Source organism: Ambystoma mexicanum, chromosome 12 (assembly GCF_040938575.1).
Source record: "Ambystoma mexicanum isolate Mex_15411 chromosome 12, UKY_AmexF1_1, whole genome shotgun sequence".
In the NCBI taxonomy this organism is placed as follows: Eukaryota; Metazoa; Chordata; class Amphibia; order Caudata; family Ambystomatidae; genus Ambystoma; species Ambystoma mexicanum.
Window position 1 is genome coordinate 1196833350 of NC_090936.1, and position 140909 is coordinate 1196974258.

Consider the following 140909-nt stretch of genomic DNA (forward strand, 5'->3'; position numbering starts at 1 on the left):
GTGAGGGTATCGGATGTGTATGAATGTTAGTTTTTGAGTGTTTGTGTTGTGTATGTTGAGATGGGTGGTGGGGGGTGTCGGATGTGTATGAATGTTTGTTTTTGAGTGTTTGTGTTGTGTATGTTGAGATGGGCGTGGGGGGGTATCGGATGTGTATGAATGTTTGTTTTTGAGTGTTTGTGTTGTGTATGTTGAGATGGGGGTGGGGGGTATCGGATGTGTATGAATGTTTGTTTTTGAGTGTTTGTGTTGTGTATGTTGAGATGGGGGTGGGGATTTATCGGATGTGTATGAATGTTTGTTTTTGAGTATTTGTGTTGTGTATGTTGAGATGGGGGTGGGGGGGTATCGGATGTGTATGAATGTCTGTTTTTGAGTGTTTGTTTTGATGTATGTTGAGATGGTGGTGTGGGGGGTATCGGATGTGTATGGATGTTTGTTTTTGAGTGTTTGTGTTGTGTATGTTGAGATGGGGTGGGGGGATATCGGATGTGTATGAATGTTTGTTTTTGAGTATTTGTGTTGTGGTATGTTGAGTTGGGGGTTGGGGGATTGTCGGATGTGCATGGATGTTTGTTTTTGAGTGTTTGTGTTGTGTATGTTGAGATGGGGGGTGGGGGGGTCGGATGTGTATGAAATGTTTGTTTTTGAGTGTTTGTGTTGTGTATGTTGAGATGGGGGTGGGGGGCATGTCGGATGTGCATGAATGTTTGTTTTTGAGTGTTTGTGTTGTGTATGTTCAGATGGGGGTGGGGGGGTATCGGATGTGTATGAATGTTAGTTCTTGAATGTTTGTGTTGTGTATGTTGAGATGGGGGTGGGGGGTATCGGATGTGTATGAATGTTTGTTTTTGAGTGTTTGTGTTGTGTATGTTGAGATGGGGGGTGGGGGGGCGTGTCGGATGTGTATGAATGTTTGTTTTTGAGTGTTTGTGTTGTGTATGTTGAGATGGGGGGTGGGGGGGTCGGATGTGTATGAATGTTTGTTTTTGAGTGTTTGTGTTGTGTATGTTGAGATGGGGGGTGGGGGGGTGCGTCGGATGTGCATGAATGTTTGTTTTTGAGTTTTGTGTTGTTTATGTTGAGTTGGGGGGATGGGGGGGTTGTCGGATGTGTATGAATGTGTGTTCTTGAATGTTTGTGTTGTGTATGTTGAGATGGGGGTGGGGGGGTGTGTTGGGATGTGCATGATTGTTTGTTTGTGAGTGTTTGTGTTGTGTATGTTGAGATGGGGGGTGGGGGGGTGCATCGGATGTGCATGAATGTTTGTTTTTGAGTGTTTTTGTTGTGTATGTTGAGTTTGGGGGATGGGGGGGTTGTCGGATGTGTATGAATGTTTGTTTTTGAGTGTTTGTGTTGTGTATGTTGAGTTGGGGGGATGGGGGGGTTGTCTGATTTGTATGAATGTTTGTTCTTGAATGTTTGTGTTGTGTATGTTGAGATAGGGGGGTGGGGGTGTCGGATGTGTATGAATGTTTGTTTTTGAGTGTTTGTGTTGTGCATGTTGAGATGGGGGGTGGGGGGTGCGTCGGATGTGCATGAATGTTTGTTTTTGAGTGTTTGTGTTGTGTATGTTGAGTTGGGGGGATGGGGGGTTGTCAGATGTGTATGAATGTTTGTTTTTGAGTGTTTGTGTTGTGTATGTTGAGATGGGGGGTGGGGGGTGTCGGATGTGTATGAATGTTTGTTTTTGAGTGTTTGTGTTGTGCATGTTGAGATGAGGGTGGGGGGGTATCGGATGTGTATGAATGATTGTTTTTGAGTGTTTGTGTTGTGTATGTTGAGATGGGGGTGGGGGGGGTATCGGATGTGTATGAATGTTTGTTCTTGAATGTTTGTGTTGTGTATGTTGAGATGGGGGGTGGGGGGGTCGGATGTGTATGAATGTTTGTTTTTGAGTGTTTGTGTTGTGTATGTTGAGATGGGGGGTAGGGGGGTGCGTCGGATGTGCATGAATGTTTGTTTTTGAGTGTTTGTGTTGTGTATGTTGAGATGGGGGTGGGGGGATATCGGATGTGTATGAATGTTTGTTCTTGAATGTTTGTATTGTGTATGTTGAGATGGGGGGTGGGGGGGTCGGATGTGTATCAATGTTTGTTTTTGAGTGTTTGTGTTGTGTATGTTGAGATGGGGGGTGGGGGGGGTGCGTCGGATGTGCATGAATGTTTGTTTTTGAGTGTTTGTGTTGTGTATGTTGAGTTGGGGGATGGGGGGGTTGTCGGATGTGTATGAATGTGTGTTCTTTAATGTTTGTGTTGTGTATGTTGAGATGGGGGGGTGGGGGGTCGGATGTGTATGAATATTTGTTTTTGAGTCTTTGTGTTGTGTATGTTGAGATGGGGGTGGGGGGGTGTCGGATGTGTATGAATGTTTGTTTTTGAGTGTTTGTGTTGTGTATGTTGAGATGGGGGTGGGGGGTATCGGATGTGTATGAATGTTTGTTTTTGAGTGTTTGTGTTGTGTATGTTGAGATGGGCGTGGGGGGGTATCGGATGTGTATGAATGTTTGTTTTTGAGTGTTTGTGTTGTGTATGTTGAGATGGGGGTGGGGGGGTATCGGATGTGTATGAATGTTTGTTTTTGAGTGTTTGTGTTGTTTATGTTGAGATGGGGGTGGGGGGTTATCGGATGTGTATGAATGTTTGTTTTTGAGTATTTGTGTTGTGTATGTTGAGATGGGGGTGGGGGCTATCGGATCTGTATGAATGTTTGTTTTTGAGTGTTTGTGTTGTGTATGTTGAGATGGGGGTGGGGGGTATCGGATGTGTATGAATGTTTGTTTTTGAGTGTTTGTGTTGTGTATGTTGAGATGGGCGTGGGGGGGTATCGGATGTGTATGAATGTTTGTTTTTGAGTGTTTGTGTTGTGTATGTTGAGATGGGGGTGGGGGGGTATCGGATGTGTATGAATGTTTGTTTTTGAGTGTTTGTGTTGTGTATGTTGAGATGGGGGTGGGGGGTATCGGATGTGTATGAATGTTTGTTTTTCAGTGTTTGTGTTGTGTATGTTGAGATGGGGGTGGGGGGTATCGGATGTGTATGAATGTTTGTTTTTGAGTGTTTGTTTTGTGTATGTTGAGATGGGGGTGGGGGGTATCGGATGTGTATGAATGTTTGTTTTTGAGTGTTTGTGTTGTGTATGTTAAGATGGGGGTGGGGGGATATCGAATGTGTATGAATGTTTGTTTTTGAGTGTTTGTGTTGTGTATGTTGAAATGGGGGTGGGTGGGCGTGTCGGATGTGTATGAATGTTTGTTTTTGAGTGTTTGTGTTGTGTATGTTGAGAATGGGGCTGGGGGTGTCGGATGTGCATGAATGTTTGTTTTTTGAGTGTTTGTGTTGTGTATGTTGAGATGGGGGTGGGGGGGCGTGTCGGATGTGTATGAATGTTTGTTTTTGAGTGTTTGTGTTGTGTATGTTGAGATGGGGGGTGGGGGGGTTGTCGGATGTGTATGAATGTTTGTTTTTGAGTGTTTGTGTTGTGTATGTTGAGATGGGGGTGGGGGGTATCGGATGTGTATGAATGTTTGTTTTTGAGTGTTTGTGTTGTGTATGTTGAGTTGGGGGGATGGGGGGTTGTCGGATGTGTATGAATGTTTGTTTTTGAGTGTTTGTGTTGTGTATGTTGAGATGGGGGTGGGGGCGTATCGGATGTGTATGAATGTTTGTTTTTGAATGTTTGTGTTGTGTATGTTGAGATGGGGGTTGGGGGTGTCGGATGTGTATGAATGTTTGTTTTTGAATGTTTGTGTTGTGTATGTTGAGATGGGGTGTGGGGGGTGTGTCGGATGTGCATGAATGTTTGTTTTTGAGTGTTTGGGTTGTTTATGTTGATATGGGGGTTGGGGGGTGTCAGATGTGCATGAATGTTTGTTTTTGAGTGTTTGTGTTGTGTATGTTGAGATGGGGGGTGGGGGGGTGCGTCGGATGTGCATGAATGTTTGTTTTTGAGTGTTTGTGTTGTGTATGTTGAGATGGGGGGTGGGGGGGTGTCGGATGTGTATGAATGTTTGCTTTTGAGTGTTTGTGTTGTGTATGTTGAGATGGGGTGGGGGGTATCGGATGTGTATGAATGTTTGTTTTTGAGTGTTTGTGTTGTGTATGCTGAGATGGGCGTGGGGGGGTATCGGATGTGTATGAATGTTTGTTTTTGAGTATTTGTGTTGTGTATGTTGAGATGGGGGTGGGGGGGTATCGGATGTGTATGAATGTTTGTTTTTGAGTGTTTGTGTTGTTTATGTTGAGATGGGGGTGGGGGGTTATCGGATGTGTATGAATGTTTGTTTTTGAGTATTTGTGTTGTGTATGTTGAGATGGGGGTGGGGGGTATCGGATCTGTATGAATGTTTGTTTTTGAGTGTTTGTGTTGTGTATGTTGAGATGGGGGTGGGGGGGTATCGGATCTGTATGAATGTTTGTTTTTGAGTGTTTGTGTTGTGTATGTTGAGATGGGGTGGGGGGATATCGGATGTGTATGAATGTTTGTTTTTGAGTGTTTGTGTTGTGTATGTTGAGTTGGGGGGGTGGGGGGTTGTCGGATGTGCATGAATGTTTGTTCTTGAATGTTTGTGTTGTGTATGTTGAGATGGGGTGGATGGGGGCGTGTCGGATGTGCATGAATGTTTGTTTTTGAGTGTTTGTGTTGTGTATGTTGAGATGGGGGTGTGAGGGTATCGGATGTGTATGAATGTTAGTTTTTGAGTGTTTGTGTTGTGTATGTTGAGATGGGTGGTGGGGGGTGTCGGATGTGTATGAATGTTTGTTTTTGAGTGTTTGTGTTGTGTATGTTGAGATGGGCGTGGGGGGGTATCGGATGTGTATGAATGTTTGTTTTTGAGTGTTTGTGTTGTGTATGTTGAGATGGGGGTGGGGGGTATCGGATGTGTATGAATGTTTGTTTTTGAGTGTTTGTGTTGTGTATGTTGAGATGGGGGTGGGGATTTATCGGATGTGTATGAATGTTTGTTTTTGAGTATTTGTGTTGTGTATGTTGAGATGGGGGTGGGGGGGTATCGGATGTGTATGAATGTCTGTTTTTGAGTGTTTGTGTTGTGTATGTTGAGATGGTGGTGGGGGGGTATCGGATGTGTATGGATGTTTGTTTTTGAGTGTTTGTGTTGTGTATGTTGAGATGGGGGTGGGGGGATATCGGATGTGTATGAATGTTTGTTTTTGAGTATTTGTGTTGTGTATGTTGAGTTGGGGGGTTGGGGGGGTTGTCGGATGTGCATGGATGTTTGTTTTTGAGTGTTTGTGTTGTGTATGTTGAGATGGGGGGTGGGGGGGTCGGATGTGTATGAATGTTTGTTTTTGAGTGTTTGTGTTGTGTATGTTGAGATGGGGGTGGGGGGGCATGTCGGATGTGCATGAATGTTTGTTTTTGAGTGTTTGTGTTGTGTATGTTCAGATGGGGGTGGGGGGTATCGGATGTGTATGAATGTTAGTTCTTGAATGTTTGTGTTGTGTATGTTGAGATGGGGGTGGGGGGTATCGGATGTGTATGAATGTTTGTTTTTGAGTGTTTGTGTTGTGTATGTTGAGATGGGGGTGGGGGGGCGTGTCGGATGTGTATGAATGTTTGTTTTTGAGTGTTTGTGTTGTGTATGTTGAGATGGGGGGTGGGGGGGTCGGATGTGTATGAATGTTTGTTTTTGAGTGTTTGTGTTGTGTATGTTGAGATGGGGGGTGGGGGGGTGCGTCGGATGTGCATGAATGTTTGTTTTTGAGTGTTTGTGTTGTTTATGTTGAGTTGGGGGGATGGGGGGGGTTGTCGGATGTGTATGAATGTGTGTTCTTGAATGTTTGTGTTGTGTATGTTGAGATGGGGGTGGGGGGTCAGATGTGTATGAATGTTTGTTTTTGAGTGTTTGTGTTGTGTATGTTGAGATGGGGTGGGGGGATATCGGATGAGTATGAATGTTTGTTTTTGAGTGTTTGTGTTGTGTATGTTGAGTTGGGGGGATGGGGGGTTGTCGGATGTGCATGAATGTTTGTTCTTGAATGTTTGTGTTGTGTATGTTGAGATGGGGGTGGGGGGGCGTGTCGGATGTGCATGAATGTTTGTTTTTGAGTGTTTGTGTTGTGTATGTTGAGATGGGGGTGGGAGGGTATCGGATGTGTATGAATGTTAGTTTTTGAGTGTTTGTGTTGTGTATGTTGAGATGGGCGTGGGGGGGTATCGGATGTGTATGAATGTTTGTTTTTGAGTGTTTGTGTTGTGTATGTTGAGATGGGGGTGGGGGGTATCGGATGTGTATGAATGTTTGTTTTTGAGTGTTTGTGTTGTGTATGTTGAGATGGGGGTGGGGATTTATCGGATGTGTATGAATGTTTGTTTTTGTGTATTTGTGTTGTGTATGTTGAGATGGGGGTGGGGGGTATCGGATGTGTATGAATGTCTGTTTTTGAGTGTTTGTGTTGTGTATGTTGAGATGGGGGTGGGGGGGTATCGGATGTGTATGAATGTTTGTTTTTGAGTGTTTGTGTTGGTATGTTGAGATGGGGGTGGGGGGATATCGGATGTGTATGAATGTTTGTTTTTGAGTGTTTGTGTTGTGTATGTTGAGTTGGGGGGTTGGGGGGGTTGTCGGATGTGCATGAATGTTTGTTTTTGAGTGTTTGTGTTGTGTATGTTGAGATGGGGGTGGGGGGGTCGGATGTGTATGAATGTTTGTTTTTGAGTGTTTGTGTTATGTATGTTGAGATGGGGGTGGGGGGGCATGTCGGATGTGCATGAATGTTTGTTTTTGAGTGTTTGTGTTGTGTATGTTGAGATGGGGGTGGGGGGGTATCGGATGTGTATGAATGTTAGTTCTTGAATGTTTGTGTTGTGTATGTTGAGATGGGGGTGGGGGGGTATCGGATGTGTATGAATGTTTGTTTTTGAGTGTTTGTGTTGTGTATGTTGAGATGGGGGTGGGGGGGCGTGTCGGATGTGTATGAATGTTTGTTTTTGAGTGTTTGTGTTGTGTATGTTGAGATGGGGGTGGGGGGGTCGGATGTGTATGAATGTTTGTTTTTGAGTGTTTGTGTTGTGTATGTTGAGATGGGGGGTGGGGGGGTGCGTCGGATGTGCATGAATGTTTGTTTTTGAGTGTTTGTGTTGTTTATGTTGAGTTGGGGGGATGGGGGGGGTTGTCGAATGTGTATGAATGTGTGTTCTTGAATGTTTGTGTTGTGTATGTTGAGATGGGGGGTGGGGGGGTCGGATGTGTATGAATGTTTGTTTTTGAGTGTTTGTGTTGTGTATGTTGAGATGGGGGTGGGGGGCATGTCGGATGTGCATGAATGTTTGTTTTTGAGTGTTTGTGTTGTGTATGTTGAGATGGGGGTGGGGGGGTATCGGATGTGTATGAATGTTAGTTCTTGAATGTTTGTGTTGTGTATGTTGAGATGGGGGTGGGGGGGGTATCGGATGTGTATGAATGTTTGTTTTTGAGTGTTTGTGTTGTGTATGTTGAGATGGGGGTGGGGGGGCGTGTCGGATGTGTATGAATGTTTGTTTTTGAGTGTTTGTGTTGTGTATGTTGAGATGGGGGGTGGGGGGGTCGGATGTGTATGAATGTTTGTTTTTGAGTGTTTGTGTTGTGTATGTTGAGATGGGGGTGGGGGGGTGCGTCGGATGTGCATGAATGTTTGTTTTTGAGTGTTTGTGTTGTTTATGTTGAGTTGGGGGGATGGGAGGGTTGTCGGATGTGTATGAATGTGTGTTCTTGAATGTTTGTGTTGTGTATGTTGAGATGGGGGTGGGGGGTCAGATGTGTATGAATGTTTGTTTTTGAGTGTTTGTGTTGTGTATGTTGAGATGGGGTGGGGGGATATCAGATGTGTATGAATGTTTGTTTTTGAGTGTTTGTGTTGTGTATGTTGAGTTGGGGGGATGGGGGGTTGTCGGATGTGCATGAATGTTTGTTCTTGAATGTTTGTGTTGTGTATGTTGAGATGGGGGTGGGGGGGGCGTGTCGGATGTGCATGAATGTTTGTTTTTGAGTGTTTGTGTTGTGTATGTTGAGATGGGGGTGGGAGGGTATCGGATGTGTATGAATGTTAGTTTTTGAGTGTTTGTGTTGTGTATGTTGAGATGGGGGGTGGGGGGTGTCGGATGTGTATGAATGTTTGTTTTTGAGTGTTTGTGTTGTGTATGTTGAGATGGGCGTGGGGGGGTATCGGATGTGTATGAATGTTTGTTTTTGAGTGTTTGTGTTGTGTATGTTGAGATGGGGTTGGGGGTATCGGATGTGTATGAATGTTTGTTTTTGAGTGTTTGTGTTGTGTATGTTGAGATGGGGGTGGGGATTTATCGGATGTGTATGAATGTTTGTTTTTGAGTATTTGTGTTGTGTATGTTGAGATGGGGGTGGGGGGGTATCGGATGTGTATGAATGTTTGTTTTTGAGTGTTTTTGTTGTGTATGTTGAGATGGGGGTGGGGGGTATCGGATGTGTATGAATGTTTGTTTTTGAGTGTTTGTGTTGTGTATGTTGAGATGGGGGTGGGGGGGTATCGGATGTGTATGAATGTTTGTTTTTGAGTGTTTGTGTTGTGTATGTTGAGATGGGGTGGGGGGGTATCGGATGTGTATGAATGTTTGTTTTTGAGTGTTTGTGTTGTGTATGTTGAGATGGGGGTGGGGGGATATCGGATGTGTATGAATGTTTATTTTTGAGTGTTTGTGTTGTGTATGTTGAGATGGGGGTGGGGGGGTGTGTTGGATGTGCATGATTGTTTGTTTTTGAGTGTTTGTGTTGTGTATGTTGAGATGGGGGGTGGGGGGGTGCATCGGATGTGCATGAATGTTTGTTTTTGAGTGTTTTTGTTGTGTATGTTGAGTTTGGGGGATGGGGGGGTTGTCGGATGTGTATGAATGTTTGTTTTTGAGTGTTTGTGTTGTGTATGTTGAGTTGGGGGGATGGGGGGGTTGTCTGATTTGTATGAATGTTTGTTCTTGAATGTTTGTGTTGTGTATGTTGAGATGGGGGGGTGGGGGTGTCGGATGTGTATGAATGTTTGTTTTTGAGTGTTTGTGTTGTGTATGTTGAGATGGGGGGTGGGGGGTGCGTCGGATGTGCATGAATGTTTGTTTTTGAGTGTTTGTGTTGTGTATGTTGAGTTGGGGGGATGGGGGATTGTCAGATGTGTATGAATGTTTGTTTTTGAGTGTTTGTGTTGTGTATGTTGAGATGGGGGGTGGGGGGTGTCGGATGTGTATGAATGTTTGTTTTTGAGTGTTTGTGTTGTGCATGTTGAGATGAGGGTGGGGGGGTATCGGATGTGTATGAATGATTGTTTTTGAGTGTTTGTGTTGTGTATGTTGAGATGGGGGTGGGGGGGTATCGGATGTGTATGCATGTTTGTTCTTGAATGTTTGTGTTGTGTATGTTGAGATGGGGGGGTGGGGGGGTCGGATGTGTATGAATGTTTGTTTTTGAGTGTTTGTGTTGTGTATGTTGAGATGGGGGGTGGGGGGTGCGTCGGATGTGCATGAATGTTTGTTTTTGAGTGTTTGTGTTGTGTATGTTGAGATGGGGGTGGGGGGATATCGGATGTGTATGAATGTTTGTTCTTGAATGTTTGTATTGTGTATGTTGAGATGGGGGGGTGGGGGGGTCGGATGTGTATCAATGTTTGTTTTTGAGTGTTTGTGTTGTGTATGTTGAGATGGGGGGTGGGGGGGTGCGTCGGATGTGCATGAATGTTTGTTTTTGAGTGTTTGTGTTGTGTATGTTGAGTTGGGGGATGGGGGGGTTGTCGGATGTGTATGAATGTGTGTTCTTTAATGTTTGTGTTGTGTATGTTGAGATGGGGGGGTGGGGGGTCGGATGTGTATGAATATTTGTTTTTGAGTCTTTGTGTTGTGTATGTTGAGATGGGGTTGGGGGGGTGTCGGATGTGTATGAATGTTTGTTTTTGTGTGTTTGTGTTGTGTATGTTGAGATGGGGTGGGGGGTATCGGATGTGTATGAATGTTTGTTTTTGAGTGTTTGTGTTGTGTATGTTGAGATGGGGGTGGGGGGTATCGGATGTGTATGAATGTTTGTTTTTGAGTGTTTGTGTTGTGTATGTTGAGATGGGCGTGGGGGGGTATCGGATGTGTATGAATGTTTGTTTTTGAGTGTTTGTGTTGTGTATGTTGAGATGGGGGTGGGGGGGTATCGGATGTGTATGAATGTTTGTTTTTGAGTGTTTGTGTTGTGTATGTTGAGATGGGGGTGGGGGGTATCGGATGTGTATGAATGTTTGTTTTTCAGTGTTTGTGTTGTGTATGTTGAGATGGGGGTGGGGGGGTATCGGATGTGTATGAATGTTTGTTTTTGAGTGTTTGTGTTGTGTATGTTGAGATGGGGGTGGGGGGTATCGGATGTGTATGAATGTTTGTTTTTGAGTGTTTGTGTTGTGTATGTTGAGATGGGGGTGGGGGGATATCGGATGTGTATGAATGTTTGTTTTTGAGTGTTTGTGTTGTGTATGTTGAGTTGGGGGGATGGGGGGGTTGTCGGATGTGCATGAATGTTTGTTCTTGAATGTTTGTGTTGTGTATGTTGAGATGGGGGGTGGGGGGGTGCGTCGGATGTGCATGAATGTTTGTTTTTGAGTGTTTGTGTTGTGTATGTTGAGATGGGGGTGGGGGGTATCGGATGTGTATGAATGTTTGTTTTTGAGTGTTTGTGTTGTGTATGTTGAGATGGGGGTGGGGGGGTATCGAATGTGTATGAATGTTTGTTTTTGAGTGTTTGTGTTGTGTATGTTGAGATGGGGGTGGGTGGGCGTGTCGGATGTGTATGAATGTTTGTTTTTGAGTGTTTGTGTTGTGTATGTTGAGATGGGGGCTGGGGGTGTCGGATGTGCATGAATGTTTGTTTTTTGAGTGTTTGTGTTGTGTATGTTTAGATGGGGGTGGGGGGGCGTGTCGGATGTGTATGAATGTTTGTTTTTGAGTGTTTGTGTTGTGTATGTTGAGATGGGGGGTGGGGGGGTTGTCGGATGTATATGAATGTTTGTTTTTGAGTGTTTGTGTTGTGTATGTTGAGATGGGGGTGGGGGGTATCGGATGTGTATGAATGTTTGTTTTTGAGTGTTTGTGTTGTGTATGTTGAGTTGGGGGGATGGGGGGTTGTCGGATGTGTATGAATGTTTGTTTTTGAGTGTTTGTGTTGTGTATGTTGAGATGGGGGTGGGGGCGTATCAGATGTGTATGAATGTTTGTTTTTGAATGTTTGTGTTGTGTATGTTGAGATGGGGGGTGGGGGTGTCGGATGTGTATGAATGTTTGTTTTTGAATGTTTGTGTTGTGTATGTTGAGATGGGGTGTGGGGGGTGTGTCGGATGTGCATGAATGTTTGTTTTTGAGTGTTTGGGTTGTTTATGTTGATATGGGGGTTGGGGGGTGTCAGATGTGCATGAATGTTTGTTTTTGAGTGTTTGTGTTGTGTATGTTGAGATAGGCATGGGGGGGTGCGTCGGATGTGCATGAATGTTTGTTTTTGAGTGTTTGTGTTGTGTATGTTGAGATGGGGGGTGGGGGGGTGTCGGATGTGTATGAATGTTTGCTTTTGAGTGTTTGTGTTGTGTATGTTGAGATGGGGTGGGGAGGTATCGGATGTGTATGAATGTTTGTTTTTGAGTGTTTGTGTTGTGTATGTTGAGATGGGGGTGGGGGGGTATCGGATGTGTATGAATGTTTGTTTTTGAGTGTTTGTGTTGTTTATGTTGAGATGGGGGTGGGGGGTTATCGGATGTGTATGAATGTTTGTTTTTGAGTATTTGTGTTGTGTATGTTGAGATGGGGGTGGGGGGTATCGGATCTGTATGAATGTTTGTTTTTGAGTGTTTGTGTTGTGTATGTTGAGATGGGGGTGGGGGGGTATCGGATCTGTATGAATGTTTGTTTTTGAGTGTTTGTGTTGTGTATGTTGAGATGGGGTGGGGGGATATCGGATGTGTATGAATGTTTGTTTTTGAGTGTTTGTGTTGTGTATGTTGAGTTGGGGGGATGGGGGGTTGTCGGATGTGCATGAATGTTTGTTCTTGAATGTTTGTGTTGTGTATGTTGAGATGGGGGTGGGGGGGGCGTGTCGGATGTGCATGAATGTTTGTTTTTGAGTGTTTGTGTTGTGTATGTTGAGATGGGGGTGGGAGGGTATCGGATGTGTATGAATGTTTATTTTTGAGTGTTTGTGTTGTGTATGTTGAGATGGGGGTGGGGGGGTGTGTTGGATGTGCATGATTGTTTGTTTTTGAGTGTTTGTGTTGTGTATGTTGAGATGGGGGGTGGGGGGGTGCATCGGATGTGCATGAATGTTTGTTTTTGAGTGTTTTTGTTGTGTATGTTGAGTTTGGGGGATGGGGGGGTTGTCGGATGTGTATGAATGTTTGTTTTTGAGTGTTTGTGTTGTGTATGTTGAGTTGGGGGGATGGGGGGGTTGTCTGATTTGTATGAATGTTTGTTCTTGAATGTTTGTGTTGTGTATGTTGAGATGGGGGGGTGGGGGTGTCGGATGTGTATGAATGTTTGTTTTTGAGTGTTTGTGTTGTGTATGTTGAGATGGGGGGTGGGGGGTGCGTCGGATGTGCATGAATGTTTGTTTTGGAGTGTTTGTGTTGTGTATGTTGAGTTGGGGGGATGGGGGATTGTCAGATGTGTATGAATGTTTGTTTTTGAGTGTTTGTGTTGTGTATGTTGAGATGGGGGGTGGGGGGTGTCGGATGTGTATGAATGTTTGTTTTTGAGTGTTTGTGTTGTGCATGTTGAGATGAGGGTGGGGGGGTATCGGATGTGTATGAATGATTGTTTTTGAGTGTTTGTGTTGTGTATGTTGAGATGGGGGTGGGGGGGTATCGGATGTGTATGCATGTTTGTTCTTGAATGTTTGTGTTGTGTATGTTGAGATGGGGGGGTGGGGGGGTCGGATGTGTATGAATGTTTGTTTTTGAGTGTTTGTGTTGTGTATGTTGAGATGGGGGGTGGGGGGGTGCGTCGGATGTGCATGAATGTTTGTTTTTGAGTGTTTGTGTTGTGTATGTTGAGATGGGGGTGGGGGGATATCGGATGTGTATGAATGTTTGTTCTTGAATGTTTGTATTGTGTATGTTGAGATGGGGGGGTGGGGGGGTCGGATGTGTATCAATGTTTGTTTTTGAGTGTTTGTGTTGTGTATGTTGAGATGGGGGGTGGGGGGGGGTGCGTCGGATGTGCATGAATGTTTGTTTTTGAGTGTTTGTGTTGTGTATGTTGAGTTGGGGGATGGGGGGGTTGTCGGATGTGTATGAATGTGTGTTCTTTAATGTTTGTGTTGTGTATGTTGAGATGGGGGGTGGGGGGTCGGATGTGTATGAATATTTGTTTTTGAGTCTTTGTGTTGTGTATGTTGAGATGGGGTGGGGGGGTGTCGGATGTGTATGAATGTTTGTTTTTGTGTGTTTGTGTTGTGTATGTTGAGATGGGGGGGGGTATCGGATGTGTATGAATGTTTGTTTTTGAGTGTTTGTGTTGTGTATGTTGAGATGGGGGTGGGGGGTATCGGATGTGTATGAATGTTTGTTTTTGAGTGTTTGTGTTGTGTATGTTGAGATGGGCGTGGGGGGGTATCGGATGTGTATGAATGTTTGTTTTTGAGTGTTTGTGTTGTGTATGTTGAGATGGGGGTGGGGGGGTATCGGATGTGTATGAATGTTTGTTTTTGAATGTTTGTGTTGTGTATGTTGAGATGGGGGTGGGGGGTATCGGATGTGTATGAATGTTTGTTTTTCAGTGTTTGTGTTGTGTATGTTGAGATGGGGGTGGGGGGGTATCGGATGTGTATGAATGTTTGTTTTTGAGTGTTTGTGTTGTGTATGTTGAGATGGGGGTGGGGGGTATCGGATGTGTATGAATGTTTGTTTTTGAGTGTTTGTGTTGTGTATGTTGAGATGGGGGTGGGGGGATATCGGATGTGTATGAATGTTTGTTTTTGAGTGTTTGTGTTGTGTATGTTGAGTTGGGGGGATGGGGGGGTTGTCGGATGTGCATGAATGTTTGTTCTTGAATGTTTGTGTTGTGTATGTTGAGATGGGGGGTGGGGGGGTGCGTCGGATGTGCATGAATGTTTGTTTTTGAGTGTTTGTGTTGTGTATGTTGAGATGGGGGTGAGGGGTATCGGATGTGTATGAATGTTTGTTTTTGAGTGTTTGTGTTGTGTATGTTGAGATGGGGGTGGGGGGGTATCGAATGTGTATGAATGTTTGTTTTTGAGTGTTTGTGTTGTGTATGTTGAGATGGGGGTGGGTGGGCGTGTCGGATGTGTATGAATGTTTGTTTTTGAGTGTTTGTGTTGTGTATGTTGAGATGGGGGCTGGGGGTGTCGGATGTGCATGAATGTTTGTTTTTTGAGTGTTTGTGTTGTGTATGTTTAGATGGGGGTGGGGGGGCGTGTCGGATGTGTATGAATGTTTGTTTTTGAGTGTTTGTGTTGTGTATGTTGAGATGGGGGGTGGGGGGGTTGTCGGATGTGTATGAATGTTTGTTTTTGAGTGTTTGTGTTGTGTATGTTGAGATGGGGGTGGGGGGTATCGGATGTGTATGAATGTTTGTTTTTGAGTGTTTGTGTTGTGTATGTTGAGTTGGGGGGATGGGGGGTTGTCGGATGTGTATGAATGTTTGTTTTTGAGTGTTTGTGTTGTGTATGTTGAGATGGGGGTGGGGGCGTATCAGATGTGTATGAATGTTTGTTTTTGAATGTTTGTGTTGTGTATGTTGAGATGGGGGGTGGGGGTGTCGGATGTGTATGAATGTTTGTTTTTGAATGTTTGTGTTGTGTATGTTGAGATGGGGTGTGGGGGGTGTGTCGGATGTGCATGAATGTTTGTTTTTGAGTGTTTGGGTTGTTTATGTTGATATGGGGGTTGGGGGGTGTCAGATGTGCATGAATGTTTGTTTTTGAGTGTTTGTGTTGTGTATGTTGAGATAGGCATGGGGGGGTGCGTCGGATGTGCATGAATGTTTGTTTTTGAGTGTTTGTGTTGTGTATGTTGAGATGGGGGGTGGGGGGTGTCGGATGTGTATGAATGTTTGCTTTTGAGTGTTTGTGTTGTGTATGTTGAGATGGGGTGGGGGGGTATCGGATGTGTATGAATGTTTGTTTTTGAGTGTTTGTGTTGTGTATTCTGAGATGGGCGTGGGGGGTATCGGATGTGTATGAATGTTTGTTTTTGAGTGTTTGTGTTGTGTATGTTGAGATGGGGGTGGGGGGGTATCGGATGTGTATGAATGTTTGTTTTTGAGTGTTTGTGTTGTTTATGTTGAGATGGGGGTGGGGGGTTATCGGATGTGTATGAATGTTTGTTTTTGAGTATTTGTGTTGTGTATGTTGAGATGGGGGTGGGGGGTATCGGATCTGTATGAATGTTTGTTTTTGAGTGTTTGTGTTGTGTATGTTGAGATGGGGGTGGGGGGGTATCGGATCTGTATGAATGTTTGTTTTTGAGTGTTTGTGTTGTGTATGTTGAGATGGGGTGGGGGGATATCGGATGTGTATGAATGTTTGTTTTTGAGTGTTTGTGTTGTGTATGTTGAGTTGGGGGGATGGGGGGTTGTCGGATGTGCATGAATGTTTGTTCTTGAATGTTTGTGTTGTGTATGTTGAGATGGGGGTGGGGGGGGGCGTGTCGGATGTGCATGAATGTTTGTTTTTGAGTGTTTGTGTTGTGTATGTTGAGATGGGCGTGGGGGGGTATCGGATGTGTATGAATGTTTGTTTTTTGAGTGTTTGTGTTGTGTATGTTGAGATGGGGGTGGGGGGTATCGGATGTGTATGAATGTTTGTTTTTGAGTGTTTGTGTTGTGTATGTTGAGATGGGGGTGGGGATTTATCGGATGTGTATGAATGTTTGTTTTTGAGTATTTGTGTTGTGTATGTTGAGATGGGGGTGGGGGGGTATCGGATGTGTATGCATGTTTGTTCTTGAATGTTTGTGTTGTGTATGTTGAGATGGGGGGGTGGGGGGGTCGGATGTGTATGAATGTTTGTTTTTGAGTGTTTGTGTTGTGTATGTTGAGATGGGGGGTGGGGGGGTGCGTCGGATGTGCATGAATGTTTGTTTTTGAGTGTTTGTGTTGTGTATGTTGAGATGGGGGTGGGGGGATATCGGATGTGTATGAATGTTTGTTCTTGAATGTTTGTATTGTGTATGTTGAGATGGGGGGGTGGGGGGGTCGGATGTGTATCAATGTTTGTTTTTGAGTGTTTGTGTTGTGTATGTTGAGATGGGGGGTGGGGGGGTGCGTCGGATGTGCATGAATGTTTGTTTTTGAGTGTTTGTGTTGTGTATGTTGAGTTGGGGGATGGGGGGGTTGTCGGATGTGTATGAATGTGTGTTCTTTAATGTTTGTGTTGTGTATGTTGAGATGGGGGGGTGGGGGGTCGGATGTGTATGAATATTTGTTTTTGAGTCTTTGTGTTGTGTATGTTGAGATGGGGTTGGGGGGGTGTCGGATGTGTATGAATGTTTGTTTTTGTGTGTTTGTGTTGTGTATGTTGAGATGGGGTGGGGGGTATCGGATGTGTATGAATGTTTGTTTTTGAGTGTTTGTGTTGTGTATGTTGAGATGGGGGTGGGGGGTATCGGATGTGTATGAATGTTTGTTTTTGAGTGTTTGTGTTGTGTATGTTGAGATGGGCGTGGGGGGGTATCGGATGTGTATGAATGTTTGTTTTTGAGTGTTTGTGTTGTGTATGTTGAGATGGGGTGGGGGGGTATCGGATGTGTATGAATGTTTGTTTTTGAGTGTTTGTGTTGTGTATGTTGAGATGGGGGTGGGGGGTATCGGATGTGTATGAATGTTTGTTTTTCAGTGTTTGTGTTGTGTATGTTGAGATGGGGGTGGGGGGGTATCGGATGTGTATGAATGTTTGTTTTTGAGTGTTTGTGTTGTGTATGTTGAGATGGGGGTGGGGGGTATCGGATGTGTATGAATGTTTGTTTTTGAGTGTTTGTGTTGTGTATGTTGAGATGGGGGTGGGGGGATATCGGATGTGTATGAATGTTTGTTTTTGAGTGTTTGTGTTGTGTATGTTGAGTTGGGGGGATGGGGGGGGTTGTCGGATGTGCATGAATGTTTGTTCTTGAATGTTTGTGTTGTGTATGTTGAGATGGGGGGTGGGGGGGTGCGTCGGATGTGCATGAATGTTTGTTTTTGAGTGTTTGTGTTGTGTATGTTGAGATGGGGGTGGGGGGTATCGGATGTGTATGAATGTTTGTTTTTGAGTGTTTGTGTTGTGTATGTTGAGATGGGGGTGGGGGGGTATCGAATGTGTATGAATGTTTGTTTTTGAGTGTTTGTGTTGTGTATGTTGAGATGGGGGTGGGTGGGCGTGTCGGATGTGTATGAATGTTTGTTTTTGAGTGTTTGTGTTGTGTATGTTGAGATGGGGGCTGGGGGTGTCGGATGTGCATGAATGTTTGTTTTTTGAGTGTTTGTGTTGTGTATGTTTAGATGGGGGTGGGGGGGCGTGTCGGATGTGTATGAATGTTTGTTTTTGAGTGTTTGTGTTGTGTATGTTGAGATGGGGGGTGGGGGGGTTGTCGGATGTATATGAATGTTTGTTTTTGAGTGTTTGTGTTGTGTATGTTGAGATGGGGGTGGGGGGTATCGGATGTGTATGAATGTTTGTTTTTGAGTGTTTGTGTTGTGTATGTTGAGTTGGGGGGATGGGGGGTTGTCGGATGTGTATGAATGTTTGTTTTTGAGTGTTTGTGTTGTGTATGTTGAGATGGGGGTGGGGGCGTATCAGATGTGTATGAATGTTTGTTTTTGAATGTTTGTGTTGTGTATGTTGAGATGGGGGGTGGGGGTGTCGGATGTGTATGAATGTTTGTTTTTGAATGTTTGTGTTGTGTATGTTGAGATGGGGTGTGGGGGGTGTGTCGGATGTGCATGAATGTTTGTTTTTGAGTGTTTGGGTTGTTTATGTTGATATGGGGGTTGGGGGGTGTCAGATGTGCATGAATGTTTGTTTTTGAGTGTTTGTGTTGTGTATGTTGAGATAGGCATGGGGGGGTGCGTCGGATGTGCATGAATGTTTGTTTTTGAGTGTTTGTGTTGTGTATGTTGAGATGGGGGGTGGGGGGGTGTCGGATGTGTATGAATGTTTGCTTTTGAGTGTTTGTGTTGTGTATGTTGAGATGGGGTGGGGAGGTATCGGATGTGTATGAATGTTTGTTTTTGAGTGTTTGTGTTGTGTATTCTGAGATGGGCGTGGGGGGTATCGGATGTGTATGAATGTTTGTTTTTGAGTGTTTGTGTTGTGTATGTTGAGATGGGGGTGGGGGGGTATCGGATGTGTATGAATGTTTGTTTTTGAGTGTTTGTGTTGTTTATGTTGAGATGGGGGTGGGGGGTTATCGGATGTGTATGAATGTTTGTTTTTGAGTATTTGTGTTGTGTATGTTGAGATGGGGGTGGGGGGTATCGGATCTGTATGAATGTTTGTTTTTGAGTGTTTGTGTTGTGTATGTTGAGATGGGGGTGGGGGGGTATCGGATCTGTATGAATGTTTGTTTTTGAGTGTTTGTGTTGTGTATGTTGAGATGGGGTGGGGGGATATCGGATGTGTATGAATGTTTGTTTTTGAGTGTTTGTGTTGTGTATGTTGAGTTGGGGGGATGGGGGGTTGTCGGATGTGCATGAATGTTTGTTCTTGAATGTTTGTGTTGTGTATGTTGAGATGGGGGTGGGGGGGGCGTGTCGGATGTGCATGAATGTTTGTTTTTGAGTGTTTGTGTTGTGTATGTTGAGATGGGGGTGGGAGGGTATCGGATGTGTATGAATGTTTATTTTTGAGTGTTTGTGTTGTGTATGTTGAGATGGGGGTGGGGGGGTGTGTTGGATGTGCATGATTGTTTGTTTTTGAGTGTTTGTGTTGTGTATGTTGAGATGGGGGGTGGGGGGGTGCATCGGATGTGCATGAATGTTTGTTTTTGAGTGTTTTTGTTGTGTATGTTGAGTTTGGGGGATGGGGGGGTTGTCGGATGTGTATGAATGTTTGTTTTTGAGTGTTTGTGTTGTGTATGTTGAGTTGGGGGGATGGGGGGGTTGTCTGATTTGTATGAATGTTTGTTCTTGAATGTTTGTGTTGTGTATGTTGAGATGGGGGGGTGGGGGTGTCGGATGTGTATGAATGTTTGTTTTTGAGTGTTTGTGTTGTGTATGTTGAGATGGGGGGTGGGGGGTGCGTCGGATGTGCATGAATGTTTGTTTTGGAGTGTTTGTGTTGTGTATGTTGAGTTGGGGGGATGGGGGATTGTCAGATGTGTATGAATGTTTGTTTTTGAGTGTTTGTGTTGTGTATGTTGAGATGGGGGGTGGGGGGTGTCGGATGTGTATGAATGTTTGTTTTTGAGTGTTTGTGTTGTGCATGTTGAGATGAGGGTGGGGGGGTATCGGATGTGTATGAATGATTGTTTTTGAGTGTTTGTGTTGTGTATGTTGAGATGGGGGTGGGGGGGTATCGGATGTGTATGCATGTTTGTTCTTGAATGTTTGTGTTGTGTATGTTGAGATGGGGGGGTGGGGGGGTCGGATGTGTATGAATGTTTGTTTTTGAGTGTTTGTGTTGTGTATGTTGAGATGGGGGGTGGGGGGGTGCGTCGGATGTGCATGAATGTTTGTTTTTGAGTGTTTGTGTTGTGTATGTTGAGATGGGGGTGGGGGGATATCGGATGTGTATGAATGTTTGTTCTTGAATGTTTGTATTGTGTATGTTGAGATGGGGGGGTGGGGGGGTCGGATGTGTATCAATGTTTGTTTTTGAGTGTTTGTGTTGTGTATGTTGAGATGGGGGGTGGGGGGGGTGCGTCGGATGTGCATGAATGTTTGTTTTTGAGTGTTTGTGTTGTGTATGTTGAGTTGGGGGATGGGGGGGTTGTCGGATGTGTATGAATGTGTGTTCTTTAATGTTTGTGTTGTGTATGTTGAGATGGGGGGTGGGGGGTCGGATGTGTATGAATATTTGTTTTTGAGTCTTTGTGTTGTGTATGTTGAGATGGGGGTGGGGGGGTGTCGGATGTGTATGAATGTTTGTTTTTGTGTGTTTGTGTTGTGTATGTTGAGATGGGGGGGGGTATCGGATGTGTATGAATGTTTGTTTTTGAGTGTTTGTGTTGTGTATGTTGAGATGGGGGTGGGGGGTATCGGATGTGTATGAATGTTTGTTTTTGAGTGTTTGTGTTGTGTATGTTGAGATGGGGTGGGGGGTATCGGATGTGTATGAATGTTTGTTTTTCAGTGTTTGTGTTGTGTATGTTGAGATGGGGGTGGGGGGGTATCGGATGTGTATGAATGTTTGTTTTTGAGTGTTTGTGTTGTGTATGTTGAGATGGGGGTGGGGGGTATCGGATGTGTATGAATGTTTGTTTTTGAGTGTTTGTGTTGTGTATGTTGAGATGGGGGTGGGGGGATATCGGATGTGTATGAATGTTTGTTTTTGAGTGTTTGTGTTGTGTATGTTGAGTTGGGGGGATGGGGGGGTTGTCGGATGTGCATGAATGTTTGTTCTTGAATGTTTGTGTTGTGTATGTTGAGATGGGGGGTGGGGGGGTGCGTCGGATGTGCATGAATGTTTGTTTTTGAGTGTTTGTGTTGTGTATGTTGAGATGGGGGTGAGGGGTATCGGATGTGTATGAATGTTTGTTTTTGAGTGTTTGTGTTGTGTATGTTGAGATGGGGGTGGGGGGGTATCGAATGTGTATGAATGTTTGTTTTTGAGTGTTTGTGTTGTGTATGTTGAGATGGGGGTGGGTGGGCGTGTCGGATGTGTATGAATGTTTGTTTTTGAGTGTTTGTGTTGTGTATGTTGAGATGGGGGCTGGGGGTGTCGGATGTGCATGAATGTTTGTTTTTTGAGTGTTTGTGTTGTGTATGTTTAGATGGGGGTGGGGGGGCGTGTCGGATGTGTATGAATGTTTGTTTTTGAGTGTTTGTGTTGTGTATGTTGAGATGGGGGGTGGGGGGGTTGTCGGATGTGTATGAATGTTTGTTTTTGAGTGTTTGTGTTGTGTATGTTGAGATGGGGGTGGGGGGTATCGGATGTGTATGAATGTTTGTTTTTGAGTGTTTGTGTTGTGTATGTTGAGTTGGGGGGATGGGGGGTTGTCGGATGTGTATGAATGTTTGTTTTTGAGTGTTTGTGTTGTGTATGTTGAGATGGGGGTGGGGGCGTATCAGATGTGTATGAATGTTTGTTTTTGAATGTTTGTGTTGTGTATGTTGAGATGGGGGGTGGGGGTGTCGGATGTGTATGAATGTTTGTTTTTGAATGTTTGTGTTGTGTATGTTGAGATGGGGTGTGGGGGGTGTGTCGGATGTGCATGAATGTTTGTTTTTGAGTGTTTGGGTTGTTTATGTTGATATGGGGGTTGGGGGGTGTCAGATGTGCATGAATGTTTGTTTTTGAGTGTTTGTGTTGTGTATGTTGAGATAGGCATGGGGGGGTGCGTCGGATGTGCATGAATGTTTGTTTTTGAGTGTTTGTGTTGTGTATGTTGAGATGGGGGGTGGGGGGGTGTCGGATGTGTATGAATGTTTGCTTTTGAGTGTTTGTGTTGTGTATGTTGAGATGGGGTGGGGGGGTATCGGATGTGTATGAATGTTTGTTTTTGAGTGTTTGTGTTGTGTATTCTGAGATGGGCGTGGGGGGTATCGGATGTGTATGAATGTTTGTTTTTGAGTGTTTGTGTTGTGTATGTTGAGATGGGGGTGGGGGGGTATCGGATGTGTATGAATGTTTGTTTTTGAGTGTTTGTGTTGTTTATGTTGAGATGGGGGTGGGGGGTTATCGGATGTGTATGAATGTTTGTTTTTGAGTATTTGTGTTGTGTATGTTGAGATGGGGGTGGGGGGTATCGGATCTGTATGAATGTTTGTTTTTGAGTGTTTGTGTTGTGTATGTTGAGATGGGGGTGGGGGGGTATCGGATCTGTATGAATGTTTGTTTTTGAGTGTTTGTGTTGTGTATGTTGAGATGGGGTGGGGGGATATCGGATGTGTATGAATGTTTGTTTTTGAGTGTTTGTGTTGTGTATGTTGAGTTGGGGGGATGGGGGGTTGTCGGATGTGCATGAATGTTTGTTCTTGAATGTTTGTGTTGTGTATGTTGAGATGGGGGTGGGGGGGGGCGTGTCGGATGTGCATGAATGTTTGTTTTTGAGTGTTTGTGTTGTGTATGTTGAGATGGGCGTGGGGGGGTATCGGATGTGTATGAATGTTTGTTTTTGAGTGTTTGTGTTGTGTATGTTGAGATGGGGGTGGGGGGTATCGGATGTGTATGAATGTTTGTTTTTGAGTGTTTGTGTTGTGTATGTTGAGATGGGGGTGGGGATTTATCGGATGTGTATGAATGTTTGTTTTTGAGTATTTGTGTTGTGTATGTTGAGATGGGGTGGGGGGGTATCGGATGTGTATGAATGTCTGTTTTTGAGTGTTTGTGTTGTGTATGTTGAGATGGTGGTGGGGGGGTATCGGATGTGTATGAATGTTTGTTTTTGAGTGTTTGTGTTGTGTATGTTGAGATGGGGGTGGGGGGATATCGGATGTGTATGAATGTTTGTTTTTGAGTGTTTGTGTTGTGTATGTTGAGTTGGGGGGTTGGGGGGGTTGTCGGATGTGCATGGATGTTTGTTTTTGAGTGTTTGTGTTGTGTATGTTGAGATGGGGGGTGGGGGGGTCGGATGTGTATGAATGTTTGTTTTTGAGTGTTTGTGTTGTGTATGTTGAGATGGGGGTGGGGGGGCATGTCGGATGTGCATGAATGTTTGTTTTTGAGTGTTTGTGTTGTGTATGTTCAGATGGGGGTGGGGGGGTATCGGATGTGTATGAATGTTAGTTCTTGAATGTTTGTGTTGTGTATGTTGAGATGGGGGTGGGGGGGTATCGGATGTGTATGAATGTTTGTTTTTGAGTGTTTGTGTTGTGTATGTTGAGATGGGGGTGGGGGGGCGTGTCGGATGTGTATGAATGTTTGTTTTTGAGTGTTTGTGTTGTGTATGTTGAGATGGGGGGTGGGGGGGTCGGATGTGTATGAATGTTTGTTTTTGAGTGTTTGTGTTGTGTATGTTGAGATGGGGGGTGGGGGGGTGCGTCGGATGTGCATGAATGTTTGTTTTTGAGTGTTTGTGTTGTTTATGTTGAGTTGGGGGGATGGGGGGGTTGTCGGATGTGTATGAATGTGTGTTCTTGAATGTTTGTGTTGTGTATGTTGAGATGGGGGTGGGGGGTCAGATGTGTATGAATGTTTGTTTTTGAGTGTTTGTGTTGTGTATGTTGAGATGGGGTGGGGGGATATCGGATGTGTATGAATGTTTGTTTTTGAGTGTTTGTGTTGTGTATGTTGAGTTGGGGGGATGGGGGGTTGTCGGATGTGCATGAATGTTTGTTCTTGAATGTTTGTGTTGTGTATGTTGAGATGGGGGTGGGGGGGCGTGTCGGATGTGCATGAATGTTTGTTTTTGAGTGTTTGTGTTGTGTATGTTGAGATGGGTGTGGGAGGGTATCGGATGTGTATGAATGTTAGTTTTTGAGTGTTTGTGTTGTGTATGTTGAGATGGGGGGTGGGGGGTGTCGGATGTGTATGAATGTTTGTTTTTGAGTGTTTGTGTTGTGTATGTTGAGATGGGCGTGGGGGGGTATCGGATGTGTATGAATGTTTGTTTTTGAGTGTTTGTGTTGTGTATGTTGAGATGGGGGTGGGGGGTATCGGATGTGTATGAATGTTTGTTTTTGAGTGTTTGTGTTGTGTATGTTGAGATGGGGGTGGGGATTTATCGGATGTGTATGAATGTTTGTTTTTGAGTATTTGTGTTGTGTATGTTGAGATGGGGGTGGGGGGTATCGGATGTGTATGAATGTCTGTTTTTGAGTGTTTGTGTTGTGTATGTTGAGATGGGGGTGGGGGGGTATCGGATGTGTATGAATGTTTGTTTTTGAGTGTTTGTGTTGGTATGTTGAGATGGGGGTGGGGGGATATCGGATGTGTATGAATGTTTGTTTTTGAGTGTTTGTGTTGTGTATGTTGAGTTGGGGGGTTGGGGGGGTTGTCGGATGTGCATGAATGTTTGTTTTTGAGTGTTTGTGTTGTGTATGTTGAGATGGGGGTGGGGGGGTCGGATGTGTATGAATGTTTGTTTTTGAGTGTTTGTGTTATGTATGTTGAGATGGGGGTGGGGGGGCATGTCGGATGTGCATGAATGTTTGTTTTTGAGTGTTTGTGTTGTGTATGTTGAGATGGGGGTGGGGGGGTATCGGATGTGTATGAATGTTAGTTCTTGAATGTTTGTGTTGTGTATGTTGAGATGGGGGTGGGGGGGTATCGGATGTGTATGAATGTTTGTTTTTGAGTGTTTGTGTTGTGTATGTTGAGATGGGGTGGGGGGGCGTGTCGGATGTGTATGAATGTGTGTTCTTGAATGTTTGTGTTGTGTATGTTGAGATGGGGGGTGGGGGGGTCGGATGTGTATGAATGTTTGTTTTTGAGTGTTTGTGTTGTGTATGTTGAGATGGGGTGGGGGGGCGTGTCGGATGTGTATGAATGTTTGTTTTTGAGTGTTTGTGTTGTGTATGTTGAGATGGGGGTGGGGGGCATGTCGGATGTGCATGAATGTTTGTTTTTGAGTGTTTGTGTTGTGTATGTTGAGATGGGGGTGGGGGGGTATCGGACGTGTATGAATGTTAGTTCTTGAATGTTTGTGTTGTGTATGTTGAGATGGGGGTGGGGGGTATCGGATGTGTATGAATGTTTGTTTTTGAGTGTTTGTGTTGTGTATGTTGAGATGGGGGTGGGGGGGCGTGTCGGATGTGTATGAATGTTTGTTTTTGAGTGTTTGTGTTGTGTATGTTGAGATGGGGGGTGGGGGGGTCGGATGTGTATGAATGTTTGTTTTTGAGTGTTTGTGTTGTGTATGTTGAGATGGGGGTGGGGGGTGCGTCGGATGTGCATGAATGTTTGTTTTTGAGTGTTTGTGTTGTTTATGTTGAGTTGGGGGGATGGGGGGGTTGTCGGATGTGTATGAATGTGTGTTCTTGAATGTTTGTGTTGTGTATGTTGAGATGGGGGTGGGGGGTCAGATGTGTATGAATGTTTGTTTTTGAGTGTTTGTGTTGTGTATGTTGAGATGGGGTGGGGGATATCGGATGTGTATGAATGTTTGTTTTTGAGTGTTTGTGTTGTGTATGTTGAGTTGGGGGGATGGGGGGTTGTCGGATGTGCATGAATGTTTGTTCTTGAATGTTTGTGTTGTGTATGTTGAGATGGGGGTGGGGGGGCGTGTCGGATGTGCATGAATGTTTGTTTTTGAGTGTTTGTGTTGTGTATGTTGAGATGGGGGTGGGAGGGTATCGGATGTGTATGAATGTTAGTTTTTGAGTGTTTGTGTTGTGTATGTTGAGATGGGGGGTGGGGGGTGTCGGATGTGTATGAATGTTTGTTTTTGAGTGTTTGTGTTGTGTATGTTGAGATGGGCGTGGGGGGGTATCGGATGTGTATGAATGTTTGTTTTTGAGTGTTTGTGTTGTGTATGTTGAGATGGGGGTGGGGGGTATCGGATGTGTATGAATGTTTGTTTTTGAGTGTTTGTGTTGTGTATGTTGAGATGGGGGTGGGGATTTATCGGATGTGTATGAATGTTTGTTTTTGAGTATTTGTGTTGTGTATGTTGAGATGGGGGTGGGGGGGTATCGGATGTGTATGAATGTCTGTTTTTGAGTGTTTGTGTTGTGTATGTTGAGATGGGGGTGGGGGGTATCGGATGTGTATGAATGTTTGTTTTTGAGTGTTTGTGTTGTGTATGTTGAGATGGGGGTGGGGGGATATCGGATGTGTATGAATGTTTGTTTTTGAGTGTTTGTGTTGTGTATGTTGAGTTGGGGGGTTGGGGGGGTTGTCGGATGTGCATGAATGTTTGTTTTTGAGTGTTTGTGTTGTGTATGTTGAGATGGGGGTTGGGGGGTCGGATGTGTATGAATGTTTGTTTTTGAGTGTTTGTGTTGTGTATGTTGAGATGGGGGTGGGGGGGCATGTCGGATGTGCATGAATGTTTGTTTTTGAGTGTTTGTGTTGTGTATGTTGAGATGGGGGTGGGGGGGTATCGGATGTGTATGAATGTTAGTTCTTGAATGTTTGTGTTGTGTATGTTGAGATGGGGGTGGGGGGGTATCGGATGTGTATGAATGTTTGTTTTTGAGTGTTTGTGTTGTGTATGTTGAGATGGGGGTGGGGGGGCGTGTCGGATGTGTATGAATGTTTGTTTTTGAGTGTTTGTGTTGTGTATGTTGAGATGGGGGGTGGGGGGGTCGGATGTGTATGAATGTTTGTTTTTGAGTGTTTGTGTTGTGTATGTTGAGATGGGGGGTGGGGGAGTGCTTCGGATGTGCATGAATGTTTGTTTTTGAGTGTTTGTGTTGTTTATGTTGAGTTGGGGGGATGGGGGGGGTTGTCGGATGTGTATGAATGTGTGTTCTTGAATGTTTGTGTTGTGTATGTTGAGATGGGGGTGGGGGGTCAGATGTGTATGAATGTTTGTTTTTGAGTGTTTGTGTTGTGTATATTGAGATGGGGGGTGGGGGGGTGTCGGATGTGTATGAATGTTTGTTTTTGAGTGTTTGTGTTGTGTATGTTGAGATGGGGTGGGGGGGTATCAGATATGTATGAATGTTTGTTTTTGAGTGTTTGTGTTGTGTATGTTGAGATGGGGGTGGGGGGTATCGGATGTGTATGAATGTTTGTTTTTGAGTGTTTGTGTTGTGTATGTTGAGATGGGGGTTGGGGGGTCGGATGTGTATGAATGTTTGTTTTTGAGTGTTTGTGTTGTGTATGTTGAGATGGGGGTGGGGGGGCATGTCGGATGTGCATGAATGTTTGTTTTTGAGTGTTTGTGTTGTGTATGTTCAGATGGGGGTGGGGGGGTATCGGATGTGTATGAATGTTAGTTCTTGAATGTTTGTGTTGTGTATGTTGAGATGGGGGTGGGGGGGTATCGGATGTGTATGAATGTTTGTTTTTGAGTGTTTGTGTTGTGTATGTTGAGATGGGGGTGGGGGGGCGTGTCGGATGTGTATGAATGTTTGTTTTTGAGTGTTTGTGTTGTGTATGTTGAGATGGGGGGTGGGGGGGTCGGATGTGTATGAATGTTTGTTTTTGAGTGTTTGTGTTGTGTATGTTGAGATGGGGGGTGGGGGGGTGCGTCGGATGTGCATGAATGTTTGTTTTTGAGTGTTTGTGTTGTTTATGTTGAGTTGGGGGGATGGGGGGGTTGTCGGATGTGTATGAATGTGTGTTCTTGAATGTTTGTGTTGTGTATGTTGAGATGGGGGTGGGGGGTCAGATGTGTATGAATGTTTGTTTTTGAGTGTTTGTGTTGTGTATGTTGAGATGGGGTGGGGGGATATCGGATGTGTATGAATGTTTGTTTTTGAGTGTTTGTGTTGTGTATGTTGAGTTGGGGGGATGGGGGGTTGTCGGATGTGCATGAATGTTTGTTCTTGAATGTTTGTGTTGTGTATGTTGAGATGGGGGTGGGGGGGGCGTGTCGGATGTGCATGAATGTTTGTTTTTGAGTGTTTGTGTTGTGTATGTTGAGATGGGGGTGGGAGGGTATCGGATGTGTATGAATGTTAGTTTTTGAGTGTTTGTGTTGTGTATGTTGAGATGGGGGTGGGGGGTGTCGGATGTGTATGAATGTTTGTTTTTGAGTGTTTGTGTTGTGTATGTTGAGATGGGCGTGGGGGGGTATCGGATGTGTATGAATGTTTGTTTTTGAGTGTTTGTGTTGTGTATGTTGAGATGGGGGTGGGGGGTATCGGATGTGTATGAATGTTTGTTTTTGAGTGTTTGTGTTGTGTATGTTGAGATGGGGGTGGGGATTTATCGGATGTGTATGAATGTTTGTTTTTGAGTATTTGTGTTGTGTATGTTGAGATGGGGGTGGGGGGGTATCGGATGTGTATGAATGTCTGTTTTTGAGTGTTTGTGTTGTGTATGTTGAGATGGTGGTGGGGGGGTATCGGATGTGTATGAATGTTTGTTTTTGAGTGTTTGTGTTGTGTATGTTGAGATGGGGGTGGTGGGATATCGGATGTGTATGAATGTTTGTTTTTGAGTGTTTGTGTTGTGTATGTTGAGTTGGGGGGTTGGGGGGGTTGTCGGATGTGCATGGATGTTTGTTTTTGAGTGTTTGTGTTGTGTATGTTGAGATGGGGGTGGGGGGGTCGGATGTGTATGAATGTTTGTTTTTGAGTGTTTGTGTTGTGTATGTTGAGATGGGGGTGGGGGGGCATGTCGGATGTGCATGAATGTTTGTTTTTGAGTGTTTGTGTTGTGTATGTTCAGATGGGGGTGGGGGGGTATCGGATGTGTATGAATGTTAGTTCTTGAATGTTTGTGTTGTGTATGTTGAGATGGGGGTGGGGGGGTATCGGATGTGTATGAATGTTTGTTTTTGAGTGTTTGTGTTGTGTATGTTGAGATGGGGGTGGGGGGGCGTGTCGGATGTGTATGAATGTTTGTTTTTGAGTGTTTGTGTTGTGTATGTTGAGATGGGGGGTGGGGGGGTCGGATGTGTATGAATGTTTGTTTTTGAGTGTTTGTGTTGTGTATGTTGAGATGGGGGGTGGGGGGGTGCGTCGGATGTGCATGAATGTTTGTTTTTGAGTGTTTGTGTTGTTTATGTTGAGTTGGGGGGATGGGGGGGTTGTCGGATGTGTATGAATGTGTGTTCTTGAATGTTTGTGTTGTGTATGTTGAGATGGGGGTGGGGGGTCAGATGTGTATGAATGTTTGTTTTTGAGTGTTTGTGTTGTGTATGTTGAGATGGGGTGGGGGGATATCGGATGTGTATGAATGTTTGTTTTTGAGTGTTTGTGTTGTGTATGTTGAGTTGGGGGGATGGGGGGTTGTCGGATGTGCATGAATGTTTGTTCTTGAATGTTTGTGTTGTGTATGTTGAGATGGGGGTGGGGGGGGCGTGTCGGATGTGCATGAATGTTTGTTTTTGAGTGTTTGTGTTGTGTATGTTGAGATGGGTGTGGGAGGGTATCGGATGTGTATGAATGTTAGTTTTTGAGTGTTTGTGTTGTGTATGTTGAGATGGGGGTGGGGGGTGTCGGATGTGTATGAATGTTTGTTTTTGAGTGTTTGTGTTGTGTATGTTGAGATGGGCGTGTGGGGGTATCGGATGTGTATGAATGTTTGTTTTTGAGTGTTTGTGTTGTGTATGTTGAGATGGGGGTGGGGGGTATCGGATGTGTATGAATGTTTGTTTTTGAGTGTTTGTGTTGTGTATGTTGAGATGGGGGTGGGGATTTATCGGATGTGTATGAATGTTTGTTTTTGAGTATTTGTGTTGTGTATGTTGAGATGGGGGTGGGGGGTATCGGATGTGTATGAATGTCTGTTTTTGAGTGTTTGTGTTGTGTATGTTGAGATGGGGGTGGGGGGTATCGGATATGTATGAATGTTTGTTTTTGAGTGTTTGTGTTGGTATGTTGAGATGGGGGTGGGGGGATATCGGATGTGTATGAATGTTTGTTTTTGAGTGTTTGTGTTGTGTATGTTGAGTTGGGGGGTTGGGGGGGTTGTCGGATGTGCATGAATGTTTGTTTTTGAGTGTTTGTGTTGTGTATGTTGAGATGGGGGTGGGGGGGTCGGATGTGTATGAATGTTTGTTTTTGAGTGTTTGTGTTATGTATGTTGAGATGGGGGTGGGGGGGCATGTCGGATGTGCATGAATGTTTGTTTTTGAGTGTTTGTGTTGTGTATGTTGAGATGGGGGTGGGGGGGTATCGGATGTGTATGAATGTTAGTTCTTGAATGTTTGTGTTGTGTATGTTGAGATGGGGGTGGGGGGGTATCGGATGTGTATGAATGTTTGTTTTTGAGTGTTTGTGTTGTGTATGTTGAGATGGGGTGGGGGGGCGTGTCGGATGTGTATGAATGTTTGTTTTTGAGTGTTTGTGTTGTGTATGTTGAGATGGGGGTGGGGGGGTCGGATGTGTATGAATGTTTGTTTTTGAGTGTTTGTGTTGTGTATGTTGAGATGGGGGTGGGGGGGTGCGTCGGATGTGCATGAATGTTTGTTTTTGAGTGTTTGTGTTGTTTATGTTGAGTTGGGGGGATGGGGGGGTTGTCGGATGTGTATGAATGTGTGTTCTTGAATGTTTGTGTTGTGTATGTTGAGATGGGGGGTGGGGGGGTCGGATGTGTATGAATGTTTGTTTTTGAGTGTTTGTGTTGTGTATGTTGAGATGGGGGTGGGGGGCATGTCGGATGTGCATGAATGTTTGTTTTTGAGTGTTTGTGTTGTGTATGTTGAGATGGGGGTGGGGGGGTATCGGATGTGTATGAATGTTAGTTCTTGAATGTTTGTGTTGTGTATGTTGAGATGGGGGTGGCGGGGTATCGGATGTGTATGAATGTTTGTTTTTGAGTGTTTGTGTTGTGTATGTTGAGATGGGGGTGGGGGGGCGTGTCGGATGTGCATGAATGTTTGTTTTTGAGTGTTTGTGTTGTGTATGTTGAGATGGGGGTGGGAGGGTATCGGATGTGTATGAATGTTAGTTTTTGAGTGTTTGTGTTGTGTATGTTGAGATGGGGGGTGGGGGGTGTCGGATGTGTATGAATGTTTGTTTTTGAGTGTTTGTGTTGTGTATGTTGAGATGGGCGTGGGGGGGTATCGGATGTGTATGAATGTTTGTTTTTGAGTGTTTGTGTTGTGTATGTTGAGATGGGGGTGGGGGGTATCGGATGTGTATGAATGTTTGTTTTTGAGTGTTTGTGTTGTGTATGTTGAGATGGGGGTGGGGATTTATCGGATGTGTATGAATGTTTGTTTTTGAGTATTTGTGTTGTGTATGTTGAGATGGGGGTGGGGGGTATCGGATGTGTATGAATGTCTGTTTTTGAGTGTTTGTGTTGTGTATGTTGAGATGGGGGTGGGGGGGTATCGGATGTGTATGAATGTTTGTTTTTGAGTGTTTGTGTTGTGTATGTTGAGATGGGGGTGGGGGGATATCGGATGTGTATGAATGTTTGTTTTTGAGTGTTTGTGTTGTGTATGTTGAGTTGGGGGGTTGGGGGGGTTGTCGGATGTGCATGAATGTTTGTTTTTGAGTGTTTGTGTTGTGTATGTTGAGATGGGGGTGGGGGGGTCGGATGTGTATGAATGTTTGTTTTTGAGTGTTTGTGTTGTGTATGTTGAGATGGGGGTGGGGGGGCATGTCGGATGTGCATGAATGTTTGTTTTTGAGTGTTTGTGTTGTGTATGTTGAGATGGGGGTGGGGGGGTATCGGATGTGTATGAATGTTAGTTCTTGAATGTTTGTGTTGTGTATGTTGAGATGGGGGTGGGGGGGTATCGGATGTGTATGAATGTTTGTTTTTGAGTGTTTGTGTTGTGTATGTTGAGATGGGGGTGGGGGGGCGTGTCGGATGTGTATGAATGTTTGTTTTTGAGTGTTTGTGTTGTGTATGTTGAGATGGGGGGTGGGGGGGTCGATGTGTATGAATGTTTGTTTTTGAGTGTTTGTGTTGTGTATGTTGAGATGGGGGGTGGGGGGGTGCGTCGGATGTGCATGAATGTTTGTTTTTGAGTGTTTGTGTTGTTTATGTTGAGTTGGGGGGATGGGGGGGGTTGTCGGATGTGTATGAATGTGTGTTCTTGAATGTTTGTGTTGTGTATGTTGAGATGGGGGTGGGGGGTCAGATGTGTATGAATGTTTGTTTTTGAGTGTTTGTGTTGTGTATATTGAGATGGGGGTGGGGGGGTGTCGGATGTGTATGAATGTTTGTTTTTGAGTGTTTGTGTTGTGTATGTTGAGATGGGGTGGGGGGGTATCAGATATGTATGAATGTTTGTTTTTGAGTGTTTGTGTTGTGTATGTTGAGATGGGGGTGGGGGGTATCGGATGTGTATGAATGTTTGTTTTTGAGTGTTTGTGTTGTGTATGTTGAGATGGGGGTGGGGGGGTATCGGATGTGTATGAATGTTTGTTTTTGAGTGTTTGTGTTGTATATGTTGAGATGGGGGTGGGGTGGTATCGGATGTGTATGAATGTTTGTTTTTGAGTGTTTGTGTTGTGTATGTTGAGATGGGGTGGGGGGGTATCGGATGTGTATGAATGTTTGTTTTTGAGTGTTTGTGTTGTGTATGTTGAGATGGGGGTGGGGGTATCGGATGTGTATGAATGTTTGTTTTTGAGTGTTTGTGTTGTGTATGTTGAGATGGGGGTGGGGGGGTATCGGATGTGTATGAATGTTTGTTTTTGAGTGTTTGTGTTGTGTATGTTGAGATTGGGGTGGGGGGATATCGGATGTGTATGAATGTTTGTTTTTGAGTGTTTGTGTTGTGTATGTTGAGTTTGGGGGATGTGGGGGTTGTCGGATGTGCATGAATGTTTGTTCTTGAATGTTTGTGTTGTGTATGTTGAGATGGGGGTGGGGGGGCGTGTCGGATGTGCATGAATGTTTGTTTTTGAGTGTTTGTGTTGTGTATGTTGAGATGGGGGTGGGGGGGTATCGGATGTGTATGAATGTTAGTTCATGAATGTTTGTGTTGTGTATGTTGAGATGGGGTGGGGGGGTATTGGATGTGTATGAATGTTTGTTTTTGAGTGTTTGTGTTGTGTATGTTGAGATGGGGGGTGGGGGGGGCGTGTCGGATGTGTATGAATGTTTGTTTTTGAGTGTTTGTGTTGTGTATGTTGAGATGGGGGTGGGGGGTGTCGGATGTTCATGAATGTTTGTTTTTGAGTGTTTGTGTTGTGTATGTTGAGATGGGGGTGGGGGGGGCTTGTCGGATGTGTATGAATGTTTGTTTTTGAGTGTTTGTGTTGTGTATGTTGAGATGGGGGTGGGGGGGTTGTCGGATGTGTATGAATGTTTGTTTTTGAATGTTTGTGTTGTGTATGTTGAGATGGGGGTGGGGGGGTATCGGATGTGTATGAATGTTTGTTTTTGAGTGTTTGTGTTGTGTATGTTGAGATGGGGTGGGGGGGCGTGTCGGATGTGTATGAATGTTTGTTTTTGAGTGTTTGTGTTGTGTATGTTGAGATGGGGGGTGGGGGGGTCGGATGTGTATGAATGTTTGTTTTTGAGTGTTTGTGGTGTGTATGTTGAGATGGGGGGTGGGGGGGTGCGTCGGATGTGCATGAATGTTTGTTTTTGAGTGTTTGTGTTGTTTATGTTGAGTTGGGGGGATGGGGGGTTGTCGGATGTGTATGAATGTGTGTTCTTGAATGTTTGTGTTGTGTATGTTGAGATGGGGGTGGGGGGTCAGATGTGTATGAATGTTTGTTTTTGAGTGTTTGTGTTGTGTTAGTTCTTGAGTTGGGGGGATGGGGGGGTTGTCGATGTGTATGAATGTGTGTTCTTGAATGTTTGTGTTGTGTATGTTGAGATGGGGGTGGGGGGTCAGATGTGTATGAATGTTTGTTTTTGAGTGTTTGTGTTGTGTATGTTGAGATGGGGGGTGGGGGGGTGTCGGATGTGTATGAATGTTTGTTTTTGAGTGTTTGTGTTGTGTATGTTGAGATGGGGTGGGGGGGTATCAGATATGTATGAATGTTTGTTTTTGAGTGTTTGTGTTGTGTATGTTGAGATGGGGGTGGGGGGTATCGGATGTGTATGAATGTTTGTTTTTGAGTGTTTGTGTTGTGTATGTTGAGATGGGGGTGGGGGGTATCGGATGTGTATGAATGTTTGTTTTTGAGTGTTTGTGTTGTATATGTTGAGATGGGGTGGGGGGGTATCGGATGTGTATGAATGTTTGTTTTTGAGTGTTTGTGTTGTGTATGTTGAGATGGGGTGGGGGGGTATCGGATGTGTATGAATGTTTGTTTTTGAGTGTTTGTGTTGGGTATGTTGAGATGGGGGTGGGGGTATCGGATGTGTATGAATGTTTGTTTTTGAGTGTTTGTGTTGTGTATGTTGAGATGGGGGTGGGGGGGTATCGGATGTGTATGAATGTTGGTTTTTGAGTGTTTGTGTTGTGTATGTTGAGATGGGGGTGGGGGGATATCGGATGTGTATGAATGTTTGTTTTTGAGTGTTTGTGTTGTGTATGTTGAGTTGGGGGGATGGGGGGGTTGTCGGATGTGCATGAATGTTTGTTCTTGAATGTCTGTGTTGTGTATGTTGAGATGGGGGTGGGGGGGCGTGTCGGATGTGCATGAATGTTTGTTTTTGAGTGTTTGTGTTGTGTATGTTGAGATGGGGGTGGGGGGGTATCGGATGTGTATGAATGTTAGTTCATGAATGTTTGTGTTGTTTATGTTGAGATGGGGTGGGGGGGTATTGGATGTGTATGAATGTTTGTTTTTGAGTGTTTGTGTTGTGTATGTTGAGATGGGGGGTGGGGGGGGCGTGTCGGATGTGTATGAATGTTTGTTTTTGAGTGTTTGTGTTGTGTATGTTGAGATGGGGGTGGGGGGTGTCGGATGTGCATGAATGTTTGTTTTTGAGTGTTTGTGTTGTGTATGTTGAGATGGGGGTGGGGGGGCTTGTCGGATGTGTATGAATGTTTGTTTTTGAGTGTTTGTGTTGTGTATGTTGAGATGGGGGTGGGGGGGTTGTCGGATGTGTATGAATGTTTGTTTTTGAGTGTTTGTGTTGTGTATGTTGAGATGGGGGTGGGGGGGTTGTCGGATGTGTATGAATGTTTGTTTTTGAGTGTTTGTGTTGTGTATGTTGAGTTGGGGGAATGGGGGGGTTGTCGGATGTGCATGAATGTTTGTTCTTGAATGTTTGTGTTGTGTATGTTGAGATGGGGGTGGGGGGGCGTGTCAGATGTGCATGAATGTTTGTTTTTGAGTGTTTGTGTTGTGTATGTTGAGATGGGGGTGGGGGGGTATTGGATGTGTATGAATGTTTGTTTTTGAGTGTTTGTGTTGTGTATGTTGAGATGGGGGTGGGGGGGTATTGGATGTGTATGAATGTTTGTTTTTGAGTGTTTGTGTTGTGTATGTTGAGATGGGGTGGGGGGGTGTGTCGGATGTGTATGAATGTTTGTTTTTGAGTGTTTGTGTTGTGTATGTTGAGATGGGGGTTGGGGGGTGTCGGATGTGCATGAATGTTTGTTTTTGAGTGTTTGTGTTGTGTATGTTGAGATGGGGGTGGGGGGGCGTGTCGGATGTGCATGAATGTTTGTTCTTGAATGTTTGTGTTGTGTATGTTGAGATGGGGGTGGGGGGGCGTGTCAGATGTGCATGAATGTTTGTTTTTGAGTGTTTGTGTTGTGTATGTTGAGATGGGGGTGGGGGGGTATTGGATGTGTATGAATGTTTGTTTTTGAGTGTTTGTGTTGTGTATGTTGAGATGGGGGTGGGGGGGTATTGGATGTGTATGAATGTTTGTTTTTGAGTGTTTGTGTTGTGTATGTTGAGATGGGGTGGGGGGGTGTGTCGGATGTGTATGAATGTTTGTTTTTGAGTGTTTGTGTTGTGTATGTTGAGATGGGGGTTGGGGGGTGTCGGATGTGCATGAATGTTTGTTTTTGAGTGTTTGTGTTGTGTATGTTGAGATGGGGGTGGGGGGGCGTGTCGGATGTGTATGAATGTTTGTTTTTGAGTGTTTGTGTTGTGTATGTTGAGATGGGGGTGGGGGGGTTGTCGGATGTGTATGAATGTTTGTTTTTGAGTGTTTGTGTTGTGTATGTTGAGATGGGGTGGGGGCGTATCGGATGTGTATGAATGTTTGTTTTTGAGTGTTTGTGTTGTGTATGTTGAGTTGGGGGTATGGGGGGGTTGTCGGATGTGTATGAATGTTTGTTTTTGAGTGTTTGTGTTGTGTATGTTGAGATGGGGGTGGGGCGTATCGGATGTGTATGAATGTTTGTTTTTGAATGTTTGTGTTGTGTATGTTGAGATGGGGGTGGGGGTGTCAGATGTGTATGAATGTTTGTTTTTGAATGTTTGTGTTGTGTATGTTGAGATGGGGTGTGGGGGGTGCGTCGGATGTGCATGAATGTTTGTTTTTGAGTGTTTGGGTTGTGTATGTTGAGATGGGGGTTGGGGGGTGTCAGATGTGCATGAATGTTTGTTTTTGAGTGTTTGTGTTGTGTATTTTGAGATGGGGGTGGGGGGGTGCGTCGGATGTGCATGAATGTTTGTTTTTGAGTGTTTGTGTTGTGTATGTTGAGATGGGGGTGGAGGGGGGTGTCGGATGTGTATGAATGTTTGTTTTTGAGTGTTTGTGATGTGTATGTTGAGATGGGGGGGTGGGGGTGTCGGATGCGTATGAATGTTTGTTTTTGAATGTTTGTGTTGTGTATGTTGAGATGGGGGGTGGGGGGGTGCGTCGGATGTGCATGAATGTTTGTTTTTGAGTGTTTGTGTTGTGTATGTTGAGTTGGGGGGATGGGGGGGTTGTCGGATGTGTATGAATGTTTGTTCTTGAGTGTTTGTGTTGTGTATGTTGAGATGGGGGTGGGGGGGTATCGGATGTGCATGAATGATTGTTTTTTAGTGTTTGTGTTGTGTATGTTGAGATGGGGGGTGGGGGGTGTGGGATGTGCATGAATGTTTGTTTTTGAGTGTTTGTGTTGTGTATGTTGAGATGGGGGTGGGGGGCGTGTCGGATGTGTATGAATATTTGTTTTTGAGTGTTTGTGTTGTGTATGTTGAGATGGGGGTGGGAGGGGCGTGTCGGATGTGTATGAATGTTTGTTTTTGAGTGTTTGTGTTGTGTATGTTGAGATGGGGTGGAGTGGGGTGTCGGATGTTTATGAATGTTTGTTTTTGAGTGTTTGTGTTGTGTATGTTGAGATGGGGGTGGTGGGGGGTGTCGGATGTGCATGAATGTTTGTTTTTGAGTGTTTGTGTTGTGTATGTTTAGATGGGGTGAGGGGGCATTGGATGTGCATGAATGTTTGTTTTTGAATGTTTGTGTTGTGTATGTTGAGATGCGGGGGTGGGGGCGTCAGATGTGCATGAATGTTTGTTTTTGAGTGTTTGTGTTGTGTATGTTGAGATGGGGGGTGGGGGGGTGCGTCGGATGTGCATGAATGTTTGTTTTTGAGTGTTTGTGTTGTGTATGTTGAGATGGGGCTGGGGGGGTGCGTCGGATGTGCATGAATGTTTGTTTTTGAGTGTTTGTGTTGTGTATGTTGAGATGGGGGGGTGCGAGGGTGTCGGATGTGTATGAATGTTTGTTTTTGAATGTTTGTGTTGTGTATGTTGAGATGGGGTGGGGGGTATCGGATGTGTATGAATGTTTGTTTTTGAGTGTTTGTGTTGTGTATGTTGAGATGGGGGGTGGGGGGGTATCGGATGTGTATGAATGTTTGTTCTTGAGTGTTTGTGTTGTGTAGGTTGAGATGGGGGTGGGGGGGTATCAGATGTGTATGAATGTTTGTTTTTGAGTGTTTGTGTTGTGTATGTTGAGATGGGGTGGGGGGTATCGGATGTGTATGAAGGTTTGTTTTTGAGTGTTTGGGTTGTGTATGTTGAGTGGGGGGGATGGGGGGGTATCGGATGTGTATGAATGTTTGTTTTTGAGTGTTTGTGTTGTGTATGTTGAGATGGGGTGGGGGGGTATCGGATGTGTATGAATGTTTGTTCTTGAATGTTTGTGTTGTGTATGTTGAGATGGGGGTTGGGGGGTGTCGGATGTGCATGAATGTTTGTTTTTGAGTGTTTGTGTTGTGTATGTTGAGATGGGGGGTGGGGGGGTATCGGATGTGTATGAATGTTTGTTTTTGAGTGTTTGTGTTGTGTATGTTGAGATGGGGTGGGGGGGTGTGTCGGATGTGTATGAATGTTTGTTTTTGAGTGTTTGTGTTGTGTATGTTGAGATGGGGGTTGGGGGGTGTCGGATGTGCATGAATGTTTGTTTTTGAGTGTTTGTGTTGTGTATGTTGAGATGGGGGTGGGGGGGCATGTCGGATGTGTATGAATGTTTGTTTTTGAGTGTTTGTGTTGTGTATGTTGAGATGGGGGTGGGGGGGTTGTCGGATGTGTATGAATGTTTGTTTTTGAGTGTTTGTGTTGTGTATGTTGAGATGGGGTGGGGGCGTATCGGATGTGTATGAATGTTTGTTTTTGAGTGTTTGTGTTGTGTATGTTGAGTTGGGGGTATGGGGGGGTTGTCGGATGTGTATGAATGTTTATTTTTGAGTGTTTGTGTTGTGTATGTTGAGATGGGGGTGGGGCGTATCGGATGTGTATGAATGTTTGTTTTTGAATGTTTGTGTTGTGTATGTTGAGATGGGGGTGGGGGTGTCAGATGTGTATGAATGTTTGTTTTTGAATGTTTGTGTTGTGTATGTTGAGATGGGGTGTGGGGGGTGCGTCGGATGTGCATGAATGTTTGTTTTTGAGTGTTTGGGTTGTGTATGTTGAGATGGGGGTTGGGGGGTGTCAGATGTGCATGAATGTTTGTTTTTGAGTGTTTGTGTTGTGTATTTTGAGATGGGGGGTGGGGGGGTGCGTCGGATGTGCATGAATGTTTGTTTTTGAGTGTTTGTGTTGTGTATGTTGAGATGGGGGTGGAGGGGGGTGTCGGATGTGTATGAATGTTTGTTTTTGAGTGTTTGTGATGTGTATGTTGAGATGGGGGGGTGGGGGTGTCGGATGTGTATGAATGTTTGTTTTTGAATGTTTGTGTTGTGTATGTTGAGATGGGGGGTGGGGGGTGCGTCGGATGTGCATGAATGTTTGTTTTTGAGTGTTTGTGTTGTGTATGTTGAGTTGGGGGGATGGGGGGGTTGTCGGATGTGTATGAATGTTTGTTCTTGAGTGTTTGTGTTGTGTATGTTGAGATGGGGGTGGGGGGGTATCGGATGTGCATGAATGATTGTTTTTTAGTGTTTGTGTTGTGTATGTTGAGATGGGGGGTGGGGGGTGTCGGATGTGCATGAATGTTTGTTTTTGAGTGTTTGTGTTGTGTATGTTGAGATGGGGGTGGGGGGCGTGTCGGATGTGTATGAATATTTGTTTTTGAGTGTTTGTGTTGTGTATGTTGAGATGGGGGTGGGAGGGGCGTGTCGGATGTGTATGAATGTTTGTTTTTGAGTGTTTGTGTTGTGTATGTTGAGATGAGGTGGAGGGGGGTGTCGGATGTTTATGAATGTTTGTTTTTGAGTGTTTGTGTTGTGTATGTTGAGATGGGGGTGGTGGGGGGTGTCGGATGTGCATGAATGTTTGTTTTTGAGTGTTTGTGTTGTGTATGTTTAGATGGGGTGAGGGGGCATTGGATGTGCATGAATGTTTGTTTTTGAATGTTTGTGTTGTGTATGTTGAGATGCGGGGGTGGGGGCGTCAGATGTGCATGAATGTTTGTTTTTGAGTGTTTGTGTTGTGTATGTTGAGATGGGGGGTGGTGGGGTGCGTCGGATGTGCATGAATGTTTGTTTTTGTGTGTTTGTGTTGTGTATGTTGAGATGGGGCTGGGGGGGTGCGTCGGATGTGCATGAATGTTTGTTTTTGAGTGTTTGTGTTGTGTATGTTGAGATGGGGGGGTGCGAGGGTGTCGGATGTGTATGAATGTTTGTTTTTGAATGTTTGTGTTGTGTATGTTGAGATGGGGTGGGGGGTATCGGATGTGTATGAATGTTTGTTTTTGAGTGTTTGTGTTGTGTATGTTGAGATGGGGGGTGGGGGGGTATCGGATGTGTATGAATGTTTTTTCTTGAGTGTTTGTGTTGTGTAGGTTGAGATGGGGGTGGGGGGGTATCAGATGTGTATGAATGTTTGTTTTTGAGTGTTTGTGTTGTGTATGTTGAGATGGGGTGGGGGGTATCGGATGTGTATGAAGGTTTGTTTTTGAGTGTTTGGGTTGTGTATGTTGAGTGGGGGGGATGGGGGGGTATCGGATGTGTATGAATGTTTGTTTTTGAGTGTTTGTGTTGTGTATGTTGAGATGGGGTGGGGGGGTATCGGATGTGTATGAATGTTTGTTCTTGAATGTTTGTGTTGTGTATGTTGAGATGGGGGTTGGGGGGTGTCGGATGTGCATGAATGTTTGTTTTTGAGTGTTTGTGTTGTGTATGTTGAGATGGGGGGTGGGGGGGTATCGGATGTGTATGAATGTTTGTTTTTGAGTGTTTGTGTTGTGTATGTTGATATGGGGGTGGGGGGGTATCGGATGTGTATGAATGTTTGTTTTTGAGTGTTTGTGTTGTGTATGTTGAGATGGGGGTGGGGTGTATCGGATGTGTATGAATGTTTGTTTTTGCGTGTTTGGGTTGTGTATGTTGAGTTGGGGGGGTGGGGGGTATCGGATGTGTATGAATGTTTGTTTTTGAGTGTTTGTGTTGTGTATGTTGAGATGGGGTGAGGGGGCATCGGATGTGCATGAATGTTTGTTCTTGAATGTTTGTGTTGTGTATGTTGAGATGGGGGTGGGGGGTATCGGATGTGTATGAATGTTTGTTTCTGAGTGTTTGTGTTGTGTATGTTTAGATGTGGGTGAGGGGACATCGGATGTGCATGAATGTTTGTTTTTGAGTGTTTGGGTTGTGTATGTTGAGATGGGGGGATGGGGGGGTTGTCGGATGTGTATGAATGTTTGTTTTTGAGTGTTTGTGTTCTGTATGTTGAGTTGGGGGGTTGGGGGGGTTGTCGGATGTGTATGAATGTTTTTTTTTTAGTGTTTGTGTTGTGTATGTTGAGATGGGGGTGGGAGGGGCGTGTCGGATGTGTATGAATGTTTGTTTTTGAGTGTTTGTGTTGTGTATGTTGAGATGGGGTGGAGGGGGGTGTCGGATGTTTATGAATGTTTGTTTTTGAGTGTTTGTGTTGTGTATGTTGAGATGTGGGTGGTGGGGGTTGTCGGATGTGCATGAATGTTTGTTTTTGAGTGTTTGTGTTGTGTATGTTTAGATGTGGTGAGGGGGCATTGGATGTGCATGAATGTTTGTTTTTGAATGTTTGTGTTGTGTATGTTGAGATGCGGGGGTGGGGGCGTCAGATGTGCATGAATGTTTGTTTTTGAGTGTTTGTGTTGTGTATGTTGAGATGGGGGTGGGGGGGTGCGTCGGATGTGCATGAATGTTTGTTTTTGAGTGTTTGTGTTGTGTATGTTGAGATGGGGCTGGGGGGGTGAGTCGGATGTGCATGAATGTTTGTTTTTGAGTGTTTGTGTTGTGTATGTTGAGATGGGGGGGTGCGAGGGTGTCGGATGTGTATGAATGTTTGTTTTTGAATGTTTGTGTTGTGTATGTTGAGATGGGGTGGGGGGGTATTGGATGTGTATGAATGTTTGTTTTTGAGTGTTTGTGTTGTGTATGTTGAGATGGGGGTGGGGGGGTATCGGATGTGTATGAATGTTTGTTCTTGAGTGTTTGTGTTGTGTATGTTGAGATGGGGGTGGGGGGGTATCAGATGTGTATGAATGTTTGTTTTTGAGTGTTTGTGTTGTGTATGTTGAGATGGGGTGGGGGTATCGGATGTGTATGAAGGTTTGTTTTTGAGTGTTTGGGTTGTGTATGTTGAGTGGGGGGGATGGGGGGGTATCGGATGTGTATGAATGTTTGTTTTTGAGTGTTTGTGTTGTGTATGTTGAGATGGGGTGGGGGGGTATCGGATGTGTATGAATGTTTGTTCTTGAATGTTTGTGTTGTGTATGTTGAGATGGGGGTTGGGGGGTGTCGGATGTGCATGAATGTTTGTTTTTGAGTGTTTGTGTTGTGTATGTTGAGATGGGGGGTAGGGGGGTGTCGGATGTGTATGAATGTTTGTTTTTGAGTGTTTGTGTTGTGTATGTTGTGATGGGGGGTGGGGGGGTATCGGATGTGTATGAATGTTTGTTTTTGAGTGTTTGTGTTGTGTATGTTGATATGGGGGTGGGGGGGTATCGGATGTGTATGAATGTTTGTTTTTGAGTGTTTGTGTTGTGTATGTTGAGATGGGGGTGGGGTGTATCGGATGTGTATGAATGTTTGTTTTTGCGTGTTTGGGTTGTGTATGTTGAGTTGGGGGGGTGGGGGGTATCGGATGTGTATGAATGTTTGTTTTTGAGTGTTTGTGTTGTGTATGTTGAGATGGGGTGAGGGGGCATCGGATGTGCATGAATGTTTGTTCTTGAATGTTTGTGTTGTGTATGTTGAGATGGGGGTGGGGGGTATCGGATGTGTATGAATGTTTGTTTCTGAGTGTTTGTGTTGTGTATGTTTAGATGTGGGTGAGGGGACATCGGATGTGCATGAATGTTTGTTTTTGAGTGTTTGGGTTGTGTATGTTGAGATGGGGGGATGGGGGGGTTGTCGGATGTGTATGAATGTTTGTTTTTGAGTGTTTGTGTTCTGTATGTTGAGTTGGGGGGATGGGGGGGTTGTCGGATGTGTATGAATGTTTTTTTTTGAGTGTTTGTGTTGTGTATGTTGAGATGGGGGTTGGGGGGTGTTGGATGTGCATGAATGTTTGTTTTTGAGTGTTTGTGTTGTGTATGTTGAGATGGGGTGGGGGGCGTGTCGGATGTGTATGAATGTTTGTTTTTGAGTGTTTGTGTTGTGTATGTTGAGATGGGGATGGGGGGGCGTGTCGGATGTGTATGAATGTTTGTTTTTGAATGATTGTGTTGTGTATGTTGAGATGGGCGGGTGGGGGGTCGGATGTGCATGAATGTTTGTTCTTGAATGTTTGTGTTGTGTATGTTGAGATGGGGGGTGGGGTGTCAGATGTGTATGAATGTTTGTTTTTGAGTGTTTGGGTTGTGTATGTTGAGATGGGGGTTTGGGGGTGTCGGATGTGCATGAATATTTGTTTTTGAGTGTTTGTGTTGTGTATGTTGAGTTGGGGGACGGGGGTTGTCGGATGTATATGAATGTTTTTTTTGAGTGTTTGTGTTGTGTATGTTGAGATGGGGGTGGGGGGGCGTGTCGGATGTGTATGAATGTTTGTTTTTGAGTGTTTGTGTTGTGTATGTTGAGATGGGGCTGGGGGGGTATCGGATGTGTATCAATGTTTGTTTTTGAATGTTTCTGTTATGTATGTTGAGATGGGGGTTTGGGGTATCGGACTTGTATGAATGTTTGTTTTTGAGTGTTTGTGTTGTGTATGTTGAGATGGGGTGGGGGGGTATCTGATGTGTATGAATGTTTGTTTTTGAGTGTTTGTGTTGTGTATGTTGAGATGGGGGTGGGGGGGTATTGGATGTGTATGAATTTTTGTTCTTGAATGTTTGTGTTGTGTATGTTGAGATGGGGGTGGGGGGTATCGGATGTGTATGAATGTTTGTTTTTGAGTGTTTGTGTTGTGTATGTTGAGAAGGGGGTGGGGGGTATCGGATGTGTATGAATGTTTGTTTTTGAGTGTTTGTGTTGTGTATGTTGAGAAGGGGGTGGGGGGGGGGTATTGGATGTGTATGAATGTTTGTTTTTGAGTGTTTGTGTTGTGTATGTTTAGATGGGGGGTGGGGGGGTGCGTCGGATGTGTATGAATGTTTGTTTTTGAGTGTTTGTGTTGTGTATGTTGAGATGGGGGTGGGGGGGGGTATTGGATGTGTATGAATGTTTGTTTTTGAGTGTTTGTGTTGTGTATGTTTAGATGGGGGGTGGGGGGGTGCGTCGGATGTGTATGAATGTTTGTTTTTGAGTGTTTGTGTTGTGTATGTTGAGATGGGGGTGGGGGGGTATCGGATGTGTATGAATGTTTGTTCTTGAATGTTTGTGTTGTGTATGTTGAGATGGGGGTTGGGGGGTGTCGGATGTGCATGAATGTTTGTTTTTGAGTGTTTGTGTTGTGTATGTTGGGATGGGGGTGGGGGGCGTGTCGGATGTGTATGAATGTTTGTTTTTAAGTGTTTGTGTTGTGTATGTTGAGATGGGGGTGGGGGGGTATCGGATGTGTATGAATGTTTGTTTTTGAGTGTTTGTGTTGTGTATGTTGAGATGGGGTGGGGGGTATCGGATGTGTATGAATGTTTGTTTTTGAGTGTTTGTGTTGTGTATGTTGAGATGGGGTGGGGGGGTATCGGATGTGTATGAATGTTTGTTTTTGAGTGTTTGTGTTGTGTATGTTGAGATGGGGGTGGGGGGTATCGGATGTGTATGAATGTTTGTTTTTGAGTGTTTGTGTTGTGTATGTTGAGATGGGGGTGGGGGGGTATCGGATGTGTATGAATGTTTGTTTTTGAGTGTTTGTGTTGTGTATGTTGAGATGGGGGTGGGGGGGTATCGGATGTGGATGAATGTTTGTTTTTGAGTGTTTGTGTTGTGTATGTTGAGATGGGGGTGGGGGGGTATCGGATGTGTATGAATGTTTGTTTTTGAGTGTTTGTGTTGTGTATGTTGAGATGGGGGTGGGGGGGTATCGGATGTGTATGAATGTCTGTTTTTGAGTGTTTGTGTTGTGTATGTTGAGATGGGGGTGGGGGGTTATCGGATGTGTATGAATGTTTGTTTTTGAGTGTTTGTGTTGTGTATGTTGAGATGGGGGTGGGGGGTATCGGATGTGTATGAATGTTTGTTTTTGAGTGTTTGTGTTGTGTATGTTTAGATGGGGGTGAGGGGGCATCGGATGTGCATGAATGTTTGTTTTTGAGTGTTTGTGTTGTGTATTTTGAGATGGGGGGTGGGGGGGTGTGTCGGATGTGTATGAATGTTTGTTTTTGAGTGTTTGTGTTGTGTATGTTGAGATGGGGTGGGGGGGCGTGTCGGATGTGTATGAATGTTTGTTTTTGAGTGTTTGTGTTGTGTATGTTGAGATGTGGGTGGGGGTATCGGATGTGTATGAATGTTTGTTTTTGAGAGTTTGTGTTGTGTATGTTGAGATGGGGGGTGGGGGGGTCGGATGTGTATGAATGTTTGTTTTTGAGTGTTTGTGTTGTGTATGTTGAGATGGGGGTGGGGGGCGTGTCGGATGTGTATGAATGTTTGTTTTTGAGTGTTTGTGTTGTGTATGTTGAGATGGGGGTGGGGGTGTCGGATGTGTATGAATGTTTGTTTTTGAATGTTTGTGTTGTGTATGTTGAGATGGGGGTGGGGGTGTCGGATGTGTATGAATGTTTGTTTTTGAGTGTTTGTGTTGTGTATGTTGAGATGGGGGTGGGGGGTATCGGATGTGTATGAATGTTTGTTTTTGAATGTTTGTGTTGTGTATGTTGAGATGGGGGTGGGGGTGTCGGATGTGTATGAATGTTTGTTTTTGAGTGTTTGTGTTGTGTATGTTGAGATGGGGGTTGGGGGGTGTTGGATGTGTATGAATGTCTGTTTTTGAATGTTTGTGTTGTGTATGTTGAGATGGGGGGTGGGGGTGTCGGATGTGTATGAATGTTTGTTTTTGAGTGTTTGTGTTGTGTATGTTGAGATGGGGGTGGGGGGTTGGGGGGGTATCGGATGTGTATGAATGTTTGTTTTTGAGTGTTTGTGTTGTGTATGTTGAGATGGGGGGTGGGGGTGTCGGATGTGTATGAATGTTTGTTTTTGAGTGTTTGTGTTGTTTATGTTGAGATGGGGGGTGGGGGGGTGCGTCGGATGTGCATGAATGTTTGTTTTTGAGTGTTTGTGTTGTGTCCGTTGAGATGGGGGTGGGGGGGCACGTCAGATGTGTATGAATGTTTGTTTTTGAGTGTTTGTGTTGTGTATGTTGAGATGGGGGTGGAGGGGGGTGTCGGATGTGCATGAATGTTTGTTTTTGAATGTTTGTGTTGTGTATGTTGAGATGGGGTTGTGGGGGGTGTGGATTTGTATGAATGTTTGTTTTTGAGTGTTTGTGTTGTGTGTGTTGAGATGGGGGGGTGGGGGTGTCAGATGTGTATGAATGTTTGTTTTTGAGTGTTTGTGTTGTGTATGTTGAGATGGGGGGTGGGGGTGTCAGATGTGCATGAATGTTTGTTTTTGAGTGTTTGTGTTGTGTATGTTGAGATGGGGGCTGGGGGGTGTCGGATGTGTATGAATGTTTGTTTTTGAGTATTTGTGTTGTGTATGTTGAGATGGGGTGGGGGGTATCGGATGTGGATGAATGTTTGTTTTTGAGTGTTTGTGTTGTGTATGTTGAGATGGGGGTGGGGGGGTGGGGGGGTATCAGATGTGTATGAATGTTTGTTTTTGAGTGTTTGTGTTGTGTATGTTGAGATGGGGGGTGGGGGTGTCGGATGTGTATGAATGTTTGTTTTTGAGTGTTTGTGTTGTTTATGTTGAGATGGGGGGTGGGGGGGGTGCGTCGGATGTGCATGAATGTTTGTTTTTGAGTGTTTGTGTTGTGTATGTTGAGATGGGGGTGGGGGGGCGTGTCGGATGTGTATGAATGTTTGTTTTTGAGTGTTTGTGTTGTGTCTGTTGAGATGGGGGTGGGGGCACGTCAGATGTGTATGAATGTTTGTTTTTGAGTGTTTGTGTTGTGTATGTTGAGATGGGGGTGGATGGGGGTGTCGGATGTGCATGAATGTTTGTTTTTGAATGTTTGTGTTGTGTATGTTGAGATGGGGTTGTGGGGGGTGTGGATTTGTATGAATGTTTGTTTTTGAGTGTTTGTGTTGTGTATGTTGAGATGGGGTGGGGGGTATCGGATGTGTATGAATGTTTGTTTTTGAGTGTTTGTGTTGTGTATGTTGAGATGGGGGTGGGGGGGTATCGGATGTGTATGAATGTTTGTTTTTGAGTGTTTGTGTTGTGTATGTTGAGATGGGGGTGGGGGGGTATCGGATGTGTATGAATGTTTGTTTTTGAGTGTTTGTGTTGTGTATGTTGAGATGGGGGTGGGGGGGTATCGGATGTGGATGAATGTTTGTTTTTGAGTGTTTGTGTTGTGTATGTTGAGATGGGGGTGGGGGGGTATCGGATGTGTATGAATGTTTGTTTTTGAGTGTTTGTGTTGTGTATGTTGAGATGGGGGTGGGGGGGTATCGGATGTGTATGAATGTCTGTTTTTGAGTGTTTGTGTTGTGTATGTTGAGATGGGGGTGGGGGGGGTATCGGATGTGTATGAATGTTTGTTTTTGAGTGTTTGTGTTGTGTATGTTGAGATGGGGGTGGGGGGTATCGGATGTGTATGAATGTTTGTTTTTGAGTGTTTGTGTTGTGTATGTTTAGATGGGGGTGAGGGGGCATCGGATGTGCATGAATGTTTGTTTTTGAGTGTTTGTGTTGTGTATGTTGAGATGGGGGGTGGGGGGGTGCGTCGGATGTGTATGAATGTTTGTTTTTGAGTGTTTGTGTTGTGTATGTTGAAATGGGGGTGGGGGGGCGTGTCGGATGTGTATGAATGTTTGTTTTTGAGTGTTTGTGTTGTGTATGTTGAGATGTGGGTGGGGGGTATCGGATGTGTATGAATGTTTGTTTTTGAGTGTTTGTGTTGTGTATGTTGAGATGGGGGGTGGGGGGGTCGGATGTGTATGAATGTTTGTTTTTGAGTGTTTGTGTTGTGTATGTTGAGATGGGGGTGGGGGGCGTGTCGGATGTGTATGAATGTTTGTTTTTGAGTGTTTGTGTTGTGTATGTTGAGATGGGGGTGGGGGTGTCGGATGTGTATGAATGTTTGTTTTTGAATGTTTGTGTTGTGTATGTTGAGATGGGGGTGGGGGTGTCGGATGTGTATGAATGTTTGTTTTTGAGTGTTTGTGTTGTGTATGTTGAGATGGGGGTGGGGGGGTATCGGATGTGTATGAATGTTTGTTTTTGAATGTTTGTGTTGTGTATGTTGAGATGGGGGTGGGGGTGTCGGATGTGTATGAATGTTTGTTTTTGAGTGTTTGTGTTGTGTATGTTGAGATGGGGGGTGGGGGTGTCGGATGTGTATGAATGTTTGTTTTTGAGTGTTTGTGTTGTGTATGTTGAGATGGGGGTGGGGGGGTGGGGGGGTATCGGATGTGTATGAATGTTTGTTTTTGAGTGTTTGTGTTGTGTATGTTGAGATGGGGGGTGGGGGTGTCGGATGTGTATGAATGTTTGTTTTTGAGTGTTTGTGTTGTTTATGTTGAGATGGGGGTGGGGGGGGTGCGTCGGATGTGCATGAATGTTTGTTTTTGCGTGTTTGTGTTGTGTATGTTGAGATGGGGGTGGGGGGGCGTGTCGGATGTGTATGAATGTTTGTTTTTGAGTGTTTGTGTTGTGTCTGTTGAGATGGGGGTGGGGGGGCACGTCAGATGTGTATGAATGTTTGTTTTTGAGTGTTTGTGTTGTGTATGTTGAGATGGGGGTGGAGGGGGGTGTCGGATGTGCATGAATGTTTGTTTTTGAATGTTTGTGTTGTGTATGTTGAGATGGGGTTGTGGGGGGTGTGGATTTGTATGAATGTTTGTTTTTGAGTGTTTGTGTTGTGTGTGTTGAGATGGGGGGGTGGGGGTGTCAGATGTGTATGAATGTTTGTTTTTGAGTGTTTGTGTTGTGTATGTTGAGATGGGGGGTGGGGGTGTCAGATGTGCATGAATGTTTGTTTTTGAGTGTTTGTGTTGTGTATGTTGAGATGGGGGCTGGGGGGTGTCGGATGTGTATGAATGTTTGTTTTTGAGTATTTGTGTTGTGTATGTTGAGATGGGGTGGGGGGGTATCGGATGTGTATGAATGTTTATTTTTGAGTGTTTGTGTTGTGTATGTTGAGATGGGGGTGGGGTTGTATCGGATGTGTATGAATGTTTGTTCTTGAATGTTTGTGTTGTGTATGTTGAGATGGAGGGTGGGGGTGTCGGATGTGTATGAATGTTTGTTCTTGAATGTTTGTGTTGTGTATGTTGAGATGTGGTGTGGGGGGGTGCGTCGGATGTGCATGAATGTTTGTTTTTGAGTGTTTGTGTTGTGAATGTTGAGATGGGGGTGGGGGGTATCGGATGTGCATGAATGTTTGTTCTTGAGTGTTTGTGTTGTGTATGTTGAGAGGGGGTGGGAGGGTATCGGATGTGCATGAATGTTTCTTTTTGAGTGTTTGTGTTGTGTATGGTGAGATGGGGAGGGGGGTATCGGATGTGCATGAATGTTTGTTTTTGAGTGTTTGTGTTGTTTATGTTGAGATGGGGGTGGGGGGGTATCGGATGTGCATGAATGTTTGTTCTTGAATGTTTGTGTTGTGTATGTTGAGATGGGGGTGGAGGGGGGTGTCGGATGTGTATGAATGTTTGTTCTTGAATGTTTGTGTTGTGTATGTTGAGATGGGGGTGGAGGGGTGTGTCGGATGTGTATGAATGTTTGTTCTTGAATGTTTGTGTTGTGTATGTTGAGATGGGGGTGGAGGGGGGTGTCGGATGTGCATGAATGTTTGTTTTTGAGTGTTTGTGTTGTGTATGTTGAGATGGGGGTGGGGGGTATTGGATGTGCATGAATGTTTGTTTTTGAATGTTTGTGTTGTGTATGTTGAGATGGGGGTGGGGGGGTATCGGATGTGCATGAATGTTTGTTTTTGAGTGTTTGTGTTGTGTATGTTGAGATGGGGGTGGGGGGGTATCGGATGTGCATGAATGTTTGTTTTTGAGTGTTTGTGTTGTTTATGTTGAGTTGGGGTGGAGGGGGGTGTCGGATGTGTATGAATGTTTGTTCTTGAATGTTTGTGTTGTGTATGTTGAGATGGGGGTGGAGGGATGTGGCGGATGTGTATGAATGTTTGTTCTTGAATGTTTGTGTTGTGTATGTTGAGATGGGGGTGGAGGGGGGTGTCAGATGTGTATGAATGTTTGTTTTTGAATGTTTGTGTTGTGTATGTTGAGATGGGGGTGGAGGGGGGTGTCGGATGTGCATGAATGTTTGTTTTTGAGTGTTTGTGTTGTGTATGTTGAGATGGGGTGGGGGGGTATCGGATGTGTATGAATGTTTGTTTTTGAATGTTTGTGTTATGTATGTTGAGATGGGGTGGGGGTATCGGATGTGCATGAATGTTTGTTTTTGAGTGTTTGTGTTGTGTATGTTGAGATGGGGGTGGGGGGGTATCGGATGTGTATGAATGTTTGTTTTTGAGTGTTTGTGTTGTGTATGTTGAGATGGGGTGGAGGGGGGTGGAGGATGTGCATGAATGTTTGTTTTTGAGTGTTTGTGTTGTGTATGTTGAGATGGAGGGTGGGGGTGTGTCGGATGTGTAGGAATGTTTGTTTTTGAGTGTTTGTGTTGTGTATGTTGAGATGGGGGTGGGGGTTGTCGGATGTGTATGAATGTTTGTTTTTGAGTGTTTGTGTTGTGTATGTTGAGATGGAGGGTGGGGGGGTATCGGATGTGTATGAATGTTTGTTTTTGAGTGTTTGTGTTGTGTATGTTGAGATAGGGCGGTGGGGGGGTCGGATGTGCATGAATGTTTGTTTTTGTATGTTTGTGTTGTGTATGTTGAGATGCGGGGGTGTGGGTGTCAGATGTGCATGAATGTTTGTTTTTGAGTGTTTGTGTTGTGTATGTTGAGATGCGGGGGTGTGGGTGTCAGATGTGCATGAATGTTTGTTTTTGAGTGTTTGTGTTGTGTATGTTGAGATGGGGGTGGGGGGTGCGTCGGATGTGCATGAATGTTTGTTTTTGAGTGTTTGTGTTGTGTATGTTGAGATGGGGGGTGGTGGGGTGCGTCGGATGTGTATGAATGTTTGTTTTTGAGTGTTTGTGTTGTGTATGTTGAGATGGGTGGGTGGGGGGTGTCGGATGTGTATGAATGTTTGTTTTTGAGTATTTGTGTTGTGTATGTTGAGATGGGGGTGGGGGGTATCGGATGTGTATGAATGTTTGTTTTTGAGTGTTTGTGTTGTGTATGTTGAGATGGGGGTGGGGGTGTATCGGATGTGTATGAATGTTTGTTCTTGAATGTTTGTGTTGTGTATGTTGAGATGGGGGTGGAGGGGGGTGTCGGATGTGTATGAATGTTTGTTCTTGAATGTTTGTGTTGTGTATGTTGAGATGGGGGTGGGGGGTATCGGATGTGTATGAATGTTTGTTTTTGAGTGTTTGTGTTGTGTATGTTGAGATGGGGGTGGGGGGTATCGGATGTGCATGAATGTTTGTTTTTGAGTGTTTGTGTTGTGTATGTTGAGATGGGGGGTGGTGGGGTTGTCGGATGTGTATGAATGTTTGTTTTTGAGTGTTTGTGTTGTGTATTTTGAGATGGGGTGGGGGCGTATCGGATGTGTTTGAATGTTTGTTTTTGAGTGTTTGTGTTGTGTATGTTGAGTTGGGGGGATGGGGGGGTTGTCGGATGTGTATGAATGTTTGTTTTTGAGTGTTTGTGTTGTGTATGTTGAGATGGGGGTGGGGCGTATCGGATGTGTATGAATGTTTGTTTTTGAATGTTTGTGTTGTGTATGTTGAGATGGGGGGTGGGGGTGTCGGATGTGTATGAATGTTTGTTTTTGAATGTTTGTGTTGTGTATGTTGAGATGGGGTGTGGGGGGTGCGTCGGATGTGCATGAATGTTTGTTTTTGAGTGTTTGGGTTGTGTATGTTGAGATGGGGGTTGGGGGGGTGTCAGATGTGCATGAATGTTTGTTTTTGAGTGTTTGTGTTGTGTATGTTGAGATGGGGGGTGGGGGGGTGCGTCGGATGTGCATGAATGTTTGTTTTTGAGTGTTTGTGTTGTGTATGTTTAGATGGGGGTGGAGGGGGGTGTCGGATGTGTATGAATGTTTGTTTTTGAGTGTTTGTGTTGTGTATGTTGAGATGGGGGGGTGGGGGTGTCGGATGTGTATGAATGTTTGTTTTTGAATGTTTGTGTTGTGTATGTTGAGATGGGTGTGGGGGGGTGCGTCGGATGTGCATGAATGTTTGTTTTTGAGTGTTTGTGTTGTGTATGTTGAGTTGGGGGGATGGGGGGGTTGTCGGATGTGTATGAATGTTTGTTCTTGAGTGTTTGTGTTGTGTCTGTTGAGATGGGGCTGGGGGGGTATCGAATGTGCATGAATGATTGTTTTTGAGTGTTTGTGTTGTGTATGTTGAGATGGGGGGGTGGGGGGTGTCGGATGTGCATGAATGTTTGTTTTTGAGTGTTTGTGTTGTGTATGTTGAGATGGGGGTGGGGGGCGTGTCGGATGTGTATGAATGTTTGTTTTTGAGTGTTTGTGTTGTGTATGTTGAGATGGGGGTGGGGGGGGCGTGTCGGATGTGTATGAATGTTTGTTTTTGAGTGTTTGTGTTGTGTATGTTGAGATGGGGTGGAGGGGGGTGTCGGATGTGTATGAATGTTTGTTTTTGAGTGTTTGTGTTGTGTATGTTGAGATGGGGGGTGGGGGGTGTCGGATGTGCATGAATGTTTGTTTTTGAGTGTTTGTGTTGTGTATGTTTAGATGGGGTGAGGGGGCATTGGATGTGCATGAATGTTTGTGTTGTGTATGTTGAGATGCGGGGGTGGGGGCGTCAGATGTGCATGAATGTTTGTTTTTGAGTGTTTGTGTTGTGTATGTTGAGATGGGGGGTGGGGGGGTGCGTCGGATGTGCATGAATGTTTGTTTTTGAGTGTTTGTGTTGTGTATGTTGAGATGGGGGTGAGGGGGCATCGGATGTGCATGAATGTTTGTTCTTGAATGTTTGTGTTGTGTATGTTGAGATGGGGGTGGGGGGTATCGGATGTGTATGAATGTTTGTTTCTGAGTGTTTGTGTTGTGTATGTTTAGATGGGGGTGAGGGGACATCGGATGTGAATGAATGTTTGTTTTTGAGTGTTTGGGTTGTGTATGTTGAGATGGGGGGATGGGGGGGTTGTCGGATGTGTATGAATGTTTGTTTTTGAGTGTTTGTGTTGTGTATGTTGAGATGGGGTTGGCGGGTGTCGGATGTGCATGAATGTTTGTTTTTGAGTGTTTGTGTTGTGTATGTTGAGATGGGAGGGTGGTGAGGGTATCGGATGTGTATGAATGTTTGTTTTTGAGTGTTTGTGTTGTGTATGTTGAGATGGGGTGGGGGGCGTGTCGGATGTGTATGAATGTTTGTTTTTGAATGTTTGTGTTGTGTATGTTGAGATGGGGTGTGGGGGGTGCGTCGGATGTGCATGAATGTTTGTTTTTGAGTGTTTGGGTTGTGTATGTTGAGATGGGGGTTGGGGGGGTGTCAGATGTGCATGAATGTTTGTTTTTGAGTGTTTGTGTTGTGTATGTTGAGATGGGGGGTGGGGGGGTGCGTCGGATGTGCATGAATGTTTGTTTTTGAGTGTTTGTGTTGTGTATGTTGAGATGGGGGTGGGGGGGGCGTGTCGGATGTGTATGAATGTTTGTTTTTGAGTGTTTGTGTTGTGTATGTTGAGATGGGGTGGAGGGGGGTGTCGGATGTGTATGAATGTTTGTTTTTGAGTGTTTGTGTTGTGTATGTTGAGATGGGGGGTGGGGGGTGTCGGATGTGCATGAATGTTTGTTTTTGAGTGTTTGTGTTGTGTATGTTTAGATGGGGTGAGGGGGCATTGGATGTGCATGAATGTTTGTGTTGTGTATGTTGAGATGCGGGGGTGGGGGCGTCAGATGTGCATGAATGTTTGTTTTTGAGTGTTTGTGTTGTGTATGTTGAGATGGGGGGTGGGGGGGTGCGTCGGATGTGCATGAATGTTTGTTTTTGAGTGTTTGTGTTGTGTATGTTGAGATGGGGGTGAGGGGGCATCGGATGTGCATGAATGTTTGTTCTTGAATGTTTGTGTTGTGTATGTTGAGATGGGGGTGGGGGGTATCGGATGTGTATGAATGTTTGTTTCTGAGTGTTTGTGTTGTGTATGTTTAGATGGGGGTGAGGGGACATCGGATGTGAATGAATGTTTGTTTTTGAGTGTTTGGGTTGTGTATGTTGAGATGGGGGGATGGGGGGGTTGTCGGATGTGTATGAATGTTTGTTTTTGAGTGTTTGTGTTGTGTATGTTGAGATGGGGTTGGCGGGTGTCGGATGTGCATGAATGTTTGTTTTTGAGTGTTTGTGTTGTGTATGTTGAGATGGGAGGGTGGTGAGGGTATCGGATGTGTATGAATGTTTGTTTTTGAGTGTTTGTGTTGTGTATGTTGAGATGGGGTGGGGGGCGTGTCGGATGTGTATGAATGTTTGTTTTTGAATGTTTGTGTTGTGTATGTTGAGATGGGGTGTGGGGGGTGCGTCGGATGTGCATGAATGTTTGTTTTTGAGTGTTTGGGTTGTGTATGTTGAGATGGGGGTTGGGGGGGTGTCAGATGTGCATGAATGTTTGTTTTTGAGTGTTTGTGTTGTGTATGTTGAGATGGGGGGTGGGGGGGTGCGTCGGATGTGCATGAATGTTTGTTTTTGAGTGTTTGTGTTGTGTATGTTTAGATGGGGGTGGAGGGGGGTGTCGGATGTGTATGAATGTTTGTTTTTGAGTGTTTGTGTTGTGTATGTTGAGATGGGGGGGTGGGGGTGTCGGATGTGTATGAATGTTTGTTTTTGAATGTTTGTGTTGTGTATGTTGAGATGGGTGTGGGGGGGTGCGTCAGATGTGCATGAATGTTTGTTTTTGAGTGTTTGTGTTGTGTATGTTGAGTTGGGGGGATGGGGGGGTTGTCGGATGTGTATGAATGTTTGTTCTTGAGTGTTTGTGTTGTGTCTGTTGAGATGGGGGTGGGGGGGTATCGAATGTGCATGAATGATTGTTTTTGAGTGTTTGTGTTGTGTATGTTGAGATGGGGGGGTGGGGGGTGTCGGATGTGCATGAATGTTTGTTTTTGAGTGTTTGTGTTGTGTATGTTGAGATGGGGGTGGGGGGCGTGTCGGATGTGTATGAATGTTTGTTTTTGAGTGTTTGTGTTGTGTATGTTGAGATGGGGTGGAGGGGGGTGTCGGATGTGTATGAATGTTTGTTTTTGAGTGTTTGTGTTGTGTATGTTGAGATGGGGGGTGGGGGGTGTCGGATGTGCATGAATGTTTGTTTTTGAGTGTTTGTGTTGTGTATGTTTAGATGGGGTGAGGGGGCATTGGATGTGCATGAATGTTTGTGTTGTGTATGTTGAGATGCGGGGGTGGGGGCGTCAGATGTGCATGAATGTTTGTTTTTGAGTGTTTGTGTTGTGTATGTTGAGATGGGGGGTGGGGGGGTGCGTCGGATGTGCATGAATGTTTGTTTTTGAGTGTTTGTGTTGTGTATGTTGAGATGGGGTGGGGGCGTGTCGGATGTGTATGAATGTTTGTTTTTGAGTGTTTGTGTTGTGTATGTTGAGATGGGGGTGGGGGGGCGTGTCGGATGTGTATGAATGTTTGTTTTTGAATGTTTGTGTTGTGTATGTTGAGATGGGCGGGTGGGGGGTCGGATGTGCATGAATGTTTGCTCTTGAATGTTTGGGTTGTGTATGTTGAGATGGGGGGTGGGGGTGTCAGATGTGTATGAATGTTTGTTTTTGAGTGTTTGGGTTGTGTATGTTGAGATGGGGGTTGGGGGGTGTCGGATGTGCATGAATATTTGTTTTTGAGTGTTTGTGTTGTGTATGTTGAGTTGGGGGACGCGGGTTGTCGGATGTATATGAATGTTTTTTTTTAGTGTTTGTGTTGTGTATGTTGAGATGGGGGTGGGGGGGCGTGTCGGATGTGTATGAATGTTTGTTTTTGAGTGTTTGTGTTGTGTATGTTGAGATGGGGCTGGGGGGGTATCGGATGTGTATGAATGTTTGTTTTTGAATGTTTGTGTTATGTATGTTGAGATGGGGGTGGGGGGTATCGGACTTGTATGAATGTTTGTTTTTGAGTGTTTGTGTTGTGTATGTTGAGATGGGGTGGGGGGGTATCTGATGTGTATGAATGTTTGTTTTTGAGTGTTTGTGTTGTGTATGTTGAGATGGGGTGGGGGGGTATTGGATGTGTATGAATTTTTGTTCTTGAATGTTTGTGTTGTGTATGTTGAGATGGGGGTGGGGGGTATCGGATGTGTATGAATGTTTGTTTTTGAGTGTTTGTGTTGTGTATGTTGAGAAGGGGGTGGGAGGGTAACGGATGTGTATGAATGTTTGTTTTTGAGTGTTTGTGTTGTGTATGTTTAGATGGGGGTGGGGGGGTGCGTCGGATGTGTATGAATGTTTGTTTTTGAGTGTTTGTGTTGTGTATGTTGAGATGGGGGTGGGGGGTATCGGATGTGTATGAATGTTTGTTCTTGAATGTTTGTGTTGTGTATGTTGAGATGGGGGTTGGGGGGTGTCGGATGTGCATGAATGTTTGTTTTTGAGTGTTTGTGTTGTGTATGTTGGGATGGGGTTGGGGGGGCGTGTCGGATGTGTATGAATGTTTGTTTTTGAGTGTTTGTGTTGTGTATGTTGAGATGGGGGTGGGGGGTATCGGATGTGTATGAATGTTTGTTTTTGAGTGTTTGTGTTGTGTAAGTTGAGATGGGGGTGGGGGGGTATCGGATGTGTATGAATGTTTGTTTTTGAGTGTTTGTGTTGTGTATGTTGAGATGGGGGTTGGGGGGTGTCAGATGTGCATGAATGTTTGTTTTTGAGTGTTTGTGTTGTGTATGTTGAGATGGGGGGTGGGGGGGTGCGTCGGATGTGCATGAATGTTTGTTTTTGAGTTTTTGTGTTGTGTATGTTGAGATGGGGGTGGAGGAGGGTGTCGGATGTGTATGAATGTTTGTTTTTGAGTGTTTGTGTTGTGTATGTTGAGATGGGGGGGTGGGGGTGTCGGATGTGTATGAATGTTTGTTTTTGAATGTTTGTGTTGTGTATGTTGAGATGGGGGGTGGGGGGGTGCGTCGGATGTGCATGAATGTTTGTTTTTGAGTGTTTGTGTTGTGTATGTTGAGTTGGGGGGATGGGGGGGTTGTCGGATGTGTATGAATGTTTGTTCTTGAGTGTTTGTGTTGTGTATGTTGAGATGGGGGTGGGGGGGTATCGGATGTGCATGAATGATTGTTTTTGAGTGTTTGTGTTGTGTATGTTGAGATGGGGGGGTGGGGGGTGTCGGATGTGCATGAATGTTTGTTTTTGAGTGTTTGTGTTGTGTATGTTGAGATGGGGGTGGGGGGCGTGTCGGATGTGTATGAATGTTTGTTTTTGAGTGTTTGTGTTGTGTATGTTGAGATGGGGGTGGGGGGGCGTGTCGGATGTGTATGAATGTTTGTTTTTGAGTGTTTGTGTTGTGTATGTTGAGATGGGGTGGAGGGGGGTGTCGGATGTGTATGAATGTTTGTTTTTGAGTGTTTGTGTTGTGTATGTTGAGATGGGGGGGTGGGGGGTGTTGGATGTGCATGAATGTTTGTTTTTGAGTGTTTGTGTTGTGTATGTTTAGATGGGGTGAGGAGGCATTGGATGTGCATGAATGTTTGTTTTTGAATGTTTGTGTTGTGTATGTTGAGATGCGGGGGTGGGGGCGTCAGATGTGCATGAATGTTTGTTTATGAGTGTTTGTGTTGTGTATGTTGAGATGGGGGGTGGGGGAGTGCGTCGGATGTGCATGAATGTTTGTTTTTGAGTGTTTGTGTTGTGTATGTTGAGATGGGGGTGGGGGGCGTGTCAGAGGTGTATGAATGTTTGTTTTTGAGTGTTTGTGTTGTGTATGTTGAGATGGGGGGGTGAGGGGGTGTCGGATGTGTATGAATGTTTGTTTTTGAATGTTTGTGTTGTGTATTTTGAGATGGGGTGGGGGGTATCGGATGTGTATGAATGTTTGTTTTTGAGTGTTTGTGTTGTGTATGTTGAGATGGGGGTGGGTGGGTATCGGATGTGTATGAATGTTTGTTTTAGAGTGTTTGTGTTGTGTATGTTGAGATGGGGGGTGGGGGGGTATCGGATGTGTATGAATGTTTGTTCTTGAGTGTTTGTGTTGTGTATGTTGAGATGGGGGTGGGGGGGTATCAGATGTGTATGAATGTTTGTTTTTGAGTGTTTGTGTTGTGTATGTTGAGATGGGGGTGGGGGGTATCGGATGTGTATGAAGGTTTGTTTTTGAGTGTTTGGGTTGTGTATGTTGAGTGGGGGGGATGGGGGGGTATCGGATGTGTATGAATGTTTGTTTTTGAGTGTTTGTGTTGTGTATGTTGAGATGGGGGTGGGGGGTATCGGATGTGTATGAATGTTTGTTCTTGAATGTTTGTGTTGTGTATGTTGAGATGGGGGTTGGGGGGTGTCGGATGTGCATGAATGTTTGTTTTTGACTGTTTGTGTTGTGTATGTTGGGATGGGGTTGGGGGGCGTGTCGGATGTGTATGAATGTTTGTTTTTGAGTGTTTGTGTTGTGTATGTTGAGATGGGGGTGGGGGGTATCGGATGTGTATGAATGTTTGTTTTTGAGTGTTTGTGTTGTGTAAGTTGAGATGGGGTGGGGGGGTATCGGATGTGTATGAATGTTTGTTTTTGAGTGTTTGTGTTGTGTATGTTGAGATGGGGGTTGGGGGGTGTCAGATGTGCATGAATGTTTGTTTTTGAGTGTTTGTGTTGTGTATGTTGAGATGGGGGGTGGGGGGGTGCGTCGGATGTGCATGAATGTTTGTTTTTGAGTGTTTGTGTTGTGTATGTTGAGATGGGGGTGGAGGAGGGTGTCGGATGTGTATGAATGTTTGTTTTTGAGTGTTTGTGTTGTGTATGTTGAGATGGGGGGGTGGGGGTGTCGGATGTGTATGAATGTTTGTTTTTGAATGTTTGTGTTGTGTATGTTGAGATGGGGGGTGGGGGGGTGCGTCGGATGTGCATGAATGTTTGTTTTTGAGTGTTTGTGTTGTGTATGTTGAGTTGGGGGGATGGGGGGGTTGTCGGATGTGTATGAATGTTTGTTCTTGAGTGTTTGTGTTGTGTATGTTGAGATGGGGGTGGGGGGGTATCGGATGTGCATGAATGATTGTTTTTGAGTGTTTGTGTTGTGTATGTTGAGATGGGGGGGTGGGGGGTGTCGGATGTGCATGAATGTTTGTTTTTGAGTGTTTGTGTTGTGTATGTTGAGATGGGGGTGGGGGGCGTGTCGGATGTGTATGAATGTTTGTTTTTGAGTGTTTGTGTTGTGTATGTTGAGATGGGGGTGGGGGGGCGTGTCGGATGTGTATGAATGTTTGTTTTTGAGTGTTTGTGTTGTGTATGTTGAGATGGGGTGGAGGGGGGTGTCGGATGTGTATGAATGTTTGTTTTTGAGTGTTTGTGTTGTGTATGTTGAGATGGGGGGGTGGGGGGTGTCGGATGTGCATGAATGTTTGTTTTTGAATGTTTGTGTTGTGTATGTTTAGATGGGGTGAGGAGGCATTGGATGTGCATGAATGTTTGTTTTTGAATGTTTGTGTTGTGTATGTTGAGATGCGGGGGTGGGGGCGTCAGATGTGCATGAATGTTTGTTTATGAGTGTTTGTGTTGTGTATGTTGAGATGGGGGGTGGGGGAGAGCGTCGGATGTGCATGAATGTTTGTTTTTGAGTGTTTGTGTTGTGTATGTTGAGATGGGGGTGGGGGGCGTGTCAGAGGTGTATGAATGTTTGTTTTTGAGTGTTTGTGTTGTGTATGTTGAGATGGGGGGGTGAGGGGGTGTCGGATGTGTATGAATGTTTGTTTTTGAATGTTTGTGTTGTGTATTTTGAGATGGGGTGGGGGGGTATCGGATGTGTATGAATGTTTGTTTTTGAGTGTTTTGTGTTGTGTATGTTGAGATGGGGGTGGGTGGGTATCGGATGTGTATGAATGTTTGTTTTAGAGTGTTTGTGTTGTGTATGTTGAGATGGGGGGTGGGGGGGTATCGGATGTGTATGAATGTTTGTTCTTGATTGTTTGTGTTGTGTATGTTGAGATGGGGGTGGGGGGGTATCAGATGTGTATGAATGTTTGTTTTTGAGTGTTTGTGTTGTGTATGTTGAGATGGGGGTGGGGGGTATCGGATGTGTATGAAGGTTTGTTTTTGAGTGTTTGGGTTGTGTATGTTGAGTGGGGGGGATGGGGGGGTATCGGATGTGTATGAATGTTTGTTTTTGAGTGTTTGTGTTGTGTATGTTGAGATGGGGGTGAGGGGGCATCGGATGTGCATGAATGTTTGTTCTTGAATGTTTGTGTTGTGTATGTTGAGATGGGGGTGGGGGGTATCGGATGTGTATGAATGTTTGTTTCTGAGTGTTTGTGTTGTGTATGTTTAGATGGGGTGAGGGGACATCGGATGTGCATGAATGTTTGTTTTTGAGTGTTTGGGTTGTGTATGTTGAGATGGTGGGATGGGGGGGTTGTCGGATGTGTATGAATGTTTGTTTTTGAGTGTTTGTGTTGTGTATGTTGAGATGGGGGTTGGCGGGTGTCGGATGTGCATGAATGTTTGTTTTTGAGTGTTTGTGTTGTGTATGTTGAGATGGGAGGGTGGGGAGGGTATCGGATGTGTATGAATGTTTGTTTTTGAGTGTTTGTGTTGTGTATGTTGAGATGGGGTGGGGGGCGTGTCGGATGTGTATGAATGTTTGTTTTTGAGTGTTTGTGTTGTGTATGTTGAGATGGGGGTGGGGGGGCGTGTCGGATGTGTATGAATGTTTGTTTTTGAATGTTTGTGTTGTGTATGTTGAGATGGGCGGGTGGGGGGTCGGATGTGCATGAATGTTTGCTCTTGAATGTTTGTGTTGTGTATGTTGAGATGGGGGGTGGGGGTGTCAGATGTGTATGAATGTTTGTTTTTAAGTGTTTGGGTTGTGTATGTTGAGATGGGGGTTGGGGGGTGTCGGATGTGCATGAATATTTGTTTTTGAGTGTTTGTGTTGTGTATGTTGAGTTGGGGGACGGGGGTTGTCGGATGTATATGAATGTTTTTTTTGAGTGTTTGTGTTGTGTATGTTGAGATGGGGGTGGGGGGGCGTGTCGGATGTGTATGAATGTTTGTTTTTGAGTGTTTGTGTTGTGTATGTTGAGATGGGGCTGGGGGGGTATCGGATGTGTATGAATGTTTGTTTTTGAATGTTTGTGTTATGTATGTTGAGATGGGGGTGGGGGGTATCGGACTTGTATGAATGTTTGTTTTTGAGTGTTTGTGTTGTGTATGTTGAGATGGGGTGGGGGGGTATCTGATGTGTATGAATGTTTGTTTTTGAGTGTTTGTGTTGTGTATGTTGAGATGGGGGTGGGGGGGTATTGGATGTGTATGAATTTTTGTTCTTGAATGTTTGTGTTGTGTATGTTGAGATGGGGGTGGGGGGGTATCGGATGTGTATGAATGTTTGTTTTTGAGTGTTTGTGTTGTGTATGTTGAGAAGGGGGTGGGGGGTATCGGATGTGTATGAATGTTTGTTTTTGAGTGTTTGTGTTGTGTATGTTTAGATGGGGGGTGGGGGGGTGCGTCGGATGTGTATGAATGTTTGTTTTTGAGTGTTTGTGTTGTGTATGTTGAGATGGGGGTGGGGGGGTATCGGATGTGTATGAATGTTTGTTCTTGAATGTTTGTGTTGTGTATGTTGAGATGGGGGTTGGGGGGTGTCGGATGTGCATGAATGTTTGTTTTTGAGTGTTTGTGTTGTGTATGTTGGGATGGGGGTGGGGGGGCGTGTCGGATGTGTATGAATGTTTGTTTTTGAGTGTTTGTGTTGTGTATGTTGAGATGGGGGTGGGGGGTATCGGATGTGTATGAATGTTTGTTTTTGAGTGTTTGTGTTGTGTATGTTGAGATGGGGCTGGGGGTATCGGATGTGTATGAATGTTTGTTTTTGAGTGTTTGTGTTGTGTATGTTGAGATGGGGGTTGGGGGTGTCAGATGTGCATGAATGTTTGTTTTTGAGTGTTTGTGTTGTGTATGTTGAGATGGGGGGTGGGGGGGTGCGTCGGATGTGCATGAATGTTTGTTTTTGAGTGTTTGTGTTGTGTATGTTGAGATGGGGGTGGAGGGGGGTGTCGGATGTGTATGAATGTTTGTTTTTGAGTGTTTGTGTTGTGTATGTTGAGATGGGGGGGGTGTCGGATGTGTATGAATGTTTGTTTTTGAATGTTTGTGTTGTGTATGTTGAGATGGGGGGTGGGGGGGTGCGTCGGATGTGCATGAATGTTTGTTTTTGAGTGTTTGTGTTGTGCATGTTGAGTTGGGGGGATGGGGGGGTTGTCGGATGTGTATGAATGTTTGTTCTTGAGTGTTTGTGTTGTGTATGTTGAGATGGGGGTGGGGGGGTATCGAATGTGCATGAATGATTGTTTTTGAGTGTTTGTGTTGTGTATGTTGAGATGGGGGGGTGGGGGGTGTCGGATGTGCATGAATGTTTGTTTTTGAGTGTTTGTGTTGTGTATGTTGAGATGGGGGTGGGGGGCGTGTCGGATGTGTATGAATGTTTGTTTTTGAGTGTTTGTGTTGTGTATGTTGAGATGGGGGTGGGGGGCGTGTCGGATGTGTATGAATGTTTGTTTTTGAGTGTTTGTGTTGTGTATGTTGAGATGGGGTGGAGGGGGGTGTCGGATGTGTATGAATGTTTGTTTTTGAGTGTTTGTGTTGTGTATGTTGAGATGGGGGGGTGGGGGGTGTCGGATGTGCATGAATGTTTGTTTTTGAGTGTTTGTGTTGTGTATGTTTAGATGGGGTGAGGAGGCATTGGATGTGCATGAATGTTTGTTTTTGAATGTTTGTGTTGTGTATGTTGAGATGCGGGGGTGGGGGCGTCAGATGTGCATGAATGTTTGTTTATGAGTGTTTGTGTTGTGTATGTTGAGATGGGGGGTGGGGGGGTGCGTCGGATGTGCATGAATGTTTGTTTTTGAGTGTTTGTGTTGTGTATGTTGAGATGGGGGTGGGGGGGTGCGTCGGATGTGCATGAATGTTTGTTTTTGAGTGTTTGTGTTGTGTATGTTGAGATGGGGGTTGGGGGGTGTCGGATGTGCATGAATGTTTGTTTTTGAGTGTTTGTGTTGTGTATGTTGAGATGGGGGTGGGGGCGTGTCGGAGGTGTATGAATGTTTGTTTTTGAGTGTTTGTGTTGTGTATGTTGAGATGGGGGGGTGAGGGGGTGTCGGATGTGTATGAATGTTTGTTTTTGAATGTTTGTGTTGTGTATGTTGAGATGGGGTGGGGGGGTATCGGATGTGTATGAATGTTTGTTTTTGAGTGTTTGTGTTGTGTATGTTGAGATGGGGGTGGGTGGGTATCGGATGTGTATGAATGTTTGTTTTTGAGTGTTTGTGTTGTGTATGTTGAGATGGGGTGGGGGGGTATCGGATGTGTATGAAGGTTTGTTTTTGAGTGTTTGGGTTGTGTATGTTGAGTGGGGGGGATGGGGGGGGTATCGGATGTGTATGAATGTTTGTTTTTGAGTGTTTGTGTTGTGTATGTTGAGATGGGGGTGGGGGGGTATCGGATGTGTATGAATGTTTGTTCTTGAATGTTTGTGTTGTGTATGTTGAGATGGGGGTTGGGGGGTGTCGGATGTGCATGAATGTTTGTTTTTGAGTGTTTGTGTTGTGTATGTTGAGATGGGGGGTAGGGGGGTGTGGGATGTGTATGAATGTTTGTTTTTGAGTGTTTGTGTTGTGTATGTTGAGATGGGGGGTGGGGGGTATCGGATGTGTATGAATGTTTGTTTTTGAGTGTTTGTGTTGTGTATGTTGAGATGGGGTGGGGGGGTATCGGATGTGTATGAATGTTTGTTTTTGAGTGTTTGTGTTGTGTATGTTGAGATGGGGGTGGGGTGTATCGGATGTGTATGAGTGTTTGTTTTTGAGTGTTTGGGTTGTGTATGTTGAGTTGGGGGGATGTGGGGGTATCGGATGTGTATGAATGTTTGTTTTTGAATGTTTGTGTTGTGTATGTTGAGATGGGGGTGAGGGGGCATCGGATGTGCATGAATGTTTGTTTCTGAGTGTTTGTGTTGTGTATGTTTAGATGGGGGTGAGGGGACATCAGATGTGCATGAATGTTTGTTTTTGAGTGTTTGGGTTGTGTATGTTGAGATGGGGGGATGGGGGGGTTGTCGAATGTGTATGAATGTTTGTTTTTGAGTGTTTGTGTTCTGTATGTTGAGTTGGGGGGATGGGGGGGTTGTCGGATGTGTATGAATGTTTTTTTTTGAGTGTTTGTGTTGTGTATGTTGAGATGGGGGTTGGGGGGTGTCGGATGTGCATGAATGTTTGTTTTTGAGTGTTTGTGTTGTGTATGTTGAGATGGGAGGGTGGGGAGGGTATCGGATGTGTATGAATGTTTGTTTTTGAGTGTTTGTGTTGTGTATGTTGAGATGGGGTGGGGGACGTGTCGGATGTGTATGAATGTTTGTTTTTGAGTGTTTGTGTTGTGTATGTTGAGATGGGGGTGGGGGGGCGTGTCGGATGTGTATGAATGTTTGTTTTTGAATGTTTGTGTTGTGTATGTTGAGATGGGCGGGTGGGGGGTCGGATGTGCATGAATGTTTGTTCTTGAATGTTTGTGTTGTGTATGTTGAGATGGGGGGTGGGGTGTCAGATGTGTATGAATGTTTGTTTTTGAGTGTTTGGGTTGTGTATGTTGAGATGGGGGTGGGGGGTGTCGGATGTGCATGAATATTTGTTTTTGAGTGTTTGTGTTGTGTATGTTGAGTTGGGGGACGGGGGCTGTCGGATGTATATGAATGTTTTTTTTGAGTGTTTGTGTTGTGTATGTTGAGATGGGGGTGGGGGGGCGTGTCGGATGTGTATGAATGTTTGTTTTTGAGTGTTTGTGTTGTGTATGTTGAGATGGGGCTGGGGGGGTATCGGATGTGTATGAATGTTTGTTTTTGAATGTTTGTGTTATGTATGTTGAGATGGGGGTGGGGGGTATCGGACTTGTATGAATGTTTGTTTTTGAGTGTTTGTGTTGTGTATGTTGAGATGGGGTGGGGGGTATCTGATGTGTATGAATGTTTGTTTTTGAGTGTTTGTGTTGTGTATGTTGAGATGGGGGTGGGGGGTATTGGATGTGTATGAATTTTTGTTCTTGAATGTTTGTGTTGTGTATGTTGAGATGGGGGTGGGGGGGTATCGGATGTGTATGAATGTTTGTTTTTGAGTGTTTGTGTTGTGTATGTTGAGAAGGGGGTGGGGGGGTATCGGATGTGTATGAATGTTTGTTTTTGAGTGTTTGTGTTGTGTATGTTGGGATGGGGGTGGGGGGGGCGTGTCGGATGTATATGAATGTTTGTTTTTGAGTGTTTCTGTTGTGTATGTTGAGATGGGGGTGGGTGGGTATCGGATGTGTATGAATGTTTGTTTTTGAGTGTTTGTGTTGTGTATGTTGAGATGGGGGTGGGGGGGTATCGGATGTGTATGAATGTTTGTTTTTGAGTGTTTGTGTTGTGTATGTTGAGATGGGGGTGGGGGGGTATCGGATGTGTATGAATGTTTGTTTTTGAGTGTTTGTGTTGTGTATGTTGAGATGGGGTGGGGGGGTATCGGATGTGTATGAATGTTTGTTTTTGAGTGTTTGTGTTGTGTATGTTGAGATGGGGTGGGGGGGTATCGGATGTGTATGAATGTTTGTTTTTGAGTGTTTGTGTTGTGTATGTTGAGATGGGGGTGGGGGGTATCGGATGTGTATGAATGTTTGTTTTTGAGTGTTTGTGTTGTGTATGTTGAGATGGGGGTGGGGGGGTATCGGATGTGTATGAATGTTTGTTTTTGAGTGTTTGTGTTGTGTATGTTGAGATGGGGGTGGGGGGGGTATCGGATGTGTATGAATGTTTGTTTTTGAGTGTTTGTGTTGTGTATGTTGAGATGGGGGTGGGGGGGTATCGGATGTGGATGAATGTTTGTTTTTGAGTGTTTGTGTTGTGTATGTTGAGATGGGGGTGGGGGGGTATCGGATGTGTATGAATGTTTGTTTTTGAGTGTTTGTGTTGTGTATGTTGAGATGGGGGTGGGGGGGTATCGGATGTGTATGAATGTCTGTTTTTGAGTGTTTGTGTTGTGTATGTTGAGATGGGGGTGGGGGGGTATCGGATGTGTATGAATGTTTGTTTTTGAGTGTTTGTGTTGTGTATGTTGAGATGGGGTGGGGGGGTATCGGATGTGTATGAATGTTTGTTTTTGAGTGTTTGTGTTGCGTGTGTTGAGATGGGGGTGGGGGGGTATCGGATGTGTATGAATGTTTGTTTTTGAGTGTTTGTGTTGTGTATGTTTAGATGGGGGTGAGGGGGCATCGGATGTGCATGAATGTTTGTTTTTGAGTGTTTGTGTTGTGTATGTTGAGATGGGGGATGGGGGGGTGCGTCGGATGTGTATGAATGTTTGTTTTTGAGTGTTTGTGTTGTGTATGTTGAGATGGGGGTGGGGGGGCGTGTCGGATGTGTATGAATGTTTGTTTTTGAGCGTTTGTGTTGTGTATGTTGAGATGGGGGTGGGGGGGTATCGGATGTGTATGAATGTTTGTTTTTGAGTGTTTGTGTTGTGTATGTTGAGATGGGGGGGTGGGGGGGTCGGATGTGTATGAATGTTTGTTTTTGAGTGTTTGTGTTGTGTATGTTGAGATGGGGGTGGGGGGCGTGTCGGATGTGTATGAATGTTTGTTTTTGAGTGTTTGTGTTGTGTATGTTGAGATGGGGGGTGGGGGTGTCGGATGTGTATGAATGTTTGTTTTTGAATGTTTGTGTTGTGTATGTTGAGATGGGGGTGGGGGTGTCGGATGTGTATGAATGTTTGTTTTTGAGTGTTTGTGTTGTGTATGTTGAGATGGGGGTGGGGGGGTATCGGATGTGTATGAATGTTTGTTTTTGAATGTTTGTGTTGTGTATGTTGTGATGGGGGGTGGGGGTGTCGGATGTGTATGAATGTTTTTTTTGAGTGTTTGTGTTGTGTATGTTGAGATGGGGGTGGGGGGGTGTTGGATGTGTATGAATGTCTGTTTTTGAATGTTTGTGTTGTGTATGTTGAGATGGGGGTGGGGGTGTCGGATGTGTATGAATGTTTGTTTTTGAGTGTTTGTGTTGTGTATGTTGAGATGGGGGGTGGGGGGGGGGGTGGTGGGGTATCGGATGTGTATGAATGTTTGTTTTTGAGTGTTTGTGTTGTGTATGTTGAGATGGGGGGTGGGGGTGTCGGATGTGTATGAATGTTTGTTTTTGAGTGTTTGTGTTGTGTATGTTGAGATGGGGGGTGGGGGGGTGCGTCGGATGTGCATGAATGTTTGTTTTTGAGTGTTTGTGTTGTGTATGTTGAGATGGGGGTGGGGGGGCGTGTCGGATGTGTATGAATGTTTGTTTTTGAGTGTTTGTGTTGTGTATGTTGAGATGGGGGTGGGGGGGCAGGTCAGATGTGTATGAATGTTTGTTTTCGAGTGTTTGTGTTGTGTATGTTGAGATGGGGGTGGAGGGGGGTGTCGGATGTGCATGAATGTTTGTTTTTGAGTGTTTGTGTTGTGTATGTTGAGATGGGGTTGTGGGGGGTGTGGATTTGTATGAATGTTTGTTTTTGAGTGTTTGTGTTGTGTGTGTTGAGATGGGGGGTGGGGGTGTCAGATGTGTATGAATGTTTGTTTTTGAGTGTTTGTGTTGTGTATGTTGAGATGGGGGGGTGGGGGTGTCAGATGTGCATGAATGTTTGTTTTTGAGTGTTTGTGTTGTGTATGTTGAGATGGGGGGTGGGGGGTGTCGGATGTGTATGAATGTTTGTTTTTGAGTATTTGTGTTGTGTATGTTGAGATGGGGGTGGGGGGGTATCGGATGTGTATGAATGTTTATTTTTGAGTGTTTGTGTTGTGTATGTTGAGATGGGGTGGGGGTGTATCGGATGTGTATGAATGTTTGTTCTTGAATGTTTGTGTTGTGTATGTTGAGATGGAGGGTGGGGGTGTCGGATGTGTATGAATGTTTGTTCTTGAATGTTTGTGTTGTGTATGTTGAGATGTGGTGTGGGGGGGTGCGTCGGATGTGCATGAATGTTTGTTTTTGAGTGTTTGTGTTGTGAATGTTGAGATGGGGGTGGGGAGGTATCGGATGTGCATGAATGTTTGTTCTTGAGTGTTTGTGTTGTGTATGTTGAGATGGGGGTGGGGGGGTATCGGATGTGCATGAATGTTTGTTTTTGAGTGTTTGTGTTGTGTATGGTGAGATGGGGGTGGGGGGTATCGGATGTGCATGAATGTTTGTTCTTGAATGTTTGTGTTGTGTATGTTGAGATGGGGGGTGGGGGTGTCGGATGTGCATGAATGTTTGTTCTTGAATGTTTGTGTTGTGTATGTTGAGATGGGGGTGGGGGGGTGCGTCAGGTGTGCATGAATGTTTGTTTTTGAGTGTTTGTGTTGTGTATGTTGAGATGGGGGTGGGGTGGTATCGGATGTGCATGAATGTTTGTTTTTGAGTGTTTGTGTTGTGTATGTTGAGATGGGGGTGGAGGGGGGTGTCGGATGTGTATGAATGTTTGTTCTTGAATGTTTGTGTTGTGTATGTTGAGATGGGGGTGGAGGGGTGTGTCGGATGTGTATGAATGTTTGTTCTTGAATGTTTGTGTTGTGTATGTTGAGATGGGGGTGGAGGGGGGTGTCGGATGTGTATGAATGTTTGTTTTTGAATGTTTGTGTTGTGTATGTTGAGATGGGGGTGGGGGGTATCGGATGTGCATGAATGTTTGTTTTTGAATGTTTGTGTTGTGTATGTTGAGATGGGGGTGGGGGGGTATCGGATGTGCATGAATGTTTGTTTTTGAGTGTTTGTGTTGTGTATGTTGAGATGGGGGTGGGGGGGTATCGGATGTGCATGAATGTTTGTTTTTGAGTGTTTGTGTTGTTTATGTTGAGATGGGGGTGGGGGGGTATCGGATGTGCATGAATGTTTGTTCTTGAATGTTTGTGTTGTGTATATTGAGTTGGGGGTGGAGGGGGGTGTCGGATGTGTATGAATGTTTGTTCTTGAATGTTTGTGTTGTGTATGTTGAGATGGGGGTGGAGGGATGTGTCGGATGTGTATGAATGTTTGTTCTTGAATGTTTGTGTTGTGTATGTTGAGATGGGGGTGGAGGGGGGTGTTAGATGTGTATGAATGTTTGTTTTTGAATGTTTGTGTTGTGTATGTTGAGATGGGGGTGGAGGGGGGTGTCGGATGTGCATGAATGTTTGTTTTTGAGTGTTTGTGTTGTGTATGTTGAGATGGGGGTGGGGGGGTATCGGATGTGTATGAATGTTTGTTTTTGAATGTTTGTGTTGTGTATGTTGAGATGGGGTGGGGGGGTATCGGATGTGCATGAATGTTTGTTTTTGAGTGTTTTTGTTGTGTATGTTGAGATGGGGTCGGGGGCTATCGGATGTGTATGAATGTTTGTTTTTGAGTGTTTGTGTTGTGTTTGTTGAGATGGGGGTGGAGGGGGGTGTCGGATGTGCATGAATGTTTGTTTTTGAGTGTTTGTGTTGTGTATGTTGAGATGGAGGGTGGGGGTGTGTCGGATCTGTAGGAATGTTTGTTTTTGAGTGTTTGTGTTGTGTATGTTGAGATGGGGGTGGGGGTTGTCGGATGTGTATGAATGTTTGTTTTTGAGTGTTTGTGTTGTGTATGTTGAGATGGAGGGTGGGGGGTATCGGATGTGTATGAATGTTTGTTTTTGAGTGTTTGTGTTGTGTATGTTGCGATGGGGCGGTGGGGGGGTCGGATGTGCATGAATGTTTGTTTTTGTATGTTTGTGTTGTGTATGTTGAGATGCTGGGGTGTGGGTGTCAGATGTGCATGAATGTTTGTTTTTGAATGTTTGTGTTGTGTATGTTGAGATGGGGGTGGGGGTGTCGGATGTGTATGAATGTTTGTTTTTGAGTGTTTGTGTTGTGTATGTTGAGATGGGGGTGGGGGGGTATCGGATGTGTATGAATGTTTGTTTTTGAATGTTTGTGTTGTGTATGTTGAGATGGGGGGTGGGGGTGTCGGCTGTGTATGAATGTTTGTTTTTGAGTGTTTGTGTTGTGTATGTTGAGATGGGGGTGGGGGGTGTTAGATGTGTATGAATGTCTGTTTTTGAATGTTTGTGTTGTGTATGTTGAGAAGGGGGGTGGGGGTGTCGGATGTGTATGAATGTTTGTTTTTGAGTGTTTGTGTTGTGTATGTTGAGATGGGGGGTGGGGGGTGTGGGGGGGTATCGGATGTGTATGAATGTTTGTTTTTGAGTGTTTGTGTTGTGTATGTTGAGATGGGGGGTGGGGGTGTCGGATGTGTATGAATGTTTGTTTTTGAGTGTTTGTGTTGCGTATGTTGAGATGGGGGGTGGGGGGGTGCGTCGGATGTGCATGAATGTTTGTTTTTGAGTGTTTGTGTTGTGTATGTTGAGATGGGGGTGGGGGGGCGTGTCGGATGTGTATGAATGTTTGTTTTTGAGTGTTTGTGTTGTGTATGTTGAGATGGGGGTGGGGGGGCATGTCAGATGTGTATGAATGTTTGTTTTTGAGTGTTTGTGTTGTGTATGTTGAGATGGGGGTGGAGGGGGGTGTCGGATGTGCATGAATGTTTGTTTTTGAGTGTTTGTGTTGTGTATGTTGAGATGGGGTTGTGGGGGTGTGGATTTGTATGAATGTTTGTTTTTGAGTGTTTGTGTTGTGTGTGTTGAGCTGGGGGGGTGGGGGTGTCAGATGTGTATGAATGTTTGTTTTTGAGTGTTTGTGTTGTGTATGTTGCGATGGGGGGGTGGGGGTGTCAGATGTGCATGAATGTTTGTTTTTGAGTGTTTGTGTTGTGTATGTTGAGATGTGGGGTGGGGGGTGTCGGATGTGTATGAATGTTTGTTTTTGAGTGTTTGTGTTGTGTATGTTGAGATGGAGGGTGGGGGGTATCGGATGTGTATGAATGTTTGTTTTTGAGTGTTTGTGTTGTGTATGTTGCGATGGGGCGGTGGGGGGTCGGATGTGCATGAATGTTTGTTTTTGTATGTTTGTGTTGTGTATGTTGAGATGCTGGGGTGTGGGTGTCAGATGTGCATGAATGTTTGTTTTTGAATGTTTGTGTTGTGTATGTTGAGATGGGGGTGGGGGTGTCGGATGTGTATGAATGTTTGTTTTTGAGTGTTTGTGTTGTGTATGTTGAGATGGGGGTGGGGGGGTATCGGATGTGTATGAATGTTTGTTTTTGAATGTTTGTGTTGTGTATGTTGAGATGGGGGGTGGGGGTGTCGGCTGTGTATGAATGTTTGTTTTTGAGTGTTTGTGTTGTGTATGTTGAGATGGGGGTGGGGGGGTGTTAGATGTGTATGAATGTCTGTTTTTGAATGTTTGTGTTGTGTATGTTGAGATGGGGGGTGGGGGTGTCGGATGTGTATGAATGTTTGTTTTTGAGTGTTTGTGTTGTGTATGTTGAGATGGGGGGTGGGGGGGTGGGGGGTATCGGATGTGTATGAATGTTTGTTTTTGAGTGTTTGTGTTGTGTATGTTGAGATGGGGGGTGGGGGTGTCGGATGTGTATGAATGTTTGTTTTTGAGTGTTTGTGTTGCGTATGTTGAGATGGGGGGTGGGGGGGTGAGTCTAATGTGCATGAATGTTTGTTTTTGAGTGTTTGTGTTGTGTATGTTGAGATGGGGGTGGGGGGGCGTGTCGGATGTGTATGAATGTTTGTTTTTGAGTGTTTGTGTTGTGTATGTTGAGATGGGGGTGGGGGGGCATGTCAGATGTGTATGAATGTTTGTTTTTGAGTGTTTGTGTTGTGTATGTTGAGATGGGGGTGGAGGGGGGTGTCGGATGTGCATGAATGTTTGTTTTTGAGTGTTTGTGTTGTGTATGTTGAGATGGGGTTGTGGGGGGTGTGGATTTGTATGAATGTTTGTTTTTGAGTGTTTGTGTTGTGTGTGTTGAGATGGGGGGGTGGGGGTGTCAGATGTGTATGAATGTTTGTTTTTGAGTGTTTGTGTTGTGTATGTTGAGATGGGGGGTGGGGGTGTCAGATGTGCATGAATGTTTGTTTTTGAGTGTTTGTGTTGTGTATGTTGAGATGTGGGGTGGGGGGTGTCGGATGTGTATGAATGTTTGTTTTTGATTATTTGTGTTGTGTATGTTGAGAGGGGGGTGGGGGGGTATCGGATATGTATGAATGTTTATTTTTGAGTGTTTGTGTTGTGTATGTTGAGATGGGGGTGGGGGTGTATCGGATGTGTATGAATGTTTGTTCTTGAATGTTTGTGTTGTGTATGTTGAGATGGAGGGTGGGGGTGTCGGATGTGTATGAATGTTTGTTCTTGAATGTTTGTGTTGTGTATGTTGAGATGTGGTGTGGGGGGGTGCGTCGGATGTGCATGAATGTTTGTTTTTGAGTGTTTGTGTTATGAATGTTGAGATGGGGTGGGGAGGTATCGGATGTGCATGAATGTTTGTTCTTGAGTGTTTGTGTTGTGTATGTTGAGATGGGGGTGGGGGGGTATCGGATGTGCATGAATGTTTGTTTTTGAGTGTTTGTGTTGTGTATGGTGAGATGGGGGTGTGGGGTATCGGATGTGCATGAATGTTTGTTCTTGAATGTTTGTGTTGTGTATGTTGAGATGGGGGGTGGGGGTGTCGGATGTGCATGAATGTTTGTTCTTGAATGTTTGTGTTGTGTATGTTGAGATGGGGGGTGGGGGGGTGCGTCAGGTGTGCATGAATGTTTGTTTTTGAGTGTTTGTGTTGTGTATGTTGAGATGGGGGTGGGGGGTATCGGATGTGCATGAATGTTTGTTTTTGAGTGTTTGTGTTGTTTATGTTGAGATGGGGGTGGGGGGGTATCGGATGTGCATGAATGTTTGTTCTTGAATGTTTGTGTTGTGTATGTTGAGATGGGGGTGGAGGGGGGTGTCGGATGTGTATGAATGTTTGTTCTTGAATGTTTGTGTTGTGATGTTGAGATGGGGGTGGAGGGGGGTGTCGGATGTGTATGAATGTTTGTTTTTGAATGTTTGTGTTGTGTATGTTGAGATGGGGGTGGAGGGGGGTGTCGAATGTGCATGAATGTTTGTTTTTGAGTGTTTGTGTTGTGTATGTTGAGATGGGGGTGGGGGGTATCGGATGTGCATGAATGTTTGTTTTTGAATGTTTGTGTTGTGTATGTTGAGATGGGGATGGGGGGTATCGGATGTGCATGAATGTTTGTTTTTGAGTGTTTGTGTTGTGTTGTGTATGTTGAGATGGGGGTGGGGGGGTATCGGATGTGCATGAATGTTTGTTTTTGAGTGTTTGTGTTGTTTATGTTGAGATGGGGGTGGGGGGGTATCGGATGTGCATGAATGTTTGTTCTTGAATGTTTGTGTTGTGTATATTGAGTTGGGGGTGGAGGGGGGTGTCGGATGTGTATGAATGTTTGTTCTTGAATGTTTGTGTTGTGTATGTTGAGATGGGGGTGGAGGGATGTGTCGGATGTGTATGAATGTTTGTTCTTGAATGTTTGTGTTGTGTATGTTGAGATGGGGGTGGAGGGGGGTGTCAGATGTGTATGAATGTTTGTTTTTGAATGTTTGTGTTGTGTATGTTGAGATGGGGGTGGAGGGGGGTGTCGGATGTGCATGAATGTTTGTTTTTGAGTGTTTGTGTTGTGTATGTTGAGATGGGGGTGGGGGGTATCGGATGTGTATGAATGTTTGTTTTTGAATGTTTGTGTTGTGTATGTTGAGATGGGGTGGGGGGATATCGGATGTGCATGAATGTTTGTTTTTGAGTGTTTGTGTTGTGTATGTTGAGATGGGGGAGGGGGGGTATCGGATGTGTATGAATGTTTGTTTTTGAGTGTTTGTGTTGTGTTTGTTGAGATGGGGGTGGAGGGGGGTTTCGGATGTGCATGAATGTTTGTTTTTGAGTGTTTGTGTTGTGTATGTTGAGATGGAGGGTGGGGGTGTGTCGGATGTGTAGGAATGTTTGTTTTTGAGTGTTTGTGTTGTGTATGTTGAGATGGGGGTGGGGGTTGTCGGATGTGTATGAATGTTTGTTTTTGAGTGTTTGTGTTGTGTATGTTGAGATGGAGGGTGGGGGGGTATCGGATGTGTATTAATGTTTGTTTTTGAGTGTTTGTGTTGTGTATGTTGAGATGGGGCGGTGGGGGGGTCGGATGTGCATGAATGTTTGTTTTTGTATGTTTGTGTTGTGTATGTTGAGATGCGGGGGTGTGGGTGTCAGATGTGCATGAATGTTTGTTTTTGAGTGTTTGTGTTGTGTATGTTGAGATGCGGGGGTGTGGGTGTCAGATGTGCATGAATGTTTGTTTTTGAGTGTTTGTGTTGTGTATGTTGAGATGGGGGTGGGGGGTGCGTCGGATATGCATGAATGTTTGTTTTTGAGTGTTTGTGTTGTGTATGTTGAGATGGGGGGTGGGGGGGTGCGTCGGATGTGTATGAATGTTTGTTTTTGAGTGTTTGTGTTGTGTATGTTGAGATGGGTGGGTGCGGGGTGTCGGATGTGTATGAATGTTTGTTTTTGAGTATTTGTGTTGTGTATGTTGAGATGGGGGTGGGGGTATCGGATGTGTATGAATGTTTGTTTTTGAGTGTTTGTGTTGTGTATGTTGAGATGGGTGAGGGGGTGTATCGGATGTGTATGAATGTTTGTTCTTGAATGTTTGTGTTGTGTAAGTTGAGATGGGGGTGGAGGGGGGTGTCGGATGTGTATGAATGTTTTTTCTTGAATGTTTGTGTTGTGTATGTTGAGATGGGGGTGGAGGGGGGTGTCGGATGTGTATGAATGTTTGTTTTTGAATGTTTGTGTTGTGTATGTTGAGATGGGGTGGAGGGGGTGTCGGATGTGCAAGAATTTTTGTTTTTGAGTGTTTGTGTTGTGTATGTTGAGATGGGGGTGGGGGGGTATCGGATGTGTATGAATGTTTGTTTTTGAATGTTTGTGTTGTGTATGTTGAGATGGGGGTGGGGGGTATCGGATGTGCATGAATGTTTGTTTTTGAGTGTTTGTGTTGTGTATGTTGAGATGGGGGTGGGGGTGTCAGATGTGCATGAATGTTTGTTTTTGAGTGTTTGTGTTGTGTATGTTGAGATGGGGGTGGAGGGGGGTGTCGGATGTGTATGAATGTTTGTTCTTGAATGTTTGTGTTGTGTAAGTTGAGATGGGGGTGGAGGGGGGTGTCGGATGTGTATGAATGTTTTTTCTTGAATGTTTGTGTTGTGTATGTTGAGATGGAGGGTGGGGGGGGATCGGATGTGTATGAATGTTTGTTTTTGAGTGTTTGTGTTGTGTATGTTGAGATGGGGCGGTGGGGGGGTCGGATGTGTTTGAATGTTTGTTTTTGTATGTTTGTGTTGTGTATGTTGAGATGGGGGGGTGGGGGGGTGTCGGATGTGTATGAATGTTTGTTTTTGAGTGTTTGTGTTGTGTATGTTGAGATGCGGGGGTGTGGGTGTCAGATGTGCATGAATGTTTGTTTTTGAGTGTTTGTGTTGTGTATGTTGAGATGGGGGGTGGAGGGGGTGCGTCGGATGTGCATGAATGTTTGTTTTTGAGTGTTTGTGTTGTGTATGTTGAGATGGGGGTGGCGGGTTGCGTCGGATGTGTATGAATGTTTTTTTTTGAGTGTTTGTGTTGTGTATGTTTAGATGGGGTGGGGGGCTGCGTCGGATGTGCATGAATGTTTGTTTTTGAATGTTTGTGTTGTGTATGTTGAGATGGGGGGTGGGGGGCGTGTCGGATGTGCATGAATGTTTGTTTTTGAGTGTTTGTGTTGTGTATGTTGAGATGGGGGTGGGGGTGTCAGATGTGCATGAATGTTTGTTTTTGAGTGTTTGTGTTGTGTATGTTGAGATGGGGTGGGGGGGTATCGGATGTGTATGAATGTTTGTTTTTGAGTGTTTGTGTTGTGTATGTTGAGATGGGGGTGGAGGGGGGTGTCGGATATGCATGAATGTTTGTTTTTGAGTGTTTGTGTTGTGTATGTTGAGATGCGGGGGTGGGGAGGTGTCGGATGTGTAGGAATTTTTGTTTTTGAGTGTTTGTGTTGTGTATGTTGAGATGGGGGTGGGGGTTGTCGGATGTGTATGAATGTTTGTTTTTGAGTGTTTGTGTTGTGTATGTTGAGATGGAGGGTGGGGGGGGATCGGATGTGTATGAATGTTTGTTTTTGAGTGTTTGTGTTGTGTATGTTGAGATGGGGCGGTGGGGGGGTCGGATGTGTTTGAATGTTTGTTTTTGTATGTTTGTGTTGTGTATGTTGAGATGGGGGGGTGGGGGGGTGTCGGATGTGTATGAATGTTTGTTTTTGAGTGTTTGTGTTGTGTATGTTGAGATGCGGGGGTGTGGGTGTCAGATGTGCATGAATGTTTGTTTTTGAGTGTTTGTGTTGTGTATGTTGAGATGGGGGGTGGAGGGGGTGCGTCGGATGTGCATGAATGTTTGTTTTTGAGTGTTTGTGTTGTGTATGTTGAGATGGGGGTGGGGGGGTATCGGATGTGCATGAATGTTTGTTTTTGAGTGTTTGTGTTGTGTATGGTGAGATGGGGGTGGGGGGTATCGGATGTGCATGAATGTTTGTTCTTGAATGTTTGTGTTGTGTATGTTGAGATGGGGGGTGGGGGTGTCGGATGTGCATGAATGTTTGTTCTTGAATGTTTGTGTTGTGTATGTTGAGATGGGGGGTGGGGGGGTGCGTCAGGTGTGCATGAATGTTTGTTTTTGAGTGTTTGTGTTGTGTATGTTGAGATGGGGGTGGGGGGTATCGGATGTGCATGAATGTTTGTTTTTGAGTGTTTGTGTTGTTTATGTTGAGATGGGGGTGGGGGGGTATCGGATGTGCATGAATGTTTGTTCTTGAATGTTTGTGTTGTGTATGTTGAGATGGGGGTGGAGGGGGGTGTCGTATGTGTATGAATGTTTGTTCTTGAATGTTTGTGTTGTGATGTTGAGATGGGGGTGGAGGGGGGTGTCGGATGTGTATGAATGTTTGTTTTTGAATGTTTGTGTTGTGTATGTTGAGATGGGGGTGGAGGGGGGTGTCGAATGTGCATGAATGTTTGTTTTTGAGTGTTTGTGTTGTGTATGTTGAGATGGGGGTGGGGGGTATCGGATGTGCATGAATGTTTGTTTTTGAATGTTTGTGTTGTGTATGTTGAGATGGGGATGGGGGGTATCGGATGTGCATGAATGTTTGTTTTTGAGTGTTTGTGTTGTGTTGTGTATGTTGAGATGGGGGTGGGGGGGTATCGGATGTGCATGAATGTTTGTTTTTGAGTGTTTGTGTTGTTTATGTTGAGATGGGGGTGGGGGGTATCGGATGTGCATGAATGTTTGTTCTTGAATGTTTGTGTTGTGTATATTGAGTTGGGGGTGGAGGGGGGTGTCGGATGTGTATGAATGTTTGTTCTTGAATGTTTGTGTTGTGTATGTTGAGATGGGGGTGGAGGGATGTGTCGGATGTGTATGAATGTTTGTTCTTGAATGTTTGTGTTGTGTATGTTGAGATGGGGGTGGAGGGGGGTGTCAGATGTGTATGAATGTTTGTTTATGAATGTTTGTGTTGTGTATGTTGAGATGGGGGTGGAGGGGGGTGTCGGATGTGCATGAATGTTTGTTTTTGAGTGTTTGTGTTGTGTATGTTGAGATGGGGGTGGGGGGTATCGGATGTGTATGAATGTTTGTTTTTGAATGTTTGTGTTGTGTATGTTGAGATGGGGTGGGGGGATATCGGATGTGCATGAATGTTTGTTTTTGAGTGTTTGTGTTGTGTATGTTGAGATGGGGGAGGGGGGTATCGGATGTGTATGAATGTTTGTTTTTGAGTGTTTGTGTTGTGTTTGTTGAGATGGGGGTGGAGGGGGGTGTCGGATGTGCATGAATGTTTGTTTTTGAGTGTTTGTGTTGTGTATGTTGAGATGGAGGGTGGGGGTGTGTCGGATGTGTAGGAATGTTTGTTTTTGAGTGTTTGTGTTGTGTATGTTGAGATGGGGGTGGGGGTTGTCGGATGTGTATGAATGTTTGTTTTTGAGTGTTTGTGTTGTGTATGTTGAGATGGAGGGTGGGGGGGTATCGGATGTGTATGAATGTTTGTTTTTGAGTGTTTGTGTTGTGTATGTTGAGATGGGGCGGTGGGGGGGTCGGATGTGCATGAATGTTTGTTTTTGTATGTTTGTGTTGTGTATGTTGAGATGCGGGGGTGTGGGTGTCAGATGTGCATGAATGTTTGTTTTTGAGTGTTTGTGTTGTGTATGTTGAGATGCGGGGGTGTGGGTGTCAGATGTGCATGAATGTTTGTTTTTGAGTGTTTGTGTTGTGTATGTTGAGATGGGGGTGGGGGGTGCGTCGGATATGCATGAATGTTTGTTTTTGAGTGTTTGTGTTGTGTATGTTGAGATGGGGGGTGGGGGGGTGCGTCGGATGTGTATGAATGTTTGTTTTTGAGTGTTTGTGTTGTGTATGTTGAGATGGGTGGGTGCGGGGTGTCGGATGTGTATGAATGTTTGTTTTTGAGTATTTGTGTTGTGTATGTTGAGATGGGGGTGGGGGGTATCGGATGTGTATGAATGTTTGTTTTTGAGTGTTTGTGTTGTGTATGTTGAGATGGGTGAGGGGGTGTATCGGATGTGTATGAATGTTTGTTCTTGAATGTTTGTGTTGTGTAAGTTGAGATGGGGGTGGAGGGGGGTGTCGGATGTGTATGAATGTTTTTTCTTGAATGTTTGTGTTGTGTATGTTGAGATGGGGGTGGAGGGGGGTGTCGGATGTGTATGAATGTTTGTTTTTGAATGTTTGTGTTGTGTATGTTGAGATGGGGTGGAGGGGGTGTCGGATGTGCAAGAATTTTTGTTTTTGAGTGTTTGTGTTGTGTATGTTGAGATGGGGGTGGGGGGGTATCGGATGTGTATGAATGTTTGTTTTTGAATGTTTGTGTTGTGTATGTTGAGATGGGGGTGGGGGGTATCGGATGTGCATGAATGTTTGTTTTTGAGTGTTTGTGTTGTGTATGTTGAGATGGGGGTGGGGGTGTCAGATGTGCATGAATGTTTGTTTTTGAGTGTTTGTGTTGTGTATGTTGAGATGGGGTGGGGGGGTATCGGATGTGTATGAATGTTTGTTTTTGAGTGTTTGTGTTGTGTATGTTGAGATGGGGGTGGAGGGGGGTGTCGGATATGCATGAATGTTTGTTTTTGAGTGTTTGTGTTGTGTATGTTGAGATGCGGGGGTGGGGAGGTGTCGGATGTGTAGGAATTTTTGTTTTTGAGTGTTTGTGTTGTGTATGTTGAGATGGGGGTGGGGGTTGTCGGATGTGTATGAATGTTTGTTTTTGAGTGTTTGTGTTGTGTATGTTGAGATGGAGGGTGGGGGGGGATCGGATGTGTATGAATGTTTGTTTTTGAGTGTTTGTGTTGTGTATGTTGAGATGGGGCGGTGGGGGGGTCGGATGTGTTTGAATGTTTGTTTTTGTATGTTTGTGTTGTGTATGTTGAGATGGGGGGTGGGGGGGTGTCGGATGTGTATGAATGTTTGTTTTATGAGTGTTTGTGTTGTGTATGTTGAGATGCGGGGGTGTGGGTGTCAGATGTGCATGAATGTTTGTTTTTGAGTGTTTGTGTTGTGTATGTTGAGATGGGGGGTGGAGGGGGTGCGTCGGATGTGCATGAATGTTTGTTTTTGAGTGTTTGTGTTGTGTATGTTGAGATGGGGGTGGCGGGTTGCGTCGGATGTGTATGAATGTTTTTTTTTGAGTGTTTGTGTTGTGTATGTTTAGATGGGGGTGGGGGGCTGCGTCGGATGTGCATGAATGTTTGTTTTTGAATGTTTGTGTTGTGTATGTTGAGATGGGGGGTGGGGGGCGTGTCGGATGTGCATGAATGTTTGTTTTTGAGTGTTTGTGTTGTGTATGTTGAGATGGGGGTGGGGGTGTCAGATGTGCATGAATGTTTGTTTTTGAGTGTTTGTGTTGTGTATGTTGAGATGGGGTGGGGGGGTATCGGATGTGTATGAATGTTTGTTTTTGAGTGTTTGTGTTGTGTATGTTGAGATGGGGGTGGAGGGGGGTGTCGGATATGCATGAATGTTTGTTTTTGAGTGTTTGTGTTGTGTATGTTGATATGCGGGGGTGGGGAGGTGTCGGATGTGTAGGAATTTTTGTTTTTGAGTGTTTGTGTTGTGTATGTTGAGATGGGGGTGGGGGTTGTCGGATGTGTATGAATGTTTGTTTTTGAGTGTTTGTGTTGTGTATGTTGAGATGGAGGGTGGGGGGGGATCGGATGTGTATGAATGTTTGTTTTTGAGTGTTTGTGTTGTGTATGTTGAGATGGGGCGGTGGGGGGGTCGGATGTGTTTGAATGTTTGTTTTTGTATGTTTGTGTTGTGTATGTTGAGATGGGGGGGTGGGGGGGTGTCGGATGTGTATGAATGTTTGTTTTTGAGTGTTTGTGTTGTGTATGTTGAGATGCGGGGGTGTGGGTGTCAGATGTGCATGAATGTTTGTTTTTGAGTGTTTGTGTTGTGTATGTTGAGATGGGGGGTGGAGGGGGTGCGTCGGATGTGCATGAATGTTTGTTTTTGAGTGTTTGTGTTGTGTATGTTGAGATGGGGGTGGCGGGTTGCGTCGGATGTGTATGAATGTTTTTTTTTGAGTGTTTGTGTTGTGTATGTTGAGATGGGGGTGGGGGTTGTCGGATGTGCATGAATGTTTGTTTTTGAATGTTTGTGTTGTGTATGTTGAGATGGGGGGTGGGGGTGTCAGATGTGTATGAATGTTTGTTCTTGAATGTTTGTGTTGTGTATGTTGAGATGGGGTGGAGGGGGGTGTCGGATGTGCATGAATGTTTGTTTTTGAGTGTTTGTGTTGTGTATGTTGAGATGGAGGGTGGGGGGGTGCGTCGGATGTGCATAAATGTTTGTTTTTGAGTGTTTGTGTTGTGTATGTTGAGATGGGGGTAGGGGGGTGCGTCGGATGTGCATGAATGTTTATTTTTGAGTGTTTGTGTTGTGTATGTTGAGATGGGGGGTGGGGGATGTCGGATGTGCATGAATGTTTGTTTTTGAATGTTTGTGTTGTGTATGTTGAGATGGGGGTTGGGGGTGTCGGATGTGCATGAATGTTTGTTTTTGAGTGTTTGTGTTGTGTATGTTGAGATGGGGGTGGGGGGGCGTGTCGAATGTGTATGAATGTTTGTTTTTGAGTGTTTGTGTTGTGTATGTTGAGATGGGGGTGGGGGGGTATTGGATGTGTATGAACTTTTGTTCTTGAATGTTTGTGTTGTGTATGTTGAGATGGGGGTGGGGGGTATCGGATGTGTATGAATGTTTGTTTTTGAGTGTTTGTGTTGTGTATGTTGAGAAGGGGGTGGGGGGGTATCGGATGTGTATGAATGTTTGTTTTTGAGTGTTTGTGTTGTGTATGTTGAGATGGGGGGTGGGGGGGTGCGTCGGGTGTGTATGAATGTTTGTTTTGTGTATGTTGAGATGGGGGTGGGGGGGTATCGGAAGTGTATGCATGTTTGTTCTTGAATGTTTGTGTTGTGTATGTTGAGATGGGGGTTGGGGGGTGTCGGATGCGCATGAATGTTTGTTTTTGAGTGTTTGTGTTGTGTATGTTGAGATGGGGGTGGGGGGGTGTCGGATGTGTATGAATGTTTGTTTTTGAGTGTTTCTGTTGTGTATGTTGAGATGGGGGTGGGGGGGTATCGGATGTGTATGAATATTTGTTTTTGAGTGTTTGTGTTGTGTATGTTGAGATGGGGGTGGGGGGGTATCGGATGTGTATGAATGTTTGTTTTTGAGTGTTTGTGTTGTGTATGTTGAGATGGGGGTGGGGGGTATCGGATGTGTATGAATGTTTGTTTTTGAGTGTTTGTGTTGTGTATGTTGAGATGAGGGTGGGGGGGTATCGGATGTGTATGAATGTTTGTTTTTGAGTGTTTGTGTTGTGTATGTTGAGATGGGGGTGGGGGGTATCGGATGTGTATGAATGTTTGTTTTTGAGTGTTTGTGTTGTGTATGTTGAGATGGGGTGGGGGGGTATCGGATGTGTATGAATGTTTGTTTTTGAGTGTTTGTGTTGTGTATGTTGAGATGGGGGTGGGGGGTATCGGATGTGTATGAATGTTTGTTTTTGAGTGTTTGTGTTGTGTATGTTGAGATGGGGGTGGGGGGTATCGGATGTGTATGAATGTTTGTTTTTGAGTGTTTGTGTTGTGTATGTTGAGATGGGGGTGGGGGAGTATCGGATGTGTATGAATGTTTGTTCTTGAGTGTTTGTGTTGTGTATGTTGAGATGGGGGGTGGGGGTGTCGGATGTGTATGAATGTTTGTTTTTGAGTGTTTGTGTTGCGTATGTTTAGATGGGGGTGAGGGGGCATCGGATGTGCATGAATGTTTGTTTTTGAGTGTTTGTGTTGTGTATGTTGAGATGGGGGGTGGGGGGGGTGCGTCGGATGTGTATGAATGTTTGTTTTTGAGTGTTTGTGTTGTGTATGTTGAGATGGGGGTGGGGGGGCGCGTCGGATGTGTATGAATGTTTGTTTTTGAGTGTTTGTGTTGTGTATGTTGAGATGGGGGTGGGGGGGTATCGGATGTGTATGAATGTTTGTTTTTGAGTGTTTGTGTTGTGTATGTTGAGATGGGGGGTGGGGGGGTCGGATGTGTATGAATGTTTGTTTTTGAGTGTTTGTGTTGTGTATGTTGAGATGGGGGGTGGGGGGCGTGTCGGATGTGTATGAATGTTTGTTTTTGAGTGTTTGTGTTGTGTATGTTGAGATGGGGGGTGGGGGTGTCGGATGTGTATGAATGTTTGTTTTTGAATGTTTGTGTTGTGTATGTTGAGATGGGGGTGGGGGTGTCGGATGTGTATGAATGTTTGTTTTTGAATGTTTGTGTTGTGTATGTTGAGATGGGGGGTGGGGGGCGTGTCAGATGTGTATGAATGTTTGTTTTTGAGTGTTTGTGTTGTGTATGTTGAGATGGGGGGTGGGGGGCGTGTCGGATGTGTATGAATGTTTGTTTTTGAGTGTTTGTGTTGTGTATGTTGAGATGGGGGGTGGGGGTGTCGGATGTGTATGAATGTTTGTTTTTGAATGTTTGTGTTGTGTATGTTGAGATGGGGGTGGGGGTGTCGGATGTGTATGAATGTTTGTTTTTTAGTGTTTGTGTTGTGTATGTTGAGATGGGGGTGGGGGGTGTCGGATGTGTATGAATGTTTGTTTTTGAATGTTTGTGTTGTGTATGTTGAGATGGGGGTGGGGGTGTCGGATGTGTATGAATGTTTGTTTTTGAGTGTTTGTGTTGTGTATGTTGAGATGTGGGGTGGGGGGTGGTGGGGGGTATCGGATGTGTATGAATGTTTGTTTTTGAGTGTTTGTGTTGTGTATGTTGAGATGGGGGTGGGGGGGTATCGGATATGCATGAATGTTTGTTTTAGAGTGTTTGTGTTGTGTATGTTGAGATGGGGGTGGGGGTGTCAGATGTGCATGAATGTTTGTTTTTGAGTGTTTGTGTTGTGTATGTTGAGATGGGGGTGGGGGGGTTGTCGGATGTGTATGAATGTTTGTTTTTGAGTGTTTGTGTTGTGTATGTTGAGATGGAGGGTTGGGGGGTATCGGATGTGTATGAATGTTTGTTTTTGAGTGTTTGTGTTGTGTATGTTGAGATGGGGCGGTGGGGGGGTCGGATGTGTATGAATGTTTGTTTTATATGTTTGTGTTGTGTATGTTGAGATGGGGGGTGGGGGGGTGTCGGATGTGTATGAATGTTTGTTTTTGAGTGTTTGTGTTGTGTATGTTGAGATGCGGGGGTGTGGGTGTCAGATGTGCATGAATGTTTGTTTTTGAGTGTTTGTGTTGTGTATGTTGAGATGGGGGGTGGGGGTTGCGTCGGATGTGCATGAATGTTTGTTTTTGAGTGTTTGTGTTGTGTATGTTGAGATGGGGGGTGGGGGGGGTGCGTCGGATGTGTATGAATGTTTTTTTTTGAGTGTTTGTGTTGTGTATGTTTAGATGGGGGTGGGGGGGTGCGTCGGATGTGCATGAATGTTTGTTTTTGAGTGTTTGTGTTGTGTATGTTGAGATGGGGGTGGGGGGTATCGGATGTGTATGAATGTTTGTTTTTGAGTGTTTGTGTTGTGTATGTTGAGATGGGGGTGGGGGTGTCGGATGTGTATGAATGTTTGTTTTTTAGTGTTTGTGTTGTGTATGTTGAGATGGGGGTGGGGGGGTATCGGATGTGTATGAATGTTGGTTTTTGAATGTTTGTGTTGTGTATGTTGAGATGGGGGGTGGGAGTGTCGGATGTGTATGAATGTTTGTTTTTGAGTGTTTGTGTTGTGTATGTTGAGATGGGGGTGGGGGGTGTCGGATGTGTATGAATGTTTGTTTTTGAATGTTTGTGTTGTGTATGTTGAGATGGGGGGTGGGGGTGTCGGATGTGTATGAATGTTTGTTTTTGAGTGTTTGTGTTGTGTATGTTGAGATGTGGGGTGGGGGGTGGTGGGGGGTATCGGATGTGTATGAATGTTTGTTTTTGAGTGTTTGTGTTGTGTATGTTGAGATGGGGGTGGGGGGGTATCGGATGTGCATGAATGTTTGTTTTTGAGTGTTTGTGTTGTGTATGTTGAGATGGGGGTGGGGGTGTCAGATGTGCATGAATGTTTGTTTTTGAGTGTTTGTGTTGTGTATGTTGAGATGGGGGTGGGGGGGTATCGGATGTGTATGAATGTTTGTTTTTGAGTGTTTGTGTTGTGTATGTTGAGATGGGGGTGGAGGGGGGTGTCGGATGTGCATGAATGTTTGTTTTTGAGTGTTTGTGTTGTGTATGTTGAGATGGAGGGTGGGGGGGTTGTCGGATGTGTATGAATGTTTGTTTTTGAGTGTTTGTGTTGTGTATGTTGAGATGGAGGGTTGGGGGGTATTGGATGTGTATGAATGTTTGTTTTTGAGTGTTTGTGTTGTGTATGTTGAGATGGGGCGGTGGGGGGGTCGGATGTGTATGAATGTTTGTTTTGTATGTTTGTGTTGTGTATGTTGAGATGGGGGGGTGGGGGGGTGTCGGATGTGTATGAATGTTTGTTTTTGAGTGTTTGTGTTGTGTATGTTGAGATGCGGGGGTGTGGGTGTCAGATGTGCATGAATGTTTGTTTTTGAGTGTTTGTGTTGTGTATGTTGAGATGGGGGGTGGGGGTTGCGTCGGATGTGCATGAATGTTTGTTTTTGAGTGTTTGTGTTGTGTATGTTGAGATGGGGGGTGGGGGGGTGCGTCGGATGTGTATGAAGGTTTTTTTTTGCGTGTTTGTGTTGGGTATGTTTAGATGGGGGTGGGGGGGTGCGTCGGATGTGCATGAATGTTTGTTTTTGAGTGTTTGTGTTGTGTATGTTGAGATGGGGGTGGGGGGGTATCGGATGTGTATGAATGTTTGTTTTTGAGTGTTTGTGTTGTGTGTGTTGAGATGGGGGATGGGGGGTTGTCGGATGTGTATGAATGTTTGTTTTTGAATATTTGTGTTGTGTATGTTGAGATGGGGGGTGGGGGTGTCAGATGTGTATGAATGTTTGTTCTTGAATGTTTGTGTTGTGTATGTTGAGATGGGGGTGGAGGGGGGTGTCGGATGTGCATGAATGTTTGTTTTTGAGTGTTTGTGTTGTGTATGTTGAGATTGAGGGTGGGGGGGGCGTTGGATGTGCATGAATGTTTGTTTTTGAGTGTTTGTGTTGTGTATGTTGAGATGGGGGTGGGGGGGTGCGTCGGATGTGCATGAATGTTTGTTTTTGAGTGTTTGTGTTGTGTATGTTGAGATGGGGGGTGGGGGATGTCGGATGTGCATGAATGTTTGTTTTTGAATGTTTGTGTTGTGTATGTTGAGATGGGGGTGGGGGTGTCAGATGTGTATGAATGTTTGTTCTTGAATGTTTGTGTTGTGTATGTTGAGATGGGGTGGAGGGGGGTGTCGGACGTGTATGAATGTTTGTTTTTGAGTGTTTGTGTTGTGTATGTTGAGATGGGGGTGAGGGGGCATCGGATGTGCACGAATGTTTGTTTTTGAGTGTTTGTGTTGTGTATGTTGAGATGAGGGTGGAGGGGGTATCGGATGTGTATGAATGTTTATTTTTGAGTGTTTGTGTTGTGTATGTTGAGATGGGGGTGGGGGGTGTCGGATGTGCATGAATGTTTGTTTTTGAATGTTTGTGTTGTGTATGTTGAGATGGGGGGTGGGGGTGTCAGATGTGTATGAATGTTTGTTCTTGAATGTTTGTGTTGTGTATGTTGAGATGGGGTGAGGGGGCATTGGATGTGCATGAATGTTTGTTTTTGAGTGTTTGTGTTCTGTATGTTGAGATGGCGGTGGAGGGGGGTGTCAGATGTGTATGAATGATTGCTTTTGAGTGTTTGTGTTGTGTATGTTGAGATGGGGGTGGGGGGTGTCTGATGTGCATGAATGTTTGTTTTTGAGTGTTTGTGTTGTGTATGTTGAGATGGGGGTGGAGGGGGGTGTCAGATGTGTATGAATGTTTGTTTTTGAGTGTTTGTGTTGTGTATGTTGAGATGGGGTGGGGGGTGTCGGATGTGCATGAATGTTTGTTTTTGAGTGTTTGTGTTGTGTATGTTGAGATGGGGGTGGAGGGGGGTGTCAGATGTGTATGAATGTTTGTTTTTGAGTGTTTGTGTTGTGTATGTTGAGATGGGGTGGGGGGTGTCGGATGTGCATGAATGTTTGTTTTTGAGTGTTTGTGTTGTGTATGTTGAGATGGGGGTGGAGGGGGGTGTCAGATGTGTATGAATGTTTGTTTTTGAGTGTTTGTGTTGTGTATGTTGAGATGGGGGTGGGGGGTGTCGGATGTGCATGAATGTTTGTTTTTGAATGTTTGTGTTGTGTATGTTGAGATGGTGGTGGGGGTGTCAGATGTGTATGAATGTTTGTTTTTGAGTGTTTGTGTTGTGTATGTTGAGATGGGGGTGAGGGGGCATCGGATGTGCATGAATGTTTGTTTTTGAGTGTTTGTGTTGTGTATGTTGAGATGGGGGAGGAGGGGGGTGTCAGATGTGTATGAATGTTTGTTTTTGAGTGTTTGTGTTGTGTATGTTGAGATGGGGGGTGGGGGGGTGTGTCGGATGTGTATGAATGTTTGTTTTTGAGTGTTTGTGTTGTGTATGTTGAGTTGGGGAGTGGGGGTGTCGGATGTGCATGAATGTTTGTTTTTGAGTGTTTGTTTTGTGTATGTTGAGATGGGGGTGAGGGGGCATCGGATGTGCATGAATGTTTGTTCTTGAATGTTTGTGTTGTGTATGTTGAGATGGGGGGTGGGGGTGTCGGATGTGTATGAATGTTTGTTCTTGAATGTTTGTGTTGTGTATGTTGAGATGGGGGGTGGGGGGTTGCGTCAGATGTGTATGAATGTTTGTTCTTGAATGTTTGCGTTGTGTATGTTGAGTTGGGGGGATGGGAGTTTGTCGGATGTGTATGAATATTTTTTTTTGAGTGTTTGTGTTGTGTATGTTGAGATGGGGTGGGGGGGCGTGTCGGATGTGTATGAATGTTTGTTTTTGAGTGTTTGTGTTGTGTATGTTGAGATGGGGGTGGGCTGTCAGATGTGTATGAATGTTTGCTTTTGAGTGTTTGTGTTGTGTATGTTGAGATGGGGGGGTGGGGGGTGTCAGATGTGCATGAATGTTTGTTTTTGAGTGTTTGTGTTGTGTATGTTGAGATGGGGGGGTGGGGGGTGTCGGATGTGTATGAATGTTTGTTTTTGAGTGTTTGTGTTGTGTATGTTGAGATGGGGGGTGGGGGGCGTGTCGGATGTGTATGAATGTTTGTTTTTGAGTGTTTGTGTTGTGTATGTTGAGATGGGGGGTGGGGGTGTCGGATGTGTATGAATGTTTGTTTTTGAATGTTTGTGTTGTGTATGTTGAGATGGGGGTGGGGGTGTCGGATGTGTATGAATGTTTGTTTTTTAGTGTTTGTGTTGTGTATGTTGAGATGGGGTGGGGGGGTATCGGATGTGTATGAATGTTGGTTTTTGAATGTTTGTGTTGTGTATGTTGAGATGGGGGGTGGGGGTGTCGGATGTGTATGAATGTTTGTTTTTGAGTGTTTGTGTTGTGTATGTTGAGTTGGGGGGTGGGGGTGTCGGATGTGTATGAATGTTTGTTTTTGAATGTTTGTGTTGTGTATGTTGAGTTGGGGGGTGGGGGTGTCGGATGTGTATGAATGTTTGTTTTTGAGTGTTTGTGTTGTGTATGTTGAGATGTGGGGTGGGGGGTGATGGGGGGGTATCGGATGTGTATGAATGTTTGTTTTTGAGTGTTTGTGTTGTGTATGTTGAGATGGGGTGGGGGGTATCGGATGTGCATGAATGTTTGTTTTTGAGTGTTTGTGTTGTGTATGTTGAGATGGGGGTGGGGGTGTCAGATGTGCATGAATGTTTGTTTTTGAGTGTTTGTGTTGTGTATGTTGAGATGGGGGTGGGGGGTATCGGATGTGTATGAATGTTTGTTTTTGAGTGTTTGTGCTGTGTATGTTGAGATGGGGGTGGAGGGGGGTGTCGGATGTGCATGAATGTTTGTTTTTGAGTGTTTGTGTTGTGTATGTTGAGATGGAGGGTGGGGGGGTTGTCGGATGTGTATGAATGTTTGTTTTTGAGTGTTTGTGTTGTGTATGTTGAGATGGAGGGTTGGGGGGTATCGGATGTGTATGAATGTTTGTTTTTGAGTGTTTGTGTTGTGTATGTTGTGATGGGGCGGTGGGGGGGGTCGGATGTGTATGAATGTTTGTTTTGTATGTTTGTGTTGTGTATGTTGAGATGGGGGGTGGGGGGGTGTCGGATGTGTATGAATGTTTGTTTTTGAGTGTTTGTGTTGTGTATGTTGAGATGCGGGGGTGTGGGTGTCAGATGTGCATGAATGTTTGTTTTTGAGTGTTTGTGTTGTGTATGTTGAGATGGGGGGTGGGGGTTGCGTCGGATGTGCATGAATGTTTGTTTTTGAGTGTTTGTGTTGTGTATGTTGAGATGGGGGTGGGGGGGTGCGTCGGATGTGTATGAATGTTTTTTTTTGAGTGTTTGTGTTGTGTATGTTTAGATGGGGGTGGGGGGGTGCGTCGGATGTGCATGAATGTTTGTTTTTGAGTGTTTGTGTTGTGTATGTTGAGATGGGGGTGGGGGGGTATCGGATGTGTATGAATGTTTGTTTTTGAGTGTTTGTGTTGTGTATGTTGAGATGGGGGATGGGGGGGTTGTCGGATGTGTATGAATGTTTGTTTTTGAATATTTGTGTTGTGTATGTTGAGATGGGGGGTGGGGGTGTCAGATGTGTATGAATGTTTGTTCTTGAATGTTTGTGTTGTGTATGTTGAGATGGGGGTGGAGGGGGGTGTCGGATGTGCATGAATGTTTGTTTTTGAGTGTTTGTGTTGTGTATGTTGAGATTGAGGGTGGGGGGGCGTCGGATGTGCATGAATGTTTGTTTTTGAGTGTTTGTGTTGTGTATGTTGAGATGGGGGGTGGGGGGGTGCGTCGGATGTGCATGAATGTTTGTTTTTGAGTGTTTGTGTTGTGTATGTTGAGATGGGGGTGGGGGGGTATCGGATGTGTATGAATGTTTGTTTTTGAGTGTTTGTGTTGTGTATGTTGAGATGAGGGATGGGGGGTTGTCGGATGTGTATGAATGTTTGTTTTTGAATATTTGTGTTGTGTATGTTGAGATGGGGGGTGGGGGTGTCAGATGTGTATGAATGTTTGTTCTTGAATGTTTGTGTTGTGTATGTTGAGATGGGGGTGGAGGGGGGTGTCGGATGTGCATGAATGTTTGTTTTTGAGTGTTTGTGTTGTGTATGTTGAGATTGAGGGTGGGGGGGGCGTTGGATGTGCATGAATGTTTGTTTTTGAGTGTTTGTGTTGTGTATGTTGAGATGTGGGTGGGGGGGTGCGTCGGATGTGCATGAATGTTTGTTTTTGAGTGTTTGTGTTGTGTATGTTGAGATGGGGGGTGGGGGATGTCGGATGTGCATGAATGTTTGTTTTTGAATGTTTGTGTTGTGTATGTTGAGATGGGGGTGGGGGTGTCAGATGTGTATGAATGTTTGTTCTTGAATGTTTGTGTTGTGTATGTTGAGATGGGGTGGAGGGGGGTGTCGGACGTGTATGAATGTTTGTTTTTGAGTGTTTGTGTTGTGTATGTTGAGATGGGGTGAGGGGGCATCGGATGTGCACGAATGTTTGTTTTTGAGTGTTTGTGTTGTGTATGTTGAGATGAGGGTGGAGGGGGTATCGGATGTGTATGAATGTTTATTTTTGAGTGTTTGTGTTGTGTATGTTGAGATGGGGGTGGGGGGTGTCGGATGTGCATGAATGTTTGTTTTTGAATGTTTGTGTTGTGTATGTTGAGATGGGGGGTGGGGGTGTCAGATGTGTATGAATGTTTGTTCTTGAATGTTTGTGTTGTGTATGTTGAGATGGGGTGAGGGGGCATTGGATGTGCATGAATGTTTGTTTTTGAGTGTTTGTGTTCTGTATGTTGAGATGGGGGTGGAGGGGGGTGTCAGATGTGTATGAATGATTGCTTTTGAGTGTTTGTGTTGTGTATGTTGAGATGGGGTGGGGGGTGTCGGATGTGCATGAATGTTTGTTTTTGAGTGTTTGTGTTGTGTATGTTGAGATGGGGGTGGAGGGGGGTGTCAGATGTGTATGAATGTTTGTTTTTGAGTGTTTGTGTTGTGTATGTGAGATGGGGGGGGTGTCGGATGTGCATGAATGTTTGTTTTTGAGTGTTTGTGTTGTGTATGTTGAGATGGGGGTGGAGGGGGGTGTCAGATGTGTATGAATGTTTGTTTTTGAGTGTTTGTGTTGTGTATGTTGAGATGGGGTGGGGGGTGTCGGATGTGCATGAATGTTTGTTTTTGAGTGTTTGTGTTGTGTATGTTGAGATGGGGGTGGAGGGGGGTGTCAGATGTATATGCATGTTTGTTTTTGAGTGTTTGTGTTGTGTATGTTGAGATGGGGGTGGGGGGTGTCGGATGTGCATGAATGTTTGTTTTTGAATGTTTGTGTTGTGTATGTTGAGATGGGGGTGGGGGTGTCAGATGTGTATGAATGTTTGTTTTTGAGTGTTTGTGTTGTGTATGTTGAGATGGGGGTGAGGGGGCATCGGATGTGCATGAATGTTTGTTTTTGAGTGTTTGTGTTGTGTATGTTGAGATGGGGGAGGAGGGGGGTGTCAGATGTGTATGAATGTTTGTTTTTGAGTGTTTGTGTTGTGTATGTTGAGATGGGGGGCGGGGGGGTGTGTCGGATGTGTATGAATGTTTGTTTTTGAGTGTTTGTGTTGTGTATGTTGAGTTGGGGAGTGGGGGTGTCGGATGTGCATGAATGTTTGTTTTTGAGTGTTTGTTTTGTGTATGTTGAGATGGGGGTGAGGGGGCATCGGATGTGCATGAATGTTTGTTCTTGAATGTTTGTGTTGTGTATGTTGAGATGGGGGGTGGGGGTGTCGGATGTGTATGAATGTTTGTTCTTGAATGTTTGTGTTGTGTATGTTGAGATGGGGGGTGGGGGGTTGCGTCAGATGTGTATGAATGTTTGTTCTTGAATGTTTGCGTTGTGTATGTTGAGTTGGGGGGATGGGAGTTTGTCGGATGTGTATGAATATTTTTTTTTGAGTGTTTGTGTTGTGTATGTTGAGATGGGGTGGGGGGGCGTGTCGGATGTGTATGAATGTTTGTTTTTGAGTGTTTGTGTTGTGTATGTTGAGATGGGGGTGGGGTGTCAGATGTGTATGAATGTTTGCTTTTGAGTGTTTGTGTTGTGTATGTTGAGATGGGGGGGTGGGGGGTGTCAGATGTGCATGAATGTTTGTTTTTGAGTGTTTGTGTTGTGTATGTTGAGATGGGGGGGTGGGGGGTGTCGGATGTGTATGAATGTTTGTTTTTGAGTGTTTGTGTTGTGTATGTTGAGATGGGGGGTGGGGGGCGTGTCGGATGTGTATGAATGTTTGTTTTTGAGTGTTTGTGTTGTGTATGTTGAGATGGGGGGTGGGGGTGTCGGATGTGTATGAATGTTTGTTTTTGAATGTTTGTGTTGTGTATGTTGAGATGGGGGTGGGGGTGTCAGATGTGTATGAATGTTTGTTTTTTAGTGTTTGTGTTGTGTATGTTGAGATGGGGTGGGGGGGTATCGGATGTGTATGAATGTTGGTTTTTGAATGTTTGTGTTGTGTATGTTGAGATGGGGGGTGGGGGTGTCGGATGTGTATGAATGTTTGTTTTTGAGTGTTTGTGTTGTGTATGTTGAGATGTGGGGTGGGGGGTGGTGGTGGGGTATCGGATGTGTATGAATGTTTGTTTTTGAGTGTTTGTGTTGTGTATCTTGAGATGGGGTGGGGGGGTATCGGATGTGCATGAATGTTTGTTTTTGAGTGTTTGTGTTGTGTATGTTGAGATGGGGGTGGGGGTGTCGGATGTGCATGAATGTTTGTTTTTGAGTGTTTGTTTTGTGTATGTTGAGATGGGGGTGAGGGGGCATCGGATGTGCATGAATGTTTGTTCTTGAATGTTTGTGTTGTGTATGTTGAGATGGGGGGTGGGGGTGTCGGATGTGTATGAATGTTTGTTCTTGAATGTTTGTGTTGTGTATGTTGAGATGGGGGGTGGGGGGTTGCGTCAGATGTGTATGAATGTTTGTTCTTGAATGTTTGCGTTGTTTATGTTGAGTTGGGGGGATGGGAGTTTGTCGGATGTGTATGAATATTTTTTTTTGAGTGTTTGTGTTGTGTATGTTGAGATGGGGTGGGGGGGCGTGTCGGATGTGTATGAATGTTTGTTTTTGAGTGTTTGTGTTGTGTATGTTGAGATGGGGGTGGGCTGTCAGATGTGTATGAATGTTTGCTTTTGAGTGTTTGTGTTGTGTATGTTGAGATGGGGGGTGGGGGGTGTCAGATGTGCATGAATGTTTGTTTTTGAGTGTTTGTGTTGTGTATGTTGAGATGGGGGGGTGGGGGGTGTCGGATGTGTATGAATGTTTGTTTTTGAGTGTTTGTGTTGTGTATGTTGAGATGGGGGGTGGGGGGCGTGTCGGATGTGTATGAATGTTTGTTTTTGAGTGTTTGTGTTGTGTATGTTGAGATGGGGGGTGGGGGTGTCGGATGTGTATGAATGTTTGTTTTTGAATGTTTGTGTTGTGTATGTTGAGATGGGGGTGGGGGTGTCGGATGTGTATGAATGTTTGTTTTTTAGTGTTTGTGTTGTGTATGTTGAGATGGGGTGGGGGGGTATCGGATGTGTATGAATGTTGGTTTTTGAATGTTTGTGTTGTGTATGTTGAGATGGGGGGTGGGGGTGTCGGATGTGTATGAATGTTTGTTTTTGAGTGTTTGTGTTGTGTATGTTGAGTTGGGGGGTGGGGGTGTCGGATGTGTATGAATGTTTGTTTTTGAATGTTTGTGTTGTGTATGTTGAGTTGGGGGGTGGGGGTGTCGGATGTGTATGAATGTTTGTTTTTGAGTGTTTGTGTTGTGTATGTTGAGATGTGGGGTGGGGGGTGATGGGGGGGTATCGGATGTGTATGAATGTTTGTTTTTGAGTGTTTGTGTTGTGTATGTTGAGATGGGGGTGGGGGGTATCGGATGTGCATGAATGTTTGTTTTTGAGTGTTTGTGTTGTGTATGTTGAGATGGGGGTGGGGGTGTCAGATGTGCATGAATGTTTGTTTTTGAGTGTTTGTGTTGTGTATGTTGAGATGGGGGTGGGGGGTATCGGATGTGTATGAATGTTTGTTTTTGAGTGTTTGTGCTGTGTATGTTGAGATGGGGGTGGAGGGGGGTGTCGGATGTGCATGAATGTTTGTTTTTGAGTGTTTGTGTTGTGTATGTTGAGATGGAGGGTGGGGGGGTTGTCGGATGTGTATGAATGTTTGTTTTTGAGTGTTTGTGTTGTGTATGTTGAGATGGAGGGTTGGGGGGTATCGGATGTGTATGAATGTTTGTTTTTGAGTGTTTGTGTTGTGTATGTTGTGATGGGGCGGTGGGGGGGGTCGGATGTGTATGAATGTTTGTTTTGTATGTTTGTGTTGTGTATGTTGAGATGGGGGGTGGGGGGGTGTCGGATGTGTATGAATGTTTGTTTTTGAGTGTTTGTGTTGTGTATGTTGAGATGCGGGGGTGTGGGTGTCAGATGTGCATGAATGTTTGTTTTTGAGTGTTTGTGTTGTGTATGTTGAGATGGGGGGTGGGGGTTGCGTCGGATGTGCATGAATGTTTGTTTTTGAGTGTTTGTGTTGTGTATGTTGAGATGGGGGGTGGGGGGGTGCGTCGGATGTGTATGAATGTTTTTTTTTGAGTGTTTGTGTTGTGTATGTTTAGATGGGGGTGGGGGGGTGCGTCGGATGTGCATGAATGTTTGTTTTTGAGTGTTTGTGTTGTGTATGTTGAGATGGGGGTGGGGGGGTATCGGATGTGTATGAATGTTTGTTTTTGAGTGTTTGTGTTGTGTATGTTGAGATGGGGGATGGGGGGGTTGTCGGATGTGTATGAATGTTTGTTTTTGAATATTTGTGTTGTGTATGTTGAGATGGGGGGTGGGGGTGTCAGATGTGTATGAATGTTTGTTCTTGAATGTTTGTGTTGTGTATGTTGAGATGGGGTGGAGGGGGGTGTCGGATGTGCATGAATGTTTGTTTTTGAGTGTTTGTGTTGTGTATGTTGAGATTGAGGGTGGGGGGGCGTCGGATGTGCATGAATGTTTGTTTTTGAGTGTTTGTGTTGTGTATGTTGAGATGGGGGGTGGGGGGGTGCGTCGGATGTGCATGAATGTTTGTTTTTGAGTGTTTGTGTTGTGTATGTTGAGATGGGGGTGGGGGGGTATCGGATGTGTATGAATGTTTGTTTTTGAGTGTTTGTGTTGTGTATGTTGAGATGAGGGATGGGGGGTTGTCGGATGTGTATGAATGTTTGTTTTTGAATATTTGTGTTGTGTATGTTGAGATGGGGGGTGGGGGTGTCAGATGTGTATGAATGTTTGTTCTTGAATGTTTGTGTTGTGTATGTTGAGATGGGGGTGGAGGGGGGTGTCGGATGTGCATGAATGTTTGTTTTTGAGTGTTTGTGTTGTGTATGTTGAGATTGAGGGTGGGGGGGGCGTTGGATGTGCATGAATGTTTGTTTTTGAGTGTTTGTGTTGTGTATGTTGAGATGGGGGTGGGGGGGTGCGTCGGATGTGCATGAATGTTTGTTTTTGAGTGTTTGTGTTGTGTATGTTGAGATGGGGGGTGGGGGATGTCGGATGTGCATGAATGTTTGTTTTTGAATGTTTGTGTTGTGTATGTTGAGATGGGGTTGGGGGTGTCAGATGTGTATGAATGTTTGTTCTTGAATGTTTGTGTTGTGTATGTTGAGATGGGGTGGAGGGGGGTGTCGGACGTGTATGAATGTTTGTTTTTGAGTGTTTGTGTTGTGTATGTTGAGATGGGGTGAGGGGGCATCGGATGTGCACGAATGTTTGTTTTTGAGTGTTTGTGTTGTGTATGTTGAGATGAGGGTGGAGGGGGTATCGGATGTGTATGAATGTTTATTTTTGAGTGTTTGTGTTGTGTATGTTGAGATGGGGGTGGGGGGTGTCGGATGTGCATGAATGTTTGTTTTTGAATGTTTGTGTTGTGTATGTTGAGATGGGGGGTGGGGGTGTCAGATGTGTATGAATGTTTGTTCTTGAATGTTTGTGTTGTGTATGTTGAGATGGGGTGAGGGGGCATTGGATGTGCATGAATGTTTGTTTTTGAGTGTTTGTGTTCTGTATGTTGAGATGGGGGTGGAGGGGGGTGTCAGATGTGTATGAATGATTGCTTTTGAGTGTTTGTGTTGTGTATGTTGAGATGGGGTGGGGGGTGTCGGATGTGCATGAATGTTTGTTTTTGAGTGTTTGTGTTGTGTATGTTGAGATGGGGGTGGAGGGGGGTGTCAGATGTGTATGAATGTTTGTTTTTGAGTGTTTGTGTTGTGTATGTGAGATGGGGGGGGTGTCGGATGTGCATGAATGTTTGTTTTTGAGTGTTTGTGTTGTGTATGTTGAGATGGGGGTGGAGGGGGGTGTCAGATGTGTATGAATGTTTGTTTTTGAGTGTTTGTGTTGTGTATGTTGAGATGGGGTGGGGGGTGTCGGATGTGCATGAATGTTTGTTTTTGAGTGTTTGTGTTGTGTATGTTGAGATGGGGGTGGAGGGGGGTGTCAGATGTATATGCATGTTTGTTTTTGAGTGTTTGTGTTGTGTATGTTGAGATGGGGGTGGGGGGTGTCGGATGTGCATGAATGTTTGTTTTTGAATGTTTGTGTTGTGTATGTTGAGATGGGGGTGGGGGTGTCAGATGTGTATGAATGTTTGTTTTTGAGTGTTTGTGTTGTGTATGTTGAGATGGGGGTGAGGGGGCATCGGATGTGCATGAATGTTTGTTTTTGAGTGTTTGTGTTGTGTATGTTGAGATGGGGGAGGAGGGGGGTGTCAGATGTGTATGAATGTTTGTTTTTGAGTGTTTGTGTTGTGTATGTTGAGATGGGGGGCGGGGGGGTGTGTCCGATGTGTATGAATGTTTGTTTTTGAGTGTTTGTGTTGTGTATGTTGAGTTGGGGAGTGGGGGTGTCGGATGTGCATGAATGTTTGTTTTTGAGTGTTTGTTTTGTGTATGTTGAGATGGGGGTGAGGGGGCATCGGATGTGCATGAATGTTTGTTCTTGAATGTTTGTGTTGTGTATGTTGAGATGGGGGGTGGGGGTGTCGGATGTGTATGAATGTTTGTTCTTGAATGTTTGTGTTGTGTATGTTGAGATGGGGGGTGGGGGGTTGCGTCAGATGTGTATGAATGTTTGTTCTTGAATGTTTGCGTTGTGTATGTTGAGTTGGGGGGATGGGAGTTTGTCGGATGTGTATGAATATTTTTTTTTGAGTGTTTGTGTTGTGTATGTTGAGATGGGGTGGGGGGGCGTGTCGGATGTGTATGAATGTTTGTTTTTGAGTGTTTGTGTTGTGTATGTTGAGATGGGGGTGGGGTGTCAGATGTGTATGAATGTTTGCTTTTGAGTGTTTGTGTTGTGTATGTTGAGATGGGGGGGTGGGGGGTGTCAGATGTGCATGAATGTTTGTTTTTGAGTGTTTGTGTTGTGTATGTTGAGATGGGGGGGTGGGGGGTGTCGGATGTGTATGAATGTTTGTTTTTGAGTGTTTGTGTTGTGTATGTTGAGATGGGGGGTGGGGGGCGTGTCGGATGTGTATGAATGTTTGTTTTTGAGTGTTTGTGTTGTGTATGTTGAGATGGGGGGTGGGGGTGTCGGATGTGTATGAATGTTTGTTTTTGAATGTTTGTGTTGTGTATGTTGAGATGGGGGTGGGGGTGTCAGATGTGTATGAATGTTTGTTTTTTAGTGTTTGTGTTGTGTATGTTGAGATGGGGTGGGGGGGTATCGGATGTGTATGAATGTTGGTTTTTGAATGTTTGTGTTGTGTATGTTGAGATGGGGGGTGGGGGTGTCGGATGTGTATGAATGTTTGTTTTTGAGTGTTTGTGTTGTGTATGTTGAGATGTGGGGTGGGGGGTGGTGGGGGGGTATCGGATGTGTATGAATGTTTGTTTTTGAGTGTTTGTGTTGTGTATCTTGAGATGGGGTGGGGGGGTATCGGATGTGCATGAATGTTTGTTTTTGAGTGTTTGTGTTGTGTATCTTGAGATGGGGTGGGGGGGTATCGGATGTGCATGAATGTTTGTTTTTGAGTGTTTGTGTTGTGTATGTTGAGATGGGGGGTGGGGGGTTGCGTCAGATGTGTATGAATGTTTGTTCTTGAATGTTTGCGTTGTGTATGTTGAGTTGGGGGGATGGGAGTTTGTCGGATGTGTATGAATATTTTTTTTTGAGTGTTTGTGTTGTGTATGTTGAGATGGGGTGGGGGGGCGTGTCGGATGTGTATGAATGTTTGTTTTTGAGTGTTTGTGTTGTGTATGTTGAGATGGGGGTGGGGTGTCAGATGTGTATGAATGTTTGCTTTTGAGTGTTTGTGTTGTGTATGTTGAGATGGGGGGTGGGGGGTGTCAGATGTGCATGAATGTTTGTTTTTGAGTGTTTGTGTTGTGTATGTTGAGATGGGGGGGGTGGGGGGTGTCGGATGTGTATGAATGTTTGTTTTTGAGTGTTTGTGTTGTGTATGTTGAGATGGGGGGTGGGGGGCGTGTCGGATGTGTATGAATGTTTGTTTTTGAGTGTTTGTGTTGTGTATGTTGAGATGGGGGCTGGGGGTGTCGGATGTGTATGAATGTTTGTTTTTGAATGTTTGTGTTGTGTATGTTGAGATGGGGGTGGGGGTGTCAGATGTGTATGAATGTTTGTTTTTTAGTGTTTGTGTTGTGTATGTTGAGATGGGGTGGGGGGGTATCGGATGTGTATGAATGTTGGTTTTTGAATGTTTGTGTTGTGTATGTTGAGATGGGGGGTGGGGGTGTCGGATGTGTATGAATGTTTATTTTTGAGTGTTTGTGTTGTGTATGTTGAGATGTGGGGTGGGGGGTTGTGGGGGGGTATCGGATGTGTATGAATGTTTGTTTTTGAGTGTTTGTGTTGTGTATCTTGAGATGGGGTGGGGGGGTATCGGATGTGCATGAATGTTTGTTTTTGAGTGTTTGTGTTGTGTATGTTGAGATGGGGGTGGGGGTGTCAGATGTGCATGAATGTTTGTTTTTGAGTGTTTGTGTTGTGTATGTTGAGATGGGGGTGGGGGGTATCGGATGTGTATGAATGTTTGTTTTTGAGTGTTTGTGTTGTGTATGTTGAGATGGGGGTGGAGGGGGGTGTCGGATGTGCATGAATGTTTGTTTTTGAGTGTTTGTGTTGTGTATGTTGAGATGGAGGGTGGGGGGGTTGTCGGATGTGTATGAATGTTTGTTTTTGAGTGTTTGTGTTGTGTATGTTGAGATGGAGGGTTGGGGGGTATCGGATGTGTATGAATGTTTGTTTTTGAGTGTTTGTGTTGTGTATGTTGTGATGGGGCGGTGGGGGGGTCGGATGTGTATGAATGTTTGTTTTGTATGTTTGTGTTGTGTATGTTGAGATGGGGGGTGGGGGGGTGTCGGATGTGTATGAATGTTTGTTTTTGAGTGTTTGTGTTGTGTATGTTGAGATGCGGGGGTGTGGGTGTCAGATATGCATGAATGTTTGTTTTTGAGTGTTTGTGTTGTGTATGTTGAGATGGGGGGTGGGGGTTGCGTCGGATGTGCATGAATGTTTGTTTTTGAGTGTTTGTGTTGTGTATGTTGAGATGGGGGGTGAGAGGGTGCGTCGGATGTGTATGAATGTTTTTTTTTGAGTGTTTGTGTTGTGTATGTTTAGATGGGGGTGGGGGGGTGCGTCGGATGTGCATGAATGTTTGTTTTTGAGTGTTTGTGTTGTGTATGTTGAGATGGGGGTGGGGGGGTATCGGATGTGTATGAATGTTTGTTTTTGAGTGTTTGTGTTGTGTATGTTGAGATGGGGGATGGGGGGGTTGTCGAATGTGTATGAATGTTTGTTTTTGAATATTTGTGTTGTGTATGTTGAGATGGGGGGTGGGGGTGTCAGATGTGTATGAATGTTTGTTCTTGAATGTTTGTGTTGTGTATGTTGAGATGGGGGTGGAGGGGGGTGTCGGATGTGCATGAATGTTTGTTTTTGAGTGTTTGTGTTGTGTATGTTGAGATTGAGGGTGGGGGGCGTCGGATGTGCATGAATGTTTGTTTTTGAGTGTTTTTGTTGTGTATGTTGAGATGGGGGGTGGGGGGGGTGCGTCGGATGTGCATGAATGTTTGTTTTTGAGTGTTTGTGTTGTGTATGTTGAGATGGGGGTGGGGGATGTCGGATGTGCATGAATGTTTGTTTTTGAATGTTTGTGTTGTGTATGTTGAGATGGGGGGTGGGGGTGTCAGATGTGTATGAATGTTTGTTCTTGAATGTTTGTGTTGTGTATGTTGAGATGGGGTGGAGGGGGGTGTCGGACGTGTATGAATGTTTGTTTTTGAGTGTTTGTGTTGTGTATGTTGAGATGGGGGTGAGGGGGCATCGGATGTGCACGAATGTTTGTTTTTGAGTGTTTGTGTTGTGTATGTTGAGATGAGGGTGGAGGGGGTATCGGATGTGTATGAATGTTTATTTTTGAGTGTTTGTGTTGTGTATGTTGAGATGGGGGTGGGGGGTGTCGGATGTGCATGAATGTTTGTTTTTGAATGTTTGTGTTGTGTATGTTGAGATGGGGGGTGGGGGTGTCAGATGTGTATGAATGTTTGTTCTTGAATGTTTGTGTTGTGTATGTTGAGATGGGGTGAGGGGGCATTGGATGTGCATGAATGTTTGTTTTTGAGTGTTTGTGTTCTGTATGTTGAGATGGGGGTGGAGGGGGGTGTCAGATGTGTATGAATGTTTGCTTTTGAGTGTTTGTGTTGTGTATGTTGAGATGGGGGTGGGGGGTGTCGGATGTGCATGAATGTTTGTTTTTGAGTGTTTGTGTTGTGTATGTTGAGATGGGGTGGAGGGGGGTGTCAGATGTGTATGCATGTTTGTTTTTGAGTGTTTGTGTTGTGTATGTTGAGATGGGGTGGGGGGTGTCGGATGTGCATGAATGTTTGTTTTTGAGTGTTTGTGTTGTGTATGTTGAGATGGGGGTGGAGGGGGGTGTCAGATGTGTATGAATGTTTGTTTTTGAGTGTTTGTGTTGTGTATGTTGAGATGGGGGTGGGGGGTGTCGGATGTGCATGAATGTTTGTTTTTGAGTGTTTGTGTTGTGTATGTTGAGATGGGGGTGGAGGGGGGTGTCAGATGTGTATGAATGTTTGTTTTTGAGTGTTTGTGTTGTGTATGTTGAGATGGGGGTGGGGGGTGTCGGATGTGCATGAATGTTTGTTTTTGAATGTTTGTGTTGTGTATGTTGAGATGGGGGTGGGGGTGTCAGATGTGTATGAATGTTTGTTTTTGAGTGTTTGTGTTGTGTATGTTGAGATGGGGGTGAGGGGGCATCGGATGTGCATGAATGTTTGTTTTTGAGTGTTTGTGTTGTGTATGTTGAGATGGGGGAGGAGGGGGGCGTCAGATGTGTATGAATGTTTGTTTTTGAGTGTTTGTGTTGTGTATGTTGAGATGGGGGGTGGGGGGGGGGTGTGTCGGATGTGTATGAATGTTTGTTTTTGAGTGTTTGTGTTGTGTATGTTGAGTTGGGGAGTGGGGGTGTCGGATGTGCATGAATGTTTGTTTTTGAGTGTTTGTTTTGTGTATGTTGAGATGGGGGTGAGGGGGCATCGGATGTACATGAATGTTTGTTCTTGAATGTTTGTGTTGTCTATGTTGAGATGGGGGGTGGGGGTGTCGGATGTGTATGAATGTTTGTTCTTGAATGTTTGTGTTGTGTATGTTGAGATGGGGGGTGGGGGGTTGCGTCAGATGTGTATGAATGTTTGTTCTTGAATGTTTGCGTTGTGTATGTTGAGTTGGGGGGATGGGAGTTTGTCGGATGTGTATGAATATTTTTTTTTGAGTGTTTGTGTTGTGTATGTTGAGATGGGGGTGGGGGTGCGTGTCGGATGTGTATGAATGTTTGTTTTTGAGTGTTTGTGTTGTGTATGTTGAGATGGGGGTGGGGTGTCAGATGTGTATGAATGTTTGCTTTTGAGTGTTTGTGTTGTGTATGTTGAGATGGGGGGGTGGGGGGTATCAGATGTGCATGAATGTTTGTTTTTGAGTGTTTGTGTTTTGTATGTTGAGATGGGGGGGTGGGGGGTGTCGGATGTGCATGAATGTTTGTTTTTGAGTGTTTGTGTTGTTTATGTTGAGATGGGGGGTGGGGGGTGCGTCGGATGAGCATGAATGTTTGTTTTTGAGTGTTTGTGTTGTGTATGTTGAGATGGGGGTGGAGGGGGGTGTCGGATGTGTATGAATGTTTGTTTTTGAGTGTTTGTGTTGTGTATGTTGATATGGGGCGGTGGGGGGGTCGGATGTGTATGAATGTTTGTTTTTGTATGTTTGTGTTGTGTATGTTGAGATGGGGGGGTGTCGGATGTGTATGAATGTTTGTTTTTGAGTGTTTGTGTTGTGTATGTTGAGATGCAGGGGTGTGGGTGTCAGATGTGCATGAATGTTTGTTTTTGAGTGTTTGTGTTGTGTATGTTGAGATGGGGGGTGGGGGGGTGGGTCGGATGTGCATGAATGTTTGTTTTTGAGTGTTTGTGTTGTGTATGTTGAGATGGGGGGTGGGGGGGTGCGTCGGATGTGTATGAATGTTTTTTTTTGAGTGTTTGTGTTGTGTATGTTTAGATGGGGGTGGGGGGGTGCATCGGATGTGCATGAATGTTTGTTTTTGAGTGTTTGTGTTGTGTATGTTGAGATGGGGGTGGGGGGGTATCGGATGTGTATGAATGTTTGTTTTTGAGTGTTTGTGTTGTGTATGTTGAGATCGGGGATGGGGGGTTGTCGGATGTGTATGCATGTTTGTTTTTGAATATTTGTGTTGTGTATGTTGAGATGGGGGTGGGGGTGTCAGATGTGTATGAATGTTTGTTCTTGAATGTTTGTGTTGTGTATGTTGAGATGGGGGTGGAGGGGGGTGTCGGATGTGCATGAATGTTTGTTTTTGAGTGTTTGTGTTGTGTATGTTGAGATTGAGGGTGGGGGGGTGCGTCGGATGTGCATGAATGTTTGTTTTTGAGTGTTTGTGTTGTGTATATTGAGATGGGGGGTGGGGGGGTGCGTCGGATGTGCATGAATGTTTGTTTTTGAGTGTTTGTGTTGTGTATGTTGAGATGGGGGGTGGGGGATGTCGGATGTGCATGAATGTTTGTTTTTGAATGTTTGTGTTGTGTATGTTGAGATGGGGGGTGGGGGTGTCAGATGTGTATGAATGTTTGTTCTTGAATGTTTGTGTTGTGTATGTTGAGATGGGGTGGAGGGGGGTGTCGGACGTGTATGAATGTTTGTTTTTGAGTGTTTGTGTTCTGTATGTTGAGATGGGGGTGGAGGGGGGTGTCAGATGTGTATGAATGTTTGTTTTTGAGTGTTTGTGTTGTGTATGTTGAGATGGGGGTGGGGGGTGTCGGATGTGCATGAATGTTTGTTTTTGAGTGTTTGTGTTGTGTATGTTGAGATGGTGGTGGAGGGGGGTGTCAGATGTGTATGAATGTTTGTTTTTGAGTGTTTGTGTTGTGTATGTTGAGATGGGGGTGGGGGGTGCGTCGGATGTGCATGAATGTTTGTTTTTGAGTGTTTGTGTTGTGTATGTTGAGATGGGGGGTGGGGGATGTCGGATGTGTATGAATGTTTGTTCTTGAATGTTTGTGTTGTGTATGTTGAGATGGGGTGGAGGGGGGTGTCGGAGGTGTATGAATGTTTGTTTTTGAGTGTTTGTGTTGTGTATGTTGAGATGGGGATGAGGGGGCATCGGATGTGCACGAATGTTTGTTTTTGAGTGTTTGTGTTGTGTATGTTGAGATGAGGGTGGAGGGGGTATCGGATGTGTATGAATGTTTATTTTTGAGTGTTTGTGTTGTGTATGTTGAGATGGGGGTGGGGGGTGTCGGATGTGCATGAATGTTTGTTTTTGAATGTTTGTGTTGTGTATGTTGAGATGGGGGGTGGGGGTGTCAGATGTGTATGAATGTTTGTTCTTGAATGTTTGTGTTGTGTATGTTGAGATGGGGTGAGGGGGCATTGGATGTGCATGAATGTTTGTTTTTGAGTGTTTGTGTTGTGTATGTTGAGATGGGGGTGGAGGGGGGTGTCGGATGTGTATGAATGTTTGTTTTTGAGTGTTTGTGTTGTGTATGTTGAGATGGGGCGGTGGGGGGGTCGGATGTGTATGAATGTTTGTTTTTGTATGTTTGTGTTGTGTATGTTGAGATGGGGGGGGTGTCGGATGTGTATGAATGTTTGTTTTTGAGTGTTTGTGTTGTGTATGTTGAGATGCAGGGGTGTGGGTGTCAGATGTGCATGAATGTTTGTTTTTGAGTGTTTGTGTTGTGTATGTTGAGATGGGGGGTGGGGGGGTGGGTCGGATGTGCATGAATGTTTGTTTTTGAGTGTTTGTGTTGTGTATGTTGAGATGGGGGGTGGGGGGGTGCGTCGGATGTGTATGAATGTTTTTTTTTGAGTGTTTGTGTTGTGTATGTTTAGATGGGGTGGGGGGGTGCGTCGGATGTGCATGAATGTTTGTTTTTGAGTGTTTGTGTTGTGTATGTTGAGATGGGGGTGGGGGGGTATCGGATGTGTATGAATGTTTGTTTTTGAGTGTTTGTGTTGTGTATGTTGAGATGGGGGGTGGGGGATGTCGGATGTGTATGAATGTTTGTTCTTGAATGTTTGTGTTGTGTATGTTGAGATGGGGTGGAGGGGGGTGTCGGAGGTGTATGAATGTTTGTTTTTGAGTGTTTGTGTTGTGTATGTTGAGATGGGGATGAGGGGGCATCGGATGTGCACGAATGTTTGTTTTTGAGTGTTTGTGTTGTGTATGTTGAGATGAGGGTGGAGGGGGTATCGGATGTGTATGAATGTTTATTTTTGAGTGTTTGTGTTGTGTATGTTGAGATGGGGGTGGGGGGTGTCGGATGTGCATGAATGTTTGTTTTTGAATGTTTGTGTTGTGTATGTTGAGATGGGGGGTGGGGGTGTCAGATGTGTATGAATGTTTGTTCTTGAATGTTTGTGTTGTGTATGTTGAGATGGGGTGAGGGGGCATTGGATGTGCATGAATGTTTGTTTTTGAGTGTTTGTGTTGTGTATGTTGAGATGGGGGTGGAGGGGGGTGTCGGATGTGTATGAATGTTTGTTTTTGAGTGTTTGTGTTGTGTATGTTGAGATGGGGCGGTGGGGGGGTCGGATGTGTATGAATGTTTGTTTTTGTATGTTTGTGTTGTGTATGTTGAGATGGGGGGGGTGTCGGATGTGTATGAATGTTTGTTTTTGAGTGTTTGTGTTGTGTATGTTGAGATGCAGGGGTGTGGGTGTCAGATGTGCATGAATGTTTGTTTTTGAGTGTTTGTGTTGTGTATGTTGAGATGGGGGGTGGGGGGGTGGGTCGGATGTGCATGAATGTTTGTTTTTGAGTGTTTGTGTTGTGTATGTTGAGATGGGGGGTGGGGGGGTGCGTCGGATGTGTATGAATGTTTTTTTTTGAGTGTTTGTGTTGTGTATGTTTAGATGGGGTGGGGGGGTGCGTCGGATGTGCATGAATGTTTGTTTTTGAGTGTTTGTGTTGTGTATGTTGAGATGGGGGTGGGGGGGTATCGGATGTGTATGAATGTTTGTTTTTGAGTGTTTGTGTTGTGTATGTTGAGATGGGGGATGGGGGGGTTGTCGGATGTGTATGCATGTTTGTTTTTGAATATTTGTGTTGTGTATGTTGAGATGGGGGTGGGGGTGTCAGATGTGTATGAATGTTTGTTCTTGAATGTTTGTGTTGTGTATGTTGAGATGGGGGTGGAGGGGGGTGTCGGATGTGCATGAATGTTTGTTTTTGAGTGTTTGTGTTGTGTATGTTGAGATTGAGGGTGGGGGGGGTGCGTCGGATGTGCATGAATGTTTGTTTTTGAGTGTTTGTGTTGTGTATATTGAGATGGGGGTGGGGGGGTGCGTCGGATGTGCATGAATGTTTGTTTTTGAGTGTTTGTGTTGTGTATGTTGAGATGGGGGGTGGGGGATGTCGGATGTGCATGAATGTTTGTTTTTGAATGTTTGTGTTGTGTATGTTGAGATGGGGGGTGGGGGTGTCAGATGTGTATGAATGTTTGTTCTTGAATGTTTGTGTTGTGTATGTTGAGATGGGGTGGAGGGGGGTGTCGGACGTGTATGAATGTTTGTTTTTGAGTGTTTGTGTTCTGTATGTTGAGATGGGGGTGGAGGGGGGTGTCAGATGTGTGTGAATGTTTGCTTTTGAGTGTTTGTGTTGTGTATGTTGAGATGGGGGTGGGGGGTGTCGGATGTGCATGAATGTTTGTTTTTGAGTGTTTGTGTTGTGTATGTTGAGATGGGGGTGGAGGGGGGTGTCAGATGTGTATGAATGTTTGTTTTTGAGTGTTTGTGTTGTGTATGTTGAGATGGGGGTGGGGGGTGTCGGATGTGCATGAATGTTTGTTTTTGAGTGTTTGTGTTGTGTATGTTGAGATGGTGGTGGAGGGGGGTGTCAGATGTGTATGAATGTTTGTTTTTGAGTGTTTGTGTTGTGTATGTTGAGATGGGGGTGGGGGGTGCGTCGGATGTGCATGAATGTTTGTTTTTGAGTGTTTGTGTTGTGTATGTTGAGATGGGGGGTGGGGGATGTCGGATGTGCATGAATGTTTGTTTTTGAATGTTTGTGTTGTGTATGTTGAGATGGGGGGTGGGGGTGTCAGATGTGTATGAATGTTTGTTCTTGAATGTTTGTGTTGTGTATGTTGAGATGGGGTGGAGGGGGGTGTCGGACGTGTATGAATTTTTGTTTTTGAGTGTTTGTGTTGTGTATGTTGAGATGGGGATGAGGGGGCATCGGATGTGCACGAATGTTTGTTTTTGAGTGTTTGTGTTGTGTATGTTGAGATGGGGGTGGGGGGGTATCGGATGTGTATGAATGTTTGTTTTTGAGTGTTTGTGTTGTGTATGTTGAGATGGGGGATGGGGGGGTTGTCGGATGTGTATGCATGTTTGTTTTTGAATATTTGTGTTGTGTATGTTGAGATGGGGGTGGGGGTGTCAGATGTGTATGAATGTTTGTTCTTGAATGTTTGTGTTGTGTATGTTGAGATGGGGGTGGAGGGGGGTGTCGGATGTGCATGAATGTTTGTTTTTGAGTGTTTGTGTTGTGTATGTTGAGATTGAGGGTGGGGGGGGTGCGTCGGATGTGCATGAATGTTTGTTTTTGAGTGTTTGTGTTGTGTATATTGAGATGGGGGGTGGGGGGGTGCGTCGGATGTGCATGAATGTTTGTTTTTGAGTGTTTGTGTTGTGTATGTTGAGATGGGGGGTGGGGGATGTCGGATGTGCATGAATGTTTGTTTTTGAATGTTTGTGTTGTGTATGTTGAGATGGGGGGTGGGGGTGTCAGATGTGTATGAATGTTTGTTCTTGAATGTTTGTGTTGTGTATGTTGAGATGGGGTGGAGGGGGGTGTCGGACGTGTATGAATGTTTGTTTTTGAGTGTTTGTGTTCTGTATGTTGAGATGGGGGTGGAGGGGGGTGTCAGATGTGTATGAATGTTTGCTTTTGAGTGTTTGTGTTGTGTATGTTGAGATGGGGGTGGGGGGTGTCGGATGTGCATGAATGTTTGTTTTTGAGTGTTTGTGTTGTGTATGTTGAGATGGGGGTGGAGGGGGGTGTCAGATGTGTATGAATGTTTGTTTTTGAGTGTTTGTGTTGTGTATGTTGAGATGGGGGTGGGGGGTGTCGGATGTGCATGAATGTTTGTTTTTGAGTGTTTGTGTTGTGTATGTTGAGATGGTGGTGGAGGGGGGTGTCAGATGTGTATGAATGTTTGTTTTTGAGTGTTTGTGTTGTGTATGTTGAGATGGGGGTGGGGGGTGCGTCGGATGTGCATGAATGTTTGTTTTTGAGTGTTTGTGTTGTGTATGTTGAGATGGGGGGTGGGGGATGTCGGATGTGCATGAATGTTTGTTTTTGAATGTTTGTGTTGTGTATGTTGAGATGGGGGGTGGGGGTGTCAGATGTGTATGAATGTTTGTTCTTGAATGTTTGTGTTGTGTATGTTGAGATGGGGTGGAGGGGGGTGTCGGACGTGTATGAATGTTTGTTTTTGAGTGTTTGTGTTGTGTATGTTGAGATGGGGATGAGGGGGCATCGGATGTGCACGAATGTTTGTTTTTGAGTGTTTGTGTTGTGTATGTTGAGATGAGGGTGGAGGGGGTATCGGATGTGTATGAATGTTTATTTTTGAGTGTTTGTGTTGTGTATGTTGAGATGGGGGTGGGGGTGTCGGATGTGCATGAATGTTTGTTTTTGAATGTTTGTGTTGTGTATTTTGAGATGGGGGGTGGGGGTGTCAGATGTGTATGAATTTTTGTTCTTGAATGTTTGTGTTGTGTATGTTGAGATGGGGTGAGGGGGCATTGGATGTGCATGAATGTTTGTTTTTGAGTGTTTGTGTTCTGTATGTTGAGATGGGGGTGGAGGGGGGTGTCAGATGTGTATGAATGTTTGCTTTTGAGTGTTTGTGTTGTGTATGTTGAGATGGGGATGTGGGGTGTCGGATGTGCATGAATGTTTGTTTTTGAGTGTTTGTGTTGTGTATGTTGAGATGGGGGTGGAGGGGGGTGTCAGATGTGTATGCATGTTTGTTTTTGAGTGTTTGTGTTGTGTATGTTGAGATGGGGTGGGGGGTGTCGGATGTGCATGAATGTTTGTTTTTGAGTGTTTGTGTTGTGTATGTTGAGATGGGGGTGGAGGGGGGTGTCAGATGTGTATGAATGTTTGTTTTTGAGTGTTTGTGTTGTGTATGTTGAGATGCGGGTGGGGGGTGTCGGATGTGCATGAATGTTTGTTTTTGAGTGTTTGTGTTGTGTATGTTGAGATGGGGGTGGAGGGGGGTGTCAGATGTGTATGAATGTTTGTTTTTGAGTGTTTGTGTTGTGTATGTTGAGATGGGGGTGGGGGGTGTCGGATGTGCATGAATGTTTGTTTTTGAATGTTTGTGTTGTGTATGTTGAGATGGGGGTGGGGGTGTCAGATGTGTATGAATGTTTGTTTTTGAGTGTTTGTGTTGTGTATGTTGAGATGGGGTGAGGGGGCATCGGATGTGCATGAATGTTTGTTTTTGAGTGTTTGTGTTGTGTATATTGAGATGGGGGAGGAGGGGGGTGTCAGATGTGTATGAATGTTTGTTTTTGAGTGTTTGTGTTGTGTATGTTGAGATGGGGGGTGGGGGGGTGTGTCGGATGTGTATGAATGTTTGTTTTTGAGTGTTTGTGTTGTGTATGTTGAGTTGGGGAGTGGGGGTGTCGGATGTGCATGAATGTTTGATTCTGAGTGTTTGTTTTGTGTATGTTGAGATGGGGGTGAGGGGGCATCGGATGTGCATGAAAGTTTGTTCTTGAATGTTTGTGTTGTCTATGTTGAGATGGGGGTGGGGGTGTCGGATGTGTATGAATGTTTGTTCTTGAATGTTTGTGTTGTGTATGTTGAGATGGGGGGTGGGGGGTTGCGTCAGATGTGTATGAATGTTTGTTCTTGAATGTTTGCGTTGTGTATGTTGAGTTGGGGGGATGGGAGTTTGTCGGATGTGTATGAATATTTTTTTTTGAGTGTTTGTGTTGTGTATGTTGAGATGGGGGTGGGGGGGCGTGTCGGATGTGTATGAATGTTTGTTTTTGAGTGTTTGTGTTGTGTATGTTGAGATGGGGGTGGGGTGTCAGATGTGTATGAATGTTTGCTTTTGAGTGTTTGTGTTGTGTATGTTGAGATGGGGGGGTGGGGGGTATCAGATGTGCATGAATGTTTGTTTTTGAGTGTTTGTGTTGTGTATGTTGAGATGGGGGGTGGGAGGTGTCGGATGTGCATGAATGTTTGTTTTTGAGTGTTTGTGTTGTTTATGTTGAGATGGGGGGTGGGGGGGTGCGTCGGATGAGCATGAATGTTTGTTTTTGAGTGTTTGTGTTGTGTATGTTGAGATGGGGGTGGAGGGGGGTGTCGGATGTGTATGAATGTTTGTTTGTGAGTGTTTGTGTTGTGTATGTTGAGATGGGGCGGTGGGGGGGTCGGATGTGTATGAATGTTTGTTTTTGTATGTTTGTGTTGTGTATGTTGAGATGGGGGGGTGTCGGATGTGTTTGAATGTTTGTTTTTGAGTGTTTGTGTTGTGTATGTTGAGATGCGGGGGTGTGGGTGTCAGATGTGCATGAATGTTTGTTTTTGAGTGTTTGTGTTGTGTATGTTGAGATGGGGGGTGGGGGGGTGGGTCGGATGTGCATGAATGTTTGTTTTTGAGTGTTTGTGTTGTGTATGTTGAGATGGGCGGTGGGGGGGTGCGTCGGATGTGTATGAATGTTTTTTTTTGAGTGTTTGTGTTGTGTATGTTTAGATGAGGGTGGGGGGGTGCGTCGGATGTGCATGAATGTTTGTTTTTGAGTGTTTGTGTTGTGTATGTTGAGATGGGGGTGGGGGGGTATCGGATGTGTATGAATGTTTGTTTTTGAGTGTTTGTGTTGTGTATGTTGAGATGGGGGATGGGGGGGTTGTCGGATGTGTATGCATTTTTGTTTTTGAATATTTGTGTTGTGTATGTTGAGATGGGGGGTGGGGGTGTCAGATGTGTATGAATGTTTGTTCTTGAATGTTTGTGTTGTGTATGTTGAGATGGGGGCGGAGGGGGGTGTCGGATGTGCATGAATGTTTGTTTTTGAGTGTTTGTGTTGTGTATGTTGAGATTGAGGGTGGGGGGGTGCGTCGGATGTGCATGAATGTTTGTTTTTGAGTGTTTGTGTTGTGTATATTGAGATGGGGGGTGGGGGGTGCGTCGGATGTGCATGAATGTTTGTTTTTGAGTGTTTGTGTTGTGTATGTTGAGATGGGGGGTGGGGGATGTCGGATGTGCATGAATGTTTGTTTTTGAATGTTTGTGTTGTGTATGTTGAGATCGGGGGTGGGGGTGTCAGATGTGTATGAATGTTTGTTCTTGAATGTTTGTGTTGTGTATGTTGAGATGGGGTGGAGGGGGGTGTCGGACGTGTATGAATGTTTGTTTTTGAGTGTTTGTGTTGTGTATGTTGAGATGGGGGTGAGGGGGCATCGAATGTGCATGAATGTTTGTTTTTGAGTGTTTGTGTTGTGTATGTTGAGATGAGGGTGGAGGGGGTATTGGATGTGTATGAATGTTTGTTTTTGAGTGTTTGTGTTGTGTATGTTGAGATGGGGTGGGGGGTGTCGGATGTGCATGAATGTTTGTTTTTGAATGTTTGTGTTGTGTATGTTGAGATGGGGGGTGGGGGTGTCAGATGTGTATGAATGTTTGTTCTTGAATGTTTGTGTTGTGTATGTTGAGATGGGGGTGAGGGGGCATTGGATGTGCATGAATGTTTGTTTTTGAGTGTTTGTGTTCTGTATGTTGAGATGGGGGTGGAGGGGGGTGTCAGATGTGTATGAATGTTTGCTTTTGAGTGTTTGTGTTGTGTATGTTGAGATGGGGGTGGGGGGTGTCGGATGTGCATGAATGTTTGTTTTTGAGTGTTTGTGTTGTGTATGTTGAGATGGTGGTGGAGGGGGGTGTCAGATGTGTATGAATGTTTGTTTTTGAGTGTTTGTGTTGTGTATGTTGAGATGGGGGTGGGGGGTGTCGGATGTGCATGAATGTTTGTTTTTGAGTGTTTGTGTTGTGTATGTTGAGATGGTGGTGGAGGGGGGTGTCAGATGTGTATGAATGTTTGTTTTTGAGTGTTTGTGTTGTGTATGTTGAGATGGGGGTGGGGGGTGTCAGATGTGCATGAATGTTTGTTTTTGAGTGTTTGTGTTGTGTATGTTGAGATGGGGGTGGAGGGGGGTGTCAGATGTGTATGAATGTTTGTTTTTGAGTGTTTGTGTTGTGTATGTTGAGATGGGGGTGGGGGGTGTCGGATGTGCATGAATGTTTGTTTTTGAATGTTTGTGTTGTGTATGTTGAGATGGGGGGTGGGGGTGTCAGATGTGTATGAATGTTTGTTTTTGAGTGTTTGTGTTGTGTATGTTGAGATGGGGGTGAGGGGGCATCGGATGTGCATGAATGTTTGTTTTTGAGTGTTTGTGTTGTGTATGTTGAGATGGGGGTGGAGGGGGGTGTCAGATGTGTATGAATGTTTGTTTTTGAGTGTTTGTGTTGTGTATGTTGAGATGGGGGGGTGGGGGGGTGTCGGATGTGTATGAATGTTTGTTTTTGAGTGTTTGTGTTGTGTATGTTGAGTTGGGGAGTGGGGGTGTCGGATGGCATGAATGTTTGTTTTTGAGTGTTTGTGTTGTGTATGTTGAGATGGGGGTGAGGGGGCATCGGATGTGCATGAATGTTTGTTCTTGAATGTTTGTGTTGTGTATGTTGAGATGGGGTGTGGGGGTGTCGGATGTGTATGAATGTTTGTTCTTGAATGTTTGTGTTGTGTATGTTGAGATGGGGGTGGGGGGGTGCATCAGATGTGTATGAATGTTCGTTCTTGAATGTTTGCGTTGTGTATGTTGAGTTGGGGGGATGGGGGTTTGTCGGATGTGTATGAATATTTTTTTTTGAGTGTTTGTGTTGTGTATGTTGAGATGGGTGTGGGGGGGCGTGTCGGATATGTATGAATGTTTGTTTTTGAGTGTTTGTGTTGTGTATGTTGAGATGGGGGTGGGGTGTCAGATGTGTATGAATGTTTGTTTTTGAGTGTTTGTGTTGTGTATGTTGAGATGGGGGGGGTGGGGGGTGTCAGATGTGCATGAATGTTTGTTTTTGAGTGTTTGTGTTGTGTATGTTGAGATGGGGGGGGTGGGGGGTGTCGGATGTGCATGAATGTTTGTTTTTGAGTGTTTGTGTTGTGTATGTTGAGATGGGGGGTGGGGGGGTGCGTCGGATGTGCATGAATGTTTGTTTTTGAGTGTTTGTGTTGTGTATGTTGAGATGGGGGTGGAGGGGGGTGTCGGATGTGTATGAATGTTTGTTTTTGAGTGTTTGTGTTGTGTATGTTGAGATGGGGTTGGGGGGGTGCGTCGGATGTGCATGAATGTTTGTTTTTGAGTGTTTGTGTTGTGTATGTCGAGATGGGGTTGGAGGGGGGTGTCGGATGTGTATGAATGTTTGTTTTTGAGTGTTTGTGTTGTGTATGTTGAGATGGGGGTGGGGGGGTGCGTCGGATGTGCATGAATGTTTGTTTTTGAGTGTTTGTGTTGTGTATGTTGAGATGGGGGGTGGGGGGTGTCGGATGTGCATGAATGTTTGTTTTTGAGTGTTTGTGTTGTGTATGTTGAGATGGGGGGTGGGGGCTGTCGGATATGCATGAATGTTTGTTTTTGAGTGTTTGTGTTGTGTATGTTGAGATGGGGGGTGGGGGGTGTCGGATGTGTATGAATGTTTGTTTTTGAGTATTTGTGTTGTGTATGTTGAGATGGGGTGGGGGGGTATCGGATGTGTATGAATGTTTGTTTTTGAGTGTTTGTGTTGTGTATGTTGAGATGGGGGTGGGGGTGTATCGGATGTGTATGAATGTTTGTTCTTGAATGTTTGTGTTGTGTATGTTGAGATGGAGGGTGGGGGTGTCGGATGTGTATGAATGTTTGTTCTTGAATGTTTGTGTTGTGTATGTTGAGATGGGGGGTGGGGGGGTGCGTCGGATGTGCATGAATGTTTGTTTTTGAGTGTTTGTGTTGTGAATGTTGAGATGGGGGTGGGGGGGTATCGGATGTGCATGAATGTTTGTTCTTGAGTGTTTGTGTTGTGTATGTTGAGATGGGGGTGGGGGGGTATCGGATGTGCATGAATGTTTGTTTTTGAGTGTTTGTGTTGTGTATGGTGAGATGGGGGTGGGGGGGTATCGGAGGTGCATGAATGTTTGTTCTTGAATGTTTGTGTTGTGTATGTTGAGATGGGGGGTGGGGGTGTCGGATGTGTATGAATGTTTGTTCTTGAATGTTTGTGTTGTGTATGTTGAGATGGGGGGTGGGGGGGTGCGTCGGATGTGCTTGAATGTTTGTTTTTGAGTGTTTGTGTTGTGTATGTTGAGATGGGAATGGGGGGGTATCGGATGTGCATGAATGTTTGTTTTTGAGTGTTTGTGTTGTTTATGTTGAGATGGGGGTGGGGGTTATCGGATGTGCATGAATGTTTGTTCTTGAATGTTTGTGTTGTGTATGTTGAGATGGGGGTGGAGGGGGGTGTCGGATGTGTATGAATGTTTGTTCTTGAATGTTTGTGTTGTGTATGTTGAGATGGGGGTGGAGGGGGGTGTCGGATGTGTATGAATGTTTGTTCTTGAATGTTTGTGTTGTGTATGTTGAGATGGGGGTGGAGGGGGGTGTCGGATGTGTATGAATGTTTGTTTTTGAATGTTTGTGTTGTGTATGTTGAGATGGGGGTGGAGGGGGTGTCGGATGTGCATGAATGTTTGTTTTTGAGTGTTTGTGTTGTGTATGTTGAGATGGGGGTGGGGGGGTATCGGATATGTATGAATGTTTGTTTTTGAATGTTTGTGTTGTGTATGTTGAGATGGGGGGTATCGGATGTGCATGAATGTTTGTTTTTGAGTGTTTGTGTTGTGTATGTTGAGATGGGGGGTGGGGGTGTCAGATGTGCATGAATGTTTGCTTTTGAGTGTTTGTGTTGTGTATGTTGAGATGGGGGTGGGGGGGTATCGGATGTGTATGAATGTTTGTTCTTGAATGTTTGTGTTGTGTATGTTGAGATGGGGGTGGAGGGGGGTGTCGGATGTGTATGAATGTTTGTTCTTGAATGTTTGTGTTGTGTATGTTGAGATGGGGGTGGAGGGGGGTGTCGGATGTGTATGAATGTTTGTTTTTGAATGTTTGTGTTGTGTATGTTGAGATGGGGGTGGAGGGGGGTGTCGGATGTGCATGAATGTTTGTTTTTGAGTGTTTGTGTTGTGTATGTTGAGATGGGGGTGGGGGGGTATCGGATATGTATGAATGTTTGTTTTTGAATGTTTGTGTTGTGTATGTTGAGATGGGGGGTGGGGGTGTCAGATGTGCATGAATGTTTGCTTTTGAGTGTTTGTGTTGTGTATGTTGAGATGGGGGTGGGGGGTATCGGATGTGTATGAATGTTTGTTTTTGAGTGTTTGTGTTGTGTATGTTGAGATGGGGGTGGAGGGGGGTGGAGGGGGGTGTCGGATGTGCATGAATGTTTGTTCTTGAGTGTTTGTGTTGTGTATGTTGAGATGGAGGGTGGGGGGGTGTCAGATGTGTAGGAATGTTTGTTTTTGAGTGTTTGTGTTGTGTATGTTGAGATGGGGGTTGGGGGAGTATCGGATGTGTATGAATGTTTGTTTTTGAGTGTTTGTGTTGTGTCTGTTGAGATGGGGGTGGAGGGGGGTGTCGGATGTGCATGAATGTTTGTTTTAGAGTGTTTGTGTTGTGTTTGTTGAGATGGGGGTGGAGGGGGTTGTCGGATGTGCATGAATGTTTGTTTTTGAGTGTTTGTGTTGTGTATGTTGAGATGGGGGGTGCCGGATGTATATGAATGTTTGTTTTTGAGTGTTTGTGTTGTGTATGTTGAGATGGGGGGCTGGGGGGGTATCGGATGTGTATGAATGTTTGTTTTTGAGTGTTTGAGTTATGTATGTTGAGATGGGGGTGGAGGGGGGTGTCGGATGTGCATGAATGTTTGTTTTTGAGTGTTTGTGTTGTGTATGTTGAGATGGGGGTGGGGGGGTATAGGATGTGTATGAATGTTTGTTTTTGAGTGTTTGTGTTGTGTATGTTGAGATGGGGGAGGCGGGGTATCGGATGTGCATGAATGTTTGTTTTTGAGTGTTTGTGTTGTGTATGTTGAGATGGGGGTGGGGGGTGTGGGATGTGCATGAATGTTTGTTTTTGAGTGTTTGGGTTGTGTATGTTGAGATGGGGGTGGGGGGGTATCGGATGTGCATGAATGTTTGTTTTTGAGTGTTTGGGTTGTGTATGTTGAGATGGGGGTGGGGGGGTATCGGATGTGTATGAATGTTTGTTCTTGAGTGTTTGTGTTGTGTATCTTGAGATGGGGGTGGGGGGCGTGTCGGATGTATATGAATGTTTGTTTTTGAGTGTTTGTGTTGTGTATGTTGAGATGGGGGTGGGGGGTATCGGATGTGTATGAATGTTTGTTTTTGAGTGTTTGTGTTGTGTATGGTTAGATGGGGGTGGAGGGGGGTGTCGGATGTGCATGAATGTTTGTTTTTGAGTGTTTGTGTTGTATATGTTGAGATGGGGGGTGGGGGGTATCGGATGTGTATGAATGTTTGTTTTTGAGTGTTTGTGTTGTGTATGTTGAGATGGGGGGTGGGGGGTGTCGGATGTGCATGAATGTTTGTTTTTGAGTGTTTGTGTTGTGTATGTTGAGATGCGGGTGGAGGGGGGTATCGGATGTGCATGAATGTTTGTTTTTGAGTGTTTGTGTTGTGTATGTTGAGATGGGGGGTGGGGGTGTCAGATGTTCATGAATGTTTGTTATTGAGTGTTTGTGTTGTTTATGTTGAGATGGGGGTGGGGGGGCATCGGATGTGGATGAATGTTTGTTTTTGAGTGTTTGTGTTGTGTATGTTGAGATGCGGGGTTGGGGGTGTCAGATGTGCATGAATGTTTGTTTTTGAGTGTTTGTGTTGTGTATGTTGAGATGGGGGTGGAGGGGGGTGTCGGATGTGCATGAATGTTTGTTTTTGAGTGTTTGTGTTGTGTATGTTGAGATGCGGGGGTGGGGGGTGTCGGATGTGCATGAATGTTTGTTTTTGAATGTGTGTGTTGTGTATGTTGAGATGGGGGTGGAGGGGGGTGTCAGATGTGCATGAATGTTTGTTTTTGAGTGTTTGTGTTGTGTATGTTGAGATGGGGGTGGAGGGGGGTGTCGGATGTGCATGAATGTTTGTTTTTGAGTGTTTGTGTTGTGTATGTTGAGATGCGGGGGTGGGGGGTGTCGGATGTGCATGAATGTTTGTTTTTGAGTGTTTGTGTTGTGTATGTTGAGATGGGGGTGGAGGGGGGTGTCGGATTTGCATGAATGTTTGTTTTTGAGTGTTTGTGTTGTGTATGTTGAGATGCGGGGGTGGGGGGTGTCGGATGTGCATGAATGTTTGTTTTTGAATGTGTGTGTTGTGTATGTTGAGATGGTGGGCTGGGGGGTGCGTCGGATGTGCATGAATGTTTGTTTTTGAGTGTTTGTGTTGTGTATGTTGAGATGGGGGTTGGGGGGTGTCAGATGTGCATGAATGTTTGTTTTTGAGTGTTTGTGTTGTGTATGTTGAGATGGGGGTGGAGGGGGGTGTCGGATGTGCATGAATGTTTGTTTTTGAGTGTTTGTGTTGTGTATGTTGAGATGGAGGTGGAGGGGGGTATCGGATGTGTATGAATGTTTGTTTTTTAGTGTTTGTGTTGTGTATGTTGAGATGGGGGTTGGGTGGTGTCGGATGTGCATGAATGTTTGTTTTTGAGTGTTTGTGTTGTGTATGTTGAGATGGGGGGTGAGGGGGTGTCGGATGTGTATGAATGTTTGTTTTTGAGTTTTTGTGTTGTGTATGTTGAGATGGGGGTGTGGGGGGTATTGGATGTGTATGAATGTTTGTTTTTGAGTTTTTGTGTTGTGTATGTTGAGATGAGGGTGGAGGGGGTATTGGATGTGTATGAATGTTTGTTTTTGAGTGTTTGTGTTGTGTATGTTGAGATGGAGGTGGGGGGTGTCGGATGTGCATGAATGTTTGTTTTTGAATGTTTGTGTTGTGTATGTTGAGATGGGGGGTGGGGGTGTCAGATGTGTATGAATGTTTGTTCTTGAATGTTTGTGTTGTGTATGTTGAGATGGGGGTGAGGGGGCATTGGATGTGCATGAATGTTTGTTTTTGAGTGTTTGTGTTCTGTATGTTGAGATGGGGGTGGAGGGGGGTGTCAGATGTGTATGAATGTTTGCTTTTGAGTGTTTGTGTTGTGTATGTTGAGATGGGGGTGGGAGGTGTCGGATGTGCATGAATGTTTGTTTTTGAGTGTTTGTGTTGTGTATGTTGAGATGGGGGTGGAGGGGGGTGTCAGATGTGTATGAATGTTTGTTTTTGAGTGTTTGTGTTGTGTATGTTGAGATGGGGGTGGGGGGTGTCGGATGTGCATGAATGTTTGTTTTTGAGTGTTTGTGTTGTGTATGTTGAGATGGTGGTGGAGGGGGGTGTCAGATGTGTATGAATGTTTGTTTTTGAGTGTTTGTGTTGTGTATGTTGAGATGGGGGGTGGGGGGTGCGTCGGATGTGCATGAATGTTTGTTTTTGAGTGTTTGTGTTGTGTATGTTGAGATGGGGGGTGGGGGATGTCGGATGTGCATGAATGTTTGTTTTTGAATGTTTGTGTTGTGTATGTTGAGATGGGGGGTGGGGGTGTCAGATGTGTATGAATGTTTGTTCTTGAATGTTTGTGTTGTGTATGTTGAGATGGGGTGGAGGGGGGTGTCGGACGTGTATGAATGTTTGTTTTTGAGTGTTTGTGTTGTGTATGTTGAGATCGGGGTGAGGGGGCATCGGATGTGCACGAATGTTTGTTTTTGAGTGTTTGTGTTGTGTATGTTGAGATGAGGGTGGAGGGGGTATCGGATGTGTATGAATGTTTATTTTTGAGTGTTTGTGTTGTGTATGTTGAGATGGGGGTGGGGGGTGTCGGATGTGTATGAATGTTTGTTTTTGAGTATTTGTGTTGTGTATGTTGAGATGGGGGGTGGGGGTATCGGATGTGTATGAATGTTTGTTTTTGAGTGTTTGTGTTGTGTATGTTGAGATGGGGTGAGGGGGCATTGGATGTGCATGAATGTTTGTTTTTGAGTGTTTGTGTTCTGTATGTTGAGATGGGGGTGGAGGGGGGTGTCAGATGTGTATGAATGTTTGCTTTTGAGTGTTTGTGTTGTGTATGTTGAGATGGGGGTGGGGGGTGTCGGATGTGCATGAATGTTTGTTTTTGAGTGTTTGTGTTGTGTATGTTGAGATGGGGGTGGAGGGGGGTGTCAGATGTGTATGCATGTTTGTTTTTGAGTGTTTGTGTTGTGTATGTTGAGATGGGGTGGGGGGTGTCGGATGTGCATGAATGTTTGTTTTTGAGTGTTTGTGTTGTGTATGTTGAGATGGGGGTGGAGGGGGGTGTCAGATGTGTATGAATGTTTGTTTTTGAGTGTTTGTGTTGTGTATGTTGAGATGCGGGTGGGGGGTGTCGGATGTGCATGAATGTTTGTTTTTGAGTGTTTGTGTTGTGTATGTTGAGATGGGGGTGGAGGGGGGTGTCAGATGTATATGAATGTTTGTTTTTGAGTGTTTGTGTTGTGTATGTTGAGATGGGGGTGGGGGGTGTCGGATGTGCATGAATGTTTGTATTTGAATGTTTGTGTTGTGTATGTTGAGATGTTGGTGGGGGTGTCAGATGTGTATGAATGTTTGTTTTTGAGTGTTTGTGTTGTGTATGTTGAGATGGGGGTGAGGGGGCATCGGATGTGCATGAATGTTTGTTTTTGAGTGTTTGTGTTGTGTATGTTGAGATGGGGGAGGAGGGGGGTGTCAGATGTGTATGAATGTTTTTGAGTGTTTGTGTTGTGTATGTTGAGATGGGGGTGGGGGGGTGTGTCGGATGTGTATGAATGTTTGTTTTTGAGTGTTTGTGTTGTGTATGTTGAGTTGGGGAGTGGGGGTGTCGGATGTGCATGAATGTTTGTTTTTGAGTGTTTGTTTTGTGTATGTTGAGATGGGGGTGAGGGGGCATCGGATGTGCATGAATGTTTGTTCTTGAATGTTTGAGTTGTCTATGTTGAGATGGGGTGGGGGTGTCGGATGTGTATGAATGTTTGTTCTTGAATGTTTGTGTTGTGTATGTTGAGATGGGGGTGGGGGGTTGCGTCAGATGTGTATGAATGTTTGTTCTTGAATGTTTGCGTTGTGTATGTTGAGTTGGGGGGATGGGAGTTTGTCGGATGTGTATGAATATTTTTTTTTGAGTGTTTGTGTTGTGTATGTTGAGATGGGGGTGGGGGGGCGTGTCGGATGTGTATGAATGTTTGTTTTTGAGTGTTTGTGTTGTGTATGTTGAGATGGGGGTGGGGTGTCAGATGTGTATGAATGTTTGCTTTTGAGTGTTTGTGTTGTGTATGTTGAGATAGGGGGGTGGGGGGTATCAGATGTGCATGAATGTTTGTTTTTGAGTGTTTGTGTTGTGTATGTTGAGATGGGGGTGTGGGGGGTGTCGGATGTGCATGAATGTTTGTTTTTGAGTGTTTGTGTTGTGTATGTTGAGATGGGGGGTGGGGGATGTCGGATGTGCATGAATGTTTGTTTTTGAATGTTTGTGTTGTGTATGTTGAGATGGGGGGTGGGGGTGTCAGATGTGTATGAATGTTTGTTCTTGAATGTTTGTGTTGTGTATGTTGAGATGGGGTGGAGGGGGGTGTCGGACGTGTATGAATATTTGTTTTTGAGTGTTTGTGTTGTGTATGTTGAGATGGGGGTGAGGGGGCATCGGATGTGCATGAATGTTTGTTTTTGAGTGTTTGTGTTGTGTATGTTGAGATGAGGGTGGAGGGGGTATTGGATGTGTATGAATGTTTGTTTTTGAGTGTTTGTGTTGTGTATGTTGAGATGGGGGTGGGGGGTGTCGGATGTGCATGAATGTTTGTTTTTGAATGTTTGTGTTGTGTATGTTGAGATGGGGGGTGGGGGTGTCAGATGTGTATGAATGTTAGTTCTTGAATGTTTGTGTTGTGTATGTTGAGATGGGGGTGAGGGGGCATTGGATGTGCATGAATGTTTGTTTTTGAGTGTTTGTGTTCTGTATGTTGAGATGGGGGTGGAGGGGGGTGTCAGATGTGTATGAATGTTTGCTTTTGAGTGTTTGTGTTGTGTATGTTGAGATGGGGGTGGGGGGTGTCGGATGTGCATGAATGTTTGTTTTTGAGTGTTTGTGTTGTGTATGTTGAGATGGTGGTGGAGGGGGGTGTCAGATGTGTATGAATGTTTGTTTTAGAGTGTTTGTGTTGTGTATGTTGAGATGGGGGTGGGGGGTGTCGGATGTGCATGAATGTTTGTTTTTGAGTGTTTGTGTTGTGTATGTTGAGATGGTGGTGGAGGGGGGTGTCAGATGTGTATGAATGTTTGTTTTTGAGTGTTTGTGTTGTGTATGTTGAGATGGGGGTGGGGGGTGTCGGATGTGCATGAATGTTTGTTTTTGAGTGTTTGTGTTGTGTATGTTGAGATGGGGGTGGAGGGGGGTGTCAGATGTGTATGAATGTTTGTTTTTGAGTGTTTGTGTTGTGTATGTTGAGATGGGGGTGGGGGGTGTCGGATGTGCATGAATGTTTGTTTTTGAATGTTTGTGTTGTGTATGTTGAGATGGGGGGTGGGGGTGTCAGATGTGTATGAATGTTTGTTTTTGAGTGTTTGTGTTGTGTATGTTGAGATGGGGGTGAGGGGGCATCGGATGTGCATGAATGTTTGTTTTTGAGTGTTTGTGTTGTGTATGTTGAGATGGGGGTGGAGGGGGGTGTCAGATGTGTATGAATGTTTGTTTTTGAGTGTTTGTGTTGTGTATGTTGAGATGGGGGGGGTGGGGGGTGTCGGATGTGTATGAATGTTTGTTTTTGAGTGTTTGTGTTGTGTATGTTGAGTTGGGGAGTGGGGGTGTCGGATGGCATGAATGTTTGTTTTTGAGTGTTTGTGTTGTGTATGTTGAGATGGGGGTGAGGGGGCATCGGATGTGCATGAATGTTTGTTCTTGAATGTTTGTGTTGTGTATGTTGAGATGGGGTGTGGGGGTGTCGGATGTGTATGAATGTTTGTTCTTGAATGTTTGTGTTGTGTATGTTGAGATGGGGGGTGGGGGGGTGCGTCAGATGTGTATGAATGTTTGTTCTTGAATGTTTGCGTTGTGTATGTTGAGTTGGGGGATGGGGGTTTGTCGGATGTGTATGAATATTTTTTTTTGAGTGTTTGTGTTGTGTATGTTGAGATGGGGGTGGGGGGGCGTGCCGGATATGTATGAATGTTTGTTTTTGAGTGTTTGTGTTGTGTATGTTGAGATGGGGGTGGGGTGTCAGATGTGTATGAATGTTTGTTTTTGAGTGTTTGTGTTGTGTATGTTGAGATGGGGGGGTGGGGGGTGTCAGATGTGCATGAATGTTTGTTTTTGAGTGTTTGTGTTGTGTATGTTGAGATGGGGGGGTGGGGGGTGTCGGATGTGCATGAATGTTTGTTTTTGAGTGTTTGTGTTGTGTATGTTGAGATGGGGGGTGGGGGGGTGCGTCGGATGTGCATGAATGTTTGTTTTTGAGTGTTTGTGTTGTGTATGTTGAGATGGGGGTGGAGGGGGGTGTCGGATGTGTATGAATGTTTGTTTTTGAGTGTTTGTGTTGTGTATGTTGAGATGGGGTTGGGGGGGTGCGTCGGATGTGCATGAATGTTTGTTTTTGAGTGTTTGTGTTGTGTATGTTGAGATGGGGGTGGAGGGGGGTGTCGGATGTGTATGAATGTTTGTTTTTGAGTGTTTGTGTTGTGTATGTTGAGATGGGGGTGGGGGGGGTGCGTCGGATGTGCATGAATGTTTGTTTTTGAGTGTTTGTGTTGTGTATGTTGAGATGGGGGGGTGGGGGGTGTCGGATGTGCATGAATGTTTGTTTTTGAGTGTTTGTGTTGTGTATGTTGAGATGGGGGTGGGGGGTGTCGGATGTGCATGAATGTTTGTTTTTGAGTGTTTGTGTTGTGTATGTTGAGATGGGGTGGGGGGTGTCGGATGTGTATGAATGTTTGTTTTTGAGTATTTGTGTTGTGTATGTTGAGATGGGCTGGGGGGGTATCGGATGTGTATGAATGTTTGTTTTTGAGTGTTTGTGTTGTGTATGTTGAGATGGGGGTGGGGGTGTATCGGATGTGTATGAATGTTTGTTCTTGAATGTTTGTGTTGTGTATGTTGAGATGGAGGGTGGGGGTGTCGGATGTGTATGAATGTTTGTTCTTGAATGTTTGTGTTGTGTATGTTGAGATGGGGGGTGGTGGGGTGCGTCGGATGTGCATGAATGTTTGTTTTTGAGTGTTTGTGTTGTGAATGTTGAGATGGGGTGGGGGGGTATCGGATGTGCATGAATGTTTGTTCTTGAGTGTTTGTGTTGTGTATGTTGAGATGGGGGTGGGGGGTATCGGATGTGCATGAATGTTTGTTTTTGAGTGTTTGTGTTGTGTATGGTGAGATGGGGTGGGGGGGTATCGGAGGTGCATGAATGTTTGTTCTTGAATGTTTGTGTTGTGTATGTTAAGATGGGGGGTGGGGGTGTCGGATGTGTATGAATGTTTGTTCTTGAATGTTTGTGTTGTGTATGTTGAGATGGGGGGTGGGGGGGTGCGTCGGATGTGCATGAATGTTTGTTTTTGAGTGTTTGTGTTGTGTATGTTGAGATGGGAGTGTGGGGGTATCGGATGTGCATGAATGTTTGTTTTTGAGTGTTTGTGTTGTTTATGTTGAGATGGGGGTGGGGGGTATCGGATGTGCATGAATGTTTGTTCTTGAATGTTTGTGTTGTGTATGTTGAGATGGGGGTGGAGGGGGGTGTCGGATGTGTATGAATGTTTGTTCTTGAATGTTTGTGTTGTGTATGTTGAGATGGGGTGGAGGGGGGTGTCGGATGTGTATGAATGTTTGTTCTTGAATGTTTGTGTTGTGTATGTTGAGATGGGGGTGGAGGGGGGTGTCGGATGTGTATGAATGTTTGTTTTTGAATGTTTGTGTTGTGTATGTTGAGATGGGGGTGGAGGGGGGTGTCGGATGTGCATGAATGTTTGTTTTTGAGTGTTTGTGTTGTGTATGTTGAGATGGGGGTGGGGGGGTATCGGATATGTATGAATGTTTGTTTTTGAATGTTTGTGTTGTGTATGTTGAGATGGGGGGGTATCGGATGTGCATGAATGTTTGTTTTTGAGTGTTTGTGTTGTGTATGTTGAGATGGGGGTGGGGGTGTCAGATGTGCATGAATGTTTGCTTTTGAGTGTTTGTGTTGTGTATGTTGAGATGGGGGTGGGGGGGTATCGGATGTGCATGAATGTTTGTTTTTGAGTGTTTGTGTTGTGTATGTTGAGATGGTGGTGGAGGGGGGTGTCAGATGTGTATGAATGTTTGTTTTTGAGTGTTTGTGTTGTGTATGTTGAGATGGGGGGTGGGGGGGGTGCGTCGGATGTGCATGAATGTTTGTTTTTGAGTGTTTGTGTTGTGTATGTTGAGATGGGGGTGGGGGATGTCGGATGTGCATGAATGTTTGTTTTTGAATGTTTGTGTTGTGTATGTTGAGATGGGGGGTGGGGGTGTCAGATGTGTATGAATGTTTGTTCTTGAATGTTTGTGTTGTGTATGTTGAGATGGGGTGGAGGGGGGTGTCGGACGTGTATGAATGTTTGTTTTTGAGTGTTTGTGTTGTGTATGTTGAGATGGGGGTGAGGGGGCATCGGATGTGCACGAATGTTTGTTTTTGAGTGTTTGTGTTGTGTATGTTGAGATGAGGGTGGAGGGGGTATCGGATGTGTATGAATGTATATTTTTGAGTGTTTGTGTTGTGTATGTTGAGATGGGGGTGGGGGGTGTCGGATGTGCATGAATGTTTGTTTTTGAATGTTTGTGTTGTGTATGTTGAGATGGGGGGTGGGGGTGTCAGATGTGTATGAATGTTTGTTCTTGAATGTTTGTGTTGTGTATGTTGAGATGGGGTGAGGGGGCATTGGATGTGCATGAATGTTTGTTTTTGAGTGTTTGTGTTCTGTATGTTGAGATGGGGGTGGAGGGGGGTGTCAGATGTGTATGAATGTTTGCTTTTGAGTGTTTGTGTTGTGTATGTTGAGATGGGGGTGGGGGGTGTCGGATGTGCATGAATGTTTGTTTTTGAGTGTTTGTGTTGTGTATGTTGAGATGGGGGTGGAGGGGGGTGTCAGATGTGTATGCATGTTTGTTTTTGAGTGTTTGTGTTGTGTATGTTGAGATGGGGTGGGGGGTGTCGGATGTGCATGAATGTTTGTTTTTGAGTGTTTGTGTTGTGTATGTTGAGATGGGGGTGGAGGGGGGTGTCAGATGTGTATGAATGTTTGTTTTTGAGTGTTTGTGTTGTGTATGTTGAGATGCGGGTGGGGGGTGTCGGATGTGCATGAATGTTTGTTTTTGAGTGTTTGTGTTGTGTATGTTGAGATGGGGGTGGAGGGGGGTGTCAGATGTGTATGAATGTTTGTTTTTGAGTGTTTGTGTTGTGTATGTTGAGATGGGGGTGGGGGGTGTCGGATGTGCATGAATGTTTGTTTTTGAATGTTTGTGTTGTGTATGTTGAGATGGGGGTGGGGGTGTCAGATGTGTATGAATGTTTGTTTTTGAGTGTTTGTGTTGTGTATGTTGAGATGGGGGTGAGGGGGCATCGGATGTGCATGAATGTTTGTTTTTGAGTGTTTGTGTTGTGTATGTTGAGATGGGGGAGGAGGGGGGTGTCAGATGTGTATGAATGTTTTTGAGTGTTTGTGTTGTGTATGTTGAGATGGGGGTGGGGGGGTGTGTCGGATGTGTATGAATGTTTGTTTTTGAGTGTTTGTGTTGTGTATGTTGAGTTGGGGAGTGGGGGTGTCGGATGTGCATGAATGTTTGTTTTTGAGTGTTTGTTTTGTGTATGTTGAGATGGGGGTGAGGGGGCATCGGATGTGCATGAATGTTTGTTCTTGAATGTTTGTGTTGTCTATGTTGAGATGGGGTGGGGGTGTCGGATGTGTATGAATGTTTGTTCTTGAATGTTTGTGTTGTGTATGTTGAGATGGGGGTGGGGGGTTGCGTCAGATGTGTATGAATGTTTGTTCTTGAATGTTTGCGTTGTGTATGTTGAGTTGGGGGGATGGGAGTTTGTCGGATGTGTATGAATATTTTTTTTTGAGTGTTTGTGTTGTGTATGTTGAGATGGGGGTGGGGGGGCGTGTCGGATGTGTATGAATGTTTGTTTTTGAGTGTTTGTGTTGTGTATGTTGAGATGGGGGTGGGGTGTCAGATGTGTATGAATGTTTGCTTTTGAGTGTTTGTGTTGTGTATGTTGAGATAGGGGGGTGGGGGGGTATCAGATGTGCATGAATGTTTGTTTTTGAGTGTTTGTGTTGTGTATGTTGAGATGGGGGGGTGGGGGGTGTCGGATGTGCATGAATGTTTGTTTTTGAGTGTTTGTGTTGTTTATGTTGAGATGGGGGGTGGGGGGGTGCGTCGGATGAGCATGAATGTTTGTTTTTGAGTGTTTGTGTTGTGTATGTTGAGATGGAGGTGGAGGGGGGTGTCGGATGTGTATGAATGTTTGTTTTTGAGTGTTTGTGTTGTGTATGTTGAGATGGGGCGGTGGGGGGGTCGGATGTGTATGAATGTTTGTTTTTGTATGTTTGTGTTGTGTATGTTGAGATGGGGGGGTGTCGGATGTGTATGAATGTTTGTTTTTGAGTGTTTGTGTTGTGTATGTTGAGATGCGGGGGTGTGGGTGTCAGATGTGCATGAATGTTTGTTTTTGAGTGTTTGTGTTGTGTATGTTGAGATGGGGGGTGGGGGGGTGCGTCGGATGTGTATGAATGTTTTTTTTGAGTGTTTGTGTTGTGTATGTTTAGATGGGGTGGGGGGGTGCGTCGGATGTGCATGAATGTTTGTTTTTGAGTGTTTGTGTTGTGTATGTTGAGATGGGGGTGGGGGGGTATCGGATGTGTATGAATGTTTGTTTTTGAGTGTTTGTGTTGTGTATGTTGAGATGGGGGATGGGGGGGTTGTCGGATGTGTATGCATGTTTGTTTTTGAATATTTGTGTTGTGTATGTTGAGATGGGGGGTGGGGGTGTCAGATGTGTATGAATGTTTGTTCTTGAATGTTTGTGTTGTGTATGTTGAGATGGGGGTGGAGGGGGGTGTCGGATGTGCATGAATGTTTGTTTTTGAGTGTTTGTGTTGTGTATGTTGAGATTGAGGGTGGGGGGGTGCGTCGGATGTGCATGAATGTTTGTTTTTGAGTGTTTGTGTTGTGTATATTGAGATGGGGGGTGGGGGGGTGCGTCGGATGTGCATGAATGTTTGTTTTTGAGTGTTTGTGTTGTGTATGTTGAGATGGGGGCTGGGGGATGTCGGATGTGCATGAATGTTTGTTTTTGAATGTTTGTGTTGTGTATGTTGAGATGGGGGGTGGGGGTGTCAGATGTGTATGAATGTTTGTTCTTGAATGTTTGTGTTGTGTATGTTGAGATGGGGTGGAGGGGGGTGTCGGACGTGTATGAATATTTGTTTTTGAGTGTTTGTGTTGTGTATGTTGAGATGGGGGTGAGGGGGCATCGGATGTGCATGAATGTTTGTTTTTGAGTGTTTGTGTTGTGTATGTTGAGATGAGGGTGGAGGGGGTATTGGATGTGTATGAATGTTTGTTTTTGAGTGTTTGTGTTGTGTATGTTGAGATGGTGGTGGAGGGGGGTGTCAGATGTGTATGAATGTTTGTTTTAGAGTGTTTGTGTTGTGTATGTTGAGATGGGGGTGGGGGGTGTCGGATGTGCATGAATGTTTGTTTTTGAGTGTTTGTGTTGTGTATGTTGAGATGGTGGTGGAGGGGGGTGTCAGATGTGTATGAATGTTTGTTTTTGAGTGTTTGTGTTGTGTATGTTGAGATGGGGGTGGGGGGTGTCGGATGTGCATGAATGTTTGTTTTTGAGTGTTTGTGTTGTGTATGTTGAGATGGGGGTGGAGGGGGGTGTCAGATGTGTATGAATGTTTGTTTTTGAGTGTTTGTGTTGTGTATGTTGAGATGGGGGTGGGGGGTGTCGGATGTGCATGAATGTTTGTTTTTGAATGTTTGTGTTGTGTATGTTGAGATGGGGGGTGGGGGTGTCAGATGTGTATGAATGTTTGTTTTTGAGTGTTTGTGTTGTGTATGTTGAGATGGGGGTGAGGGGGCATCGGATGTGCATGAATGTTTGTTTTTGAGTGTTTGTGTTGTGTATGTTGAGATGGGGGTGGAGGGGGGTGTCAGATGTGTATGAATGTTTGTTTTTGAGTGTTTGTGTTGTGTATGTTGAGATGGGGGGGTGGGGGGGTGTCGGATGTGTATGAATGTTTGTTTTTGAGTGTTTGTGTTGTGTATGTTGAGTTGGGGAGTGGGGGTGTCGGATGGCATGAATGTTTGTTTTTGAGTGTTTGTGTTGTGTATGTTGAGATGGGGGTGAGGGGGCATCGGATGTGCATGAATGTTTGTTCTTGAATGTTTGTGTTGTGTATGTTGAGATGGGGTGTGGGGGTGTCGGATGTGTATGAATGTTTGTTCTTGAATGTTTGTGTTGTGTATGTTGAGATGGGGGGTGGGGGGGTGCGTCAGATGTGTATGAATGTTTGTTCTTGAATGTTTGCGTTGTGTATGTTGAGTTGGGGGGATGGGGGTTTGTCGGATGTGTATGAATATTTTTTTTTGAGTGTTTGTGTTGTGTATGTTGAGATGGGGGTGGGGGGGCGTGTCGGATATGTATGAATGTTTGTTTTTGAGTGTTTGTGTTGTGTATGTTGAGATGGGGGTGGGGTGTCAGATGTGTATGAATGTTTGTTTTTGAGTGTTTGTGTTGTGTATGTTGAGATGGGGGGGGTGGGGGGTGTCAGATGTGCATGAATGTTTGTTTTTGAGTGTTTGTGTTGTGTATGTTGAGATGGGGGGGTGGGGGGTGTCGGATGTGCATGAATGTTTGTTTTTGAGTGTTTGTGTTGTGTATGTTGAGATGGGGGGTGGGGGGGTGCGTCGGATGTGCATGAATGTTTGTTTTTGAGTGTTTGTGTTGTGTATGTTGAGATGGGGGTGGAGGGGGGTGTCGGATGTGTATGAATGTTTGTTTTTGAGTGTTTGTGTTGTGTATGTTGAGATGGGGTTGGGGGGGTGCGTCGGATGTGCATGAATGTTTGTTTTTGAGTGTTTGTGTTGTGTATGTTGAGATGGGGGTGGAGGGGGGTGTCGGATGTGTATGAATGTTTGTTTTTGAGTGTTTGTGTTGTGTATGTTGAGATGGGGGTGGGGGGGGTGCGTCGGATGTGCATGAATGTTTGTTTTTGAGTGTTTGTGTTGTGTATGTTGAGATGGGGGGGTGGGGGGTGTCGGATGTGCATGAATGTTTGTTTTTGAGTGTTTGTGTTGTGTATGTTGAGATGGGGGTGGGGGGTGTCGGATGTGCATGAATGTTTGTTTTTGAGTGTTTGTGTTGTGTATGTTGAGATGGGGTGGGGGGTGTCGGATGTGTATGAATGTTTGTTTTTGAGTATTTGTGTTGTGTATGTTGAGATGGGCTGGGGGGGTATCGGATGTGTATGAATGTTTGTTTTTGAGTGTTTGTGTTGTGTATGTTGAGATGGGGGTGGGGGTGTATCGGATGTGTATGAATGTTTGTTCTTGAATGTTTGTGTTGTGTATGTTGAGATGGAGGGTGGGGGTGTCGGATGTGTATGAATGTTTGTTCTTGAATGTTTGTGTTGTGTATGTTGAGATGGGGGGTGGTGGGGTGCGTCGGATGTGCATGAATGTTTGTTTTTGAGTGTTTGTGTTGTGAATGTTGAGATGGGGGTGGTGGGGTATCGGATGTGCATGAATGTTTGTTCTTGAGTGTTTGTGTTGTGTATGTTGAGATGGGGGTGGGGGGTATCGGATGTGCATGAATGTTTGTTTTTGAGTGTTTGTGTTGTGTATGGTGAGATGGGGGTGGGGGGGTATCGGAGGTGCATGAATGTTTGTTCTTGAATGTTTGTGTTGTGTATGTTAAGATGTGGGGTGGGGGTGTCGGATGTGTATGAATGTTTGTTCTTGAATGTTTGTGTTGTGTATGTTGAGATGGGGGGTCGGGGGGGTGCGTCGGATGTGCATGAATGTTTGTTTTTGAGTGTTTGTGTTGTGTATGTTGAGATGGGAGTGTGGGGGTATCGGATGTGCATGAATGTTTGTTTTTGAGTGTTTGTGTTGTTTATGTTGAGATGGGGGTGGGGGGTATCGGATGTGCATGAATGTTTGTTCTTGAATGTTTGTGTTGTGTATGTTGAGATGGGGGTGGAGGGGGGTGTCGGATGTGTATGAATGTTTGTTCTTGAATGTTTGTGTTGTGTATGTTGAGATGGGGTGGAGGGGGGTGTCGGATGTGTATGAATGTTTGTTCTTGAATGTTTGTGTTGTGTATGTTGAGATGGGGGTGGAGGGGGGTGTCGGATGTGTATGAATGTTTGTTTTTGAATGTTTGTGTTGTGTATGTTGAGATGGGGGTGGAGGGGGGTGTCGGATGTGCATGAATGTTTGTTTTTGAGTGTTTGTGTTGTGTATGTTGAGATGGGGGTGGGGGGGTATCGGATATGTATGAATGTTTGTTTTTGAATGTTTGTGTTGTGTATGTTGAGATGGGGGGGTATCGGATGTGCATGAATGTTTGTTTTTGAGTGTTTGTGTTGTGTATGTTGAGATGGGGGGTGGGGGTGTCAGATGTGCATGAATGTTTGCTTTTGAGTGTTTGTGTTGTGTATGTTGAGATGGGGGTGGGGGGGTATCGGATGTGCATGAATGTTTGTTTTTGAGTGTTTGTGTTGTGTATGTTGAGATGGGGGTGGAGGGGGGTGTCGGATGTGCATGAATGTTTGTTCTTGAGTGTTTGTGTTGTGTATGTTGAGATGGAGGGTGGGGGGGTGTCAGATGTGTAGGAATGTTTGTTTTTGAGTGTTTGTGTTGTGTATGTTGAGATGGGGGGTTGGGGGAGTATCGGATGTGTATGAATGTTTGTTTTTGAGTGTTTGTGTTGTGTATGTTGAGATGGGGGTGGAGGGGGTTGTCGGATGTGCATGAATGTTTGTTTTTGAGTGTTTGTGTTGTGTATGTTGAGATGGGGGGTGTCGGATGTATATGAATGTTTGTTTTTGAGTGTTTGTGTTGTGTATGTTGAGATGGGGGCTGGGGGGGTATCGGATGTGTATGAATGTTTGTTTTTGAGTGTTTGAGTTATGTATGTTGAGATGGGGGTGGAGGGGGGTGTCAGATGTGCATGAATGTTTGTTTTTGAGTGTTTGTGTTGTGTATGTTGAGATGGGGGTGGGGGGGTATAGGATGTGTATGAATGTTTGTTTTTGAGTGTTTGTGTTGTGTATGTTGAGATGGGGGTGGGGGGTATCGGATGTGCATGAATGTTTGTTTTTGAGTGTTTGGGTTGTGTATGTTGAGATGGGGGTGGGGGGGTATCGGATGTGCATGAATGTTTGTTTTTGAGTGTTTGGGTTGTGTATGTTGAGATGGGGGTGGGGGGGTATCGGATGTGTATGAATGTTTGTTCTTGAGTGTTTGTGTTGTGTATGTTGAGATGGGGGTGGGGGGCGTGTCGGATGTATATGAATGTATGTTTTTGAGTGTTTGTGTTGTGTATGTTGAGATGGGGGTGGGGGGTATCGGATGTGTATGAATGTTTGTTTTTGAGTGTTTGTGTTGTGTATGGTTAGATGGGGGTGGAGGGGGGTGTCGGATGTGCATGAATGTTTGTTTTTGAGTGTTTGTGTTGTGTATGTTGAGATGGGGGGTGGGGGGGTATCGGATGTGTATGAATGTTTGTTTTTGAGTGTTTGTGTTGTGTATGTTGAGATGGGGGGGTGGGGGGTGTCGGATGTGCATGAATGTTTGTTTTTGAGTGTTTGTGTTGTGTATGTTGAGATGGGGGTTGAGGGGGGTATCGGATGTGCATGAATGTTTGTTTTTGAGTGTTTGTGTTGTGTATGTTGAGATGGGGGGTGGGGGTGTCAGATGTGCATGAATGTTTGTTATTGAGTGTTTGTGTTGTTTATGTTGATATGGGGGTGGGGGGGCATCGGATGTGGATGAATGTTTGTTTTTGAGTGTTTGTGTTGTGTATGTTGAGATGCGGGGTTGGGGGTGTCAGATGTGCATGAATGTTTGTTTTTGAGTGTTTGTGTTGTGTATGTTGAGATGGGGGTGGAGGGGGGGTGTTGGATGTGCATGAATGTTTGTTTTTGAGTGTTTGTGTTGTGTATGTTGAGATGCGGGGGTGGGGGGTGTCGGATGTGCATGAATGTTTGTTTTTGAATGTGTGTGTTGTGTATGTTGAGATGGGGGAGGGGGGTGTCGGATGTGCATGAATGTTTGTTTTTGAGTGTTTGTGTTGTGTATGTTGAGATGGGGGTGGAGGGGGGTGTCGGATTTGCATGAATGTTTGTTTTTGAGTGTTTGTGTTGTGTATGTTGAGATGCGGGGGTGGGGGGTGTCGGATGTGCATGAATGTTTGTTTTTGAATGTGTGTGTTGTGTATGTTGAGATAGTGGGCTGGGGGGGTGCGTCGGATGTGCATGAATGTTTATTTTTGAGTGTTTGTGTTGTGTATGTTGAGATGGGGGTTGGGGGGTGTCAGATGTGCATGAATGTTTGTTTTTGAGTGTTTGTGTTGTATATGTTGAGATGGGGGTGGAGGGGGGTGTCGGATGTGCATGAATGTTTGTTTTTGAGTGTTTGTGTTGTGTATGTTGAGATGGAGGTGGAGGGGGGTATCGGATGTGTATGAATGTTTGTTTTTGAGTGTTTGTGTTGTGTATGTTGAGATGGGGGTGGAGGGGGGTATCGGATGTGTATGAATGTTTGTTTTTTAGTGTTTGTGTTGTGTATGTTGAGATGGGGGTTGGGTGGTGTCGGATGTGCATGAATGTTTGTTTTTGAGTGTTTGTGTTGTGTATGTTGAGATGGGGGGGTGAGGGGGTGTCGGATGTGTATGAATGTTTGTTTTTGAGTTTTTGTGTTGTGTATGTTGAGATGGGGGTGGGGGGGGTGCGTCGGATGTGCATGAATGTTTGTTTTTGAGTGTTTGTGTTGTGTTTGTTGAGATGGGTATGGAGGGGGCTGTCGGATGTGCATGAATGTTTGTTTTTGAGTGTTTGTGTTGTGTATGTTGAGATGGGGGTGTCGGATGTGTATGAATGTTTGTTTTTGAGTGTTTGTGTTGTGTATGTTGAGATGGGGGCTGGGGGGGTATCGGGTGTGTATGAATGTTTGTTTTTGAGTGTTTGTGTTGTGTATGTTGAGATGGGGGTGGAGGGGGTGGAGGGGGGTGTCGGATGTGCATGAATGTTTGTTTTTGAGTGTTTGTGTTGTGTATGTTGAGATGGGGGTGAGGGGGCATCGGATGTGCATGAATGTTTGTTTTTGAGTGTTTGTGTTGTGTATGTTGAGATGAGGGTGGAGGGGGTATTGGATGTGTATGAATGTTTGTTCTTGAATGTTTGTGTTGTGTATGTTGAGATGAGGGTGGAGGGGGTATCGGATGTGTATGAATGTTTGTTCTTGAATGTTTGTGTTGTGTACGTTGAGATAGGGTGGAGGGGGGTGTCGGACGTGTATGAATGTTTGTTTTTGAGTGTTTGTGTTGTGTATGTTGAGATGGGGGTGAGGGGGCATCGGATGTGCATGAATGTTTGTTTTTGAGTGTTTGTGTTGTGTATGTTGAGATGGGGGTGTCGGATGTGTATGAATGTTTGTTTTTGAGTGTTTGTGTTGTGTATGTTGAGATGGGGGCTGGGGGGGTATCGGGTGTGTATGAATGTTTGTTTTTGAGTGTTTGTGTTGTGTATGTTGAGATGGGGTGGAGGGGGTGGAGGGGGGTGTCGGATGTGCATGAATGTTTGTTTTTGAGTGTTTGTGTTGTGTATGTTGAGATGAGGGTGGAGGGGGTATTGGATGTGTATGAATGTTTGTTTTTGAGTGTTTGTGTTGTGTATGTTGAGATGGGGGTGGGGTGTCAGATGTGTATGAATGTTTGCTTTTGAGTGTTTGTGTTGTGTATGTTGAGATAGGGGGGTGGGGGGGTATCAGATGTGCATGAATGTTTGTTTTTGAGTGTTTGTGTTGTGTATGTTGAGATGGGGGGGTGGGGGGTGTCGGATGTGCATGAATGTTTGTTTTTGAGTGTTTGTGTTGTTTATGTTGAGATGGGGGGTGGGGGGGTGCGTCGGATGAGCATGAATGTTTGTTTTTGAGTGTTTGTGTTGTGTATGTTGAGATGGAGGTGGAGGGGGGTGTCGGATGTGTATGAATGTTTGTTTTTGAGTGTTTGTGTTGTGTATGTTGAGATGGGGCGGTGGGGGGGTCGGATGTGTATGAATGTTTGTTTTTGTATGTTTGTGTTGTGTATGTTGAGATGGGGGGGTGTCGGATGTGTATGAATGTTTGTTTTTGAGTGTTTGTGTTGTGTATGTTGAGATGCGGGGGTGTGGGTGTCAGATGTGCATGAATGTTTGTTTTTGAGTGTTTGTGTTGTGTATGTTGAGATGGGGGGTGGGGGGGTGCGTCGGATGTGTATGAATGTTTTTTTTGAGTGTTTGTGTTGTGTATGTTTAGATGGGGTGGGGGGGTGCGTCGGATGTGCATGAATGTTTGTTTTTGAGTGTTTGTGTTGTGTATGTTGAGATGGGGGTGGGGGGGTATCGGATGTGTATGAATGTTTGTTTTTGAGTGTTTGTGTTGTGTATGTTGAGATGGGGGATGGGGGGGTTGTCGGATGTGTATGCATGTTTGTTTTTGAATATTTGTGTTGTGTATGTTGAGATGGGGGGTGGGGGTGTCAGATGTGTATGAATGTTTGTTCTTGAATGTTTGTGTTGTGTATGTTGAGATGGGGGTGGAGGGGGGTGTCGGATGTGCATGAATGTTTGTTTTTGAGTGTTTGTGTTGTGTATATTGAGATGGGGGGTGGGGGGGTGCGTCGGATGTGCATGAATGTTTGTTTTTGAGTGTTTGTGTTGTGTATGTTGAGATGGGGGCTGGGGGATGTCGGATGTGCATGAATGTTTGTTTTTGAATGTTTGTGTTGTGTATGTTGAGATGGGGGGTGGGGGTGTCAGATGTGTATGAATGTTTGTTCTTGAATGTTTGTGTTGTGTATGTTGAGATGGGGTGGAGGGGGGTGTCGGACGTGTATGAATATTTGTTTTTGAGTGTTTGTGTTGTGTATGTTGAGATGGGGGTGAGGGGGCATCGGATGTGCATGAATGTTTGTTTTTGAGTGTTTGTGTTGTGTATGTTGAGATGAGGGTGGAGGGGGTATTGGATGTGTATGAATGTTTGTTTTTGAGTGTTTGTGTTGTGTATGTTGAGATGGTGGTGGAGGGGGGTGTCAGATGTGTATGAATGTTTGTTTTAGAGTGTTTGTGTTGTGTATGTTGAGATGGGGGTGGGGGGTGTCGGATGTGCATGAATGTTTGTTTTTGAGTGTTTGTGTTGTGTATGTTGAGATGGTGGTGGAGGGGGGTGTCAGATGTGTATGAATGTTTGTTTTTGAGTGTTTGTGTTGTGTATGTTGAGATGGGGGTGGGGGGTGTCGGATGTGCATGAATGTTTGTTTTTGAGTGTTTGTGTTGTGTATGTTGAGATGGGGGTGGAGGGGGGTGTCAGATGTGTATGAATGTTTGTTTTTGAGTGTTTGTGTTGTGTATGTTGAGATGGGGGTGGGGGGTGTCGGATGTGCATGAATGTTTGTTTTTGAATGTTTGTGTTGTGTATGTTGAGATGGGGGGTGGGGGTGTCAGATGTGTATGAATGTTTGTTTTTGAGTGTTTGTGTTGTGTATGTTGAGATGGGGGTGAGGGGGCATCGGATGTGCATGAATGTTTGTTTTTGAGTGTTTGTGTTGTGTATGTTGAGATGGGGGTGGAGGGGGGTGTCAGATGTGTATGAATGTTTGTTTTTGAGTGTTTGTGTTGTGTATGTTGAGATGGGGGGGTGGGGGGGTGTCGGATGTGTATGAATGTTTGTTTTTGAGTGTTTGTGTTGTGTATGTTGAGTTGGGGAGTGGGGGTGTCGGATGGCATGAATGTTTGTTTTTGAGTGTTTGTGTTGTGTATGTTGAGATGGGGGTGAGGGGGCATCGGATGTGCATGAATGTTTGTTCTTGAATGTTTGTGTTGTGTATGTTGAGATGGGGTGTGGGGGTGTCGGATGTGTATGAATGTTTGTTCTTGAATGTTTGTGTTGTGTATGTTGAGATGGGGGGTGGGGGGGTGCGTCAGATGTGTATGAATGTTTGTTCTTGAATGTTTGCGTTGTGTATGTTGAGTTGGGGGGATGGGGGTTTGTCGGATGTGTATGAATATTTTTTTTTGAGTGTTTGTGTTGTGTATGTTGAGATGGGGGTGGGGGGGCGTGTCGGATATGTATGAATGTTTGTTTTTGAGTGTTTGTGTTGTGTATGTTGAGATGGGGGTGGGGTGTCAGATGTGTATGAATGTTTGTTTTTGAGTGTTTGTGTTGTGTATGTTGAGATGGGGGGGGTGGGGGGTGTCAGATGTGCATGAATGTTTGTTTTTGAGTGTTTGTGTTGTGTATGTTGAGATGGGGGGGTGGGGGGTGTCGGATGTGCATGAATGTTTGTTTTTGAGTGTTTGTGTTGTGTATGTTGAGATGGGGGGTGGGGGGGTGCGTCGGATGTGCATGAATGTTTGTTTTTGAGTGTTTGTGTTGTGTATGTTGAGATGGGGGTGGAGGGGGGTGTCGGATGTGTATGAATGTTTGTTTTTGAGTGTTTGTGTTGTGTATGTTGAGATGGGGTTGGGGGGGTGCGTCGGATGTGCATGAATGTTTGTTTTTGAGTGTTTGTGTTGTGTATGTTGAGATGGGGGTGGAGGGGGGTGTCGGATGTGTATGAATGTTTGTTTTTGAGTGTTTGTGTTGTGTATGTTGAGATGGGGGTGGGGGGGGTGCGTCGGATGTGCATGAATGTTTGTTTTTGAGTGTTTGTGTTGTGTATGTTGAGATGGGGGGGTGGGGGGTGTCGGATGTGCATGAATGTTTGTTTTTGAGTGTTTGTGTTGTGTATGTTGAGATGGGGGTGGGGGGTGTCGGATGTGCATGAATGTTTGTTTTTGAGTGTTTGTGTTGTGTATGTTGAGATGGGGTGGGGGGTGTCGGATGTGTATGAATGTTTGTTTTTGAGTATTTGTGTTGTGTATGTTGAGATGGGCTGGGGGGGTATCGGATGTGTATGAATGTTTGTTTTTGAGTGTTTGTGTTGTGTATGTTGAGATGGGGGTGGGGGTGTATCGGATGTGTATGAATGTTTGTTCTTGAATGTTTGTGTTGTGTATGTTGAGATGGAGGGTGGGGGTGTCGGATGTGTATGAATGTTTGTTCTTGAATGTTTGTGTTGTGTATGTTGAGATGGGGGGTGGTGGGGTGCGTCGGATGTGCATGAATGTTTGTTTTTGAGTGTTTGTGTTGTGAATGTTGAGATGGGGGTGGTGGGGTATCGGATGTGCATGAATGTTTGTTCTTGAGTGTTTGTGTTGTGTATGTTGAGATGGGGGTGGGGGGTATCGGATGTGCATGAATGTTTGTTTTTGAGTGTTTGTGTTGTGTATGGTGAGATGGGGGTGGGGGGGTATCGGAGGTGCATGAATGTTTGTTCTTGAATGTTTGTGTTGTGTATGTTAAGATGTGGGGTGGGGGTGTCGGATGTGTATGAATGTTTGTTCTTGAATGTTTGTGTTGTGTATGTTGAGATGGGGGGTCGGGGGGGTGCGTCGGATGTGCATGAATGTTTGTTTTTGAGTGTTTGTGTTGTGTATGTTGAGATGGGAGTGTGGGGGTATCGGATGTGCATGAATGTTTGTTTTTGAGTGTTTGTGTTGTTTATGTTGAGATGGGGGTGGGGGGTATCGGATGTGCATGAATGTTTGTTCTTGAATGTTTGTGTTGTGTATGTTGAGATGGGGGTGGAGGGGGGTGTCGGATGTGTATGAATGTTTGTTCTTGAATGTTTGTGTTGTGTATGTTGAGATGGGGTGGAGGGGGGTGTCGGATGTGTATGAATGTTTGTTCTTGAATGTTTGTGTTGTGTATGTTGAGATGGGGGTGGAGGGGGGTGTCGGATGTGTATGAATGTTTGTTTTTGAATGTTTGTGTTGTGTATGTTGAGATGGGGGTGGAGGGGGGTGTCGGATGTGCATGAATGTTTGTTTTTGAGTGTTTGTGTTGTGTATGTTGAGATGGGGGTGGGGGGGTATCGGATATGTATGAATGTTTGTTTTTGAATGTTTGTGTTGTGTATGTTGAGATGGGGGGGTATCGGATGTGCATGAATGTTTGTTTTTGAGTGTTTGTGTTGTGTATGTTGAGATGGGGGGTGGGGGTGTCAGATGTGCATGAATGTTTGCTTTTGAGTGTTTGTGTTGTGTATGTTGAGATGGGGGTGGGGGGGTATCGGATGTGCATGAATGTTTGTTTTTGAGTGTTTGTGTTGTGTATGTTGAGATGGGGGTGGAGGGGGGTGTCGGATGTGCATGAATGTTTGTTCTTGAGTGTTTGTGTTGTGTATGTTGAGATGGAGGGTGGGGGGGTGTCAGATGTGTAGGAATGTTTGTTTTTGAGTGTTTGTGTTGTGTATGTTGAGATGGGGGGTTGGGGGAGTATCGGATGTGTATGAATGTTTGTTTTTGAGTGTTTGTGTTGTGTATGTTGAGATGGGGGTGGAGGGGGTTGTCGGATGTGCATGAATGTTTGTTTTTGAGTGTTTGTGTTGTGTATGTTGAGATGGGGGGTGTCGGATGTATATGAATGTTTGTTTTTGAGTGTTTGTGTTGTGTATGTTGAGATGGGGGCTGGGGGGGTATCGGATGTGTATGAATGTTTGTTTTTGAGTGTTTGAGTTATGTATGTTGAGATGGGGGTGGAGGGGGGTGTCAGATGTGCATGAATGTTTGTTTTTGAGTGTTTGTGTTGTGTATGTTGAGATGGGGGTGGGGGGGTATAGGATGTGTATGAATGTTTGTTTTTGAGTGTTTGTGTTGTGTATGTTGAGATGGGGGTGGGGGGTATCGGATGTGCATGAATGTTTGTTTTTGAGTGTTTGGGTTGTGTATGTTGAGATGGGGGTGGGGGGGTATCGGATGTGCATGAATGTTTGTTTTTGAGTGTTTGGGTTGTGTATGTTGAGATGGGGGTGGGGGGGTATCGGATGTGTATGAATGTTTGTTCTTGAGTGTTTGTGTTGTGTATGTTGAGATGGGGGTGGGGGGCGTGTCGGATGTATATGAATGTATGTTTTTGAGTGTTTGTGTTGTGTATGTTGAGATGGGGGTGGGGGGTATCGGATGTGTATGAATGTTTGTTTTTGAGTGTTTGTGTTGTGTATGGTTAGATGGGGGTGGAGGGGGGTGTCGGATGTGCATGAATGTTTGTTTTTGAGTGTTTGTGTTGTGTATGTTGAGATGGGGGGTGGGGGGGTATCGGATGTGTATGAATGTTTGTTTTTGAGTGTTTGTGTTGTGTATGTTGAGATGGGGGGGTGGGGGGTGTCGGATGTGCATGAATGTTTGTTTTTGAGTGTTTGTGTTGTGTATGTTGAGATGGGGGTTGAGGGGGGTATCGGATGTGCATGAATGTTTGTTTTTGAGTGTTTGTGTTGTGTATGTTGAGATGGGGGGTGGGGGTGTCAGATGTGCATGAATGTTTGTTATTGAGTGTTTGTGTTGTTTATGTTGATATGGGGGTGGGGGGGCATCGGATGTGGATGAATGTTTGTTTTTGAGTGTTTGTGTTGTGTATGTTGAGATGCGGGGTTGGGGGTGTCAGATGTGCATGAATGTTTGTTTTTGAGTGTTTGTGTTGTGTATGTTGAGATGGGGGTGGAGGGGGGGTGTTGGATGTGCATGAATGTTTGTTTTTGAGTGTTTGTGTTGTGTATGTTGAGATGCGGGGGTGGGGGGTGTCGGATGTGCATGAATGTTTGTTTTTGAATGTGTGTGTTGTGTATGTTGAGATGGGGGAGGGGGGTGTCGGATGTGCATGAATGTTTGTTTTTGAGTGTTTGTGTTGTGTATGTTGAGATGGGGGTGGAGGGGGGTGTCGGATTTGCATGAATGTTTGTTTTTGAGTGTTTGTGTTGTGTATGTTGAGATGCGGGGGTGGGGGGTGTCGGATGTGCATGAATGTTTGTTTTTGAATGTGTGTGTTGTGTATGTTGAGATAGTGGGCTGGGGGGGTGCGTCGGATGTGCATGAATGTTTATTTTTGAGTGTTTGTGTTGTGTATGTTGAGATGGGGGTTGGGGGGTGTCAGATGTGCATGAATGTTTGTTTTTGAGTGTTTGTGTTGTATATGTTGAGATGGGGGTGGAGGGGGGTGTCGGATGTGCATGAATGTTTGTTTTTGAGTGTTTGTGTTGTGTATGTTGAGATGGAGGTGGAGGGGGGTATCGGATGTGTATGAATGTTTGTTTTTGAGTGTTTGTGTTGTGTATGTTGAGATGGGGGTGGAGGGGGGTATCGGATGTGTATGAATGTTTGTTTTTTAGTGTTTGTGTTGTGTATGTTGAGATGGGGGTTGGGTGGTGTCGGATGTGCATGAATGTTTGTTTTTGAGTGTTTGTGTTGTGTATGTTGAGATGGGGGGGTGAGGGGGTGTCGGATGTGTATGAATGTTTGTTTTTGAGTTTTTGTGTTGTGTATGTTGAGATGGGGGTGGGGGGGGTGCGTCGGATGTGCATGAATGTTTGTTTTTGAGTGTTTGTGTTGTGTTTGTTGAGATGGGTATGGAGGGGGCTGTCGGATGTGCATGAATGTTTGTTTTTGAGTGTTTGTGTTGTGTATGTTGAGATGGGGGTGTCGGATGTGTATGAATGTTTGTTTTTGAGTGTTTGTGTTGTGTATGTTGAGATGGGGGCTGGGGGGGTATCGGGTGTGTATGAATGTTTGTTTTTGAGTGTTTGTGTTGTGTATGTTGAGATGGGGGTGGAGGGGGTGGAGGGGGGTGTCGGATGTGCATGAATGTTTGTTTTTGAGTGTTTGTGTTGTGTATGTTGAGATGGGGGTGAGGGGGCATCGGATGTGCATGAATGTTTGTTTTTGAGTGTTTGTGTTGTGTATGTTGAGATGAGGGTGGAGGGGGTATTGGATGTGTATGAATGTTTGTTCTTGAATGTTTGTGTTGTGTATGTTGAGATGAGGGTGGAGGGGGTATCGGATGTGTATGAATGTTTGTTCTTGAATGTTTGTGTTGTGTACGTTGAGATAGGGTGGAGGGGGGTGTCGGACGTGTATGAATGTTTGTTTTTGAGTGTTTGTGTTGTGTATGTTGAGATGGGGGTGAGGGGGCATCGGATGTGCATGAATGTTTGTTTTTGAGTGTTTGTGTTGTGTATGTTGAGATGGGGGTGTCGGATGTGTATGAATGTTTGTTTTTGAGTGTTTGTGTTGTGTATGTTGAGATGGGGGCTGGGGGGGTATCGGGTGTGTATGAATGTTTGTTTTTGAGTGTTTGTGTTGTGTATGTTGAGATGGGGTGGAGGGGGTGGAGGGGGGTGTCGGATGTGCATGAATGTTTGTTTTTGAGTGTTTGTGTTGTGTATGTTGAGATGAGGGTGGAGGGGGTATTGGATGTGTATGAATGTTTGTTTTTGAGTGTTTGTGTTGTGTATGTTGAGATGGGGGTGGGGGGTGTCGGATGTGCATGAATGTTTGTTTTTGAATGTTTGTGTTGTGTATGTTGAGATGGGGGCTGGGGGGGTATCGGGTGTGTATGAATGTTTGTTTTTGAGTGTTTGTGTTGTGTATGTTGAGATGGGGGTGGAGGGGGTGGAGGGGGGTGTCGGATGTGCATGAATGTTTGTTTTTGAGTGTTTGTGTTGTGTATGTTGAGATGAGGGTGGAGGGGGTATTGGATGTGTATGAATGTTTGTTTTTGAGTGTTTGTGTTGTGTATGTTGAGATGGGGGTGGGGGGTGTCGGATGTGCATGAATGTTTGTTTTTTAATGTTTGTGTTGTGTATGTT